Source organism: Falco peregrinus, chromosome 14, assembly GCF_023634155.1.
Source record: "Falco peregrinus isolate bFalPer1 chromosome 14, bFalPer1.pri, whole genome shotgun sequence".
Lineage (NCBI taxonomy): Eukaryota > Metazoa > Chordata > Aves > Falconiformes > Falconidae > Falco > Falco peregrinus.
This window is the reverse complement of record NC_073734.1, coordinates 10,459,942-10,604,120: the sequence shown is the minus strand read 5'-3', so window position 1 is coordinate 10,604,120 and position 144,179 is coordinate 10,459,942. Positions and strand designations below refer to the sequence as shown.

Here is a 144,179-nt window from a genome sequence, read left to right as displayed (position 1 = left end):
TATTTTAAAAGGTATATTTAATTTAAAATTGCTGTTCTTATGGAATGTCATTTCAAGTATGTCTATACATTAAGTCCTACTCTTGGTGCTTACGTGGTCTCATAGACTTGCCCCCAGCCCAGCATTCATTCTTCCCACTTTCATTGACATTTTCTCTTTACTAGCTGTAGAAATCTTTCAGACATTTGAGCAACGTGTTATATTTTTTCATGTTGTGAACAATGTTCAGGTCATACGTGCAGTCTGTTCACCTATCATAATTGCGTCTGCTTTAACAGGTGGGCAATGCTCTGTTGGAATGTAACCGTAATGTAAGGAGATTCATGAACTTGAAAAGCTTTTCTCTTCCTAGCCAAATCTCTAAGCATTTCAAATTTTATTAACCTCTACTATTATCTTATTTAGTATTCAAGTGCATTATGGCTAGCAAGCAATTTGGGTGGATCATCGATAACTGGCTTTGCTGTTAGAAACAGTACTGACCTAAGAAAAGAGGGATCTGGCTGTCTTGTCCAGTCAGGAGGACAAACCAAGGCAAACTGCTGCGTGACCTTAGAAACTTTGCTACCAAAATTTCCATCTAACCATTTGTGGCTGTAGCCCCCTGATTTTGACAAATAGTTTACCTTCAAAAGAGCTTTTAGCTTCAGAATGATGTCTTTTCTTGCAAACAAACAGTAAACATACAGAGCACATAAAATCATGTGCTATGGACTAAAGATTTTAGGACTAAAATGATTTTGATTTTCCAACTTCTGGTGAGAAGTCTATAGTACTGACTTAGTGTGCAAGTTAGTATTTCTGTACAAGATGTCATTTCCTCCAGTCTAACCCTCTTACAGAGGAAATTTTTATAGGTACTTCAGTAATTCAATTTCAGTCTGCTTTTGATCCACAGTGTGGGTATTCTGCTCTAACCAGATATTTCTCTGGAAACCACATAGTGATAGCATCACCTGCTGATTTTTGTCTTCTGAGCTCATCTCTTTTCAGAAGTGAAATAATCATTCTGGAAGAATGTGGTGTGGATATTAGAGTAATTATTTACATATTTGTTAAGAGAAAAAAAAACTTAAAAGAATTTATGCCCTCTAAATTTTTACACTTAATGAATAAATTATGGAAATCATTGCATTCGTTCACAGAAAATAAAATCTTGCTCAGGTATTTATCAGTACTGTATTCAACCATCTTGTGGATGTAACGCCCTCTTCCCCTTCTGTTGTACTTGATGAACCACAAAACCAAAAGGTATTCTATACCTCTTCATTTCTTTGGCTCAGACAGCAAGAAGAGGGGCAGTTTGTGAATATTTTGCTGGGAAGAATAAAATCATCCATTGTCTTAACTGAAAGAATAAATAGTTTTTCCAAAGCTTCCAATGTAGCGTTCGAGGGTAAAAAAATTGAATTTTGAGTTATGTCAATATACTGATCTTTAACAAGCATCCAAATTTATTGCCTTGATTTTGTTTTTTACTAGTTAAATGGGAATTAGATATTAGGGAAGACTGCTGTGGATTATGTAATGGATCTCTTTGGTACTCTGGAAACAGCACAGCCTGCATAAATTCAGGCAAAAGGAAAGCAATTTCTTTGCCAGAGGCCCGGAGCCATAGGTAAAGAAAGCTTCCACGCTTCGTGCTGCAGTGTGACTGTGCAGGGACTCACAGTACACTCTTTTAAAGAAACAGTGCTGAAGATGTATCTTGCTTTCCCTGGGAGTCAGACCACTCTGAAGCTGCATCTCTTTCTTCCTAGTACTGTGTACTTGGAGGTAATTAGCTGAAGCTCAACACTGACAACTGTACATCTGTCTTAGAGAGCAGTGTTTTATGCCAGAGGTTGCATACAAGTATGGCAGAACTGTACATCCATAATAGGTGTTGATGTGTCTTCAGATCCTATTATCGACCAGTTTAATGTTATCTATTAGAATTCAGAAACCTGAATATTAAAGTTCCCGAGTAAGGATAAACAGTATTCTAAGAAACATTTCTGATGTGAATACAGAGAATCTACGTTCACTGAAACCCAAAAAGCTGTCTGCAGATCACTGAAAATTAGGTGATTTCACCAGCTGAAGAGATTTAATGTATTGTCTTTGGGTTTTAATTGAAATGAAAAAAATATTTCATAATATATTATCATTTTACTGTGTGGCATAGAGGCAAATATGAGGTAGAAGTACAAAGAAGTGCTTGTGATAGAAAAAACAATACAAGTATTGGTGCTAATATTTAAATATAGGAATCTGTGACTCAATATGAATGCTAGCAATGGACACTGTTTTCTTGCAGTCAGATGCATTGTATTGTATTTTGGGCATTTAAAGTGTTTTTTATTAACCTGAAGGCATACAATTAAGGAAGTCCATCACACTGCTCATGCCTTGTTCAGATGCACTGACTTTTGAATACCTACCTCTGTAGCATTAGAAGTGCATTAACATAACTTATTTAGACACATTTGAACATAGTTTTTGGTTTATAATGCAGTAATTACTTTGAAAGTACCACATAATCACAAAATCTGTACAATCTATTTGTAACATTGGCTAGGAAGTCTCTCTTGAACCTTGCAAAACTATCAAATGGTCAGTATGCCTGAGGAAGCTGTCTATGGCCATCTAAGTATGGCACATGCTGCTGAGTACAAAATAATTTTTTGTACCAAAACCTGAAGAATTTTCTTGGCCAAGCCCTGGTAGCGTCTCAAATTCCTGTCAGCATCCTACATCTGAGTTAGTAACCTTCTTCCATGGTATCTTCTTTCAGTTTTAAAAACTTTTATCACTCAAATATTCGTGAATTTCCCTGTCGTCTTCCTATTTCCAGTCCCTGGTAACTGAATGTGTAAAACCACCTGGGCGGCTATTTCCAGTCACATTTTTTTGGATTGTCATTGTTTATAAGATGCAAAAGTATATGCATAATTTGAACTTTGACTATATCTAATGCTGTATGTTTATATTTGTATGCACACACATATGCACATATATGTGTGTATATATGTGTGCGTATAAATACACTCTATCCTGTCCTCATGCACCAGCAGCTTTCGAAGTCCTTTATCTGTTTTTCTTTCAGAACAAGATAACTGTTTGCACTCCTTGTATCAAATCAATTTGGAAGTGGTAGCAATTTTAAAAAGTCAGTAAATCTTAGGGAGGTAAGTGAAAGGTCATATGTTGGGAACAAAGAGAAAGAACATCAATTGTATGCAGCAAATACTACTTATCTTTTTCATTCATCTGTCAGCTTTGAAAAATCATATGTTATCTAACAGTTAAAAATAGAAGAATGCTACCATTTTACAGAAATACTTGTTCTAGATCTTAAATTCCAATTATTGCCTATAGTACATTGATAACTTAATTTAGTGTAACTTTTATAAGCAGCATACCTACAGCTGCCTGCTGCACCTTAGATGGTTTCAATACTTGCTATAATCCGATGTGTAAGTTAGCGTACCGTGAGGAACAGGGAGTCTTCCAATTTATTAGCTGAAGTATCTTACATCTTTTGAAGCTAGAAAAAATTTTATATTGACATATCCGGAGTTTTTATTGAAGTTATATTAGTGCTATCTATCAGGGATATGCTAGAAAATCTATAACTTCCACCAAAATGTTGCCCATGTGAGCAATTCTGTTTATGAAGTACAATCTTCCCAGGCTGGCTTAGTGCCTCCTGGTTCATTTTTCAAGCTATGTGATGTTTAATGAATTTGTCAAAATAAAAACTAATACACAGTTTCACGTCTATCATCAAATTATGCTTTGCAATATACAGCTAAAAGTATGAAAAAAGACACCTATATGAAGGTCTGCAAATGGAAAACATCTCAGGTCTATGCTATTCTATTTCTTGTTTTGACACTTCTTTGCAGTCTCAGAGATGTTTTACTTTGGTTGCAATTACACTGGGAGTTTGTCCAGATAGAGTAATGACACTCTTTCATTATGTGAAGCATGTAGATATTTGTCTGTGGTGCACCATCAAGCCAGTCAATATATTTGCAAAGAAATAAATAAAAGGAAAGGTTCAGAGGTCTTTATGACCTTGTTTAAAGCAATCTCAGATCCCATTTTCTAAACTACTAAACAGAGATTTTCAGACTCATTCATTTTCTCCTACATATTAAGTCAGAACCTTACATCAACTAACAGGCTGACATTTTTAAAATAGCTTGACATAATGCTTGCCTGGTTTATATATGCTGCACTGTTTTCCTGGGGCCTTAAGTTTCTTTGAATAAAGCTAAGAACAGTAAACCTTTAGGAATACTAAAAGGGAAAACTACTTCTCTGTGCCCTGTTCTGCAGGCATGAGTAATAGATGCTATACTGGCTACCAATTTTCGTAAACACTGGCAGTTGTCAATCATCATAAATTAGTCTCTGCTGTGACCTCTGTGGGATTACGCCGGTCACTCCAGAGTGCTTCGGTTGTTTTATTTTTCAGTTTTGATGGAGTGAAGCAATGACACAATGGTGAGAGGAGACTTAAAAGACTTGTAACTTCTCAGGCCCGTTAGCCCAGTCAGATGCCGTGTGTGCACTCCCTCATACAGTCCAGGCTTCAGGGCTGCAAAGCTCTGCTCTCGCTGCAGCTGGATCCAGGGCTGACAATCCCCTGGCCTTTCTACACGCAAGTGCAATATTCAGGCATATTAAGCTAATAAAGCATATTAAAAACCCACTGGTGGGGCACTGCTGATTACAGAATGTAAACTAGCTTAACCTTATGGCACACGGAGATTTATTGTGAAGAACATACAGCCATCAACAGACCTATTCCTGTATTTCACCATTAGAAAAGTGTATCTTAAGTGTATCTTTTAAAATCCTGTATTTCCAGCTGCTGAGCTGAAATACCGTGGCCTTCAGTTCACTGGAGTGATGATGTTTTATATCCACTGATGTAAATTTTACACAGGTAAATGCTATTGATAACAGCATGTGGATGGAATAATATTTAAATGCATCTGGCTAAATAGTTTGCTGGCCTTTAAAAACTTGTGTTTTGTGCATGATACTGGGTATGCCTTAGCACATTGGAGTGTAAGTGTAACCTTAAAAATGCATGTAAACATGTCGGAGCAGGAATGTGAAACAGGAGCTGAAGGATAGAAAAGAGTTAAGTACCATCTGTAGCAAGTACTCCTTTTACTACAGAACACAGCATACATACTGGCCTGGGTAGTGCCAGTCCTAGGCTAGTGCCTGGCTAGTCACTCTACTTCAGTCCTGTGCCAGCAGACTTCGACAACTTTTCTGCTCTTGTAGTGTTTTCCCATTTTTGTTCAGCAGATGATACCACTGGGATAGTCTGCAGAACCAACAACACCAGCCACTGAATCTTGCAAACAAATACAGAGAGCTTCAGAAATAAAACATGATTATAGATTTTTTTCTGTGGGTGGTTGGATTTTGGTTTGGTTTTCTTGTGTGTGTTTGTTTGTTTGGGGTTTTTTTGTCAGACAGGGCTGAAGTCCTGCAAAAAGAAAAGTAAGATTTTGAAAAAGGCAGAGAACTCCCAGTGAAATGATGACCATAGGCAGACGCAAGTCTGGAAATTAACAGGAGAGGTAGTATTGAAAGCCAGTTTGTTGAGGTCTGTGATCGCCCCAAAGGGGTTAATTGAGTTTTTCAAAACATTTTCCATTTGTTTCAGATGATGCTATCTAACCAAGGAATCAAGAATAAAGATTCCTTGAAGGAATGTTTATTAGCATAATTATGCTTGTTAACATAATATGCTAATCACTTAATATGGATCTGATTGGCTTACTTAGGATTAAAAGCTTGAAGCTGCAAAACTGAGGTTGGCCTTTGCTATGAGCTGGCAGACTTTACTACTCAAAAGTTTTGTGATCATACAGCCCAGGAGGCCATGTTTTCACCAATCCTTCCTATATATTTCTGTTCACAACTATAACCTCAGAATAATAAAGGTTCTCAGAGTTTCTTTTCACAGCCGTAACATCTAATGTTTGCCACTCAGAAAAATTCCTATGAGACAGTATTGTACATAGGAGTGTATTCTGGAAACAGATAATATAGAACCTCTGTGTAAGTTGAGTTCATTTATTCTTGATAATAACGGAACACTAGGTTGGCATCCTAATGTCCTTTTTTTTCTGCTTAGTTGGAACCTGTCATGTGCATGTTGACATTAACAGAAAAGCTGAATATGAAACTTGACTTCACTACCTAGAACATTAAAATTTCAGTAAGTTCAAAAAAGAAAAATGCAAACATTTGAAAGGTCATTTTGCTTGTTCATTTTTTACAGTAAATTGCATGCAGCTCTCATTATATCATTTATCTCTCATAATATCTTAATTTGGACTCCTTCCAAATTAAAATGGAGACAAAGTCATTGTTTTGCTGTTTTCAAAAGAGATGCTGAATTTCATATGAATAAGGTAATAGAGCAATGTCTTGCATACTAAAAGGAATACGTAATTTCCTTCTGATAGCTGTGCTGGCAATTGAGTTAGTGTTTCCCTTCCTTGAATAGCTGAAGAAAGTAATGGTTTTGTCCCTTCAAATGGCACTGTTGAATCCAAGAGTTGATTTCAGCAATGTGACTCATACATCATGCTGTTGTAGTCCACATATGCTCTCTTCTTCTAGAAGAGCTTCTTGACAGCTTCCCTTGTGATAAAACACATCTCTCTGCAGCTTATATTGCTTCCATTTCATCCTCCGCACTGTGAAGGTGAAATAAACAGGTAAAACCTGCTTCACTCTGAACATTCCCTTCTAAAGATAGCAAATGATGTTATTACTAAAATCATAGTATTCAAAGATGATCAGACAATACTTATTTTTTTAAGAAGTGTCATTATATAATGATACCCTCGCAAGTACTGCCTATTGCCCCTGCCAACGTAAGCTAAACTGTCAGCATGTTGCAGGCTAGTTTAACAAGGCTGTTTCTTAGGCTATAGTAACGCTGGTCCAGTACGTAACTACAAATGTCTGTAAGCTAGTCACAGTGAGTCAGAACAAAAAGCGTATCTCTGTGGCAGCTCCATAACTAGCACCCACTATCTATGTGGGGGTTGTGTTTGATGTATGACTGTTGTCATAAAACTGAGGCTACTGTATGGTCACTTGGTGAATTTCTGCTTTCTCTGTCTGTCCACAGCTAAGTCCAGTATTGGCTTGGAATAAAGTCCCAGCTGAAGTTTTCTGTTTTGCAGTGTTGTACTAGAGGCACATCAAAGGGGCCTCATAGTAACAGCTTAGCCTATAGCACATGTATTGGTCACCTTTCTAGACTGTGTTCCCTTCTCCCTTTTATACCATTTTTTCATCTGGGAAGATCATAGAGCTCAATTTCAGTTTCACAAATTGTGACTCTGCTTACAACCAGGAAACTCCACTGACTTTCCTGTGCTTGCATAACGTTCCTGGGTTTACATGGGCGCTGAGCTTAGAATTTCCCCATACGCTACTTTCAAATGTAAATAACAAATATTAAGAATAGCAATTGTAGGCATTTTTCAATATCATCCCACAATAATACATAGCATGTACTGAAAAATAACATACACGATTCACTGAATTTTAAACAAGCAAAATGCAAGTGTTTATACTGGAAAATGGCCAAACCAAAACTATTATCTGCCACATTTTATTTGAAACATTCTTTCCACAACAAGTGATGAGAACAGGTCAACGACACCCTTTAACTCATGCCCGTGAGATAAACACATTCATACTGCCTTTTAAATATTAACTAGTGGCTGTTCTCAGTTTTCCTACAACTTAAGTAACAATAGTAAGCATTAATATCAAATGCTCTTCTGACCCTTTCAAGGCATGGACTTCAAAGAATTCTGCAAAAATATGAAAGTGTCTTTATTTCCCAGTTTTGCAAGTAAGGAGAGTGATGTGGTTTGGATTAGTGATTTGCCTAAAAGCACACGTTGATATAATGCATTTCTAAGAATAGCACTTAGAATTTTTTGGCTCTCAGTCAAAGGATCACTTCACTAAACCACTTTGCTTCTGATACCTGTGTTAAGACCAATGTAACTGATTTAGATATAAATGAAAAGGAAGAGCACCATTTAGTGTACCAGCAACTTCATGCTTTTCAGAACCTCAGAGGGTAATACCAGAGATCTCTCATCTAAGCACAAACAGACCTAAGTTTTTGCTGATTTGTCAAGTAGGGTCATGGTCCTCAGTTCTTGGATGACTGTATGCAAGAATACTCTTCATAGGTTTTAGCATGTTTTCCTCTGTGTAGTCCTTATTTTTGTGCCCAATATTCTGATTTTTACTTCATTGGTAATAAGTACTGATGGGGCATTAAAACTTAATGAAAAGTCTTAGCTCAAAGTGGAACAGAATTAAATTCAGTGTGAATGGTGAAATATAGAGCAGTAGTTGTGGGATCAACTTGAGAATAGAAAACCATGCAAGTATTTAGTTTATAGAGTGTTTGGCATTGCTAGTCTCATCAGAGATGTGTCAGCATCTCAGTCTGCACCATCATTTCTTTATGGAAACTTTGTCACTAGCTACAGCTATCATAGTTAAAAACTAATACTGAAAATCTAATGGAAGTTAGAGAAAGGCAATGGTAATTTTTTACCTCAGATACAGAAAAAGAGACAAATATTAACAAACAGCTGTGTTCTTATTAAAATGGTGAAGAAAGAGAAAAATAAATATCTCCATAGAGCATAAACTCTCAACATTTGCTTTGAGATGTATCTAAGCACTTCACAGTCTTTCACCATTTCTTTACACATCCTTATGACTGATGGTGAGGTAGGCAGTGTTACATGGGGTGGGAATGTGGAACAGAGACTCACATTGCTGAAGTCAATGGGTTTTGATAGGCTTTATTTACCATTGACTAGTCCAAGATCCAAATCTTTAGAGAGCTTTATTGATACTTATTTTTTATTTTGTTGCCATTAGGAACATTATCAACCATGAGCCAGAACATCTGAGGATTGCATGAATTGCATGAAAGATAGACCCCACAACTTACACACTGTAAGGTTTATGTTTTAGGCACCAATGGTCTGACCAAAAAAAAGACTTCACTGTGATACACAGGCTAGATCACCTATAGTTTAGGAGCAGAATTCATAGATAAATTCAGGTGATTAAGTTCTGTATCAGGAGATAAAGGTCTGATGCTGGGGAATGTGTTTCAGACATATTGCACACTGAGACAAGGGCAAGTTCTGAAAATCAGCTGAAACAGCTGAGGAGAGGGGTGTTACTCTCAACCTGCTTCTCCTGTGCACTCTTTCTAACCCTTGATCTTACCCTTTGAAGATCTAGCTCTAAGGTCCTGAGACTCAGTTGTGCATTAAGGAGCTCTGGGGAAAGGTTGCAATAGGGAGATGGGGGAAGGAGGGAGTGAAAGAACAAAGGAAGTACCAGATACCTGGGAGACACTAACTACCACAGCCTAAAATATTCTTTTTGAAACTGGACCACTGTGCAGCTGGAAAGTCAAAGGTTACTAACCTACTCCATAGTATGGAGTATTTGAATATATTATAATGAATAAAACAGTCTGAAAAACAGAATACGAACATTTTTCAGTACCTTGGTCAATAAACACTGTAGTAATGCTTTTGTGTTTTTTTCAGTTCTGGCTCCTTGGTGGCTCCCTTCTTCAGGAAGTACAGTCTGCATGCTAAGTGTACATATGCTTATTATTATTGTAAGTATACTATGCTTAATTAATTGGGGTTTCCAAAATCACAGGTAGAAATGAATGTGTAATTCACAAGGTTGCTTAGGCTGAGTTAGGCACTCTCTTTCCCATACAGAGACATTTTGGTCTGTACATGTTCCAGCCCAAAGGTTTGGGCTATCTACTGTGTTTTAGATATCCTCTAGGTTCAGGTGGCTGCTGCTAATCCTGCTGATTCTTTTTTGACACAGGTGTCTAAATTCTTCCTGTCTCCCATTGCAGGAGTCATGGAAGGAGTCTGAACCTCAAACACACACCTGAAGCCTGATGCTGTCTTTCAGGAGACAGTAACTTCCTTACTGTTCAGGGGGGAAAGAGGAAGGGATCAATTCCCTTTACTTTCCTGAGACACATACGTTGTCACAATTTACTGTGGGAGGGGGGAAGGTGTATGGAGGTATAGTCATGGTAATATTTATTTATTTTCCTACAGTATTCCCTCAGAGAGAGTTGTGTGATTTTTGGCTTCTTTTAATAAGAAAGGAGCCCAAAGTAGATAATTAGAACTTTTGCAAAGAGGCCTAAACTTGGTCTGTTACAGGCAAGAGGAAAACTCTGGCTTAAGTGGAAAGCGGTTGGAAAACACCTTTTAGATGTAAATTACAAGTACTGATGTTATTGTTCTTATAGGCCAGCAAAGCAAATGTCTCCTTTTTAGCATTCTGTTCTGCATTTATCATCATTAACTGCTAAACCACATTTTCCAAAGTTTTCAGACAATATAATACTTATTTTATTTAGGTGGGGCATTTTTCAAATATTTGTACTATTTTTCCATCTCTAACCAAATCCCAAATCCTGCCATTCCCTTCTGTTAGTTCAGTAGCCTTTTAAGATTCATTTACCTTCCCAAAGTCCTTTGGTTATATTCAGTTATAATCATTGTATTGTTATTGGGATGTCTTTTCTTAGAACTACATTGATTTAACTTGTCAACTTCAGAATCCAAATTAAATACAATTCTTTTATTGAATCCCTGTTGTTAAACATTAGATCTAGTGCCAAATTGTGGTGATATTAGTAGCACTGGGTAAACAATAAAAGTTAAGCATCCAATAATCTATTTGAAAACATCATGATACTGAATAATCTATGAATATTGTTCACTAGTGCAAAGGGCTCCTGTGGTAAATCAACTCTGGGAGTTATTACTAATTACGAACATTGCTAAACTACCATTGAAGTCAGAAGTTCACTAACAAGATGAGATCCCACCACACTTGTCTGAATACTGGTGTAAAGCTCCATTCATTAGTTTAGTCGCTAATCATTTCTGCCAGCGTGTACAAGGAGAATTAACTGCCATTTGTTAATGATTATGGATCTCTGCTTGTATGTGAAGTGTAGTTGACACATTGAAAAACACACTTTTCATTGCCTAGGATAAAAATTTGGTAACCAGCTAAATCCTCGGCTGGTGTAAATGGCAGGACTCCAATGGGGTTCTGCCGGCTGAGTTGCTGTCCAAGAATTTTGTCATGTTACATTCTCTAGGAGCGCATTATCAAATACAGTCTTGTGTATTGCTTTATTTTGCAAGAGCACTTTTAATACCCCTGTAAGAGTAAACATCTGATGTGTAGACTGTTATCCACTATAAATCAGGACAAGTACATCAACTAAATTCTTTTTCTTTAGAGCCCCGCCTATGTGTGATAAGACTGTGTCCAGACTGGCATATACATCCTCATGTTTCATGACAGTCTGTGCGCCCTTTGGTTTTGAATGTATTTTTTTCTGAAAGAGGCATCAACCTCATTCTTAACATGCAGTACTTTTAATTAACAATTTGAAAAGAGAGAAAAGATTTTGAAATTGTGTTACAAATTTATTATCATCAGCTGGCACTTGACTGAGTTCTCACACAAGCTGCATAGCCTGTTTTGCTAAATTACAGTGAGAGAAGAGTGTCATGTCATATATTCCATGTTTTTACTATATTATCTTGTAACCTACAGCAGCCGTAGTTTACCCTGCCAATCCTCTTTTTCTCTTCTTGTCTATCTCTGTTAAGAAGCTGAGTTTCAGACAGCTCTGACTGTCACTGCCTAGGATCTGAGCCTAAAAATTATACTGCTGGATGGTTTCTTTCCTTTCCAAGGACCAAGATGCAAATCTTCCAGTGCTGCTGTGGGTTTGTCTGTCTGCCAAAGAGAATGTGCATGGTGCTCCGTTGTTTAGGAATTAAAAACTAAGTTAGTTTCTATGTGTACATGGTCTCCTATCTGTCTCTCCTTCTTGGATATGAAAAATTACTTTTTGTCTATTTGCACTATCTTCTGCAGGAGAATCTCTCTTCCCTCTTTAACTGATAAACTTTCACTGCAAGACCTTAATTTAGTGTGGTTCACTTATATAATGTAATTATATAATTTTTCATTTAGTGTATTTTTGGTTATATGACTGTGAAGGTGCCTCAGAGCAGCTGAGTGCATTAAATATTTGAGAGTATATTACGGCAGCAAAGAAAATTTTTACCAATATGGTTTATGATATAATTAAAGAAATTGAACTGTTGTGTATAGACAAGGCCTTAACTAAGTAACACTGGCTTTATTCAGTCCTTTTAGCTAGTCCTTAGAGCAATGTTTGCTGCTCTCTCTATATATATATTGGTAGAGCTGTAGAGTAGAGCAATAAATCAGTGTTCTTATCATGTTTCCTGTCAGTACCTGGTCTTTACTGGGAAAATTGATGATTAAACCAGCAGATGGAATTCACTGAATCCCAGTCATTCAGGCATTCACCAAAAAGACAGGCTACTCTGCCTTAAAATCCTCCTGGTCTGGGTGCAACTTATAACAGTAAAAGAGTGCTTTTGTCAGAATTGCTTATTCCACTTCCCTGAATGAAATAAGCTATGTTTTTTCTCAGTGTGACTGTGTCTACCCCAGGGATTTGCTACTACAAAAATACTCTTAGCTGACATTGTTCAATGGAAAATGTATATATCCAGCTTTAGTCTACCTATGATCTTTGAAAGATGAGATCACATTTTAGATACAGATTGAAGTGCAAAAATGAGCAGAGCTGTACATGGTCACCAGTGTCACAATAACATTATGTGTGATGCATTGGATGATATTTTCCTGTAGCAGTCTGCCAGTCTAAACATGTGCTGAAGAACTTGTCAAGCACTTACCTAGTACCGTTTAACATACATCTATTCAATTGTGGGTGCCTACCGTGAATCAAATTTTGGCTAGATGCAACTTTAGTAATTGCAGGGAGAGGCACTTTCTGCATTTTCTTGATTTACTGATGACATGTAATAAAAAGGTCTACTTTGTATCTGTGAAATAATAAGTAATGATAAATTCTAGTAGTTATATATTTCTTAATTGGATAAATATACATTTCAGAAAGGAACTGATCACATTTTACAACCTAATTAAAAGAATATATAAAAGGATTATTGCATACAGTGGTCTATGATAATTAAGAAAGACAAATAAAATCAAGCTTTACTGCAGGCTATTTGAAGCAAGAAATTCTATAACAGACAAGGAAAGTATGCACTGAATGGGCATTGCTGTGCATGTCAACATGGCTGATCTGCACATGGATGGAAGGCTTCATGGAATTGTTACCACTGTTCCAACAGTTCTAGGATAATACTGTATCACACAGCATGAAAGGAACAGCATGTATTATCAAATTCCATTACCCAGAAGCTATTCTTCAAAGCCTTTGGTTCAGGTAATTATCATGCTCCCTAATTTGGCAGCTTGCAACAAACCTTTCCATCATAATGCTGCAGTCAGACAATACTCAGAAATGCTGTGGCAAAACTGGCCCATGGTTCTTTCCTTTAGTACTGGAAGCTGCAGAGAAAAAAGATTTAGTTAAGAAAGCGTACTTACCTAGGAGACCTATGCTATGTGCTCTGCTACCCACATCGTTTTGCTTCTGCTAGCAATTTCTCCTTTCTTTTATTGTTTCTTTTTTTGAAAGAGAGAAAATATCTTAGTATCTCAAAAAAAAAAAAAAAATCACCACAAAAAAACAAAGCAACAGCAAAAAGATAAAACAAATAAAGCTACCTGCAAACTGTGGGGTTGTTTTTAAGCTTTAGCACATTGCTGTGTTAGCAAATTTCTTATGCTTCAGATTGAGCCTTTTGTGCATGTTACAGGTATTTTGTATATTAATGATAAATGTCATTAGTTATAAGACATTTATAGACAAAAAATATTCAGTAATATCAGTGACATGCCATGAGTCTAGGGTTGAAAACTGAGTAGCCTAAACCAGGCTTTGAGAACAGGTTGAACAATTTCAAACTGAAAGATTATGTAGGAAGACAATAAATAAAAATGTTGCATGGGACATGCTACTTTCATCTGAGTTTTCAGTGAGAATGTATCGAAATATTTCATAAGATCAACATGTCATGTTCTGTAAGAGTATTATGCAAGATATTTTGTTAGTCTGAAACATTTTGATGATCAAAATGAAATATTTCATAACTTAGTTTTTATTTTGAGACAATGAAAAAAAACCCAAACATTATGAGCACGTGGTGTAGAATTATCTTGAGTTACCTGAGAGAATAGAAAAGACTCTCTTTTCCTCATAATCACAAAACCACAGAATAGTTGAAGTTGGTAGGGAGCTCTAGGGGCAATTTGCCATGCCCTGCTCAAAGTGGGTTGCTCGGGCCGTGCCCAGTGGGATTCTGAACACCACCAAGACACAAAACATCCCAGTGTCTGACCATCTTTAGAGGAATGGTTTTTCGTATGTTGAAATAGCCTTTCCTGTTCCAGCTTGTGCCCTATGCATCTTGTACTGTCACTGGGCACTGCTGGGAAGAGTCTGGTTCCATCTTCCTTACTCCCTCCCATCAGGAATCGCGACACATTTGATAGGATCTCCCTGAATTGTCTCTTCTCCAGGCTAAGCAGTTCAAGCCCTGCCAGCCTCTTCTTGTATGTCAGATGCTCCAAGCCCTTAATCATCTTTGTGGACCTTTACTGGACTCACTCAAGTATGTCTGTATCTTTCTTTTACTGGAAAGCCAAGAACTGGCTGTAACACCACAGATGTGGTCTCACTAGTGCCCAATAGTCACCTCCCTCAACCTGCAATTCATCATCATCAAACTATGGCAAACACTAACTGTCAAAACTTCAGTTATGAGCTTTGTCTCCAGCTGAGTCCTATTTGTAAATTATTTGTTTGATGTTTAGGATCTGATTCTTACCTTGCTCCTGTGTATAGGTTGTAAGAATAACTCCACTAAAAGTTAACTAATAGAAGTTAAAATTGCCATTAAACGAATGCATTGTAAAGTGTTAGAGAGATCCTCTGCCTGTCTGTGTGTTCATAAATACACTGACAAAAACCTTTTCTGAGCTCTAAGCTTCATCATCAGTGTCAGCCAGTTAAAAAAGTAGCATTTTCTTTCTGCTAAAATTTTTCCTTTGCAAACGTATCAATAGCTGCCGAATATCAATACGACACTGTGAGCTATTGTTTTAATTTTGGGACTATTCTTTTAATTTGGGGGTTAACTGAAAGAGGCTACAATATATATAATGGAAAAGGAGAAAGCAGGTTTTGCATATGTGCTTCATTTCACTGTGATAAAAATGACAATGCACATGAGTTTATAGTAAAAACTAGAGATCTGGGAAGTTCTTAAGGCAAAGTCCCTAGGAGAATGGCCATGATAGATTTTTCCATTTCTATCGAAAAATCTGTAACCCATACTGACAGGTGAAGTCAGATAGCAGCTGGATAAAGAACCTTTCCTTGCTGCTGAGGCAAAAGATCTAATAAGAGTGGTAGCATCCTACACGTTGTCTTTGACAGTTGATGTAGGGCTTTGTACCATGTTGTCTTGGCTGCACCAGAAAAATTAAAATCATTTTTGCTCCAGCGTTGTTTTATCTTCCTCACTATCTCCTGAACTAATGGACAAGCAGGAGAAGGAAGAGAAGAGCATACACTGATCTTGTCACAGAAACAACTTCAGAATGTCATTCTTTCTTTCCTTCTCTGGAATGAAATAGTTGACCCCTTGTAGTTTTGACCAGCTGTGAACTTTCTGAATCTAGAATATTCCAAACACTCTGAATTAATTTCATATCACCTCTGGCTTTAACAGTCTTTCACGCAGTTGTCAGTGTCCTGTCCAGCTGATTGTCAGTGGGTACTATAAGCTTATGCTTGTCTCCACTGCTGGTTCCACTACCTCTTGCATCCTGGATAATACCTCAGATCTCATAAATGGGCATGCGTTCACTTCCATGAGATTTTTTTTCATTTGGTAAGGAATGCAAGATTTGCCCCAATATTTAACAGTAATATGTCTAATCTTAAGTCATAGAAATGCACGCCCAATTCTTGGCATACCTTTTGCATCTGTATTTATGGATGGAAAATGCATCTTTTCTGGAGAGAAAGAGAGATATCTGACAGTTCTTTGAAACATTTAGTGTGTGTAAACAGATTATTACTATTCTGCAATAAATATTTACTTCCCATTTTAAACCCCTTAGCAGAAGTGACTAGTATTCTGATACTGTGTTTTTAAAATCCTTCAGGAGACAAGAGAGTCTCCTTTAGTGCTAATTTGTATATGTGATTTTTAGTATAAAACAGCTATATTTTTATTCACATTAAATATTGATGATGCATGTTTCACAATTTCATGAAAAAATTGACTGCAATAATAATTTTCTCCTGGTCATGTAAAAAATCTCCTCTGAGCCTTGCTAAAATCTCCTTTAGCCTCTAGCTAAAACTTGACAATTGGCTAATTCTATATGAAAAGCATCTTTTATTCCCATACAAAACCACATAGACTATGATTTGGTTCCTGAATGTCACAAGGAAAACTCAGCTGCAGTGCTCAAATAGGAAAATGAGCATATAGGATCAGTGCTGGTGTCCTGCCACAATGCTGCAAAGAATCCCTGCAGGCCTCCAGTGATACTTAGGAAATGGTTTGGATTGCCCAGACGCCTTTTTTGGGCAGGCTGCTCAGTGAGTCCAAACCTTGCTAAATCCAGTCCTGCCTAAAACACAAACTGCAGGTTTTTGGCAGTGGCTGGGCCAAGAGAATTTACAAAATAAAAGCCATTATTTTCCTGCACAACCACTTTCTGCTTAGGACAGAGGCTAATGCAGTTCATCTACCTCCGATCAGGACAAATTCCCCCAAGATCCACAGGGAAGAATTCAAAGCCTTACGTAATGTAGAGTAATGACAAAAGTAGCATGATATCTGCATATATGAAACCGTGAGTTGTAATTGTGAATAATGTTGGTTGTCAGGGCTAAAATAATTCTGAGAGGAGCCGTCCGAGTTTATACATTTGGATTGAATACAAAGCAGAGTTCTATAGCTTAATGGTAATGTTGCTTGTGTCTCCTTAAAGTACTCTGCTGGGAGACCACTGCAATTCTGTTGTACTCCTACATATTTAAGTGAGACTTTGCTTGCTTTAGAGATGTGGTCTAAATATGCTCAAGAATTATGCAAAAACCCTAGGTTTGTGAAGCCTTCAGCATCATTCTTAAACCATTAAGATGGAATTTAAATCATGGGGGAACATAAAAATACTGTAATTAAGTTCAGAGGTTTTTGTAGCATAGCTGAGATAGATTGTTTGAGGCAGTTCTTTGCCATTAATGTGTTTTGCTTAAGATGTTGCTGTGTGTCAAAAACCCAACCAACCAACCAAAAAAACAAAAACAAAACCAAAAAAACCCACTACCCATGCAGAGAAAACCTAGGCATGTCCATAAACTGCAAAGCTGCATTACCATAGTCTCCTACCTAGAACTGAACTAGTATGGCTGTATGGCAGTGGGCTTCATCATATGTAGGGGGTACCACTCATGCCCTGGGAGACCTCAACAGCACCCGTCTGCTACCATACCTGTGTTGTTCAATGTATCTGATGTTTAATCTGACAGCTCTACACTAACGCAGCTGAGTGGTTTCCAAGGCTCAAGACAGACTCAGTACAGTGTTCTGCTGTGCAGGCAAAACAGTAGATGGACCAGCACAGGCTGATGCTTGCTAATGATTCTCTGTACTCTCCATCTTTGCAGATATGCTGTGTTATAGTTTCACCTCTTAGTCTTGTTTTACCCCTAGGAGTGCTGCCCGTTCTGTGAAGACCCTGTGTATTTTCTGCTCACCTTATTCCTTTATCCCATAACTTTTCTGCTCTTCCTTTTTTTTTTTTTTTTTTTCTTTTGGACCCCCTTTCTGTAAAACCATTATTATATATTTAAATTCTGTTGTTGCATTTTGTCTACCACAAAGCATTTAAAGCCTGACATGTGCAGAACTACTCTAATGGAGTGTTTCTGGGTTGTTGGGTGCTGGTTGTGGGTTTTTTTCCATCTGATGTACAGAATAGAGTTATTTGTAGTTTGTCTCAGTGAGAAAAGCTGCTCTCAGTGTTCAGACAGGCTACTCTGTTGCTCTGGTGTCCATGTTTTTTTAACAAATAACACGCAGTGGGGTAGACTAAAGTTCAAGATATGGTGGTGACATTAGCAGTGGCTCTTTTCTCCCTAAGATTCCTCCAAACCATCTGCCATCAACTGATAAGACGGTGTAATTGGAAAAATGTAAGCAACAGACTTCCTAGTTCATTGTCTGCATGACCACAGGAGGGATGAAAAAAATAACAGTACAGTTCTGCCAGGAGGTATGGGCACCAGGGGAGTATCCTTAATAAACTAACATACTAGATGCAGCGTGCAAGAAAGTCAGTTTAAGAAAGGCTTGAATGAATGAGAACAAATTCTCTGTAAAGGTACATAACTATTATATCCTGTGAAAGTGGAGGGAAGAAACAGTTCTGTAAAATCCACACCTGTGGCCTTTATGTCTAATATTTATGACAAACAGACTGAGCTTTGATTGACCACCCAGTGTCTAATCATTCTGTAAATATCCAGAGCATGCTATGCAATGGCACTGACCCAGTGGGTGCAGTTTTATTGGAGGGTTCATGCCTGCCTTCACATTATTATGCTGCTGTGGCCTTTTGAGTGTAACATTTAAAATGAACGGACTCCACACTGGGTAGGATTTACCTATAAACTGTCATTTCTGTTTATGCAAACAGTCACGACTCTTAATGAGAATTGACTGAATTGCTGGTAGAATACTGCTGCCTCTCCAGCCAGAAATCACAGGCTTCTAAGTCTCATTTCAGGAATCCAACCATTTTTTAAAGGTAGATTAAAAGAGAATGAATTTCGACACATGAAACTGGGTTCTCAAAAGGCCTATATATTCAGCATTTCATACTGATACACATAGTCCCTATTACATGTATTTTTTATGCATTTCACTCATTGCACAGAGCTTTGAGAATCCGCCACCTGGGGCTTTGATTTTTATAATACAAGCATTTTCCCATGCAGGCGCATGCATGAAAATCATCTTATGCATTCTGTGACTGTGGGTCTAACACAAAACAGTTTTGTGCATGAATTTTACTAACATGGAAACTTCAAAGTCAGCTGAGTCAATTTCCAGCATACATTCTGAAATTCTCAGTTTAAGTCATACTGTTCCACGAGAGGTGACGTTTGTGCTAGGAACAGTGTGGAGAAGTAGCAGCCAGAGGGATACTCTGAGAAGGGCAGGACGTCTCCTCTCCCTGAGCACGTGGGGAGAAAGCAAGCGTTACAATTTCCCACTGAGGATGACATAGCTGGGCTCCTGCTTTTTGTGACTGGAAAGATTCTTTTCTCTCTCTTTGGAAAATAGCGTGTCAAACAAAATTGGCAGTAAAGCATTCTGAAATCAATTAGATTTGGAAGATGCAGAGAACAAAAAGGATGAAACACCTTTGTGCCTTTTTCTGGCCCTGTGTATAGGCACCAGCTAGATGTAATTGGCCCTCACATACGCTAATTTGGCTATCATCTTTCATTTTATTATTTTTTGCTTTTTTCAATCTGTGCACTGTAGCATAGATTGTATACTCTTGTAACATCCTCCAGCTGCCTTTATTCATTGTCTTGAAAACTGTCTGCTTACCAGACATGCAATTTTCAATTTTAAAAAGTCCTCATTATTCCCTAAATCCCGCTATTCTGGAGGTATTGGCCTCTAGTAAGATGATAACAATTCCCCATTGGTCTGTTGATGGCTGAATGCTTTTTCCCCCCTTTTTATGCTTTAATAATTCTATGAATACAAGTAATGAACGAGCCACAGCCAGGTTTTGCTTGCCTTTCTCCCAGTGCTACTTTTATTCTAAATATGAGTTGGACCTATTCTACAAATTATTAGGAGAGATTCCTTTCACAGGTCTTTAAGCCTTCCAAGTCTGGCAAGCCAGAATTACAGGCTTCAGTTGCTGTGCAACCAACTATATTTACTTGGCATGTGACAATTCAAATCTAAAGTTCTTTGTGTGGGACAGGAGGGCTTTGTTTTGCAGACTCTGGATTATAAAACACTTCTGGTTTTGCTCATGGAAGCTTATACATTCCAGGCCTGGTTTTCACCTGGTATAACTGGTAGCATTTCACCAGGCCTAGTGAAGCTATACAGTTTTCTAGAAGCTGATAGTCTAATACATGGAATTACACAGAACAAAGTTCCCAAAATCACCAAAATAATTTTTCCTGACTTTATCTGATTTCCATGCAAAGCTGAATATTGATCTAAGCTTCACTGACAAGTCTGGCCTGAGTGTCAGACTTATGACTAAATTAGAAACCAGGCAGTTTTCACCAGATACCAGATTCTTACTAGTGAATTTTCAGACAGCTGCAGTTCTAGGGTAATTGACTAGTAGTTGTGTATTTGCTAAGCTTGTTCGGCGTGATTTTTGTCTCAGGATATGCAGGGACATGAAACCAGATGTTCAGCTCTTTGAGCATTCCTCATGTTTTCAGGTACGAAGAGACAAATTTTCTCAAAACATTTCCATGCCATAATTTAAAAGTGGCTCTCAAGAGATGCTAAGTACTTAATTACTCAAGATTCCTAGGTCTTCTCATTCACGTATATTCTAATCATAACCCTTATTCTTTTAGGCCCTGTCATCCATTCCGCACCCCCACCCCACCCCCCTTTTAAAGCTTGGGTACCCTTCAGCAGCAGCACAGTCTTATTCTGCCCAGAGGCTGTGAACGGCTGCCCCTGCGCATCAGTGGAACTGCAATGGCTCTCTTTTTATATGGGTTTTTTTTTAGATTGGAACATGTAGCTCAGAAGCAATTGCTGAACTCCTTTCATCCATGCTTTAATTTTGCAAACCTGCTTTTTCACTGTGCTAACAGATCAGTGATGTTCTGAGTTATGGAGCATCTCTACTCCTTTTTTGCTAGTAGTTTTCAGTGTAGGGTACTACATTAGGACTTTCAGTCCCTTTCTGGTCATTAAATGGCTTGACCCAAAGCCTACTGAAAACAACAAAAGTCATTTCATTAACTTCAGTGGCCTTTGGATCAAGCTGTGTCAGGCTGCATAGGATGGATCTGAAATAGACCTTTTGAGAATTTTTTTCTCCCCTGGAAAATGTTAGCGCTTAGGAAAAAACACTGTTTGTGAACTTCTTGCTTCAGGAAAAATACTGAAAAAATGGCATCAGGCTGCTGATGTGTCAGCTTTTTCTAATGAAAACAAAATGCACTGTTTTGAAATATAAACAACATACAGGTGCAATATTTAAAAGACAAAACAACCCAATACATTCTTGAAATAATTGAAAAAATGTTTCCGTTTTCATCCTTTGTCTTTTTTTCATATTTCTGGGAATCTAATTATACATTTTAATCCAATTTTGGGTAAAGATATTTTACACATCAAAAGTGCCCGTGACTGTGTGATGATTGTTTTGTATACAATTTTACTACGCAAGATCACCCCTCCAGAACTTTTGCCACTGTGCCATTTGCCCAGAGTGGCATTATTTAATACGATAATAAGAGGAATGAGAAAAGCAAAGTAGGAAAAATGACTGAGATGTAACTCTTAATTCCTAAATCTCTTGCAATCTGAAGAGCAATGTATCATCTTTATCAGGCTGACTATGCATTAACTTTTCTCAATCCTACTTCACATTTTAAATCTTTGAAGTCTGGCATCGTTAAGATACTCGGTTCTACATTCCTTCAAAAGAAAGTGTATCTTACCTATGTAACAATGACAAATGCTAGGCATGCTACTCTACGTGAAGTCTAACCATTGCCTTGCAAAGCAGTACCACCACCTGCTTTGATTCACATTGTATTCCCCCAGCTCACCTCCCACCAGCCTGTTTATCTTATTCACTAGCAGCCAAATATGAGGCTGAAAAAGCTTTAGACATTTGTTTCTGTAACAAATCCTAAATTTTCTATTCTGATCAGACTGTTGTCTTTCTTTGTTTGCACTTCCTCATGCACTCTTTCTTTTGGTCTCTGGGGCTTATTGTTTTAAATGTTCCCTGATTGTACCACATTTCTCTGTCCACTTATCTGGGCCCAGGTACACTAATAATGTAATGAAAAAGAATTTCCCCTCTATAGGAGCTGTTAAAACTGATGTAAAGAGCTGCACAGAGGAAACCATTTGCAGTTCACAGTAACAACAAGTTTTATTGGTCAATAAATCCCAGGAACTATACTGCTTTGTTTTCTTGTAGCATCTGCTGGCCCCTTATTTATTAACTAGCAATTTCAAAAATATAAAGCACTTTTAATACCAGGGCCTGATCCAAAGCCTCTGCGTAATTCAGGAGGTTTCGTAATGGCCATCAATACAGGCGAGTGCTGCTGCTGAGCCTCTCCGGGTGCCAAGAAAGGCAAAGATAGCTCTTCCTTGACTACCATCATTTAACACCCACTAATAAATACGACACGGAGTCAAGGTTTTCAGGTAGCTGCTCATAGGCATGTCTTCTGAATTCTGTGCTCAGCGTGCAGCTGTGTCTTCAGAAAAACAGTGCCCTGGCCCCCATGTAAGCATTATAATGGCTTCCTCTGATGTTGCAGTGCTCTTCATTGAAACTACTAATTCCCTGACTTCATATGCCTTCAATACACATCTGCAGTGCTTTTCTGTATGCTTCAACACTGAGAAAGTGGACATTAGAGATAGCAGACATTGGTCCATCCCTAACTGGGAATTTTTCAGTAAAATTTGTTTAACTAGAAAAAGAAGGAAACAAAAGGAAGAAATCAAAATCAAAGCGTTGTCTGAGGAGCAGTGGCTCTTAACAAATTTCTTGTTTAAAAAAACAAAATTGAAGTTTTCAGATCCTCCACTTCAAAGGCTGATGCTATCATGCGGTATTTTGATTGATGTGATGAAAAATTGGTGAAGCAAGTAGCTCCAGCATTTCTTATCCAGCATTTAAATGTGTAGATTTAGATTGCCACACACATGGTAAGCCTGATGCAATTTCACTGAGACCCCAGGCAGAATGTAGATATAAATCCACACTGCACTACTGCTGTAGAGCTCCTAGAATATTTTCATTGAATTAGTATCTGAGAAATAAACTATTAAACCAACCTCAGAGTTATTATTCAGGTAAAATATCACATGGCAGAAGGACTTCAGGATGTTATGACTAGCCTAGCTTATAGTGATTTACTGGGCAACAGCAATATTATCCAGTGCTGCTGTTTGGTTGGTTTGTGGGGTTTTTTTAACATTGTTGCTCATGCAGCTGCACTGGAAGCTGGCTTTGTGTTAACAGGTAATATATTTAATTCTCTCTGTGTTCCACTTAACTCCTCACCTGTGATCAGTCATTTGTGCCTTTGCTTTAACCTGTTGTATGATTGATACATGAGTAATGAGATAAATAATCCTTACCGCATTGTGAGCACCTCATCTTCTTCAGGTGTGTTTGCCTTTCCCAGAAAGGAGATAAATTCTTAATTATTTTAGGCTGGCATTTACCTTTTCTGAGGAGGATGGAATATATGGAATGATAGCAAATGATGATGGGGGAAGAGATAGAGGAATATCACCTTGGACTTTTTAATTCATCCAGCTCAGACAGAATCACTGCAGGATAGCAGCAGTTACTTATGGAGCCAATTTTTTGCTGTTGTCCTGTTATGCCCCTTTTACCATCTGAGCATCTATTAGGGAATAAAAAAGACATTCCTTAGTACAGGGAAGGTTTAAAGTGCAGGCTAAAGTGGCTGTACCAGATCCATGTCACTAAAAGAGAAGTGGAAGTGCAGAGAATAGCATGTCAAAAAGCACAGATGTTGCTAATGAAACATTCAATCCAACAAGTCTGTGTTCTGACAGAGCTTTATAAGAGCTGAGTGGTTTTAAAAATGCCTTTACTTTTTTGCACTTATGTTATGCAGTGTGTTAGGAGGAGGATGAGACTTAATTCCCATTGACAAGCACTTTTAGATGACTAGGTACAGTAACATTAAATATTAGGTGTATGAGGACTGTTAGTAAACTATTCTACTTTATCAGCCCACAGCTGCTCAGAGCACATGCTGACTTCTGAGAGGTTGGAATGCTTCCTGGAGACCTCCCAGTTTCCTTAAAATTTCTACTGAGGAATAGTTTGGGTTTGGAACAGAGATCCCTACCAGGCAGGCAGATCACTAGCTCAGTGTCTGTCTTGATTTGTAATGACTGAGATGATGAGCCCCTTCTTCTCTGACCGAATAATCATTTAAACCTGTGTCGAATGCTGTAGGCTCCCAGTTTGGCTGCTAAGATGCACAGGCCTCACCTGCCCATGGTGTGACTTCCTGCCTTCTCCAGATTATTATTCGGTATGGATTGGTTGGAAGGGTTCTGTATTTTGAAAATGAACATGCTCAAAATTAAATAAGCTTCAAAAACTCGGAGGCTGATAGAAAATGGAGTTGCTATCTGATCAGCCCTACCCACAACTGTTTCCCACTACCTGTTATTAGATACTTTGGGAACAGATTATTCAGAAAGAGAGGAGGAGAAGATTTAATTGCTATTTTGCAATTTTAATGAATAAATGCCACTTCTGTTCATCTTCTATTTACTTTCACAATGTAAGGCAGAGTTCTAATGCCAAGAATGAATTTCATTACCAGCAGAAAAAAAGACACTTCATTAATACTGAACTGTTATTGCTGGCATATGTGCTGGTTGGCTAATGTCTGTGATTATCAGTAGAAATACCCGCAGCTTTTCAGACGCAGGAGGAAGGCTGCCATTTCAAAAGTAACTAATTCTCATGGATGCTTCAATTTCTGTAATTTTGATGTAGGCACTTGAAGAGAAGTTAATTTTCGGCACGCCGAGGTTTGGAATTTTCCATAATTCAGGTCTTCACTGATCTAGGTAAGTGACTAAAACTAAGCCCGTGGCTTCTTATAATTGATCTAGTCCTTTTCCAGATGAGGAGGGCTGGATGACCAAGGTACTTGGAGCATACCTGCATTAAGGATATTATGTCTGTAATTCAATATAATTGTGATGATGAGATTGGAATAGAACTAAAGATTCTGAATCACCAGACTGAAAGGTGGTCATGTTGCTATCTGAAACATTTGGAATAGAATTCTCTCATATGTGAGCCGTTTTTGCCTTGAAAACCTGTAGTTAAGCTCTGCCTGAAAGAAACAAAATAAGGAAAATTCTAAGGAATGATTTAATGCTACTTTTTATAATTGAGAAATGTGATGAAATAGTTGAAATAGAAAGTATTTGATAGGTAATGGAATATCACAATGAATTGTTGACCAAAATCTTTGTCTCTTTCTTGGCTGTTTTTTTCAAACAAAAAAAATCTGAACACTGAAAAGTTATGATAGGGAGTATTTCATAGTAAAATCATAACTAACACTATGAAGTGTCTCATACAGTAAGGTCACTATACATTACATATCCATACATACACTGATTAAGTACATACCTGTGTAAGTAAGCATACACTGGCTTGGCTGCATTAACTGAATCACTACAATCTCTCTGCAAATGCTCCCAGATCCATTCATACCAACTTAGAAAAGCCTGCCAATAATCTGATAGAAGATAAGCAATTAAATCTAAGGGTGTTTTTATAGGGATTTGCACAGAAGTACATGTTTATATGCTGGTTTTATTTAAAACAGTGCAATTAAATGGGTAGGCCGATTTTGTGGTTTTGAAAGTACAAATATATATAACTTGATTGGTGTACACCAACCCCTTTTCCATTATTAACTTACCAGTAAATAAATGCAGCATTTGGACCTCGGTTATGAACACCACCATTTGGATGGCTACATCGCACATTTTTGTTTTCTTGCAAAATTCAGAATTATATCTGAGCTGAAATTTAATTTACTTAGCCTTATGCATTCAGTAAAAGAAAAAAAGCATCATTATTGTGCCCATGTGTGTTTGTAATGGCAGTCCCTGTCCTAAAAAAACCCAAACAATAATCTTTGCTTTAAAGTTCAGGTAGTGATTAATTTAGGTTTCTGCTTCAAGACGAGCTCTTACAACCAGCTCGTACAATAAAATGTAGCCTTTTGTATTATAGAATCATGACTAATTTTTCCTGACCTTTTTTTCCCATCGTATAGTCCTACTGTGTGGGAACGTTTTATACAACCCTTACTCTTGCTACGGATGTGTGACACAGCTTGGCTATCTGATGCCATCTTCCCTAATAATTTTTTCTACATGATTTAACTTACAAAAATCACGTAGCCACCAACCTACCTTTCCAATTGTTCATATACCTGTTCTTTCTTATTTTTCTGATTATTAATAATCACAGTAGTTTCAGGTTTATTACTGGAGTTCAGTAATAATGCCGCTGATGTCTAACGACAGCACTTTAGTGATATTTCTTTACCATCTGCCCTTTAAATATCATTTAAATCTCTACAATAGTTTTCCTGCATAATAGCTGATTCCAGTCAATTGTTTTTAAGTTCTAAATCCTTGAATATCTGGCTTTCTAAGAATCTAATGTCCTTGCGCTTATGCTGTGCCATTTGAAAATACTTCAGATGATATATCTGATCTGATCATATCTGAATAACTACAGTCTCACACATCCAGTTATCTTCAGTCTTCGCTTTGGTTAGCGTACGCCGAAGCACAGGGGACCTTTAGTACCTGCCTTCAGTTACCCATGCAGCATGCTGTTTCCACATTCCACTACTCCCAGTATTCACATCTCTCTCCCTGTTCCCCCACATCCATCCGGAGGGTTTCCAGCCACCTCATATGACTCTTCGGTCCTGTGGGCAGGTGCAGGGGATGTTGTGCATTTCCTCTATATTAGTATTTTTATCCTTACATCTTGAACCTATAACTGGTTTAATTTTACCCTTTCATTTAAAGGTTTATTTTAAACACTATTTAGGCTAATGATTCATTTTTAGATGGAACAAGGGTTCTAGTAAGTATGTATCCTCAGGCAGTGAGGATGTCAATGAGAGGAAAGCATGAATCCTTATGCTCTCCAATTTTCAGGAAAACCACCTCAACAAATAAAAAACATTGAAAAGAGGAAACCCAGAGATTAGTAACAGAAAAAGTACTTACAATTGTAGGTTGCTTTAGCCAATTGACAGAGGAGAAGGAAAAGAGAATATGCACCTTCAGTAAACTAAATGGCCCAGCTCAGCCATTTTATGATTTAACAGCATGACACTTTGACTGAAGTGCAGGGGCTGCAGAACATCAGTTACTCTTTTTCTTACACTGGCAGGTTCTTTAGACAGCTTCAGCTTGTGGTGTTTTTCCTCTGGTCACATACACACTGAAGCACATTAGGTGTAACAGGATAAAAGAAAAGTCTCCAAGTCTTAAGTAATGCCACTGATGTCTAATGACAGCACAATCCAGTCTGCTTTCATCTATAAGCAGAAAAATGGGATTGGCACCACAGACAAATACAGCAGTCATCAGAATTTAGAAGAGTATGTTAATTTTAGCAATGTTTATCACAAATTAAGAGGGATTCATGTACAGCAGGAATCAGAGGCTCTGTAACACCAAGAACTGTCATTTCAGAAGCCAAGATACTGAGCTGCATACCACAGTGACCTTACGTTACACCAAAACCCACAGTGCTGCTGAGATGGGGGCGGGGGGGATAAAGAGCAGAGGTGGTTTGTTTCCAACACTGACACTGGCATTTTATGCAGCATTTAATTTTAACATATAACACCATGAAAGAGGTATGTTTTCATCCCTCTATTGTTTCAGGTTCATATTTCAAGAAAAATCTATTATTTTCTCACATAAACATCAGCAAAGCAATAAACAAGTATTTTACGTAGGCTATGTAATTCCAAATCATTGAAAATTATTATACTTGACTGACTTCTCCAGGTATACCTTTCATAACAGGGTCAGACCTTCAACTAGAATAAATCCATTCTGTGAACCCATAAAGGATTGATACCACTTGTGGTCTACAGACCGATTTTGCCCCGTATTTTCCCATATGTAGTTTGCTCATCGTTTGAAAAACCTCTGCAGATATTGCTATGCATGGGAGGGATGGGAACAAATTACTAAAATAAGCCGGATAACATGGCATTATTATTACTTAATGTTTTCAATGTGAGGTACAGTTACAGTCTCTGATTCAACAAAGCACAGGAGTGTTGTCTTTGGCTGTAGGACTTCTTTGAGCTCATTATTCTTGAGAAATTCTTGGCTGAATCAGGGCTTAGTGCTAAACACTGATAAACTGTTAGCGATGCAGCCTTTCTGTTGGAACTTCTACTAGGGGTTAATGGGCAAAACTCACTACACTATTAGCGTTCTATGCCACATGACTTATCTTTAATTGAAAGACATAAGCTGCATTTTCTAATCATATTTGTTCCTTTACCTGCTTTTTTTCTATGAAGAAAGCATATTTAATCATAACCTGAAGTCCACAGCGGGCAGCAATTCACCTCATCAGATTGCACCCGTCCTCTTTCTTTCAGCAATCACGGCACCCAGATGCCAAGCTGTTAAAATAGTTTTCTGGCTATAGCATCTGCCTCCAGATTGATCCAGCAGTTGTGTCTGAGTCAGTTATGTGGTTAAAGGGATAATGGACTGTCTGTGCTGTCTGCCCTTCCTGAATGCCGATTTCTTCTGACTTGCATTTCACAGTAATTTATGCATCTTTACCAATTGTTCACAAGGCTTTGCTGCAGTCCACCTCGCCTCATTTCAGTTTGCAGCAATAAACAGAAGCTCCAAACCCACTGCCTTCATGACTGGACAGTGTCTATACCTAAAAATGAGGGTTACTTTATTTTTCTGCTAGATTCCCTGTTTAAGCAATACTAGCACCAGCTGTCTGCTGCACAGTCACAACAGACCCTTTATAATCATGCTGTCAGACATCTTCTCAGGATGCTGGCCCACAGCAATTTAGTAACCTTTCTAATGTGAGTATTTCAATATTTGCAGCTCTGAATAACATACAGACTGGAAGGAAAAAAAATGCATCCTCTTCTTCCCCCCAGCTCCTTTTTGTAGTTTTACCTCTAAGAAGAAGTATTAAGTGTTAGGTACTAGAATCTAAGATTTTTTTCTCCAACTCACCAGTATCTGGGACGAATAAATATGATGAATTTATTGCATGGGAGGTAAAGGTTCTGATTTTTATCTTCTCTCTGCATGAAACCAATCTTCTCTGAAAGGACTTTTGAATTGAAGACATAGAGGACAAATATAAATATGGATGGAGGTTAAAACTCTCAGTATAGGTGTGAAGTCATAAACCATTTGACCAAAAAAGATCATTATGTTTTTTCTGCTGCCAGCTTGCTGAGCTAATACACCCAAATTTATTGAAAGATAAAGGTAACAATATGTGAAACAATGAAAAATTCAGAAAAATGACATTAATGTAGTGCTAATTTTATTGCGTTCTTTTGTAGTGAAGTCATTCTTCAGTGCTTTCATTTTTTCCCTCCCAGATTTACGGATAAAAGGACTCTTCTCAGACAAAGAAAAATGCTGTGGGAGTACATGTTGTACTTCTGATTCCACAAGATGTACACATGTACGTGTTTTCAAGGATCACATTGGCTTAATAGTAACAAAGCCTTAGGGGCTTATAGAATGCGCATCCTATTTTTCTGAGGTTAAACGTTTTCCTATCAAGCTGCAGACAATGGTTAATACACTACAGTAAGTGCAACCTCATTATACATTCCTGTGATTTCAATTATTAACATGCTAATATTTTCTATTAATTTTAAATATTCAGGGTTTGAATGTAAATCATTGTATGCTTCTGAATAGATTTTTTATATTAATTACTGAACCTCTGTTACTGTACCAGTATTCTATTATAAGTAGTTAAATCTTTTTTACTTTAAAAAAAAAAAAAAAAAAAAAGAAAAAGCCCACAGATAAGGAAGCTTTGAATTTTTGCCACCTCGGGATATAAAATGTATCTGTCCGTTCATACACACAGAGTCTTGTATACATATTGCTGATTTTGTAAATAATAACTAATTTTATATTTCACATTTGTTACTGCTGAACCAGGAACTGATGACAAAATTTGGGTTATTAGATTGCAACAGTGTGTAAGTGTGAGGAAAAGGCTAAGGTTTAGAAACAGTGTCTCATTGACTAAAGGATCAAGACAAAGATCAAAATGTGTACATCTAGAGAAAGATAATGACATGAGAGCAGGAGATAAAAAAAAAAAAAGAGTCTGAAATATAGTGTCCCAGATTGTACTCTTGAAATATGGAGTGAGTTGATAGCAGGCAAAGGGCATAGTAGTTCATGGATACTCTAGTTCTGCTAACCTTATCCCTCCCCAGAGCATTCAGGTTTGATTTTGCATGCAGAAATGATTCTAAATATATTTTCGGAATGCTAACTAAGGGGACTCATACTGACTATCATAAACGACAGTAGCCGCTTAAATCAATGCAATGAAAAGATGCCTTCATCTATTGCTAAGATAAATAGATCATAGATCACAGAATGATCTGATCTATTCTATTCCAGATAAATGTCTGAAGCAGATGGACTACAGAAAGAAGTTAGACATTTGGCTAAGAACAGACCCATGATTTTTTTAAGGGTCATATTAGAAATAGCTGTAATATGTAATGTAAAAGGGCATGTGCATGTGCAAATGTGCATGCACCGTTAGGTTCTGACAGGTTCCGTGTATCACGGACCTGATGGCTATCATTTGTGATATGCATGATGTTGCTATAGTAGAGGTCAATCTTTTTTTTGTCCTCTTTGGTGTCTTAGCATGCCCTTTCTGCCTGACATACCACATTGTCCGTCCCACTGACACTTCTCCCTTAAATGCCTTTTTTGCCTTCTCTGGTATCCTATTCACATACTTTCCTTTTGTTGTACTTCAAATCTCAGCCATTTCTCCTGTGACTACCAATGGCTTGGTAAGAAATAGTAGTTATATAGTTTTGCTCTGTGGATCTACTCCAGAAATCTGACTGAGGCCAATGAAATTACTTAAATGCTTGAAATACAACATATAACTAACAACTTTTATAGGTGATGGTCTGTCTCTCTTTGCCACCCTTTCCTTTATGTTCGTCTTCTTTTATACAGCTAGTTCTTCAGGAGAAATATTTGTTGCATTACATATGCTTGATAGTAATTGCAGAAGTAGTAAGAATAGTAATAACGTGGTATTCAAGGTTGTTCATTTTATGCTCATTTAAATTGGCATTTCTATTTAATAAATCTCCGTAAATGAATCTCTGAAAAGCTTTAGTAAGTCCTTAAATAAGACAGTTACCTGTCAAAACCCCCAAGCAATTAGTGCCATCGCAGCATTTAAAGTGAACTCAGTGCCAGTGCTCAAATCATCAGCTTATTGTTGATGCAACTGTTTGGATAAAAAACCTGTATTGAGCCTCGTTAATTATGCCATAGATGAACTACAATTAATATGTAAGTAGAGACATAAAACTAGACTTATCAGATGTAGCTATCTGTACTAGCAATCAGGCTTTACAAATCCCTCCCTTTTGAAAGTCCCTCAAGCTACTTGCTTCACTTTTTTTTTTTTTTTACTTTTTTTTTTTTTCCCCCCTCTTGGACTCTAGGTACTGAACTGCCAGCAGAATTCCAAGCACAGTCTGGTCTCTGTAATTTCCACCACTCCCACGATGCATAGCAATTAATGATCCCTTGGTTAACTAGCAAGATGGCAAGACAGGTTTTGGGTTTTGTTTTTCTGTTGGGTTTTTTTGCTGGTTTGCTTTTACATGTATCTCTTTCCTTCCACTGTATTTTATATATGTACGTATGTAAGTTCATAGATTTGTGTAACCAAATTATTACAGCATTAGCAAGAGACAAAGACTCAGAACAGAGGACGTTTTCTTTAGTCACCCACTACAGAAACACCTGACCAGAGCTTGCAGAATGTGCCAGGTCAACATTCCTGGTTTTGCTAGACTTACTTGCACAGCTCTGTAACTGTGTATCAGAAATGGTCAGCAGGCAGGTATTTTTTTTTTTCCACTGAACAAATAAGCAATCCCCAAATAAGCCCCCTAAAAGCCAGGATGTAGTTTTGTGGTTTTTTTGGTTTTGGGTTTTTTTTTTTGCTGAGCAACCGCAACCAACAAATCTTAAAACTGCAAATCTTCTCTTCACCCCTCTGTAAATTCCAATATTTATATGCCACAGAGATCATGGTGGGCACGGTTAAAACCAATGAAGAGAGTAAATGTCATACTTAATTAATAATGGTGACAGGCACTTTCTGGCACTGAAAGGCAGACTGCATCCAAAACCTGCACATTTCCAGCCCTACTGAGCACTGACTCTGAAAGTCAAATGAGCAACTTCATCAGACTGTTGTTGTTATTAGGGATGCAGTAAAAGCAATGAAAGGCAGGAGTCAAAGTGAGAATTTAAATATGTCTCTATGAAAGCTTCTTGCATCTACAGATGGAAAACTCCTAAAACACCGAGCATGGCAGTAGCTGGGATATACAGCAGCATTAAACATTACTTATTTATTTAGCTGTTGCAGTGATATGCTCAGTTGAGTTGGTTTATCTCTGCTTGAAGCTGGTCTAGATCAGCCAGTCTCAGTATGACTATTTTCCCCCCCGTTCATAGTCCCTGGAATACAGTGCTGGATTTGCAGAACACAGGGTTTGCTAACAACTTTCCCTCTTCACTTTAACATGCATGTCTTGCAAGACACTGAAAAATAACCAGGGCTCATCCCTCACATTTACATGTGTGAACAATGTTATCAAGAAGAAGAAAAAAATGTTTAAGAATTTGAAGTACAACATCCAGGGAAGTTTGAAGATTCAGATTTCTCCAAATATTTTTGAAAATATACATACCTGTTTATCTTTAAACACTTAAGTAATCTCTTGGACTATGCAGTTTTCATTTCAAAGACTGGTTTCCTTCAGCTTAATTATGACAGCAAAAAGGAAAACAGTCTTGGAAAAACCATGATTCTATATATTCCTGCCATGTCTGCATTCTCTTAGAGCTTGAAAGTTCAAGGCATGTCCCTAAATAATCCAAACATAGCAGGCTTTCCCAGGCAGTGTTACAGTAAGGCTGCTACCCCACCACCACCGTCACCACCGAGTTTGCTGTCAGTCTCACATTTTGCAAGAAAAAAAAAACCATGTATGAAACGGTACCCAGTTCCCCGCAGGTCCTGACTTGCATTCATTGGTTGCTTATGGTTCTCTGATGATGAGAGACACTCGGGTCTAACTGATGCCCAGGCCCTTTTCCAGATCTGAAGTGTGATTTCTGCAGAACCACACTGAAATTCTGGGAATTCTGTAGGTATCGGCCACGGGCAGGCAATGCAGTAGCAACAAGAATCAGCACCTTTCAGGTTGCCCCTAAGTGGGATGAGGATGCTCTCGCGCTGTTCTCACAACTGCTCATGTTTTCTGTGATGTCCCCATCACTCCAGGTTGACTAGTGGACCTGAGTAGCTGCAGGCTGGTTGCAGCTTCCCCTTGACAATGTCCTTGTGTGTTCCCACCACCCAGTGGTGTGGAAGCGACCCTGGCAGGGTGCCATCCGTGCCAAACGGTGCAGCTCCTTGTTTCCACCGGGTACACCGCAAGCGGTGCTGTGCAAGGGGGTACGTTAGGTCGATGCTTGCATGGCTATCGTGTCAAAGGTAAGAGCCTGGCCTTTTTGTTTTAAAACTTGGAGAACTGTTCTAATAATGATTACATTAATTAATGTTTTACGGTTTAAGCTCTTAAGTTATGAACTTGTTTTTAACCTGTAGCCCCATAGATCAGAAGGTTTGAAGTATTCTAGTAACTGTGTAGATCCTATCAGTTGTTTTCAAAATTTATTACATTTGGATAGAATCTATTAAAAATACAGATAAAATCATTCTCATCAGTACCTTTTTCAACCACTACCCTACTGTCTTTCTGCTGCATTAGAAAAATGGTTCATTTTTGTGACAAAATGCAAAGCTGAACTATTGTGCTTCTCACTGTAAAGATGTTGGCAGGTTTGATGTGTGCTGGATTTGAAATACCTATTGTACTGCCAGAGCAATTCAAAACCAGTTTTACAGAGAATTATGCCCACTAATTATATGCAAAAGGCATCCATTTCTCCTTCAGTGATACTATGGACACATGAATCTTCTGCTAAGAATAATCAAGTTTACACAAACACACTAAGGACAGCAGAGACAGAGCAACAAGCTCCCCTCATTTTCTTTCAAAACTGGACAACTTCTGCAGATCAAGCGGTTATAAAATTAAAGCACTTCTCTGAAATCACAGTGCTTTCTATAACATATGTGAGAATGCAGAAAGCAGTTTGGAAAGAGAGAGAAACCTAGCGGGGCTGGAGGAAAGCCAAAACGATAAAGAACAATGAGTGGGCTTGCTGGTCTGTTGATCTTGGATTTTTCCCAAGTATCACTTCTTTTCTATGAGCTGCCAGCTTTTTGTTGTGGTGGTGTCCATCCGTTCCCCCCACCCCCACTTCCATCTCTTTTTCCATCTTAGAAGACAAGGACGAGAGAAAGAGAGCAAGACAGTGCAGCAATTTTAACAGGAGGATAAACAGGAATGAAAAAAAGATGTGTTTATTAGTACAGGAAATTGGTTTACAGCTTCATAAATTTCAAACGGGCGTATCATATTGCACAGATTATGAAGCGTTAGACTGCTCCGTTCAGGAAACTGGACAGTCTGCTTTGCAATGTGAAATGTGCTTATACAAGCGCAGTGTGGATTTAACAGAAAGTTAGGGACTACTTAAATAAGCTGGACAGCTACACAGACTCGCAGGATAGCCGAGGCTGAAGGGAGCCTCTGGAGCTTCTAGCCTGACCTCCCTCCCTCAAAGCAGGGCCAACACGAGCAGGTTGCTCAGGGCCTCGTCCACTCCCATTTTAAAAGCCTCCAAGTCTGTGGTGCTGGACAAGAGCCATCCCAAGATGCTGATGCCATTGGAAGGTTGCTGTCATCTTTGAAAAGTCATGACAATCAGGGACTAGAAAAAGCAAATGTTATGCCCATCTTCAGAAAAGATGAAGAGGGTCTCGGGAACTGCTGGCCCTCAAGACTCAATTCAGCCCTGAGCCAGGACTCCTGGAAAGCAGTTCCAGGCACACAAAGGGCAAGGTGACAGTATCAGCCAGTAGAGCCAGTAGGGATTTACCAGGGCCAAACTGTGCACGACCGACCTGATTGCTTCCCGTAATGAAACGACTGGCTTTGTGGCTGGGGTAAAGCAGTAGCTGTCTCATAACCTGGACTTCAGCCAGGTGTTCAGAAGTGTCCTTTAAGTATCGTTGTAGCCAAACTGGGGAGGTATGAACTGGACAGGCCAGCAACAGGGGTGAAAGCTGACAGCACCGCTGCCTTCAAAGAGACTGGTTCTAAGTGGGTGTGCCAGCGGCTGGAAGTTCATATACCAGCCAGTTACAAGGGATATATGGGGGAGGCTGATACAGGGGCTGATATTCGTTCACTATTTTTGTAAGCAACCTGGGCAACGGCATGGCATACATCCTCAGCAAGTAACACCAAACGGGATGGACCAGTTCATAGGCTACCTGGGGGGCAGAGCTGTCATTCAGAGATTTTACCAGACTACAGAGTTGAAAAAAACCCAAGTGAACAGAAGCGTAACTCCGAGCTTGGAACAGAGCAATCGGTGACAGAGGCAAGAGGCTGACTAGCTAGAGAGCAGCTCTGCAGACAGGGAATTGTGGTCCTGCTGGACAAAAGGGCGACCACAAGTCAGCATTGCTTTGCTGTGGCAGCAACAGCTGACTGCGAACGGGGCTGCTATTAGGAGCCCCGTGGTGCTGCTGAGAACTGAGCCACAGAACGGGCCGTGCTCCTCTGCTCAGTGCTGGGAGAACATGCCCACTCTTGCACCCCAGGGACGAGAGAGAGAACACTGCAGCAAATGCAGGCGAAAGCTGCAGCGTGGTTTGGGAACTGGGGCACCTGACATTTAAGGCCGGGCTGAAGGGAAGTACTTTGCTCACTGTGGAGAAAAGACGGCCAAGGGCGGATCTACCTGCTGTCTTCAGCTACCAAAAGGGGAGCTGGATTCTTCTCAAAATGTACAGTAAGCGGGCAAGCAACAGATACCAGATCTAACAGAAGAAATTCCACAGATAAAAGGAAAGTTTCCTCACAGTGCAGGTGGTTAAAGCAGGACGATATATTCCAATAGGCTATAGACAATTCTATATCCAATAGACAATAGTACAGAGAGACTGTGGAATATCCTTGACGATACTTTGAACCGAGTGCACAAAGCCCTGATCTAACATTCAAGTTGACCTTGCTCTGATGCATCTTATGGAGTTTTATTATCTGACATGCTGGTTGTCTCCCTTGGCATTTTGAAGACACAAAAAATTATGCTTTGGAAGACCTGCCAGCTACATTCTTCCCCTGCAAAGTTGCTAGATTATATAGCTAATTCCATGCATGTAACTGCAACTTTATTAGTTTCATCCTGCCAAAATATGGCTTTTACATTAAAAAATGTCTCTAAAGCCCCATGGATTTAACTAAAATTATGCTGATTAACGGAGACAATTACTTCTCTATTAAAAAGTTACAGAAATTAACATTATTTTACTTTAAATTTTTAGTTTTCCTTTCATTTGATATACGTGCTTCTTCTATGACAGGTGCTAAAATAATGAACAAGGCAAAGGAAAGACATATTGCAGAGTACTTCATCACAGAAATACATTTCAAGTTCCCTCATTGATAAAGCTTTATGTTCAGTTTATGCATACGAGTGTCTATGCCTTTTCAAACATGGAGACCTAGAGGTGACATGTAATAATATTAAGACTAAATGAACATTCCTTTCTTTTTTTTTTTTTTTTTTCCAGTAAACCAGATAGATAGCCGAGTAAATCTCTAAAGGAGAACTTTGCTGTGTCTGCAGGGTAAGGCTGGAGAAACTGTTTAGAAATTGTAATCAGACTAAGCTTTTCCACAAAAGGAATGTCTGCTAATCCCAGGTATATATTTAGTCCCCTACCACCTAATTGAGCAATTCACTAACAGCAGGGTACATTAGTACATCTTCACTCTTGTGAAACAAGGAACTACTCTCATCTCCATTTTACAAGCAGAAACCATGGCAGAGGAAATACTAAAAAAAATACAGCAAGAAAAAGCTGAACAGCAGCCTCATCAGTTGCAGATGACTTTCTCACGCTTTAGTATCTTGTCATAGGTTTCTAGCTAGACCGCAGTCTCAGCCAGAAGGGTAATCCCTGTGTTTCTAGCACATGAATAATGTGCCTTTTAATAACATTATGAAAGTATTAGTGTGGCTTTAATCTTATTCCCATTTCAATCATAGCTATTATTTGGCATGGCAAAACACTCCTCAAAACACTGTCATAGAAGCTTAACTTTGCAGTACTGTTCAAGAAAAGCAATTAGCTACTTATTATTTAATGGACAACTATCAGTGACCTGTGAGAATTACAACCTGGATCAGTAGCAGCAGTAAGCATAGTAAGTTTGTAACTTCCAGCCAGTGAAACGGGAGATACTGCCATTTTCCATGATGAAGTATCTTCTACTTCATGACTGCAATCAGGTATATAAATACAGCATCACTGGGTTTTACAATGCAAATTAGTCATCTCTACATAGCATGTTCAGTGTAGATGTCCTCAAATGCATAAAATGAAGCACAGTCAACAAAAAATACGCACAATTTATTACACAGAGCATGGAAGGAGTGTTTGCTCAGACAGACTCTGAGCACCATCTGGGAGACAAGTGTTTAGTTTTGCAACAGATTGCATAATTTTCATGTAAAATCTGGAGAAAAGCTCTAAATGCTTTAATAGGTAGTTGATTTAACATGCGTTTAATCTTTGTTTTGTGTTGTCTTAAAGGCTATGCATATGTTTTGAATGACAGAAGTAGTCATTAACTTATTACAGTGCTCATCCCTTTGCACAATTTGCTTTCTTTTCTTTTCTTCTCATTACGTATGTCTGTGTGCATGCAATATTTCACCTTACAGAGTTCGTTTTCACAGCACATGGTAATTAATCTTAGTAAAACCCAAGCATCTACTGCATATGCATGCCATTTGATTGATTAGATTAAAAATTTAATGTTACAGTTCATATATTAGCAATATTTCAATATAACAAATACCAAGGGCTCTACTATCAATAATAAGAATACTTCAAGAACAACACAAATTAACACCTGAAGCATAAAGAATGACCTTGAGAGAATGATATGCTTTACCTAAAACACATTGCTTAAAATGTATTTAAACTGAGCACCATGTTTATGTGTTCAAAAAGCTGTAGAAAGCACTGCCCTTCAGGACAGGAAAATTTCTGATTAAAAATTTCTCACTGAGCATTTTAGAAGTGGGATAATGTTTAGAAACACTGCATTCACTTTTAGGTTTTTTTAGCAGTATCCAACTAAATATATCTGCTACATAATAGTAAAAAGCTACACACTACAACTTTGTCAAATTTCTCCTTGCAAAAGTTAATAAAAACATTGGAAGGCATAAACTGAGGATTCATTTTATTAGGACCAGGAACACAGAGAAAGAAATATAATAAAATGAGACAATACATATCATATAAAAAAGGCATGCTGCATTATGTGACATTGTTATGACAAAATGAAATACCATCCTTCATTTGGATATCTGTTCTTCTATATCCAAAAGCAAAATTACATCAAAATACTTCTGCACTGATTGACTTGTAATGCAATACACTGCAGCATCTTTGAACCTTAAGCAATGATAATGCTTTCAAACCTGCTATAAACTGGGTCAACTGTAGGAAGAAATTGTAAAAAATGATGCAGTAATTCAATTTAGCACTGTGTGAAAACTGCACAATAGCAGGATTAAAGGATCTGAAAATGAAGACAAGTGTTTCATTATTAACTCCTTAAATGTTGTTCCTTCTGCTTTTTCTGGAATGTCATTTATTTCTAGCTTAGAATTGTAATTTCTGTGTCATGATACAGTGGATACATTCTATATTGCCTCTCCATATGAGCACATTGAAGTTTTCCTGAAGGCTTAATAAAGTTTATGAAATAAGTCAGCATTCACTATTAATTTCACCCACATAGCTAACAAAATAAATTATAAAGAAAAAGCACTATACAATCATATAAAAGCTGTGGTGTGTATAAAACCTAGACAACTTTTTTAAAAAAAAAAAAAAACAAACAAAAAAGCAGCTGCTTAAGTGGCCAAAGCAGCGTTAAAAAAAAAAAAAAAGTACTGGTAAAGCTGCAAATTAAAAGTGCTTGTGCGCAAGATATACCCCTGTTTGTTCCCTGTACAATGCAATCATTTAAACAGCCGGCCTCTTTTGTAACATGGTAATTTTATAGACATCATTTCTTTATGTGCCTAAAGAGGCCTTTTTTTTTCTTTTTTTCTCCTTTGCCTATTGTGTGTTGTATGTGCATGTGAGTATGTTTTGGATCAGCATGTGTAACTGCCATGGCCATTCCTCCTGCAGGAAGTCCAGTCTCTGTCCCAGTGTATTACAATAACACTCCATGCTGATGATCGTCGGAATCCTGTGTTCAATTCAGAAGCAAAGTCAAAATGAGTGACAATTGAAGAGAAACCAGCCTGGAATGATTTGAAGAGCTGGGTAAGCCTAAAGATGAAAAAAAAAAAAAAGGGGGGGGGGGGGGGGGGGCGGGAATCCTGCTGCAGAGGAGCAATTGTACTTTTGTGTATGAATCTATAAAAAAAATCTCCTCTGAATTCTTTACTTTGAGAGCTTAGATAGCTTCAATTAAATTCAGTCTGGACATCTAAAAATAAAGTTGATAACAGACAGAAGTGTAGGCTTACTTCTGCCATGGAAAACTGTCTTTCTTCCAAACTGTATGGTAGCACTCATTTCTGAACTTAATCTTATTCTTAATTGGCAGAGGACTGATGTAAAATTCTATTTGGCTCTTTTTTGTGTGTGCCTAAATTGCAGGAAAGTGTGATTCAAAATCTGTCTTATGATTCTGGCTACCAGTCATGCAAACAAAGGGCCCTGCTAGCGCTCCTGCTCACCCGCCTGAGGCTTGCTGACAGCGATGTGCCCTGGGTCCGACTGCATCGCCGTCAGAATGCAGCCAGTGCTGGTTAACTTTGTTCTGGAAAGCAGCCTTAGGTCCCCCAATTTAAGTGTACACATTGCACTTCCCACAACTGGAACAGCAGTTGCTTGGCCATCACAACCAATAAATTAAAAATTGACACGGGGGAAAAACCGTAACAATCCAAAATAAAAGAGCAACTGGAGAGATCTGCGCTGATATTACTAACTGAGAAGTTTCAAGCCTATATCTAGTGACTCAACTGTAAATTACCACATGTGTTTTAAAGAATCTGCAGTTTGTTTTCCTCTGCTTCCCTATCTCAAAAAGTAGTAATATGATATGAATTACTACTCCCTTTTGAACTCATGGTTACATGATCCCAGAACACAGAAGATACACGATACCTCATATATTTATGTATCATTTTACTGCGCAGATCTGGTGGTACACAGGATGCAGCCTGCATCATCTACTTGTGTTGCCATACCATAATTCATAGTAACATCACTGGTCAGTGAGCTCAACTGTACTATAAGTGCTGGGACTGCCATCAAGTCAGCATGAGATGAAAAAAAGAGTAGCTGAGCATATAGAAAAGTATTCATACAAACAGACCACTCAATGGCACAAATGAGTATCATATACTAAAAATATTTATAATAAATATTGTGACAGAATCGTTTTGAAAATAGAAAAGGGACACAATCTTCTAATTCTGAAAATGATCATTAAGCAATTAATGTTTTCTCCATCTCTGGTCTAAAATGTAAGTTCTCCTTCAGAAGAGATTATACATTATGATTGTAGATTTACTTTTCTCTCTAGGAACAAGAAAGGATGTGCAACTTACCAGTTTAACACATGTTCAATGATGTAACAGAAAACTGACTGAAGGAGTAAGGTAAGCTTTAAAATCAGAGTGGGAACAATTTTTTTTTTCCCTATAAGCACAATTAATAATGTAGAGTATATTTGTGAGATAAATTTATAAACCCCTCACACTGTTTTCTCAGTTTTTTTCAGTTTTCTCAGCTGATCATTCAACCTTTATGTTTGCCTATAGTCAATCTCATGTTTAAGTTACTGGAATTCACAGCTAGAGGTTTCATACTCTGGAAGAGTCCCTTATTTATGGAGGGCAAAAACCAATGCTCCTGTTGCTCAGATTTTTCAAAAGGTTTTTTTGTGTGTGTTTTTTCTTGATGCACAGCTGCGGTTCCGGAACTCCCATAATTTCATAGTGTCTTTATGGTAACTTTCAAGGCATCCTGAAACTCAGTTGCATGCTAATAGAATTTAACTGAATTTGTACTTGCCAAAATCAGTATGCATGGTTAACAGCTTCTTGAAGCTGAGATTAGCTAAAGCTTGAAATACAATGTCTACCAGAGCATCAGATTTCTATCATGACCATGCAACAGGAAAAACTCCCAGATTTAAGTTTCATGGTGTAATAAGGATGTTTGTGTTAAGTTAGGTGCTGTTGCAGAGAGCAGTTCTGCATTGATTGGACCTTGAGAGCACTTAGGTACATGGGGATTAATTTGGAAAGGTAATCCATGGCCTGATCAGCAAAAGATTAAAATATTTGGAATAAAATTCTACTTGGGCACAGCAAAATGAGGAATGGAAATTACAGCAATATACTCCCACTTTTTATAGTTTATTCATTTATCCATTTACTCATCTTGACCACTGTGCTTATGAAAGCAAAATGTAGTTTGCTTTTATGCATACCTTGCTGTATCTAAATGCTTATTTCTCAGTGGTTATAGTATGTATTTAGGGATATGATCCAATAGCTACTGAAATCAAAAGCTAAGTCTGCATTGCTCTCCAGCTTATTTGAAATAGGTCCAGATCAGGAAAATAAGTGATACGTTCAGCGTTTCTGAGCGAAGTAACATGCGTCAATTAACTGTGCCACAGTTAGTTCCTGGCAGCGTCTTTGCAAAGTGATTGCCAGTCGCTTTTCATAGGAATGAAATTAAGACCTTCAGGGTGGAAAAGCATGTACAATCCTTAGCTGTTTTATATGAAAAAACTTCTTTGTCATACGAGGCACAATAGCAAAGAAACAGGGTGTTAGAAGTGACATTTCTGTGCTAGAGCTCTAAGTATGTGTATATGGTACACTGAAGCATAGCCAGCAGCAGAACACACCGTTATTTGGATGAATCCCTTGGCAAAGTGATAACCTATGGAGAAAGGACAAGCAAGTTTGCTTTCTTGGGGTGAAGCTAGGGTGGACATAATCACAATGTAGGTGAGGGATGATAGTACAGCCTTTAATGTGCAGAGGATTAAAGCATGAGGTGGGTAAGCATAAACGTGAATTTCTAAATTTGTTTGGTAAGCCAGATGTGCATTTAGAGGAAGCAGAAATTTGAGTCAATAAACCCTAAATGGAAGGCAGACCTGTCTGCCATGATAAGGTAGCCATTAGGCCCATGAGTGTCACTACAGTAATTAGAATATACTGAGAAATCTGACTGGCTTTTTTGCATGATGGGAGCACTGCCAACTGCTTTTGGTATTGGCTGATAGCAACAGGAACAAGCTGACAACACCTGTTCTAAATTCTTTACCAGCAAGAGAAGACGCTTTTCAGTGGGTTTGTCCTTTAGCATCTCCCCTTTCTTTTCCAGTGTCTTAAGCACATTGTAAGCAAACAAACAGCAATGGTATTTTTAAGGCTTAGTTGTGCTAGACATTGTTCAAGCTCACCTAAGAAGAGATGCCATATATAAATTGCATTCTTCACGTGTGAGCTTCCCCTCGACATTGCATTTGCCATCAAGTTTTGGTGAGTTTTCAAAGCAATGCTAGTCTATTCTGATGTTTTTCATAAGCACTGGCAAAGGGGTTTACTATCCTGTCTCTTTCCTCTGGAGTTTCAGCTTGCTTGAAACATAAAAAAAAGATTATTTGGAGTAGATCAATATTCCCCTAAGATGTAAATGCCTCAGTTTTTATAAGTGAAGCAAGATTTGGCCTGGCCAGTACTCTAATGTTAGATCTCAAAGGATATCTCAGGGGCTGCAGAAATTGTAATGAGGAATCAATAACCAGAACAAATCTCTCACGAGCTGGATGAAGCCTCTCAGAGTGTGTGTCTTTGTATGACTGGACATAGTTTTCTGCAGATGCGATGCAAAATGGAGGAACTCAGGAAAGTCATGTGGCAGTTTCAGTGCTGGGCAGGACTGTAAGTTTTATCCCAGAGGTGAGACTGTGCTGTCAGTAGTAATATTCTTCCTGCATAAATTGCCATTGGAGGAAATGCTCTGCTTTTCTCACCCTTCATAGCTGGTACACATTGTTCCCTTTTATTGTTTAAGCAGAGGCTGCATGTCACCATAGGTTCACCTGAATTACAGTTTCGATTAAAGTGAGTGATGTTTATACAGTGTTTGGGGGTTAAATGAGCATTTTCAAGTCCTACAAATGTATGCAGAGCATTTTGCTCTCTCCCACACTGTTCTTGGATGTGAACAAGATGAGCTTTCTTGTGTCCACTTGATAGCTTTATTAAAAAAATGAGTCAAGATTATGCTGCTGGACCACCATAGTCAGCTGTCTTGTCTCTCAGGGCATGAGGAACTATGTCTGTATATATATATATATATGTATAAAAGGGGGTATTTTTTGTACCACCCTAAATTGAACGGTTCTCAGGTGTTTTGCCAGGTTGGAGATCCAGGGCAAGTTGAATCTGCAGCTGAATGCTGAGTGTGTATATTTATAAGGCAAGCAGGAATCCAGTTGTATTTATTAATAATTGGAGATACACAGAAAGTCTGCAAATGGCTTGATATTCATAAAACCTTAAGAAAAGTTCAGATGCTGCATACTGGGTTGTTACAATTCCGTTACTGTAAGGGCCTTCTGCTTTTTTCTCTAAGCTATTGTTATTCTGTGTTAATTAAAACGCAGACAATTAAGTATATAAAAGTACACTCTAGCTTCTGTGCACATCCAGCTGAAAACAGAGCCAAATGACCAGAAACAGGCTAATGGAGTTACAAACTTTGCTTCCCAATAATGAATTTCATACTCAGTCATTCTACTCCAGTTACAAAGTGACATTTAAATTATGCTGCTGTTTCTCCTACAGGCTTCTGACAGGGTGTTTTCAGTAAGAAAATTAAATGGGTTACAAGGCACTTAAATGCAAAACTTAAAAGTGGTATCTTAATGTGTTTGATTCCTAAATGAAATGTTAGCTCTGTGTGTGCATATGATTTTACCATGAATGTGACATGTAAAACTGACAGTACATCTCATCAAATCTTCAGTGCGCTAACTTGCATCCTTTAAATGCTGGCCTTGTGACATTCCTGTTGAACCCACACAACAGAATTAGTCATGTGGAGAGGGCAACCGCTGGCAAAAGAAACAAAAAAGATAAGGCATGAGCAGCTAACTTAGCATTGTCACAGGTAAAAGACAGCAATGAATCACAGGCAACTGCAAAACCATCAGGAGAAGAGCCAGTAATGAAGGTGATTCAGCTGTAATGTCAGGCTCTCTCGAGGAGACAGCATGCACATGGGTAGAGAAGTGGAGAAGAAAACAGGTGAAGGCTAATTTTTGATGTTGAAAAGAAAGCTTTATCTTCCTTGTGTGAGGCCCCAGTTTAGAAAAGGTATTTATCTATGAGGTTAACTTCGTCAGCTCCACTAACTGCACTCCAGTGAGAGATAAGAAGATAATTAAAATTACCACCATGCTTAATCAACTTGCCAGCATAGGGATACTCTCTTGAATTGGGGCACAATTAAATTAAGCTTAACTTCTTCCAAATATATGCAAGAAGTAGACATCTGGCAAAGTCTAGCTGAAAACGCACAGAGCTGCATTAAGACAATCTCCAAGGACAAAGGAAATGGAAAGTGAAAGGGTATTACAGAGCAAGACTTCTGCCAAGTCTTTTAATTTTTGTTTTGCAATGCAGACTACCAGTCACAAAAATACTGGTGATTTCACTACTTTATTGCTAAATCACTGGTGATTTCACTCATTTACCCATATATACATACATATATATGAAATGTATGAAATGTATGCATGTACACTAATGTACATGATTTTATAATAAGCGTCTCTAATTGCTGTGTTTTACTATAGTTTATAACTGTAATTAAAAGGTCTAAAAAGGATATAAAAGAAAGTAGACTAATTGAGCTAATCAGCGACAAGAGCAAGGCCCTCCTGGCCTTGAAATCTATAGCTCCATGAAAGGGAGTCTCTGAATATTTGCTGAATCTAAGCAGTTACAGTTCTGTCTGTCTACAAGGGGCACCGAAGAACTAATTTTAACAACATGCCCAGAAGGTAATAGCAGAATCTCTATTAATCCTACTGAATCAGAGTTGAGAAGACCTCTTAAACCACAGCTGGAACTAGTCTCAGCCAGATTATATGCTGCAAATTCCTGATTCCTACTCTCTGGGCATGAGCTATAAACTCACTGAAGACAGAAAGGCTACCTTTCAGATCAGGGCTCATAAAAATAGTGTGAATGGCAGTTGTGATCTCACACTCCGGAAAGTCAGAATGCTTTAAAAATAATCTAAAATCATGGAAGAAAATAATTATATTTTCTTATTTTTCTCTACAGTAGAAACCTTGAAGGACCTTTTCAAATGGGAAGCCTGCATTTCAGAAGTGTTTTAAAGAGTACGGTCACTCACCAAAAGCAGAAACCTAGGACCCATCAAGCACTTTTTAAGGATAAATATAATTGAAAATATCTCACAAAGGCATCAACCAATTCCTTTTACTTAACTATGTGAAGAAAGGTAATAATTCTCTTTTTCTTCCCCCTAAACTGTAAAAGTAGAGTTCATTAGGTATGCTTTTTTTGCTTTTCTGTGCTTCTTTATGTAATTTGCTGTTTCATACATGGGGGGAAAGTTATAAAAGTACTGATGGTTTGAAGGAATGACTTGTTAATTTATTCCTTAGTCAGGTATCATCTGAATGCTTTGGAACTGCACTAAGTCTCCTGAATTCCCAGTCTCCCTATATGGCTTGTTCTAGCCTGGCCACAATGCCTGAGCAGTAGAATGTAATTTAGAGAGCTCTACTTTCAGGAAATCATCCTCCTTTTGCAACAGGTCCCTCCTCTTCCTGGGATCTGATTGTTGATCTTGCCTTTGTTTTCCATTTCACATATAAAATATAAGATTTTACAAAATAGTTTGGTGTATCAGTTGTTAGTTTTCAGCCCAAACGCATGGTATCTTCAAATATGGCAGCGGTCAGTCCTTTCTCAAGTCATTAATTTAATACTTGGTTCTAAAGGCAAATTAAAAGGGGGGTTTATACCTGAATTCTTGTCTGCAGTCCTGAATGAAATGTGTCAAAATCCACTTGACTTCACTAGACAATCAGGCCGTGCTTAATCCAGTATTTTATACTATAGCTTTTTTTTTTTCCTACCTTTATAACATTTCCATGATAGCCAAGCACCAGTTCAGCAGGTGATGATCCTTACTCTGCTCTTTATCGGTCTCCCTGGCTGTTTGGCTGTACAGAGGCTGACAAGAGGCAGGACAGCTCGTGCCAGCGCCTGGTTCAGGTAACTGCCACAGCTTCCATATCTCAGGCCTCCCACATGACCTCTGAGGGTGCCTACCTAGAGCCGAATGCTTGGAATGCAGACAGTTCCTGCCAGTTAGGATAAAAAATCTGGAACCAATGAGGAGTAAAAAACTTAGGCTCTTGACATACATGCATGATTAAGTTTGTATATGAATGCAAACCCAGAAATATTTCACACACAGGGTCTCTATAGACCTGACATTGTCCCTGGAGGTATTTAAAAGATGTGTAGACACTGTGCCTAGGGACATGGTTTAGCAGTTGTTAGATCTTTGGAATCAATGATCTTAAACGGCTTTTCCAATCTAAATGGTTCTATGATTCTATGACATGAGACACTTAGAAAGTATGAGTTGATTTGAATGTAATCGTATGTTGGGAAAGAAACAGTATTATTGAAAACCTTCAGTTGAGTCTGGCAGTTAATCTAAACAGAAGAAAATACCAGCATCCAAAAATCTTAGACCATAAAAAAGCCACTGATCATCCTGGCAAGCTGGTCAAGTATGACTGGGAAATAAACCACTGAAACACTCTCCATGTTTCTGTAAGGGGAGACAGAGCAATTCAGCACCTGAAGCTCCTATTCAGGCAGAATTTGCTACTAATACCAGTTCTTACACCAGATCTCATCAGGCTTGACTTGAAGGAAGTTGTAGGCTTGAAGCCACAAAGTTCAGTATTAGAAAGGTAGCTTCTGTGGAGGGGGAGAAAGCAAAAATCAAATTGTCATCTGAAATTTTACTCTTTAAGTCATGAACACATTCGAACACACTCTTTTGAAAAGTTAAACAAGTGATTAGGAAGTTATCATCAAACATGTCTATGCTGGACTACCTCCCGACAGAAAAAACGGTGCTTTCATTAACAGTAATCCCAGAAAACCACTCATTTTTATTTTCTTCCAACAAAGAACCGTGCTTGTGAGGTAAAGAACATTCTAATATCCCCATCATCTGTTCCCATTTCTTTTCAAACTGAAAAGAGTATCTCTTCATTTCTCTGTTGTGTGCAGCTACTCTTTTACAACAGTGGGTTGTGAAACCAGAGCTTCCACTGACACAGGATCAGAGACAGGCTTAAGATTTTAGAGGTGGTTCTGAAGTCCTGAGAAATCCTTCACAAGCTGTATGCTTTTAGCCGTGCTGAATTGCTACTGTCTCCAGATCTAATCTTTCCAGCAGCTGATTTTCCCTTTATCCTGTGTGACCAGACTTCTCCCACAGGAGAAATTATGGTTCCAACTTTCCTAAAATTCCATCATTCTTATTACCCACAGTGGCACAAAAATGGGTCACCCTTTGAATCCTGTTTACACACTAACTTCACAAACTTATTCATTGCTTTTATCATGCAGATGGTTGTATGTAAGAAAACATATTTGTTAGATGTAAATTTTAGCTGCTTGGGGTCCCTGTCTCTATGAAGCATCTAGCCTAATGTCACCACAGGACAACATTTATGTTTTCATTTAAAAATAAAGTAGGCAGATGGGACTTCTCTCATCCATAGAGTAGTAAATTAAAAACAAAAGTAATGATTTTTTTTAAATGCTGTACTCTGCTGGGATGAGCATTTGGCATTATGACATCTGGTCTAATTTGAGTATTCCAGTAGCTGCTGTACAGCATTTACTAAAACACGGAAATGAAGCCTGCTAATATTATTTTTGCATAATCCCTGTGAACATGCACACCAAAAGTCTGTGCTTACCCATCTCTCAGCAAAATAAAAAAAAAAACCAAAACAGTAGAGACAGTTAATTTCATGGCATATGTCAAGTATTAATCACTGGAGTTGAAATGTTATCATAAAAAAGTCCACTTTAGATTATCTGTCCCTGAAAATAATGGAAAAGAGAAGCGGAAAAGAGAGAGCAGTCTCCCAATTTTATCTCAGAAAATTTATTCCCAAATAAACTTTTTCTCAGTAACATCTAGGACTCAAATTTTCTCTGAATCTTCCAACCATTTAGGCAAGTTATTAAGATTCCACTGAATATTCAAAATGTTTCTTCAATTAGGTAGAGACCTTATGATGCCAAGAAACTATCAATATTAACTTAATTTTTGTCTTTTGATTATGAGCTATTAAAACTTGTCATCTTTAACAAGACACAAAGCATGACTAGTAAATGATTAAACAATTTTCAAGAGTTCAACATAAGATACCACAGATATACCACCAAATTGAAATGCCTCTTCTACCTCAATACAAAATCCAAGTAAACACACTAAATAAATGGGCAGGCTGCAGTTCCCAGGAAATAATGCCTTCTGCTCTACTATGGAATAAAAAAGTTCTCACTCGTAAGTCATTGACTCTAATTTGGCCAAAAAATTGTCTGCTGAAAACTGCTGCAGATGCTAGCTGGTCTCAGACCAAGTATTACCAAGAAAAGCCATCTAGCAGATACATTACTGGATAAACATTGAAGAACTGAGCTCCATCCCTTGCTTGACTGCTGGTTGAACTGCTGGTAAGTCACAGCTCTGCTATTTCCATAAAATGCCTAGGATTCTCCACCTGTAATGAAGGAATAAGGTTGTTAGTAATACTTCTGAATCATATTTACATGGTGTTTTTAAAAAAACCTAAAGGTAGTGTGATTTTTTGGGGCGTGGGGGTGGTTTTTTCAGCAAGTAACTAGTTCAACTGACAGTGAGAGAATGCATTTGTCTCTCACCCTTCGGGTTTCGGTTTGGAACCGAGAGTCACAAGCGCTGAGGTCAGTAGGAATGCCATGACCTTCCAGACATGATGGATGACTTCCAGCTCCATACGCCCCACTGCCTTTGCATGAGCACTACAGATACTTACAAAGGAGACATTCTCTTAAAACTTTTCAGGAAAACACTTTTGGCAAATCCAGCCAAAATACAAGCTCTTTTTATATACTTACTTTACATTTTTAGGGAAAAATAACACTGTATCAACCTGAGAAGTGCTTTTTTTTCAGTAACGTTGTACTGGGGCTCCGTAAGCATTTACCTTCTGCCTCTAGCTATGGAGAATGAACAGTTAATAATACTAACTGATACGAGAAAACAGCAAGCCTTGTGTTTATTCAAAGGTTATGCAATTACTTCAGTTGGTATTTCTGTTCTGTGACAATAACGATACAATATTTTACACAAATATAATTATGAATATTGTGAGTGCTGATTATTTAAGGAATTGTACCGAGAGAAGAAAAAAGTCTTATTTGGTCTTTAGTGTCATACAGAATTGCTGTGCAAGAGGAAATACGAATAAATATACTACATCGTCTTACGTGGGTAATCCCACATGCCTAGTAACCCTGGAACCGGGGTTCTGTGCAGGTACAGGGCAACAGCAAAATTTATGCAGTTTTAGAATTTAGACCCTAATATGGAAAAGGAGCTTTCTTCCTGAATCAGCCAGCATGCCTGTACTTTCACTGGTGGTAGCTAGTATATAATGCTCAAAGGACTTTGAGCCACCTTCTTTCCAGGTACCTAACCATATTCCATATTAGTACTGGTTGAAACAAAACTTTTTCCATGAAGAATTCAGCACAAAGAAATCTTAAGATTTTTTTTGCTTTTGCTTTTTGCTTTTCAGTCTAGCTCTTACGGTGGGAATAAAGAACTGGAGTCCAAAACCAAGCATGGACAGAGGGCCATTTAAAGTACCCATTTGGAAATTTGAAGGATCAGGTATGTCTTAAATAACACCTCCTTCTGTGTAGTTAAGGTAGGGGGAAAAGGAAGGGAAGGGAAACCTTCATTGAGGGTTTCTTTTGAAAAAATAAGGAAAATTTCCTTCTTTTAGACAGATGGCAAAAAGTATATGTTTCCTCTTTTACCCTTATTTATCTCAGTAGATAAACTACTCACTGAAGAGGAAGGGTACTTCAGTTCACAGTTTCTTCCATCCAGGGAACTGAAATTTAAATTTAAATCCTTATCTGTCTTTCTGGAGAGTGCTTCATCACCACTGTATGTTGCAGCATGTATGTATCTGTAAGTAAGAGAAAGAGCATTCTTCTCAGTATTTTTAGGGAAGCAATTTATTTTGCATGACACACTAATTAGGGAGCAGATGCACTTCTTTACAGTCTAATCTCATGGTTAGGACACTCTCCTGTGATGAGGAAAAATGTTGGTTCAGATTCTGTAAAACATGAGAAGTAATTCAAAACAGATCTGCACTCTGCTGCGTTCTGAAAATGGATATCAAGAGTTACCACTGATAATCACTATTGTATTCTTCTAGTACCACATTCTAAAGTTCTTACAAAATTTTAAAGTTCTCAGGAAATTAAACCCAAGAATTTTGTGCTGGAACAGTTTTGTTCTTTAGCAGTAATGGAGAAAATAGAATCTGTTCTTTGCAACATGTGGATTCCCATGTGGGCTCCAGAAATGTATTTCATTGTCTTTAGGGCAAGAACTAATTCAGAGAAAGGCTCTTTTATTTGCCACCTATGAATCTTAACCTTGACCTAGAAAGTCTATCCTCACTGTTGCATGAGGGGCAATTAAACTTCTGTGAAGCAAAACCTCCCTACCATAGCAAAGTATGTCAAGCGTATCAGAGCTCAAACCTCCAACCTCATTTTATTCCCTTTAAATGCACCGAGCTGCCTCACATTAATTTGAATAAACTGAGAACAACGGCATTTAATAGGTTTGAGAAACCTGAAAGTTCCTTCAATCTGTTTTGGGTTGTTAAGAGTTGCTGAGGGGAGAGCAGGTTTCTAAAATAAGTAAGACATAGATTTCCAAAACGAGACACGGAGCTCAGACATTTAACTGAACAACATCAGTCTGAGAAGTTACTGTGCACCAACTGCATCTCGTAGCTGTTGGTAATGGCTCGTGTGCTCACTAACAGCCTGCCCTGCTTGTGAGCTAAAACAACCTGGGGAAAAGCTCAGAGTACCAGACTGTTGCATTTCACTTGGGGATGGAGGCAGGCTAGAGTGCACACTAACTGGTCTATCATGGCAGCTCAGCTGACTGGAAGTAATTAAGCTTCTATTAGCAAGTGGCTAAAACACTGGTCATTGCTGTCCCTTCACAGACTCAAAGAAGGCGGGAAGAACACCCAACCAGAGCACATACCGTTGAACGAATCATAGTCAGACAGCTCACTGATTTCTTATATAATGCAAAGATGCTTTTAAAATTCAAGGGGATCCATGGATCCTCAGATTCAGGCTGTGCATGAAGGAACACAACAAAAAATCTCTGATACTCTGTTTTTTGTTAGTATTGTCTGACCCCAATAAAGGTTTGCATGTCTCCAACAAATGCAGTAATCATTGTTTTGCTGAGATCTATGCTTAAATATGCCTTCTTTTCTTATATACCCAAATGAAGTGCATCCAGAAGCCCCTTTTATCTTACATCCTTGAAAATGAGAAAGTTTACAACAGGAAAGAGGATCCTTGATTCTGAAAATGACATGTAACTCAGCTTACAGTTTTTCTAGTAAAATCAATGCTTCTAGAATGCTGGATCCCAGGGTTTTACAATTCTGCATTGATCTCGTTCACCCTGTTTCCCATGAGAGCCTTTCTGAAATACTGCTGTTGAGTAACACGCTTGCTAGTATGAAGGGGACAGAGGAGTAACCTTTGCTGCTTAAGTAAAATGCAAAATGACATAAAGCATCCAATTCAGCCTCCTTCAGGGTGTTTAAGACACAGAACTCATTTTTCTGGATGAAAAGCAGACAGTGACACTGCCAGCAGCAACTGTGTCAGCTCAGGTTCTCCCAGCAGGAGGGCCATACAGGGTGGCTGAAGAGGGAAACACAACAGATGCCACAAATGGAAGTGCTCATTTAGAGCCAACGTTTAACTAGACAAAATGAGCTATAGGCATAAGGAAGTTAACAGTGACTCTTCAAAACATAACAAATGCAACTGATCAATAATGAAAAGTATAAAACAATTAAGATCTGTTTGAACTGGGGGTCCCAGCCTGCATCCAGAGCATCTGCATCTAGCTGTGGGTGAATAATGAATGCCTTGGTTTGGTATCTTCACAACAGAAACACAGAAGAGAAAAATTAAAACACAGTTTAGGGAAGTATGACAGAGAAATGTTTTGAGCAGAAAAACCTTTCCTCTTCTCCCAAAATACCTTTAAAAAATTATATATTCATTACATTGTATGTCATATTGTTCAATCAAAATGTTTTGTATCCTATTTTATATTTATCCCCATTAAAACAGTTTTCCTGTTGTGCCTGTTTTTAAAGGAAAAATGGTACTTAGCAGTTTTTAGGAACACAAATATCAGATTGAGCTAGATATGTTTTTGAAAAAAAAAGGAATTTTTAAGAGATGCACAATATAAAATACATTATTTCTAAGTAGACTATGTTAACATTTTATACAGCTTAGTGCAAAGATGACCATTACAGGCAAGTACTTACATCATACTATATCCATTGAAAAATCAGAAATTAATTTTAATGAAAGACAAAATATTAAACCACCAGAGTTATTAAATATTTAGAACATAACTGCTTTGTAGTGGTTATGATCAACTAAAATAAAATTAATCACATTTTTTCAAAGTAATGTAGATATATCTGGATGCTCCTCAAGCCATTAAAATACGAGTGATGGCTATTGATAAATTTAGCATTTTCCCATCACTTAGAATTGGAATGAGGGTGTGAGGAAAGCTGGTTTTGTTAACTTGCGACCAATTAGTAAAGCAGTGCCTGCCATGATCTGTAGATCATCAAAAAAATGATTAGGAGGGTTACAGTGACTTTGTTTCTCTGTATAAAGAAGTGATCATTTCCACTGCCTACCACAGAAACAAAAAATTACCTACAAACCCTGCTTACTGTTTAAAGGAAGGGAAAATACATGAATTGCTAACTACAGTTAAGAGTAAGTTTGGGTTTGGTTTTTTTTTCAATGATGACATTCTGTCTGTCTACTTATAAAAGTGGCAGATACTTCATGGTTTGGTTGTAATCCATCATTACGTATCATTTTATAATGTGTTCTATCATAATAGCTTTTAGCTGAAGTCCAGTGTAATCTCTAGGTTGTGACTCAATCAGAAATGTGGCATACCTACTTACCTGTGGCTAGAAAAGTGCAAAAATCTATAGATAGCAACAAGGAAAAAAGATAGGGAAAGGTCTACAACGCTGCATTATTGATGGGATACTTTGCAATACTAGGTTTCCATTGCTTAAAGAAACCTAAAATAGGGGTCATGCAATTCAGTCCACCGGCAGATGACGAACTGCAGTTAAGCTCATGTTTTCTCAGGGCTGCTATTTCTCCACTCACGCATCATGAAACCAATCTCTTAAGTCCTTCAGATGTTTTTCCCATAAAGCAGTTACCTAATGGCACTCCCATCATCATAGTATGAGCCTTATATGTAGCTTGACTAGCACACCGCTCTGCACAGGGTGAATTTCACTTGTGCCAGAAGAGGGATGCAAATAGCTTGAGATGGCCCATGATGAAGATTACAAGTAGCACTTAAATGTCATTGTTTCCATGACCTGTTTCATTTCACGAGTGCACTGGGGTTAAAAATGCTGTTCCGTCTGCCGCATAGTGTGTTTGAGATCGGGGCAGACTATACCTGTCAGAGAGAACTACAGACAAACCCAGCGAGACTGGCTGTGCCAAGGCTGACTTCCAGCGAGGCACGCTGTTACTGCTGCTGCACCCAGCTCGCCTGGTAAAGCAGCCGGGTATAGACCACCGGAGCCTGAGGATGAGCCTCAGCTGTGGGGACGTTCAGGAAGCATGCACAGCTATTCCGGGTCCTGCATGGGAAACTGTGCTAATTGGGTAAAGCCACTCTAGTGTACAGGGACCAACTGGCAAGCGCAACTTCCACAATGAGAGAGATCCATATTTTCAAATGTAACTAACAACTTGTGACAATAAAGCAGGAACAGGAGCCAAGATGCTGGCACTTCATCTTGTCACCTCTTTCAAGCACAGTAACTAGAATTTGCATTTGTTTCTTTTCCAAAGGCAGTCACTTATTTTATAAAGTAGGCATTTAATGCATTTGGTTTCTTTGGCACAATTTTATTTTGAAGCCAAAGTCTCTAAATAGTTTGTCTCTCTTATGAAAAGAACTTGAATATTATTTAATTAATACTGTATCAAACCAGAGAAATGGCATCATCCACACACAGAGCAGAGATCAGAACTGTTTCAAAAAGGGTAAATAACATGACTGTGATAAAGGAGAGCGAAGATGATGGAAGTATACAAAATTATGGGTGACGCAAACATGGTAAATCAAAAAGGCAGTGCACTTCAAAACCCACAACAGCCAACAGTTTGACAACACAGTATCACTGTCTATTGCCATTCATAAGTCTTGGGTAAACAGCTACATCTGTGTCTCCCTTGCCCAGTGCATATCCTGGCTTTTAGGGCTCCTTCCAGGGGATTTTACAGTATTTCGTTTCTAGACCAGGCCCTGAGCTACGATACACAGGATATCAATCATTCTTACCCTGGAGGTTAAACTCCACAAAGTAGTCTATGCATGGAGGAGGGTCAATGCCAGAATAACATTTTTAGAAGAAAAGTATTCTTTATTTGGCATCTGGCTGTGGGCATGTCTTTACAGACAAAAAGAAAAAAAAAAGGGGGGGGGGAGGGGAAAGGACAGAAAATTGGAGGGGAGTTTTTTAAACACTGGCTTAAGCCTTGGTAGGGATTAGGTAGACAAGTAGGGGTAACTTTCAGACACCCTAAATTCATTATTCTCATTTCCCTACAGCAGACTTCACAAGGAGAGCCAACAGGCAGATGAAGAAACATGAACCTGAGCTGGTACTTTCATACAGCACTGCAGAGGATACTAGTTCAAACTCCAAACAGCTTATTGCTGTGGTAGAACAGCGCTAGCTCTGAGCTAAGACCATCTGCCTCTCAGCAGCACACATTAGGCAGCCCAGCACCATGTTGATGTAAACATACCGCTTTAAGTTCTGGAAGCAGCTCCTGCATAGTTGCTCAGTGCTCTACTGTGCAGCAAAGACTGGTGTTCTCTTTTGTTAAAAAAGTCCTGCTTTAAATCTTGCCACTCTTTTTTGTTTTGGCTTTTTTGTTGTTGTTGTTGTTTGTCTGGCTTTTTGGAGGCGGGGTCCTTAATAATTTCTTGTCAGAACAAGTTTGTAGGCTGCCTGGAAAAGGAGGTAGAGTCATTAAATTTAATAGTTCTGACACTGTTTCTTAAACAGTTCCTAAGTGTCATTTGATGGATAGCTGTCTGGAATGATACCCTCCCTCCTGCTGATACTCCTGACCAAACCCAAGTGATACAAAACGTCTCAGAATCCCAGCAATTGCCTATTAGCAATAAATTACTCCTGATTTTTGCAGTCACCTACAATACACTAACCCCATATAGCATAAGAAAAGGAATAGATATTGTATGGATAATATGCAGATTTGAAGTTTTGTCAGATATGAGAGAAAGAGACCCTGAAACCAATATTTACTGTCAGGGTTTACAATGAAATTTCCCTTCTCAGTGGATTATCGAAGCAGGGTGATGGACTAGGTGACCTCTTCAAGGTCCTTTCAGGCTTAGGGTTTTGCCCATGCCCTTCATGTCCCACCTGTCCCCATCGTCCCCACTCTGATTTCTATAATGAATGTTTTTTTGAAATTTCAGTGAAGCAACTGTTAGTGTCCACTGCCAAAGGTAGTAAAACACAGAAGCTGTACTACTGGTCCAACTGGCTGAGACAATTCCTGTGTTCTTTTTGCCCATTTTAATTAAAGAAAAGGAGAACTTTGGAAATTGAAAAGACTTAATTTTAAAAATACAGCTTGAATTTTATGAGGATAATTCATATCAAATATTATATAGGCAGAAGCTGCTCTATTTCATTCAGCTTCTGGAGAAAAATAATTATGCTCTTTACAATTTGAAGTGCATTTGTATTCCTTCCAAATAGTCCTATTACAACAAATGAAGTACTCACTATACATCTTTTTCCTGCTGGTTTTCAACTTAAATTTAATTTTCACATAGATTTATTTAAAACAATTCTCAATGTGACTAAGCCAAATGATGAATTTATGGAAGGTTTGGTAAATGTGCAATCTAGCTTAAGTTAAAAATGGCTACTTTGTAATTCTGTGCCTAAATAAAATTACACATTGTAGCCAGCTATTGTGCATCCACTTCAAGTCTATTTCTTCAGGCACATAGTCAATCTTTAACTGAAAGGAAGCATAGTGCAAATATGTTGCTAACAGAAAAATGTATACATACATATGCAGCATTAGTATTACACTTTTCTTTCATTTATTTTTTTTGTTCTCTGAGTCTGCTTGAGCAGTTCATATGTGCATGTATGTGTATGCATTTTATATATGCACAGAATACACTGCACATATTGATGTTGTCTTATTTTTTATTGTTTATAATACATGACTGTGTCCAAATGTAAATAGTTTGAATCTAAGAAGAAAAGTTAAATCAAATTAATCTCACTGCAGAAACGTTTTGTGACTTGTAACAGAACAGACTGCGAGAACTTTGCCTCGGGCGAAGTGTGATCCTGTTTTCTGTTCCACTGTTTGCACAAAATCAGCAGTTACACCAAAGTCTAAAGCAGCCTCTCTCTGACAAAGAATGCTTGAATTCAGCACAGGATGCCTACAAGTTCACCATTTTTAGGAGTGGGCCCCAAAATTTTCTGAGGATGTCTCACTGAGGTTTCAAATGGCTACCCAGCGTGGGAGATACACTCAACTAACAACTCCTTCAGGATTTCTGACCAAGTTACCCACACTAAGTTTGGTCAGGATAAAGTTCCTTTCTCACACACAAATAGATAAAAAATGAGCTACTAAATTGTCTGTCCATATCACAACTATGTACCAACTACAGAACTGGTGTCTAATGCAAAACTCACTGCATACAACTTACGGAAAAACTTCCATCTTCCTCACAGTTCTGGATGAGGCCGGTACTTCCTACTGCGGTAGTATGTCAGGCTGTTTATTTGGCAATTTCCTGACTCACACAGAGGGATTTCCATTACTGTCTTGCAAGAATTACTAGATACACAGAAAGATGTAATTCCACATCCTGAGAGATATCCAGGCTCCCAGAGTCAGACTGTATTGCGCAGTCTGCACTACAGCCCATCCAGCATGCTAATTAGACATCAGTCGTATAAATTAAGAGTGAGACTACGGTATTTTTTCTTTAAACAAGACCAAAAAAAAAAAAATCACGAACTGTTTCATCTTCTTTTTCCCCACTGTTTTCATTTTTGATGTTAAAAGGTTGACAGCTGCACGCTAAGGAGATAGGCTTACAGGGAAATTACAAGCAGGTAAGCGGCAGCGAACACAGCAGCTCTTCGGAGGCGCCTGTCTCTCCGTGCGCCCTTAACCCAGGCACCTCGGGGAAGGCAGCAGAACTCACCCAGCTGCTGCGGAGGGGTTCCCTCACCCGCCTGTGTGCCAGGGAAGATGCTGAACCCTGTCACCACGGGCTGTTTAACTCAGTGTAAGATCATACCCTACTTCGCCCTATAATAACTTCTTCATGACTGTGATGTTACTTTTTGATACAGGATTAATGGAGTGCAGCAAATACCGAGATATTGATTATAAGGCCTCATTTTTCATTGTTAGTATCTCCTGCCTACTATTAAGCTTACAGCACAGTAAAGCCTGGAATTTAGAATAGTACCATGTTCAAAAAAACAGAATTCAGAACTCTTTTGCTTCCTGTTACTTTGCTTACTTTAAACCACAGAGAATGTGGTTTTGATTTGTGATTAAGCCATGGGTTTTAACCAGATCCTGTTTTATAAACCTTTAACTAGTGCATCAGAAGTTTCTAACATACGTTATTTTATTGCAACAACGGTCCATCAAAAGAATGACTTTATATCACGCAACCAGCATTTCCTGAGCAATGGTGCAAAGGTATATGGAGCTCCTAATGGTTTAACTACTAACTTTCTCAAATTTGCTTAGGTTCCCCACATGGCAGCACAAGGGGTTGCTTACTCTGGAGAATTTTACACTCATGATGTACAGTTCTGAAATAATACTGAACCCTGGCCATATATGAAAGCCTCCAGAGTTCCTAAATTCTTCAAAAGGCTCATAAAATCTTTGAAGTTGATAGCACTTCCTGTGCTGTCTTCTGTATTAAGTGAAATGGAAGATAGAGAAGGCATTTGGGTTTTGTTATTTTGAAATGAGACAGTGGGAAGGGTCTGCCATAAACAAAGCTTATGAATAAATGAATGCACCTGACAAAGAAGTTAATGATCACATGGACTGAGCCCAAATTCTTGATCAATGACTCATGTAGGCTGCTTTGCTTAAGCTTTGGCAAATCAATACTCCATTTTGTTAAACAAGTAAAATAGATTTTTTTTGTAGGGGTGCTCTGGATTAGTTTTTAAATATAAAGTGTCAGACAAAGAAAATCTGCAAGGTTCCTTGGGAGTATTGCCTGGACCTTCCCTAATGTCTTTGCTTCTTATTATTTACTGTCATGTTATGCTTCTTACAGGTCAGAACACAGCAGATGACCAGTTATGGTCAATAAACAGTAGAATTTAGAAGACACTATTGTAGTTCCAGAGCTCATGCCTTTGCAGACTTATTAGTATGGTATAATTATGTCACTACATTAGATTGCTATTAAATGAAGTGGGATTGGTAAATAGTAGGACCCTCTCCATCTTGCTGTCTCCCTGGGCTTGTAACACCCAGCACATCAACAGCTGGGTTTTTTCCCTTTATCATATAATGTTGGGAGTTTTATTTGATGCAGGTGATTACATTGACCCCCAGTGACCTGCCACACCTCAGCGGGCAAAGCAACTCCAGTATGTAGTCTGTTGGGGTTTTTATGATAGAAAGCACAAAAATCAAGATTCCTGAAGGGATTTAGGTACATAATGATACAGATACACCCTCCTTAATTGCTAAGAAATAAATTTAGGCTGGATGGTAGAAAGTTTGTATCAAGCAGTAAGGTTATTCCAATTCAACAGGAAGAAATTAATTTAACTAACTAATGTAGGTTCCTGATAGTGGGTAAAACTGATACCTAGTTTTCAAGACGACTTGATTGGTTTTTGAAAATTACTCCTGCAATATTAGATGTATCAAAGATACAAGAATCAGATTCTCTTGCAATTCCTGCCCCCACACCATTTCCAAAATGGACAGCGCAGACTAGGCAATTCACTCCTGCTGAACTGAATCCCCCTCCCCAGTTCACATTCTGCTCATGTAATTCTGTAGATCACACCAGACATCTGCATGCGCTCTGAATGCTGTCACAGTTCCCTCATTCTGTCCCCAAAATGTTGGGTCAGACCTGGTGCCATGAATGTGGTTATTGCTGAGTTTGCACCTGTCTTCTTGACACAGTGAACTACTGAAATTCCTGGCTGTAGGGCTCAATGAATGAAAAAAATTGTGACTTGTGAAGAGAACAGAAAGTTTCTAATCTCGTCAAGAAAATGACAATGTCCTGCACTTGATATTGCCTGAATGATATTGCCTAAACAATATTCCTGAAACATCGCTCCTAGATAGATCTAAGTAGAGAGAAAATGCCAAATCTGATTACGTAGATCAAAGCGGTCTGCTTCTACAAAGCTCTGAGTACTCACAGCTCACGTTGTCAAAATTAGATTTGTGGCTAAGTGGGATTTTTCATCATCACAGCAATTTGTTTTGGGTACTTAACAATGAATTTAGGGACCTAACTGTAAGTAGCCAACATTGAAAGCTTTAGTTTTCTAAGAAAAGCTACTGCTGCGCAGATTCCCAGAGTTATTTATTACCTTCAGCAATGTATCTTGTTAAAGAGGCTGCTCAGAGCCAACTTCCAGCAGGGAAAACAACCAATACTGAAATATGGATAAGAAATTACCCCTTCCCTTAGTCCTGTTGGTTACTGGTCTTTCATCAAGCTTAAATATGCAAATACTGCTCTGTCAGAAAACTGACACTGTGACTTTAATAAGAAAGAAGAACAAGAAACTGCTGTCTGAACCATGAATTAAGCATTCTGTATGGTCACTGCATTGAGTCAGTGAAAGAAAAGAAACCAACTGTTCTGCAAAAGATAAATTATTATCCCTTAAAATGGTTTATGTTCCCTTGGTTATTTGTAGCAAGTGACTGAAAGTCAGGTAGAGGACACAAGCTATTGAACAGATCATGGGGGACTCTTCCAGGTTTGGACTGTTAAAAATCTTCACAAGTATATCAGAACAGGACTAAATGGAGCGAAACAGAACAAATCCAAAACAAGAATTATACCCTACAAGAATGTGTAAGCTTAAAGATCGTTAGAGAAGCTAAAATCTGTTTGGTGGATTGTTAGTTTAAAGCCTGAGCTCGGTTATTGGAATGCTAAGAATTATTCATTCATAGAAGAGAAAACATACCAAGAAATTTCCTCCAAGTAAAGAAATAAGCTTATTCACAAAAGTACATTACTTACTTTGCAAAGCTATTGGCTTGATATTCTCAGGCTGAGACCACCCAACGGCAAACACTCTCCATTTAAACAGGAAGTTAGGCCTCATAGCACTTCTTAAGATTAGGCATTTTTTTTCCTATTTTAACATTCTCCCTGATTGCAGATTCACACATTGCTGAAGGTCTAAATTCAAGCAGAGCTCGATATTAATAGTGGCTCAGTTAGTTACTGTCCTTTATCAACTTGGGATCAAATGCTGCAACGACAATCAATAGAGTATTTCCCCCCTGTGTCTCTGACAGCAAGAACAAATACATACATCAGATAAAATTACTATGTTTTCACAAGTAATTAGTATGATTCAAGTGATACACCACTAAAATCAACTTTATGCAGAATCAGTGCTTTTCAAAACACCATTTCACTTTCTCTTTCATGTGTCTACAAACATTTCCATTTTAGCATTATCTTTTACGCAGCAGTATCAAATCACAACCCTGCTTCAGACTGATCCATGCCATTAGCACCACCTCCACAATTATAAGATGCAATCTTACTCATTCACAACAGTACTGCTTAGTAGACTCAAGCACAGTATGTTGTGGTAGATGGAAGTTCAGAACACAATTTTCCCCATGCCTACTTAGTTGATTAGTAAGTAGAAAAAGGATTTTTGATTAAGAACAAAATGACATATCGGGGATTTCCATAAATAAAACATTGTGTCATACAGAAAAAACAACAGAATTAAACTTAAATCTATAGAATTATGGATCTTAAGCAATAAAAAGCCTGAATTTGTTAACAGATTGGAATGCAGAGTTGGAGTGTTTCACATATTTTCATTTGTTTGGTGTAAGCTTAATGTATCAGTGTGACTTGCTTTACTTATATATGGTTGCAAAATATAGTCTCAATGACCCCACTTTAACCTGACTTTAGAAACAATGAAAATACTCTCCATTGCACAGCTCGCAACACAAGGTTGTACATATTCACGACCAGGACTTCTATCATCTATCACAATACAAGTAATAACGTGCAATTATAACTTTTCTGTCATGTGAGATAAAGGTAAAGAGGCAGCACGAGGTTCCATTAGATGCTTTACCAATACTCCTTAAAGGTGATTGGGAACCAAGTGCAGTGTAAATTTACACTGCACTGCCGAAAACAGGTAGCAACCATTCCTTCTGGTGCTGTCACTGCCAGTGCAGTGCTCAGAACGCTGAGACCTGAAGACCTTCGTTTTACGTTTACACATTTAATGTACTTGTACTTATACAAAGACTGACATGTGCCATGAATACTCAGTAATCTGGTAGAGAAAGCATCCTGCTGGGAACTGTGGGTTTGAGTCACTGCGCGCAAAGAAATAAACTGGGATTAGTTTCTTATTAGGTAATGGTATTAAAAAATCACTATGTGGATTGAGCCCTAAAGGCAATAAAAAAGGGCACTGCGTGCTGTGGGGTAGGTCTAGAGCAAGGTGACAAAGAACTGTAAGAGAAATAATGGTATATTTTTTAAGGAAACAAAAATGGCTTTCAGATCAAATGTAAAGATGCTCTGACTCATTCAAGTAGTCTTGTGACAATGTGGAGTAAGAGTTGCAGATGGCCATAGCAATTGAGAGAGACATGGAAATCTCCAGTTCAGAGAAAGCTTGAAATGTAATAGAAAGCAAGTTGGCTGCCTTTATCCCCAAGACAGAGATTTCACTCATCATTGTTACAGAATGAAAAATTTAAGAAAGCCCCAAGAGAAGAATTTTCTTATTTTATTCAAACGAAGCTTCCATCTGAAGGCACATATGACACCATATGGGATCCATTTCAGGCATTCATTAGGAGAAGAATAATTAGTCTAGCATCATACCAGGAAGAAAGGAAGAGGCCCAGAGGATAATTACTTTAGAAACAGAAATAAAAGACCTTGAAACTAAATTTGCTAGGGACAAGTCTATGAAAAATGAAGAAAAAAAAGACATTATTTATGGGAATTTTGAATTCAGTTATCAAGGAGAAGAGGAAAAGGGGCATGTCCACGACCGGATTATTTTTAGCTCGGGGAGAAGCTGGTACACTATTGTTTTAATGATTATGGAAAACATGTAGTCTCATATTTCAGCCATTCATCACAAGCACGAAGCCTCTTTGCTAGTACAAAAGAGATGAAACACTTCCACATTATACTAGGAAGAGCTGCACTGTACGTCCTCTCTTTACAAATACACTATTATTAGTGCTACTGGTCACAGGCTTCAAATACGACTGCGACCCTTTAAAGGTTGTCAAAAGGGATTATTCCTTTGTAGAGCTTACTATGAGACAATCTGCAGGAAAGAGAAATATCTGTATTATGTAAATAAAGCACAGATTGAACATGAGTATGCAGAAGACTCAAAAATATGTCAGATTTAGGGATTTTTCTATGAGCAATTAAGCATACCAAGATACTGCTTTCTATACATCAACTTAATCCTAACCACGCATTTAGCCAACATATCTCTACCTTCTGGAAGGTAACAGATAGACACATCATGTTGAATAAAAGGCATACATTGTATAGCGCACCACAGTCTGTCTCTAAAGCCTCAGGCCCTAAGTAACTAACCCCTAATTAACTGCTGAGTTTGGAGTTTCTGTGCTACTCAAAAGGCCCATGGGAAGTGAACAGTGACAAGATTTGGCCCTTAAAAAAAGCACCGATGACTGGATTCCTCCTCTTGATACCAGGAAACACCTGATATTCTGCAGCACTGAAACCATAATGGGAAGTAAAGATTTGTCTAGGTAAAATCTTTTGATTGAGACAGCGGTCAAAGGGACAGTTCTTTGATGTCTGGAACTCTTTGTAACAAAGAATAAAATGAGATCTCACATCACTGCGTGTGAAACAGATGGTATGGGTTATGACAGTAGTTCATTCATATTGGGAGCACTTGTTACAATGCATTATCTTTTAAAGATACAGAGAAAGCTATCTAGCATTTTGTGACTCACCTACACCATAAACAAGATAATTACCTGGTTCACCTGCTAGAGCAGAGAGATCGATTATAGAAGCTAATTAGAGACCTGTTTTAAGCAGATATGAACTCATGAGTCTTTGTTATGGGTTCTTCTCCTCTTAACACACCACAGAGAAAACCATAGAACAACAGTGATTAGCCTTATTTCATTTTTATTGCTTCTCCCATTCAGAGTAAAACCACAGAAAGTCAAAAGTGTAGCTAATTTACTTTAGCAAGCCAGCAAATGTAAGTTAATTTCCTTACTTTACGACTTAGAAAGCTATGCCAGAGCATTAATGTCAAAGGAAAACAAAGGAAAAAAAATACATATCCATATGGAATATGAATGCAACTCATGGTAGCTTGACAAATGCTGGCAGAGAAAATGTCATATTTGCAAGCAGGTAACAGATATTGGTAGTGAGCATTTGAGCTCTTTGTTATTTGTAGATGTCAGCAGTGCAGCAAATAGATACACCAGGTTGTGATGTTTGTTGATTTTTACTTTTCTGGCACTGGAGAACCCTTCCATTTCCTTTAAGTAGCAGCCTTCCTTACTGTTGTTGTTCCCAAAGGCAGAACATCTACAGCAGTGCCCGTGAATTTCTAATTGCTCACATTTAAATATGTCATATATATGTCATATGTCTATGATCTGTAGCCATTTCCCACCTCCATGTGACCTGTCATACTCCAGGAGGGATTACTTTAGAATCTGGGCAGTCTGAAAATTTCACACTGGATCTCCACCCACATGTGGGATGAAAAAACAAATTACTTTAGGAAGGCAGAGGGATTTTAATAATTAGTACTTAATTCCCAAGTGACCTCCTGTCTAGTGCAAACTACAGTACTGAGTAGGGCACTTAGGCTTCCAGCCCACTGGAATGAAAAAGGTATGTCATATCTAAGTCATCAGACTTGGTGAGAACTGGCACTGGCACTTGGAAATCCCAAGGAGCAAAACGTGGCCTGAACTGCACCCTTGTTAAACACCTGCAGCAGAGCTACAAAAAAACCTTGGCATTTTAGCCACAAAACTGTAAACTAAAATCTGAATTACTAGGAAGAATCTAAATCCTTTAGGTTTTTACCAAGTCCTTAACAAACTGACTGTTTTTGAAAATGTTTGCCTAAATATTGCCAACATCACGTTAATTAGGCTCACAGCTCACATCTCACTGTGCTGGGATGTACAAGTTGGGTATTTTGACTCTCACATGCAGGACCAAGGGAGGCACCATTCTAAGACCATGCCTGCTGTATCAGGTCGTACATAAACCATGAAGCTTCCCTTGCCTCCCTTGCTCTTCTCCTGAGCACTGACTAGAGCACCAAACTGCACCTCCGGCTACTGTTGAAGCTGTTTCACTTTGTAGAAAATACTTACCTGATCACTGAAGGTAAGGGCACAAACAAGTGACTGACTCTAACAAGCAGAGCACTAACATAAGGGAAATGTTAGTTCACATTTGCTGCACCGCTTCATTTTTAAATGTAAACTTTGTAGCTTACGTAAATGTAGTATGGTAAATATGGTCAATGTAATACAGTGTAGACAGTTTGGGATGAAGTCCTGCCCCAAAATGTGCTGTATCTGATGTTTCAGGCATTCTTGCAGGTGACACAAAGCTAATTTACTCCTCCCCTAATCCCAATCCCAGAAACTCTGTCTCCAAAACAACAATTGTTGTTGGCTGGATGGCAGAAGTTGCTTCTCCCACCCATCAGCCAGCCTGTCTCTTTTGCATCAGGCCAATACACTGATGCTGAAGGTTCCTTCCAAGACCCACTCTCCAGTGACGCCCGCCCAAGTGAAGGTAAATCAGGCAATGTAAACTGTTAACAAGATTAAACAAGAGCAAAACACCCAGAAATTTAGCAGTCAAAAATTAACTGCCTTTGGATGTGTCCAAATGCAGAAGTAGATACCTGGAGAGTGTAATGGGTGGAGGGAGACTATCTATACAGTAACTTCCTTGCAGAGATGAGCCTGCTCTGCCCTTACTCGAAGGTTACCAGATGTAATGCAGACACTCGCGTTCATGTTGCTTTGAGTCTGAGCCAGTAAACCCTTTCTCAAGCCTAGCAGCTCACCTTGGTGCTGCGCTAACTGAAGCTGCAAGGGCTGTCCTGAATGAAGGCAGAGCAAGCTCAATCTGTGTGCAAAGGATCATGCACGAACATCTCAAGAATTTAAGTGCCTACTGAGTTAATCAGCAACCAAGGACTTTACAGTGTCAAAAGTACTGAAGTACTGGATTTACCTGCCCAGCGTAGTATTTTCCTGTATCTACTGTGCAAGCAGATGCTCAGCTGTCCATCAGTGATATCAACACTTCTGCAAAGCTGGACAGTAACAGATACTAAATGTCTGTAGCTGCTTAACTGTCTCAGTGATCGAGTCATATTTACACCATTTGCTTTCTAAACTCATTCATTCCATGGAAACTAACACAATCTGGGTTACAAAAGCAGCTAATCCTGACCGAGTGCTGAACTCCGTGGCACGGTTTAGCACTGATAATCTGAGGACACAAGATGGCATTCATCTCTGACCGCAGAGCTGCAACGCTGCCTACCTGTCTCCTCATTATGTGCTAGGCTAGCAGAGAAGCCAAACGATCTCCTCAACAGGCCTTCCCTGTTCATTATGAGTCCATACGTTTTTGGGGAACATGGATGCCTATTTTTGGAGATAAAAACTGTGCTGTCAGGCAAGGAACCAGGTTTAGGGATATATGATGTTTAGAAGATCTCTGTATGGACCTGCATTCGTTATTGAAAATGACATTAAATATTTGACTAAATGTTTGCATTTGTGCTACCAGACTGGTGCAGTATAAGAAACTACTTTGCAGTCATAGAAGGATACACTAGATATCTAATTTGAAAAAGGTCACAGTGCATCTGCTCCACATACTTCTTGATCTCCTTATAGCAAAGTTAGCACCTCTGACAAAAAGACTAAACGTCACAAGAAACATGCCAAAAATTAGAAGGGCATACACAGTGTTTTAGGCTCTGCGAGAACAGTGTAGCTGATAATTTGGGCAGTAATGATTCTTTTCCCGCTGAACACAGCAGTGGTTAAAAAAAATCTATCAGTAAAAATAATATTACACCTTAAAGCAGGCCTGGCACCAAAAGAAAACTGCGCTTGTATTTTATGGTCATCCATCTCTGCTCAGAAAGAATTGATAGTTTTCTTTTTCCTTTTGACTTAGAGATCCAGTGAAAGTGTCTACTAGAGCCAGAAAAAGGCTATCAGCTCACCAGTGCAAAATGCCAATCAAAACTCTTATTAAAACCGAAGTGAGAAGCTGGGCAAAGCAAAAATCCCATCTAACAAGAATACAGATTTAAGGGGTGGGGGAAGGAATATTATTTTTGAAAGATCGGAGTTACAGTAATACGAAGGTTTTATGTAGTGGTTCTTTATAAATCAGACAAAGGCTGGCTTTTCCCCCTACCTCCCTAAATACCCTATCCAATAATTAATTTAACTGATATGGGACAGCTATATCATCCCTGAATAAAGTCATTTGTATAGAACTAAAAGCAAATGCCTTGGCGGAAAGACAGGGGTGATCACTATTTCAAAGCTCTTTTTTATTTTTTCCCCTACTCTTAAGACTTGTGAAATTATTTATTTGACAATCTGAAAATAAAACTTGAGCTGTATTAGCATGTAGGTTGCTCAATAAAAGGGAAAAAAGGGAGGGAGAGGATTAATAAATTACATGCTAGAAATGGGAAACAAGATTAGAGGTGACATTTTGGCAATGCCTTCTTCACAGCGAAGAAAAAAATGAAGTAAGATTAGTTAGAGGGGAAAGAGGGAGTCAATCAGTAGGAAAAATGAAATTTAGAAAATGTGAGATAGACTTTGAAAAATTGAGGAGTTGATTAGGATAAAGGGTGCGATAAAAGTGACTTTGTAGCAAATAGGGACATCACTACTATCAAAAGGTAAAGAACACTCAATGAATCAGAGGGTTAGAAGGTAGACTGGAGAATACCAGGCTGATAGCAGTGAGAATGCACACCAGGGAGGATGACAAGAGAGGAACAAGGTGAAAACAAAGTATATTACTGGTGCTACAAATCCAAGAGCAGTGAGTTTCCCCAAGGCCCCTGTCTGTGTCCCTCCTACTTTCTTACATCTCCTCTGATAATGTGGATGAAGAGTAAGTTATACACAACCAGACAAGAAAGAGCAGTCTGTGTGGACTCAGATTTAGGCAAGACTGGATTTTCAGCCAGTTTGTTTTCATGGGTCAACACTGATAGATTTGTACCCTACAGCAAATCTTGAATATGCATATCAGGTTGCTTCCTCTAGCATATTACTATAGCAACAACACTTGAACTGCTGATATTTGACATCACTGGGGCTGCTGTTTCTTTCTGTTGTCAATGGCAAGCCAAAAGAATGCTCCAGCCAGTGCTACTTTTCTGCAAGGGCAATGGACCTCTTCTTCAACCTCCCCATGGCTCCCTAGAACCCACTACCCTTCCATTCCTCAGCCTCCTCTGTCACTGTTAAGATCTCTCTTCTTTTTTTCCCCTCTCTCCCCCTCTGTTTATATGCTGATATTTGTAGTGGCTGTTTGAAACTCACTGTAAATGAAATAAGAATGTGGGCAGGACAAGCAGGAACTCCCTGTGCCGTAAATGAAGAGAAGTGATCACTCTGCATTGGCTGTAGCCTGAGCAGGTTTTTTCTCTTTTGATTAACCACCTTCTCCTTTCCTGGTATATTTGATAAAGAGCTAAATGGATCTGGAGGGGGTAGAGTTCCACTACCATGAGACACTGGACAGCTCTTTGCCTCTTCTCCATTTGCTAGCTCTCCACCATCAGCACTTGGTCTCATCACAAAGCCAAAGCACCTGTTGCTGCTGAGTAGTTAAGAGTGAAGAAAGCCCACACAGATTGCTTGCTCTCATTCTGAATCTAGCGGGTTTGCGTGGCAAGCTTTTGGTGGCCGGCAGGGCTACAGGGCTGACTTCTATAAGAAGATGCCAGAAGCTTCCCCATGTCTGATAGCACCAATGCCAGCGGGCTCTCTGACAGACCCGTGCAGACCTCCTGTAATTCATCTTTAGGTGAAAAAGACTAGTCCCCCAGACAGCAGCTCATCTTACTGCCTTTGCAAGTATCAGTAAAATGCCTACTATCATTTCTTGCAGTCTTCACCAAGAGACAGGGTACCACAAGATGTCCTCTCTATGCAGTAGCAATTGTCATCCCCTAAAATGCTCATTTGCAACTGCAATTACTCCAAAGCATCTAAGTCTAAGAAACAAGGTAGGTGTTTCTTTCCTGTATTTAAATGCAGGATTTAACTAGTAACTGACCATCATATCTTGCCATTGTTGACTTTTTGAATCGTAATCACTGTAACTAGAACTGCACTGAAAAATTGCATCAATTTGTCAATGAAATTGAGAGTAGTTAATGTATAAAAGGTAAATGTTTATGTTCTAAGTCAGTAGGAACATAATACTGCTGAGATATTTATTAACCTTGAGAATTTCAAATGAATGCATGTTTTGCTCGTGGTCTTGATGGGACATCATTTCACCTAAACACAAAATGCAGGTAGATCTACAGGGTTTTCTTTTTAATTTATCAGCAGTCTATGAATATAATTTTAATTTTCAAGTGTATTTTATTGTTAATGATAACTTTTTTCGAGATTGTTTCACACCCAGCTTTTAATTAGGATGACAAATTTAAATTTGCCTTTATTTTTCTTTCTCACAAAGTGTTCTTTATTCTCTATTAATTTCCCACTGAGAATTTTTTAAATTAAGAGGTTTTGTTTCAGAATTTGTAATCTCCTGAACAGACTTTACAATAATGTAACGTAAGTCTCTTTCACGCAGTAACCTGCTGATTGGGGTTTTTTTTAGCTGTGTTTGGAAAGCTAAGTAAGGCAAGAGGTTAAGTAAATCTCTAGTTCCCTAGGGGGTCAATGTGTGGAACATGCAGATACATATCTATACCCGGTATAATCTCTTAAAAACTCTGCAAATTTTGCTTAACCACTTGGTCTGCTTGTTTTTTAAAGTTGTGGCAAAAATATACTAGAAGAACAACAGCAGTACACAAGAAGAGATGTCAGCCAGTCCCTTACCAAATACAAAATATGGTGCTTGCTTAGAAGTGCTTGTTAGAAGACCTTAACTTCCAGATTGCTGAACTGCCATCAAAGACTTCATTAACGCACATACAAAGTTACCACTTGTTAAAAATTATTTTCAAGAGAATCCTTCCTAGATTTTTTAAATCCATCTTGATCAAAGACCTTAAGACAAGATTCAGCAGTCTGAGCTGACAAAATATTTCTTATATAACACGTAAGGAATCCAGTTTAATCTGAACACCATCACCTAAAAGTTTTAAGTTACTGAAACAAAAACATAGAGTTAACGCCCATGATTTCAACCCTACATGACAGGACCTTTAACCATGCACTGAATGCATGTGCATTAGTTGAATGACATTTGAACTTGCACACTAAATTTTCAAGTCACCGGGCCAATTTTTTTCAAAATTTTTTTTCTTTTACTGACCTTAAAAAATCTTGCAGCTTTTTGAGTTTCAACCAAAACTGTACCTTACCTCACGCAGTGTTGCCTTTGTACCTGGAATAAAGACGCTGCTGCTATGTTCTGAAGAAAACAGTGTTGTACAAATATTAAGATATTACATGGGAATACTGTAAGATGCAAGGAGGAAGGTTTACGTTTGAAATGTACAACAGGTAAGGTCTAGCATTATGTGCATTGTGGACCTACATCTATAATACAGCATTAAAGGTAATGAAAGAAAAATCTGGCAGGAAGAACCAATGATTTGACCAAACGTTAATCAAAACCAAACAACACAGATGTGCCAATACAGCTAGTGCTCTCAGTTTTCAGATATAAATTCTGAAGAGGAAGGCATCACTGAAGTATGGCATAGTATTATAAGTTGAATTTGCACACAACATAAGAAAAAAGAAAAAAGCTAAAAGACAATCAATGAAATTGGCAAAAAGGCCAGACATGATGAAGTTCTAGTTCAAAACCAGCCACATGGTTTTCAATTTCTGTCTTCAAAGTGGAAGACTTCTAAGAGAGGACACTGAACTGGAGCTTTAGGAAAGTCAAGTAAGTTTGGGTGAAAGGAAATGGGATATAAAAATGAAGGAAGAAGTTACAGGAAAAAAATTGTTCCTGGACATTAACGTTCTGTCCTAGAGGGTAGTACATAGCACGACATCCAGCAGAGCAAATACTGTAACAAAACGCCTAATTGCAAAAAGTAATCAAAGGTTATGGAGTGAAAACACAAACGCAGTGATATAGGAGTAAATGAAGTTAAGAGACTATAAGGGATATGCTGAAATTGTATATGAAATTGTTTGTATAATATGCATAAGAAAAGAAGAAACGTTTGTAAGGGCTGAAAGGAGTACTGCAGTGGGGAAAAGAGATTCAGAACATAAAATATTTTTTGCCATGAAGTGACACCAAAAGAAAATAAATCTATCTATCTATCTATATAAAATACCAGATAGGTATCAAAGGGAATCGGTTTCATATAAAAGAGGATCAAGAAATAACAGTACCTGAAGATTGACACAGCTTTAGAGTGAGCTGAGAGCTGTGCCAGAATTCCAAATAAAATGACAGTCGGTCAGGTAAGCCTCTCAGAGAGATGCACAGATGAAACTGCTTTAGGAAATTATTGTAAGGAACCAACATCTATATTCTAAGAGAGTCTGGTGAAATTCACTCCTGAATGGAGGATCTTTGCAAGTTCCTGGCAGTATTTAAAATTTCAAGTTTAACAATCAAAGAGTTCCCTAACTGTCATAGTAGAACTTGGAACAACTGGTAAATAAGATGAACAGTGAGGATATAAAATCTGCAGAGATGACACAATTTCTTAGAATGTACAAGGTGAGAAGCCAATTTCAGGGAGGGTGATTACACAAAGCTCAATGAAGGCACATCACACAAGACAAAGTTCAATGACAAAGTATTGGAAAGAATTATTTAAGCATCTGTTACTCACTGCTAAGTTCTAAATTAACTTCTTACAATAAAGAGGAAAAAGAATCTCTTCAATATTTTTTTGAATCTTCAATGGAACCTTAGTACAAAGGAGGGAGAACAATTCTACAATCTCTCCAAATTCCTGCAAATTAGGAGAGGCCAAAGAGCCGTAAAGGTACATAGTCAGGTATATGCATGTATTTGTGATTACTGCCAGTCTTTCATCCAAAATTATTTTGTGATGAAATTAATACGACATGGTCAGATGAATTTCATATCTAGTTGCATGCTAGAAAGCAGGGAAAAAGGGAAGAGGAGAAGGTGACAGAGAAGAAACAAAAATCTGGTCAGATCAGCCATCTCACTGGTTTCTTACTCTTCATTCTCTAAACATTATAACTAGCCTTCAGAGTTCCTCAAATAGGAGGAACTAAATCATTAGCAAGCATAAAAAGCAGTGAGGACACAGTAAGTCAAGACAACTGCTAGAATGCTACACCACGAAACCCGATCTGTAATTACACAACAGATTTCCAATTAAAGCTCAAAAGCCTATCAGAAGGCAAGGTACTTGGAAGCCAACAAATCTGACATGGGAACAATGTTCATCAGCAGAGTGTACCGAAAACGTGATTAGGCAAATGCAGCTTGGGTGTAAACATCTGTACCCTCACAGCTGCCTGACTGGGCCCTCGGAAGACAAAGCAAAGGTCTCTGTTAAAGCTGAATGCAGTACTGCACACGTACAATGCCTGTTGGTGTTGCTAATAAAATCTAAGAAGGGAGAGCAAACTGAAGATATCCATAATACTAAAATTGGTTGTATTTTGAAAAGGAAGAATTAATGATGAAAAAGCTCTATATGCTTACTACAGTGATGGCTCCTTGGCTTGTGTCCATGCTACGTAAGCACTTGTCTTCACCTTCTGTGGTGTGTGAGGGCACTGGAGGGTACTGCAACTGCCATATGAAACTCTTGCATCTGATGTTTAATTTACTGCACAACAGAATGCTTTCGAAAACAAAATGAAGTCTTTCCTTCCCTAAATAATCTTCCCTCCCCCTCTGCCATCATTGTCTTTGTAATATTTTATGATTTCTCATATAACACTCTGGGATATTGCCCCACAGAGGATGTGATTATAAATATATTGCTGAAATGAAATACCTGTATGGTGTTTCTTACTCACAGTACAGCTTGAGCAGTGGCAGACTAGGCTATATGCATATCTTAATATTTTATTTTGAGTTTTTCAGTTTTTGTAATAAAGAGCAAAAAGGAAGCAAAGAAAACAAGCTTCACATTGATTTAGGACTTCAGGGAGAAGAATAAAGCTATTCCATCTATTTTACAAATGCGAATATGCTTATAACATTGATCTCAACAGTGTAAATCAATAATACCCAGAGCTTCCCTGTCCCCACAGATTGTCTGCAAATTATAAATGGTGGTTACAAAAGTATAATCAGGGTGAAATATTATCAAATCTCACACTCTACACATGCTGTAATTCAAAAAAGCAGCAGATATCTTGGAACTTAGAGTTTTGATGTTTTAATGAGTGCACTATTTTTTCTAGGGAAGTATCCAGTCTTTTGCTGAAGGAACAGACTGCAGCTTCCAAATGACTGCAATTCTCTCTTATGCCATTATAGGAAAATCTTTTTATCCTGTCACCAAGCTCAGTGCACTCAGGCGGTATAAAGCAGCTGACAGCTAACATTAGTAGTATTCAATATAATCAGATTGGGTTGTGCATCTGACACAAGGAGCCACTAAGACACAAAGAAACACTAGAACATATTTTGAAATTACATCTTTATCATGGAGTAAAAAGCAGTGTTTCACAGCTTTTTCAGAACTTTGGTTCATATCAAAATAAGCCTTTTGGAAGTGTTTCCAGATTCTCAGCTGTGTTAGGAATTAAAAAAAAAGGAAGAAAAAAAAAAAAGAGGGAGGTTTCAACAGGTTCAGTTCTTGCCTTTGTATGACCAGTGAATCTGGCACGCACCCTCCTCCTCACCCATGCATTACTATTTCATTATGAATATGAAGTAGTGCACCTTCAATAGAGACCAGAAGAACTTCTACTAAGGTGAGCTTAAGGGTAGATGGTGAGAATCAAATCTACTGAAGCAGAGATTTTTTTTCCTATGTCAGTTGAATGTTTTAACCCCTACAGCGCCAGATATAAGCCCTATTTTTATAAAATCATGTTCCTCCTCCTGATACATTTTGCCCGAGACCTAAGCTGGCAGGAAAGCTTTGGCTTCCATTTCACAAAGACTGCTTTGTTTGTCAATACCAAGAGAATGCATCAACCATCTCCTGCCTACTAAACATTTTAAACATCTAAATGTCCATAGAGAACATCACTGCTAGAATGTGACACGCTGGATGTTAGGTGCTTCCAGACTTCGGCTTTAGCTAAGACTTTTGACTACCTAAAGTATGGACTTCCATGAATTTAGCCCTGACTGATTTGTCTTGATTCCTGCAGAAAATCAAGAACTGAACAGGGAGTTTGAAATCCACGTATCTCCAAATTCCAGCATCTTTTTTCCAGTGATCAATTTGATTTTACCACCCTGTTCAAATGAATTTTTGTCAGAACTGGCCAGTTAAAGCAACTCTAAAAATAGCAGACTGTTTCTAGAGGAGAAAGTAGCACTGTTTGCCATCCTCCAGCCCTCATACCTCAGATTATGGAGAGAAAGAAAGAAAGATGAGGGTTACATTTTTCCTTTTTGCTCTTCAAGGAACTCTGTCTGGTTTCAGCAATAATGCAGCAGTATTTCCAGATAATTAATATTACTGGTATGATGTTAGCAGTCAGGCTGCTGCAGCCAACCTCAGAGATAGTCATGCTTTAGGAAGTGATAGGCTGATATTATAAAGATCACTGTAAATAAAATAAATCTTAGTGAGAAGCATAATTAGTTAGTTAATGTGTTTGTACCAGACCACAAGTAGTAAGTCTTGGTGCCTGCTTACTTATAGGCAATAATAGTGAAAGCAATGAATGTTTCTCTGTTGCTAAATGCTTAGTTTCAGTCTCAGTCATTTAAAGTAACAGTAGTTTGAAATCTTTCTTCTACTACAGTAAATAGAGGTACAGAAAGGGTACTGCTAGTGCTAATAAATAAGACAAGTAATTTTACCACATGGTTAGCAGTGTTTGACCAGTATAATGCAAATTTGTTATTATTTGCTTTATAGTTACGTTACAAAGTTCATGTTAAAAGGTGTCTTTTTTTCCGGAATGACAACTAGCCAATTTTTTCCTGACTTCTGAAACCAGCTAGAAAGAAATAAAGTTTTGGAAGATGTTGAAAGGCAGACATGAGCCTGATAACAGACTCCATCAATAACTTGGGAAACAGATGTAGTGTTTGTTCAGGCTTTTTAAACTGGTCTGGGAATTATTTTTCTGACTATAGTTTAAAACCTTCTTTTCCACATTGATGTGTTTATTTTTGTTCAAAAGTTTCACATTTTTACCAGGAAAAAAAACCCTAAATGCTTGTGTTTGTTTTGCGGAGTCTAGGGGTGACCCCAGCTTTACACTGCTGTTCTTATGTGCATCTATTGCAATAGTTTACAAGTTGCTTGAACCTTTTAATAAAGCTGTCCTCACAGTAACCCCATGGGTAGGTAAATGCTATTATATCCACTTTGCAGACACAGAGCTGAAGCACATAGGGACTAGGTGATTTGTTGAAGTACACACAGAGAGTATAGCAGAACAAGGACTTAAAATCGCCTTCCAAATTAGAGGGCTTGAACTTCTGCTTGAGGTACTGCACATCCTTTCTCTTACCTGGCCATCCCTGTGCCCCCTTTCCACTGCCACTCACCCACCACCACAGACTCCGCTCCATCATGTACTCCATCTCACCTCCTTCTGGGCATGTGTCCAACCACATCATTTAAATAACCTGGGACTTCACAGAAAGTTAAACGTAAGAAGGCACTTTACGCACACAGCTATTCCTGACGTACCAGCCTGCAAGACACAGACTCTCAGAGGGTCCATGGAAGGTGGACTAGAAAGAAAAACCTGAAATTCCAAAAATGAATTTTAGAAGTGTCAAAGAGATGTTCTTCCACTCTTTCTGGACTCTTCAACAATGCTAAAAAAAGTATTCCTGGGAATATGGTGGAACTTTTTGAGCTGCGTCTCCTGGAACCAGGAGACCTGATCCACTATGCAAGCTGGAGAAATTTTTTTTCAGTGTAAAGACACTTACTAATATTCTACACTTGGGTAGATACCAATAAATATAATACAGTATTAAATTATATAATAAATAACATCTATTATATAGCATTATAGAAATACACACTAAAATATAAATAGAACAGGATCTCAGCCCCTAAGGTTATGGGCATGGCTTTCAATTAATCTACTTATCAGGAAAAAAAACTGTTAGTTTGTTGTTTTTTTTTTAAGCATGACTTAATTGCAAGCTGGCTCTGTGTAATTCCTTAACAAACTAGGTCCTTGTTCCATAACCACACTGAAAACTTCTCTTGTGTTTCGTATGGAGATCCAATAATTGGCCTTATTTAGTTTAGATGAAATAAATAATTTCACAGCCACTTCTCATTTAATAAGGTTGGTTGCAGCCTTTCTTTTTTCTCCTCAGCTTGTATATTTTTGTTTGGAGTGAACATAAAAGCATATTTTCTTGCCTGCTGAGTATTCATTAAAACCACTTCCAAATTTTTGCAGCCATTAGTCCTCACTATGTTCTGATCTTACTGGCATATTGATTTAACTGTAAAAACATTCCTTTCTTCAAATAATAATAGTAAAGATATTAACTGAAAGTTTTGAAGGACAGCTCTTCATCTAAAGGCCTAAACTACATCTTATGATGGCACGCAGCTCCACCCTGAGCTGGGAAAATGGTATGAATAACAAGAACAGCCCCTGATAATGGCATTGATAACTGGTATAATTATCTTGTAGACAAATGGGGAACTCCAGAGCTCTAATGTCACCTGAGAGGCACTATCAGAAGCAGGTAAGAAAAATATAAACATAAACCAAATTTCCAGGTTTCCAGTGAAGCCTATGAAACGCTCCCTTTGTGAAATTGTAATTTAATATTCTTTGGGGTTAGCAGTCTGAGCAAAATTACTGATCAGCTTTTCAGTACACAGACTGAGAATGTCTTCCTCTGGTTAAGGTGACACACTGCATGCAATGCAGTAGATAACAGCTATATTAAAAGCCGACTTAAGCTCTTCATTACAGCAGAATTCTGTAAATAACTGTGTTTTAAGTACCAAAGATCTTTTACGCATAAAGGCCTCAAATTATATAGACAGAGTGACAATGCTCTGCAACAGCAACAAGAGACACAGAGACTAGACCATGTTATTTTGACATTCCAGTTTTCAGACAGTGTTATAATAACACTCAGCCAGCACACTAGCAAAAGTACACAACCGATTAAAACTACCTAACAGGGAAATACTGAGGACACAGACCACCTATTTATCTCTCTGTCTCTCCTAGAGACCGCTGTACTGCTAATTGCAGTTAGTTGCTGTAGCCATACTGCTCAAAGCATATAAGCATGACAAAGTAACAGGAAAAATGTAATAGTTTATTCTTGCTAGTAATCAGATACGGTAATAAAAGTTCTCTCTCCCTACCTCTGCTCTGATTTGGTACTGCTGATTACTTCTCAGAAAGAGTTAAGAACAATTACGATAAAATTACGGAAGTCATAATTTTAATGTCAGACAGAAATATTGCAGTGCAGACCACTGTAATAAATGTTAAGCTGTTGTCAAGAAAGAACGAGATAAATGATATGATCCATTCTCCACATCTAACTGAACATACAGAGCTATAACTATTATTCCATTAGGTTTGTCTAGGCTGAAAAATTGTATGCTAATGGATAAAATCTTAATCACAGAAATAAGGGCATGAAAATCATTCAGTTTAGCTAAGATGCTTCATAATTATCAGTTACTCTTTCATTTGTCCTAACTCATATCAGTAGTTCAGTCACACACCTCATCATTCCCTGAAAACTCAACAACCTCTTTGCAACTCGTCTGTAAAATTTTCCTTTTAACTTCAGTTTATTGTTGATGCCTCTCTAAAGAATTTTGTGTTACTGTACATTAAGACCATCCTATAAAAACACAATTTGTTTTACTACATTATAAAAAAATGCTAGTTATCCTGACACATCTGTGTTATCTGTGCAGTCCCACGGGAAACACACATGCAGTGGAAAGGAATATGTTACAATTTGTTTGGAAACATTTTTACAATCACCAGGTGAGCCAGTAATTGCTCATATGAAAATGGTTATCTCAACGCATTAGCTCAAAGATGGAGATTACTGTGTGCGCGAGAGTATCAGTAACTGCTACTGAACTTCTCTGGCAAATCTAGCTAAGTAACTAGCCAAATGAAATAAGTAACGGAAATGCGAGTGTTCATACTCGAGGTAAGCAGGGAAGTCTTCACTAGGAAATAACACTGTGAGCAGCTGATTCGGAGATATTTAGTTCAATTACCTGATGTTGACCGTGGCTTTGTAGACAAGGGAGACAGAAGCCATTCAGGTTTAGCCTCGTATCAGCTGGACTCCACTACAGCCTCACTACACTAACTGTAGAGTCAGGACTCTTCAAATTTAACAACATTTCTCGAGCTTGTAATCTAAATTACCATAAACTTCTAATGAAGACTGGGATTTAATGAGAGACTGATAGAAGCTAAGTATCCTTAACAAGGGAAGGCACGGAAACCTGGAGAGGAGTTTTTCCTGTTGAAACCAAGATATCATTCATGACTGGAAAAAGTGGATAGTACAATACAGACAAACACTTTTTAGACTTTGAGGAGCTTTCTCTACCTCCTGCTGATCTGCCTGGGAGGGTTTTGCTCTCTCAGTCTCACTCTCTGAACAGTCTTCTTATGGCTCCCAGCTATGAAGCAGAAGGACTTAACTTACTCTTTTCTTACATGTTAACAAAACATGGTTACTATCAGCACTTGGCTTCTAGAGGTAGCATACTCTGCTTAAGGTTTTACTGCCCGAACCCATCTTGTACACATGGAGGATCACAGCTTTATTTGTAGGACTGACTGAATCTTCCTAGCAAAAATATTCTAATATAAAACTAAAACAAAACAAAAAAAAAATCAAACAAAAATAGCCTTTTGTTAAAACATTTTGAAAAAAACTGATCTTTTCTTTTTACTTCCAAGCAAAATACAAAAGTTATTTTGAAAAATAACTTCAAAAATACAAATGCAACAGCTCAGACATCCCCCTGAAAAAGAAGATCTGTTGGAAACTGTCTTTTATCTCTAGGCAGAATCGAAGGAGTTTATTCTCTCTCCCACCCACACTTATCCAATGCTTTACAAAACAATTCCAAAATTATCTTCTGTTCACACATTGTTTTTAATGGTCTTTTTTGTTTGTTTGTTTGTTTTGTCGGTCAATTTTATTTCTTGTTTTAGGCTGTTTTCAAGAAGTCTTCAAGCTTTCCTCCCTTTTTCCAGGTCTAATTATTCTTCATATACTTGTGATATATCTAGAACCATATTTCTACAGTCCTCTGTTTCTAACTGTACGTTGTTCATGACTGGTGATCATCCTAAGGTTTGTAATGCTATAAACAGAAGTTGAGAAGCAAAGCACATCCCTATTGTTATGATGTGCTGAACAAACAAAATGCATTCTTTTGTATTCTGTAAATGGACTGTTATCTTGTCCTTCAATACTCAGATGGTTTCCCTTCGTAAAAAAATTTAATAGATAATTTTACAGCTGAATAACATTTGACCTTGGAAATGCTCATTGAAATCAATGAGGCAAGTTGATTTTTATGCAGCATCTATGCACTAAAAAGGCACTTTAGGCAATTCCAAACATGAGATAGCATAGCAATAGGAAACACTAGTTTCTTGAAACATGAAAGAGCTTATACACTCTGCAAGGCTTGCAGTTCCTCCTGTGTAAATTTCTAAATAAGTGTTATCCATTTTATCATAGTGGGACTCATATAAAAAACTTCCACAACTGCTGCACTAATAAGGAGATGTAGTGATCCTAGGAGTTTCATCACAGCAGAGTATTTCTAGCAGTTTTGCTATTTTTTTCATTGAAAAATCTCTCCAAGGACTACCAGCATATTTCTTTTTGAAGCCAGCAACTACTGCTAAATGGACTTGTTTTTATAAAGGCATAGCTGAAGCCTACTATGATAGACTAGTATTATTAATCTTACATCTCAAAATTTAAAGCTTAGAAATCCAAATCCAGACCACACTATTAATGTATGGTCTGGAAGCACATCTGTTGAACATCATGCTTTTTATCCATAGGTTGATTGATTCTTCTGTGTCACCTGAAGCCTCTCTTCAATAAAATGCAGAATCACTGATAGTTTGACTTGTATTAATCCTGAATATAATCTATTAATGGAATAAAACATCATATGCAAGTGTGTTACTATATTTAACAGACAGATTAAGAATTTCTGGGCACTCTTAATCTGCAGAGTGAATCTGGTCTGGTCTGCACAGAAGTCTCATGAAGGTGTAAAAGACAGTGTGAAACTAAATTCAAACGTATGTGTAGGTTTGAAATCAACAAAGAAATTCATACCTTGGGGAAAAACAAATAGCTGGTCCTAGTCAACTGTTCATCCTCCTTTGCAGACACACATTTAGTATAATGAACTACAGCAATCCCTTTTTTTGTTTATTTTTTCCTTTTCTCTGACATTTACAGATCCCACCTCCCACCACCCCCAATCTATGGCAGGTTCTCACATTTGCATTTATTATGTGTTGTGTGACCACAACAGCACAACCATATAATTATCTTCAGTTCTGACATGAATGACTGTCCAGAGATTAGGTACCAGATAGTTTGTAGCAACATGCTCAAAGACAGAAGAAAATCTGAATTATCAGGGCTAAAAAAGCCAGATGCCCCACCATCACCACCAAGAGGCACACAGAACCCAAGGATTTTACTTAGGCTAACAAAAGGACTGGAAAGCAAAGATCTCAGCATTTTGTCAAAAACCTGTAATAATACATAAATATGTTATCCCCCAGAGAAAAGAAACACACGCTTGATCCCTGCTACCTGAGGTCTGTTGAAAGGTCGATAAAGGCTGCTATTTCAGCTTTAAAATAAAATATTCTGTATCATGGAACAATTACCCCCTCATGATATAAATTACAAATTAATTTTTGCTGATTATTATACATTGAATTCATTTTAGAGAACAACTCACCAGAGCATAAATGTCAATTTCATTATTATTTTTTTAAAACTAGGATTCAATTTTGCATTTCTATCATATTCAAAAAAAATAATTTTCTATGTAACTCAGTGGGATATTCATATGTGCTCAGAAACTAATGAGGTATGGGAAATAGATACACTATCATAAAAGGAAAATTACTAAATGAGAAAAAAAGATTTTAAAAGGTTCTCTTAGAGTAAAAAGAACAATTTCATCACCAAATGGGACAGCTTCTTCACTATATCTCTTTGCCATCCCAAGTGGTCTGTTCATTTATGTAACTATTTTGGAACATTCTGCTTTTACTGACTGAAAGAATCCTGTTCATTAAACATCTTTGTAAAGTACTGTCAAAAAGAAAGCTGAAGTAATAAAGTTTATAAAGACCATTTTAAAAATAAAACTCTGCTCATTTTCTTTTGGTAATTCTGTTTCGACTACAGTAAATAAATGGTTCTGTAAACCACGAACAAAATAAGGGGAGCACAGAGCTGTACTACCAAGTAACATTCCAGCATTATTTTTAAGTAAACTGAGTAATTTTCATCTTTTTCATCTTGTGGCCTGAGCGCCCCTTTTCATTTGGTGCACTTCAGATAAACTGGCTGGTCAGTGCTTTCAAACAGCTGCTTGCCATACTCCAGTTCATAATGAAATCTCTGTTTGACTTAGATCTGCCTGCTTTCAAACTTAATTTTGGCAACTGCACAAAGATCAGATGATTGGTATGAGCCGATTCAGGTATGAGCACAGGTATTCAGGATTAACATGTGGCCTGGTGTAATGGCAGTATATGATGTCAGCCTGGACATGAATGTAAGGTGCGACCCTCCAACAAACTGGCAACAGTTGCTGGAAAAGTGCTGTTACAGATGAATTAAAAATTCTCTTTAATTAAGAGCTACATGTTCAGAGAAAGTTAGTGAAAGATGTCTCTAAGCACAGTAAGAAAAATACATATTCATATTCTGATAAGGCAATCAAGATGTTGATGTTAATATTAGAGCAATAACTTTAATTGTATTTCAGCAAACGAATGGCAATTAGAAAACAAATTATCTCAGAGAAGCATGTCTGCTGCACAGCTTAGCCCAGAAGGCAAGCCAAAAGCTAAACCTTTTACTTGAATTTTAATGCAGAAGATAAATAGACACACCTCTGGAGTTATTCTAAATAGAAATACCATAAACGGTTTAAAGTTAGTCTGAGACACAAATGTAAAAATTAGCTTTTCTCTTGAAGTGGGTTCTTTGTTGCTGTAACAAACATTAGATGCAAGAGTAAAATATTACTCTGTGCTTTAAAGATGGGGAAAATGTAACAGATGTTGGCCATGCTAATTAAAAAGCATATGTGTATAGTTAATGATTTCCATTAGGGTAAGATTTAGTGCATAAATGCAATATTAATGATTCAAGGTGAATTTTCGTTTTACTTCTCAGTGCTATACTGTTTTCACAGTGACCAACCACAACTACAGCCACATTTTCTGACAGAAATAAACACACCCCCTGCTTTGTATCTGATCGTATTAACTCTAGAAAAAAATAAATGATACGGTTGCTTGAACCCTCTTCCAACCAGAATGACAACAGCCAGCCAGTGTATGCCTCACTATACCACAGGGTACCAAGAAACAGACTGGATTTTCATGAACATAGTAGAGAACTAAAATCTGGTGTAACATTTCCAGATTTAAAGTCACCTTCTATGATAAAAATGCCTCCTTCCAATAACAATACACTCACGTTTCTAGCCATCTGTGTTCTTCCTTCTCCCTGGTCCACTCCCCCAACATAATATGCCCCATCTGTCAAGATGAAAGTCTGTTCTGACAACCCATTCACCTCAGTGCTGTAGACCTTTTTGGTCTCTGTGACTTGGCATGAGCTGTATTTTGCTAAAAATGTGGTGGTATAAAATGCTTAGGCATTACTCAGCCGTCCATGGTTACAGTTATACTATTTAGAAAACTTAAAAAATCTTTTTATCAAGCTTGAACGGTTTTAGTGATGCTGTAACGGAATCCACCCAGATTGCAACAGAACATTACAATTTTCAACCATCAAATTGTGCATAAATGGTAAAAAGGAGGACTGCAACTGAGATCTTGATCCTTAAAAATCTCCCTACTCAGAAAGGAAATCTGACAATTTCTTATTCTACCTGCAATGCAACAGTCCATCTTGGTTCTAGAAAGCAATTAAGTACCTCATTAACTTTAAGCACCTGCTTAATTCCCATGGCTTTGAAGCCAGTGGGAGTTAAATGGTTGTTCCTGAATTTGTGCAGGAAAAACATGCTTGCTCAAACTTGCAAAAAAGAGAGATTATGTCTGCTAAACTTGTTATAGACTGGTTTAATAAACTTTATGGTATTTAACCTTCATCTTTATTACATAAAAAAACAGGCTAGAGCCCAAATGTGTGATGACATTTAGGCTGTATCTTCAAAGGATACACTAAACATCAGGTGATCATAACAGTCTATTTAGAATTTGAAGTTATAGTCATCAACTCAACTGACCACTACTACCAAAGGGGGGTGGGGGTGGGGAATCTAGGAAAAAAAGGATTAAGAATCTTCTTGACAAAGCTTAGGCTTTTAGGAGACTGACGATAATGTCTTTACTGAACATGAAGTTCTTTCTTTTTAGTATGAGTTTTACACTAAAGGCTCCAAGATTTGCATGAAAAACCTGAGGTTTCTGTCAAGAATGTCAAGATGGGGCAGCCAGGTGTTTTACAGCATTTAAAATACACTCACATAGGACATGTCAGCCTCATGGTATCTGTGTTCACACTGAAGAAAAATATATGTAGAAATATATATGTAGGCTACAAAGATGTAACAAAAGAATCTTCCAAAATGTGCCCTTTAAATCATGCGCTGATTTAAACATGTGCCTATTATGCATGGACTGTAAATAACTTCACTGCCTTCTCTACCAATGCCAAACAAGGAGAGATGAAGGGATTACAGTGAGCAAGGCTGAGAGACACCGCTATGAATTTCCAACAACACAGCCCTTTAGCAGGACGAGGCTGGGGAGAAGTTATGAGAGCAGACACGACCTGTGTACTCTTGCCTGCAGAGCCAGGAAACGGCACTACGAGGTGCTTTGCAGAAAATGAAACATACAGTGCCAACTCCTGGGAAAACATTTTCTGACGAGTTGGTAAGGAACAGAATGGTAAGGTCACTAAACTACCTAAAACTACCTTTACATTAACAAATATATCAAAGGCTTTTATGGTATATTGTGAACTTCATTTTAGTACAGCAAAATATTTGTGTGTGTGTGTATATATATCAATAAATAAAAGATGACCTCTGGACTGCTAAACACTTCAAAGTACCTACCTGGAAGTTTTCTTCCCTGTTTCCTAAAATAAAAGTATCAACACACTGATCATAGTGCTTTTCTTATAGCAGCCATTTACGTTCACAGGTGATCAGAGGATTTCTTGGTAAGCCTCTTTGATCTGAACAGGATGATAAAACCCAAATCTTAGAAATTGCTGCTTTCAGCTGGTGAAATTAGTGGTGGAATGTGCGATGTATTGTTTGCTTGACTACATGAGCAGCCACATCAGCCACAGTATCTTACCCACAGCACCAAGCCCTTTTCTACTTGCCAGGACCTCAGCCATAGACATAAAACCTGATGAAAATCTGCTTTATTGTTCGATTTTACTAGCATTATTACAATAGTTTCACTTAAATTCATCAATGGTGGATCGAGTCCTACCACCAAAAGTGAGACATTTTCATGTCATGTAAAATTCACAACAGTAATTTTTTTAACTGCTTTTTGTTTAGTTTTCAAAATGTAAATTAAATTTTCCAGTAGACTTTTCAAGCAGTACATTCTTCTAAAATGTATTGTGAAAAGTACTTCTCAATCTGTCTGCATTGCTTTAACAGCAGAAGACAGGAAAAAGCTGCAGAGAAGAATCCAAAATGCTATTGGATTAAAATTCATGAAGGGCAGTTTCTCCCTTCAGTGTCAGAAGTAATTGCATATACACTGAACATTAGAGCAGTTCCTGAAGTTGCAAACATAAGCAGCAATTTAAAAGTGTTGCAATCCTTTGCATCTGGTAATATTTTTCTGCAACTTATCCATTGATATTCTATCCATAAAATTGTGATTGAAGTGGTCACGTGATTTAGGTAACAGTCTAGATTAAAAAAAAAAAAAACAACGTTATTATTTCCAATATTAGAGATACTGTAAGAAGAATGTCTATTAAAACTATGTGGAGTACTGGACCTACTGATGCCATGTGGAAACAGATAAACCAAAAAAAAAAAAATTCCTGTAGTGATTCCTAAGCCACTAGTTGAACAGTAAAATGCATTAAATATACACATAATTCAGAATTTTCTATATTCGTAGCTTTAGTGAACTTGAAAATGCGACTGTTTAGTGCAAATAACTTATACTGAGGACATCAGGTTTTATTTAGACTCTTCATACAAAAGCTTATTACATTTACATCATAGTGTGTTAAAATTCACAGGGAAGCTTCTGTGAAGAGCACACTCTATCTTTTCCTTATTTTTAAAAATGATTTGAAAACAAATCCATCATACTTAGCATTTGTACATGGTACTCAACCGACAAGCCCAAATGTTACTGAGTGACAGAATTGGTACAAAATATACTACAGCACTACATACTGCATCAATTTCGAAGTTAAGGGGACCATTTGTAGTGTGGGAGAATAGGTATTTTCTTCCTAAGAGAGAAGCCAATTTTGTTTGCTAGATTCGCCAACAAATAGAACAGTACAGGTCAAACACTACTCTATTTCTAATATAAAGAAATAATAAAGAACCATATATGGTACAAATGATCTATACAATCTACACTATGTGCGTACATACACAAACCCTGGTTACACGGAAATGTAAATGCAAGGTTTGCAATTTCCAGGTAGAAGTCATTCCTCCTTTTTCTGAAAGTGAAAGGTGGCAACTGACCCTGGATTCACACTGGTATTTCACCAGTGGAGAAGGCACCTCCAGCCTACCTATCTGAATTATGTACTTCTCTTAACTTTAATTAAATTAAATGATCTTTGAAGAATTTACTACAAAGAGAACAAAAGAGAGAAAAAGATAAATGAGAAAGGGGAATTTAACAGCATTTTATTGCACATATCATCATGTCCTTTGCCTTCATATTATCTACCAGTAAAATGCTTTCTAAAAGTGAAAATTAATTATTTTCTTCTAAGTTTATTAATTAATCATATCTTTTTTATGAGAGACTGATTATTTAATTTTAGTCATCAATGGGAATGTTGAGCTTCTTAATACCAGACTGAAGCCATGTAAGAAAAGAGTATTAATTAGTTTCTTTCCAAAAAGCAGGTGGAAAAGGCAATTTAATTTAACATAGACAGGTACAGGCCCTGATCTCATGTGAAAAATCATTACTGTCTTTCTTTTCCATAACTGTTAAGTTAAAATTCTACTATTCTGAAAGTTACTTTGTGGCCTACATGAAGTAAGTTGATGGTTTCACTCTAATTCCCCATGTTTAGGTGCCAACATCACAAGGATACTGTCAGAGCTGTCACTCTTTGACACACATGTTGACAGGCTTATTAGATAACAAAGATTTAATGGGCACAGAAACTGAATGCAACTCTTGACCGTATGGGGACTGCTCCCTGAGGCACACACAGGAAACCTTCCATGAGAATTTTAATTTCCAGTAACAGTACTCTTGTTCTGTGGAGAAACTAGATGATCTCAGTCTCCTTCCTTGTGATTTTCTCCCTGTTTATTACACATGCCTTCTGCAAAGTTTTCAGTGGAAAAGCCTCCTTGGTTCTCCGGAATGGTTAAGGTGGGAATTAAAACTGTGTGGCGTGTGGTCATCTGAGGTCACCTGCGGTTGTCTGAAGATGTGTTGGCATGCGTGTCTGTGTACTTAAGATACAAAACAAAAGAGAACTTTAACAGAATGCAGCACAGATTAGCTGTTTGAGCATGCAGAGAACTGCTGAAAGTAGTTAAAGGTACAACTGCAAAAATTGTGTGCCCCCAGGACACAGGACCACGAGAAGGGTTTCCTCCAATGCCTCTTTTATCCCTTTTTTAATAGTAGGGGGAAAAGAAAGCCTGATAAAGACACAGACCCATTACTAATGCATATGATAGTATTTTCAACTAATCATGCAAAAGCTTCAGTAAATATATCTGAAGCATTTGAAGAGAAATTGAGTGATGTCCTTGACTCACACAAAACCCCCACAATATTTTCCTGAAGATGCATCTATAGTGACAAAACTTGCCAACTAGCTATCATGGGAAGTGCACAGCACCTTCTCAGGTCACTTAAAAGTGAACATAGTAACTCTGATGTATTATAATTAAGGAAGATAACACCATCAAAGATCGAGATGTTGAAAGCAAAATATTGAGTCTTTTTCCAAATAATTGAGTTTCATAAATCAGAAAATTCAGTTATTACAATAGGGCAAATTTTAGCTTCTGGTACCATTCCCTCACACCACGTTCCTGCATTATACTTTCTGAAAAAAATGTTTTAACAGCTGGAAGCTGAAATATTTTATACATTCCAAATTTAAATAAAGAATATGAAGATCAAAGAAAAGATAAGAAAAAGTTGTTGCCTGGACAACACAGAGGTAAGCAAAGTCCTGCAATGATTAATTCAGAAATCTCTCCCGACAACATTATTGTACTCCATAGATGGAAGGCAGCCATACAGGCAGATGTTGATGTTGACTAAGTACATTTATTCTAAAGAGTGACATCCGTCTTCTGCCAAGCACAAGAGATGTGTGACTACATCTGTTCACTCCACTAAGGGAGCATACAGGCATAGGACAGAAGAAAGGGCTGCCATAAAATGAAATGTTAATCAGTGCACAGAGTCCCATCTGAACCATTAGGAAGTCTGTACTTCACCAGCCCTTAGGATCAGCCTGTCACAGGTCCCTCGGAAGGCAATAAGGGCTGTGCACTTGGTGTCAATGAGGGGAGAAAAAGATCAAAGATTAGGACTTAAGTTTGACCATTATCCATGGACCCTTAAATAGCCGATAATAATAAACATCCGCTATCTACATGCATATATATTTATGCACACATATCCACACCCAGAAACACATACACGTGCTTATTATTATGTCAGTGTACATGCACTCTTTGTCTTTTTACAATAGAACTGGAAAACATAATTCTTAGGCTAAACTTCCTACGTTAAATGCGAAGATCAAAGGAATCAACGGTGGTCCTGGAATGAATACATTCTGATGGTACTGTTCATGAGAAGTATCAAGCTGACTTCCAGTAGTATCATTAAATAATATGAGACTTGTAGAGTTCACTCAGAGGTCTGAAACATGCAAAACCAATTTATGAATATATCCCTCATTTAGCAGCTTAGGAGTTGACGTTATGTTGCACCAGTGTCTTCACTTACGTTTTAGGGGTCTTCAGGGCAGCCAGAACAACTGCCAACTGCAGTACATTAGTAAAGGAAAATAAACATTTGCATATTTGCACATTTATGTGGTTAAATGTGTTCTTCTATGAATGCATCTTCAAATGTTACTTTACTATTAATGTGTATATGTATATAATGCACACACACACATATATATATAAGTTTCCTGACCTCCCTGACTAGTTGGGTTAACAATTGGAAGTCTTTTCTAACGTAATTCTGTGCTATGTTCTCTTCTTCTTGCTGGGTCCTGTTGCCCTGGGTGCAGGTGAAAAGGAAATTAACAAAATCTCAGAGATCTTTAAAAAATAATTGAAACTACTTAACACCACCCCCACTCCCAATGTTGAACTGTATCCTAAAACAAGGCAGTAGAACACACTTATATTGATTGCTAACTTATTTTCATACTTTGGCTACAGATGCTCTGCTTTTTCACCAGTTTTCAAAATCTGTCCATGTAACACTTCTACCCTTCAAATAATCCAGCTCCCACAGATGCAAGGGTGGCTGATTTTTGACCACATATTTTGACCATCTGAAAAGGTATTCTGTAAGGTCATGCATTTGCTTTGATGTACATACAGTACAAGTAAAAATTATAGTTTTCATGGTGTTTTGTTACTGACAAGTTAGAAGTTATAAAGTGAAATTGGTCATTTGCATGTATAATGGATAGGCAAAAAGCACAAATCTGTGGTTTGAAGACAGATTTCCTGGCTAAGAGAGCATGTGGGAGATTTGCTTTCGATAACTCAAAGCTGATGGGCTTGATGGGACAGCCAACTCATCCTGAATGCTATCATCCATAGCTACTGGCAAAAGTGTGCTGTAAGATACCAGGTATGATTATCCACTGAATTTGCAAGGACACTGATGAACATGGCTCCAAGACACAACAAATTAGTAACACCCTCTGTTATTATATCCCCAAACTAAAGGCAACAATAACTTTTCTGCCAGAAGGGGTTATGCAGTAAATGTAGCACTGTAAGTTTGTTTCGATAAATTCATGTTTTAATGACAGTTTCTGTACATTTTGTCTTCACTGCATGAACTGCCAGTCACCTACAAAGCCTTTCCTTCAGTATTTCATGGCTTTTATGCAAATATTTGATGTTAATAGCTTCATATTTTTTTCCTTGGTTTGCTTTGTATAGTTTTGCTGAGTTGCATTATGCAGTCATTAAAAATGAATAGCCAAAATAAAAATATTTCATATTGGAAACCATACTTAAAAATTAATGGTGCTTTAGCAGAAGACTTTCCCATGATTTCACAAACAGCAGAAACTTCATAAGGGAATGGTTAATCAGCTGAAGACAGCATTTATCTGTGCTCTGTCTACATCTGATGCATTCAGTATAAGTTCCTATAGTTGCTTAAGCTATATAGGCTTGTACACACAGACCAAGCAGTGCAACGGTTGGTTAAAGCTACCTCGTCCTCTGTGCAGTGTGCTGCCAGCTGGAGGTACAGCACAGAATTCCCCTCCACTCACAGTGCTTAAAAGAACAGGAAATAACTTTGTACAAATTCTTGTGCTTTGGAAAAATTACAGTTTCCATTTTCCTGTGTATAACAACAGTAACTCCACTGAAAAAGCTCTTCAGGATATCCAACAGAGAACAGAAGAATGACAAGTTCTGTTTCAAGAAAACTAAAGAAACACCCCACAGATTGTACTAACTTGATTTACATGAGGCACGGTGCCACAATAGCCTGATTCCTCACTGTTTCTCTTTTATGGATGGACTGCGAATCCATCAGTCTCACACAATCAGAGAATCCAGTAGTCACAACTGGACCATCCTCACTGATAAAGTTACTCAAGGGATGCACAGTGTACTTGTCCTGGTTTCAGCTGTGATACAGTTACTTTCTGTCTTAGTATCTGGTGCAGTGTCGTGGTTTGGATTTGGTGTGAGAACAATGTTGGTGACACAGTGATGGCTTTGGTTGTTGTTGGGTAATGTTTATACTAAGGGGTTTTCAGTTTCTCAGGCTCTGCCAGCAAAAGAGCTGGAGATGCACAGGAAACTGGAAGGGGACACAGCCAGGACAGCTGACCCCAACCAGCCCAAGGAATAGACCATACCACAGAACATCATGCTGGGCTTATAAACTGGGGGAAGAAGAAGGAAGTGGGAGATATTCGCCATTAGGGTGTTTGTATTCTCCCATAACTGCTATGTGTGATGGAGACCGGCTTTCCTGGGGATAGCCTGCCGACTATGAATTCCTTGTTTTGCCTTGCTTGCGTGCATGGCTTTTGCTTTGCCTATTAAACTGTCCTTACCTCAACCCAGTGCTCAACTCAACGAGTTTTCTCACTTTTCTGCTTCTCTCCCACATCCCACTGTGGGGGAGTGAGTGAGCGGCTGCGTGGGGCTTAGCTGCTGGTTGGGGTTAAACCACAACAGTACTTTGATGGGTGTGTGTTGAAGAAAAAAAAAAAAAAAAAAGAAAAAAAAAAAGAAGTAATGTATTTCTAAGGAGCACAAGCGCCAACAGTTATTCAAACATCCTGGAAAACAAAGAGTGAAATAATAAAGGGCAGTGATTTTCCCATTATTGATTTAATATTCTTAATTGCTCACGGGTTTTTGTAAGTCAGTACATGAAAGTCTTCACAGTGACAGGGAAAGGAAGGGAAAGAAAAAAGAAAGAGAGAGAAATAACCATGAAAAGAAATGGATATGCAGATATGGCAAAAGCAACTGCAGACTGCAGTACCGGTGTCAGACTGCACACTTGGGAGTAGGGAAGGTTTTACTGTTTGTGCTCTCCTGAGTTCACTGCCATCATCACAACTGCATTTTTTATCCCCTTATTGAGCTCAGCAGAGAAAATGCCAGCCGAGATTCTTCTCCTCAGTAGGTTTAGATTAGGCAAATTATGCATCTCCTTATTTTTACAAAGGATCAGCTTCAAATTCAATCCACTGTATGATTTTCACTGAGTTTAACATACGATTATGAAAGTTCAGCTATTCCCTTTGGAAACAGTCCAATTTACATTCCTTGTACTTGCACAGAGCTCTGCTTTGCAGTCCTAAACACTTCACTGAGGTGGACTTCTTTGCATCCACAAGTCAGAATGCCAGGGATCGATTACTGAAATTCTCTCAAGTACATAGTGAACATCAAACAGAAGTGTGTACCCTGTTGGTATTGATTTAGAACTGATGATCTCATTAGAAAGCCCTAATTTTCAACATTGCTTTGGTTTACACAATCTTTAATTTATTTTTAAAAAGCTGATTGGCCAACTATTTCAGTCTCATGACTGTCTCTTCTCATCTTACTAGACAACTGCTTTAGTCTTTGAGCATTTAAAAGGTCATTAATCCAAATGCTAATGCAATCAATACTATATTAAATAAACTATAAAAAGTAAATTAATATTAGGTAACCTGATGCATTGTGCCATAAGGTTTTAAAATATGCTTATTGTCAGCACATTTAAAATGATAAATTAAAACACTGCATCTTTCAAAAAATAATCCCAGGAAGCTTTTAAAATTACTTTCTCCACTATTTAAACATTGATTCATAGTGAAAACAGTAAGGAAAATATGTATTATTTACTTTTTGGTTGAGCTAGCTTTTATATTGATGCTATTTTTCACAAAAGGATATGCATGTAAAATTCAATTTTCAACACAAGTGGAAATCTGTAAGTTGAATGAATTTGGCCTTAGAAATAGAACATTTACATCTAATGTATTGTAGGTGGAGGTTGATGCCCTGTTGAATGTCCGTAAAGTGAAGATCAGACTTGGCACATACCTCTATTTCAGACTACAAACCCCCACAGATTATATACAAATATGTACCATTTTCTATTCTGAGAACATAACTCCCCTTTCGGCTACCTTATCTAAGCTGGCCCAGTTAGCCTTCATATCTCTCATAGTTTTTCTATGCTTTTAAATAGTAAGCGGTTTTGTTGTTTCTGTGGTTGTAAACAATCCTATTCAACAGGTCCAGACTGTGCAACCAATATGCACTACTGTAAAAATTCACATCTCATAGAGATGATGGCATAAAACCAGCATTTGCTGAAAGTTTTTAGAAAGAGCATCTACATTTTGAAATGCATTTCTTTAACAGGCTTTCAAATAAAAAAGCTAGTTCAGAAATCAATGCATAGCCACCCTCCAACATCTATTCGTCTTGCAACCTGTGGATTTTAAATCTGAGGCATGAGAAAAAGTTTATTCATTTTTAAAAATCTTGGATAATGAATAAACTGGGCTCTTGCACCTACACTGTTGAAAGCTTTCTCCCTCTTATCATCACTGAAAAATCCTGCATATATTCAGTGCTTACATTTGTGTTCTCTGCTATTTACCTTCCTTCTCAGATTTTCTTTTGGTATCCAGGTCATTGTCTAAATAGCTCCATTCTGCACCTTTGTCTTCAATGTTAAAAGAATCGATGTGGACTTTCAGTGTATTATGATACCTTTAAAATGCCTTCAGTAGCCAACACTGATCATTTTCAGTCTTTCTACTGAACAGTTGCTAAAAAAATGCCTTTCTGGCAACAATACTTATCTTACTATCACTGGCATTCGTTTCTCATTCACTGACTGTACCAGCATTTTAGGCTTTTTGTGTGTACCTTCCAGGCCCATCATCAGCCTGGCTTTCTCCTGTTCTGCCGTCTGCTAACAAATCTGTCAACCTAAACTACCAGCTGAAGTGTTCAGCTGAGGAAGCTTTTAGGAAAAAAATAAAAAATAAATAATAAAAAAACAAAACCAAAAGGGTCACAAATTTTAACCACACACAAAAAAAAAAGCTCAGAATTTCTATCTACAAAATGAAAACTCGCACATTTGCTCCTGTTAAAATGAATGGAGTGTGCAGACTTCAGTATATGGCTCTTTAACTACCAACTTCACACCGAATGTCTACAGTTGCACCAAAATACAGCTGCAAGCATATTATTTGTGAGAAATTGCTAAGGAAAGAAAATGGTGTCTGATAAAGATGAAAGTGCCACATAGGGAAAAAAAATAAATAAAAATTGCACAGATTACTGCTACGTAAAGATGACAATCTTGAAAAATCACAGCTACCAATACAACGGGAGTGAGTGACCCTGGTTCAGCCAAAAGAAAGAACAAAATACAGATTGATGAGAAAACCACTTGTTAGAGAAAAATAGTATTTGTTTACAGAATCTGCACCTCATGTACTGTTTCTTGTAGTTGATCTTTCCCTTGTAAATATTAGAAAAATACTTTTTAGTAGACCAAAAGCATGGGGAAAAAAAGGTCTGTGGAGTGAGTGGAAAGCCTGAGTCAAGGATGGTTTCAGTTTATAAACTAATGGAAACAGCCTATCATAGGCTGTTCTAGTGTTAAGGCAGTTTGGATGAGGAAAGAATATTTTAATGGATCATAGGTAGACTGCAGTGGATTAGCCTCTGACCAGCTGGCAGCTGACATGAAGACTGTGACCAGTATCAGTGCAGGTGAATATGGCTTAGCAATGATAGCTTGTTCAACCTCATCATGTACTGGGCGCTTTGTTTTCTGGAGTATTAAGGTCTAGGAACTTTCTTAATTCAGGTAAGTATGAAAGTAAAAGGAATAACTGAACAGTCCTGTGCTCTTTCCACTAGGATTGAGAAGTGATTCACTGTAAATCCATCGTATAGTAACAAGACTCCAAGAAAAGCAGGAGTACCGCTCCTAGTGAGCCTCCAGGAGCAGTACTGCAGAAGCTCACGGCACAGCTGACAGCATGAAGTGACAAAATGGTTCCTGCTCTTCAGATGCAATATATTCACAGCAGCAACTCTTTATGTGGTATCATTCCTCTTGGTAGGTTTTTTTAACTGAATTGATAAATGATCATGAACAGAGGGTTTAAAAAATAATTTTCTTTAATGGAAAAAGAATCAGTAAAATGTCAATCATATTTGGGTATGAAAACATTTTCTTTCACTTCATTTTACTTTTTTCACTTAATTTTTATATTCCCCAGTGTGTTGTATCAAGTATCTTGGATATTTTGCAACGCTATCCACAAGGGGTGACATAATGATTACAGGAAAAACGTAACTAAATGATGTGTAACAAAGTAGTGCTCATTTGTAGACTGAATCATACAAAGAAATTTTTAGAATACTGCACAGAGCACAGAGGATTTGAAATGAGAGTGCGGAGAAGAGTAGTAGCGGCGAGAATGTTAAGAGATTACAAGGTGTGACTATCAGTTTTGAAGAGGTTAATTTCAGAGCACTCAAGTATTGCTAGTCATACCAAGGTGAGCATTGGGGTAAACAGCAAATGCAAATCACCATGGAAACATCCTTAGGTCACCAAGAAGCAAATGCTGGGGCTGAGCTACCACATGATTCACAGGCTGCTCAAAGTTGTAAAGGGATGCTATGTCCTTCTCTTCAGAAACAAAATATGCAATTTGCTTTTATAAGTAATAACCATCTTGAATCCTACTTTTGTCCAGAGTAACAACAAATTACTAAGAAAATTATTTCTGAAATACTTGATCATTATTTTAAAAAATGGTTGCTACACAGTTGTGAGTTCTCCTTAATTGCTGGAAGTCTGGAATGGTGAAGCCTTCAAACAGTTAATGTATTTGCAGCATTTTTTCAGTGGAGTCACTCAAAATGGAGGAAGCATGCTTCTAAAATCAAGTGCCAATGCAGGGGAGTATTTCATTATGCATGCATTGCTGCACAGTGTTCTCAGAGAATACAAGTTTCTCCGGGACAACAGTGCATCTATTTGCAGTGACTCAGAAGTGTATTTGCTAACAAATGTCAACACTGTTATGCACGAGTGCATCCTCACTTGTTGCAAGCTCCACGTGCTTCTTACTTCTGGCATAAGTCACTTATAAGCTACAAATTAAGATTACTCTAATGCAAATAATTATTATTCTTTTTCCATCTACATTAAAACTACCACAACTGATACTGGATGTATTTTGGGGTTTTTTAAAAGAGAAACCCCCTTCCACCTGCGTGGTTCAAACACAGTGGTTTTCCTGGCTGATCAGCACCAGAACACCACAACAGTTGAAAGAATACCTTCAATCTGCTTTCTCATAAGAGTCAAGTGGCATCTAAAAAAGTAAAAAAGCCTTAGCACTGTCTAAGAGATGGTAAAAATCAAAGAAACTTATGCAAAGCTTTGTTCTGTTTTATGTCCATAAAATCTGCCTATTATTCACACAGTATTTGGGTCAGATGCCCTGTCTCAGAAACACGATGATCAGAGCAAAAGGAATACGTAAGAATGAAGCCAACTGCTCCCTAGCATTAAGCAAACACTCCAAACATCTATTGTTATCACCACCTGTAACAGAACACTAAGGGCTAAAAGACATCATGTCTAACTTCTGCTTATCGAGGACAAAGTTTGAATCTAACACAAATAAAAATGTCCCAACCAACCTATTCTGATTTCTGATTCTCTTTTACCATGGGCAAAATTTTAGAAATGCCGAGTTACCACAAAAAAGATTAGCTTTAATTTGTAATATTAAACATTGCTTTTTAGAAAATAAATGTACTAAATCCTTTCAACTCCAAGCGTAACTTATTAATACTATAACCTGTGTGTAAAAAGAGACCAACAAACCAGGATAACTAGAAGAGAAACTACAACAGATGTCAGAGTAGAGTTATATGGACATTACCTGACAGCAGATTTTAAGAACGTCTGGTAATACTGGTTTTCAAGTCTGTTTAATAAGGACATTTTTCTTACTATTTTCTCTTGTATTATGATTATAGGGAACACATTATTTTAATGAAACAGAAAGAACCTTGGATTCCTCCTTGGTCTCTTTTAGGTGTCATATGTTCTCAGAAGAACATATCTTAGTATTTAGCTGATGTCAGGAATGCAGCATTCTCTCTGATTACAGTAGCACCACAAATGCATTAGGGCGTATTTGCATCCTTCGCGTCTTCTGCTATACACAAACAAAACAGCTAGGAAGAATATCGCCCTAAGTGATTTTTACCCCTATTCATCAAATGCCAGTTTAACATCAAAGTTTCACGCTACGTTAATATCCTAACTGACAAATCTAAGAGACAGCCTTTACTATGAGTTTGCCTTAACAGCAATGCAAGGAAGGATTAACTTTGTCATTCTTCAGAAGAAAGAGAATATGATTTCTAATATGCTCTTGGTGAGACGAAGAGGAAAGCAAGCATACTACACATTACAATGACTTGAATGACTTGACAGCTGTTAGCTAAACAATACAACATTAATTTTCAACATTTTTGCACATGGCTGGGTGAGAGATCCCTTAATCCCAGTTCCTATTCTACTGCTGCCTCATTGTTGCTGTCTCCTTTTGTATCACTTATTATAATCAGTTTCTGCTGCATACTCCCTTTCACCTTATTATTGTTGCAAAACTAAGGTACTAGGTTAATTCAGACTTGCTTCCCCGGGGTACATTAAGATGGATTTAAGTACTTTATTGAGACAGCCTGGCTTCAAAAGCTGCTTTATCAGTTACTACCAGAGAGAGACACCCATCCATGACAACAGTAAACTAACCATAAATTCTCATATTCTATATGCTGAGTGACTTTCAAAAGGAGAACTATTGATTTTGTCATTTATGAATGGATTTAGTCAAATTAGTCTTTTCATTGTGCACAATAAGACAGCATTGTGATTAGGAATTAGAGGATAAAGCTGTGTGGAACAAATGGAACTGCCATTTTTGGGATCCTCAACACAAATTCAATAAGCTTTAGTTATGCCACCCTGATCATTTTGTTCATGACCAGCTACTCTCCATATTTTTATTATCTTCAAAGGAAAGAAAAAGTGGCCCCTGCCTTCACGAAGCACTTTGCTCTCCAGAAGACTTAACCTCTTTCAAAGAGCTCTCATGTCTTTACCTTTGAAAAAGCTAATAACTTGTTTGCCAAAATAGCATAAGGATTTACAGACACACTTGAAATCAGACAAAGATTACACAGTGAAATTAATGAAGAGATTGTCACTGTCAACAATAAATTAAGTTTGTGCTAAAAACATAACATGTTTAGATTGTAGCACACATCACTAAGCAATGTGCTACTAAAGACTCTGAACTTTTCCAAACACAATAAGCACTGATAGGCCCTGGATACCTTTTCCTGAAGTGCCACTCCAGATGGTTATTTTGGTAGCTGGGCTGTATTGCCGGAAATAAGGCTAACACTTCTATCCCAATTTTCATCTCCTTTGCATGATGTCTGGCATGAATATACCAGCTCACAACTATATAGAGAGTGGATCATCAAATGAAAAACCACTGGAAAGGAGGAGTTGTGTGCCAATAGTGTGTAGCCTTGTGCAATTGCATCCAAATGCATGCACAAATGGGCATGCATAGAAATCCTAGGATAAAAAAAAATCAAATATGCTAGCCAGCTCAGCATTTAGTACTTCTTAATTATTTAATTGAAAGGTTTCTGCATCTAAACTTGACTTTGCAATTTAGGAACACAGAAAATCCTGGATTTTTAGTTGCCTTCACAACTGTAATGTTATTTTCTAACCACTCCTATGTCCAATTTTTTTTTTGTATTTCACATGCTACAACAGAAACTACAAGGTACTTGCTACATCTGCACTCTGAAGAGTGCTCCTATGCATTCATATATTTGCTTAGAAATATGGACTGGTAGCATTTTGAAAACATTAATGGTATTTCCAAATTTATTAAAAGATTAATGTCTTCAACCTGCTGTGCTATATCCAGAAATGCCAGAAACAAAGCGAAAAAAAATGAATGTAAAGTATTTCAGTCTCAATCCCCTTCACCTTCAGGAACAAATTGTGCGTATCTTACATAGCTGATGTATGGTTGTGAAGCAAGTCCAGTGCTTCTGGCTGGTTTCTGTATGAACAGTTATGCCACTAATTCCAAGAAGCAGAAACAGACATATGAACTATACTTCATGCAGTGTATAATGAATCCAGTGTGTCCCAAAAGCATCAGTCAGTGCAGGTAGAAAGCAGCTGCACAGTATATACACAGACACATGCTTCTCAAAAGCTTTTGTCTTACTGCATGTGTAATATACAACACATCTTTCAGAGTAGGAAAACATCATCAGTGCCTTGTAGATATCAGTTTTTAAAAATGTATTTAAAAGGATCTTTTTAGAAAACCTGAAAACAAAACCAACCAAACACAAAAAAACAACCCAGATATTAATCATGTAATTACTTTTGGTTTTCTCATTTTACAGGCAAGTGTTAGGTGCAGATACTGTCCCCATTCCAGAGATGGCAAAGGGGAAGCAAGTTTGTGCTAATACATTCAGGCTTAACCATTGACTATTAAATGGAATTAATTGATGGGGAGATAGAGACAAAAGACTTGATGGCTTAGCTAGCTGTGGCTGCTAGGTTCTTAGACGCTCCACAATACCAAGACCACTTACCCAGGTTCCTAACTTCAGCTACTCAGTTTTAGCACTGGTTAAAGGACTTGTGCAAGCTTATACAGCATATACATGACAGAACAGGGTTTAGAAACTGGAAAGGTCTATTGGCTCAGACTTTCTAAAACTGATAACCCCGATGTCATAAGTACATCGCAAACTGCCCTACAATTCAGGGAGTATAACAAGCCTGATTAGGAGAATACACATTGGATATTTCATGGCTAAATAAGCAATATGTTGACTATAAAATTTATGATCTGCTTAAAACACAGTAGATTGTTTAATATTAATATCTTTATATTCCTCAAATGAACTGTATTAAAATGAATAAAGGATAGCCATTCCTACCAAAGGATAATGTGATTAAGTTACTCCAAAAATATAAAAAAAATGGATAGGGATGTGAAATGGAAAAAAACAGATATTGTGGTAGAAACCTGTGTGAAGTCACTAGGAGTTTTGTAAGAGTCAGTTTAAAGAGAACGATATTGTCTCAACATTGCTAACAGAGACCTGGAGATGGAATGTGGTCCTCATGGACACCGAGACACAGAGACCCTGGGAAGGAGAACTGCATGGTACGAGGAGTACTATGCCGCTCCCTGATAGCTGGCACTGGAAGGAACAACTACAAGAAGGCCACACAACAGCTGTCCAGAAGATGGATCACAACCGTTGTCATAAAAACAAACCAGAAAACATGAACTTCAAGTGAACTTTCTTCATTATAATATCATTATAATACAAAAACACACCTCCTGGTCTCAAGCTACACGCCTCGGGCACTCCTCTTTGGACGTGCGTGGTAGCCTTGCTCGAGAAGGTGGAGACTGGCAACAATCCATGGGCCAGAGGAGGAGCGAGGTGTATTGTTTGACTTAAAAGATGGCTCCTTAGCAACCAAACTTTGGAGATCTTCCCCACCAAGGATCATGACGATTGGAAGGACTGGCGGGATGCTGTCTGGATCTGGGACCATAGGGACACCTTGGACCCGTGGTGGTGGCTATAATCCTCTTTTCTTTTCTTTTTGCTTTATCTTTTCTTCACTTTCTGTCATTCTACCTATCGCATGCTACTTTACAGGCAGACAATAAAATTGTGCTGTTTTATTGAAGCATAACCCCTTGGTGTGGTCGCCTTGACTTTTGCACTTTGAGATCATAGTAAACGAACCATCACGAGTCCACTGAGTGGACCGTGACAAGTTTTACTGTTAATTATTACAGCAATGCAGTAAGGCCCACCATCTCAACTTAGTCTGAACATAAGCCATCTTTTGTAAGAAACAAACAGATAACTTTCTTGGAGACAATACTAAGCACAGTATTAGACTCAAAACAAAAACCACAAACAAACAAAAAAAAAAAAAAGAAAAACTACTGATGCACAGCCATGCTTATGCAAAACAGGAATGTAGTACAGGCTTAATTATAATGATATCCTTGGGCACTGAGTCTGAAGTAGATACAAAAAGTTGCACAGATCGATGTGCTTCACTGAGTAAGAATAAAAGGGAAGAGTAGCTAAGGTATCAAGCAAAGGTGAGAAAATCTCGGTGATTTGAGATTTAAGTATAGCACAATACAACTGTATTAGGCTCTGTGCTATTTCCAGTATATTAATTGTTTAACATAAACAGAGTAAAACCCATCCTGTCTGTCTTCTAACATCACACACCGTTAGTTAGAACAGGTGCTTTAAAACAAAGCATTAATGACTTTTGAGACATAAAGTAATTATACAAAATAACAACCACTATATTGAAACTTGTGTAATTTGAACAGAAATACATAAAGACATGACCTTACCTCGTTCATCAGAACAACACTTAATTGTAACATTTACATGAAAAGACAGCAGCTGCTTCAGTTGCTATTGCAGCTTTCATTTATGTCATGTTATTTATATCATGTTATCCATGTAAGAAGGAGGTGTATAACGTTATCGAGCCCTATTGTCAGTCAGGACATACAAGGAACATATACTTGAAAGCATTTTCAGAAGGATATTTTGTCAGTCTCCTACCAAAAATTGCTACTGGAAGACACCACTTCTTTAGCTGCTGGGGGAAAAAAAAAAAAGTAGCATTTTAGCTACACAACACAAATCCCTTTGACAGTCTAAGACTTATTGTGCCAATGCTTAAGCCAAGGGGATTTTAATCACCAACTTTAATGTGTTTAAGAACTCAGCCCTGAATAATTCTGCCATCACTATGGCTGGTAAACTGTGTAAGCTCAACCCTTGTGATATTCAAAAACTACCCTGAAAAGAAAAAAAAAAATAAATCATACAATCTCTAGTATCTGTGTAACAGGCTTGTTTATGCAGTTTCTCTCCATTTTTCCTTGCTATTAACTAATAATGCAAAGCAAAATGTTCTCACAGAGAAAAAGAGCCAGCTGTAAACAAATGTTACACCCTTGGAGACTTATGTTTTCCCTTATGAAAAGCAATGCATTAGATAACATTATATATTTATAATAAAAGATACCCCAAAATATCACTGCATACAACTTTATTTAGAAGGAAGAGAAAATGTAGACGTTCTGATAAATACGCATACATGTGAGATAAAAAAAGACACCCTGAAAACTGATGATATCCTGAAAGTCCATGAAGAGTTATGCAACCAAATGACAAATTTGAGGTACAGAGTATTACCCATATTATTTTAAAACTGGAGTCTAAATTCTTGTTTCCTTATATTGCTACCTTAGTCTTTGTAAGACTCTATTTACAGCCTGACATCTGAAAACTGGTACAGTGAAAATGAAATCTTTTCTTCAGCTTTTATGGTAATTTCCACATTTTTCTTATGTGCTGTCCTTTCAAAAATAATTCACTCACTGACAAAAAGCTATTTGAATAATCTTTATATATATATATATATATATATATATATATATATACAAGTTTCTGCAGAATGGAAACTAAAGCATAAAGAAATGAGCTGAATACCTAAGTACAGTCTGAAACATTAGGATGCATGAAGATTACGTTATTCCCTGCACAAGTTTTCACCGTTAGAAAGAATTCCTCATCAGGGAGAATTGATCCTGAGCCTGGAATGCTATACATTGACTACAAGACATTTATCATCAAAGGTCTATGAATATATTTGGCATTACTCTTTTAGGACCGAAGGTAACAGAAGCAATTATTGCATCTTAATTAAGGGTAAACACTGGTAGGCATATGTTATCTACAAGAATAGTTACATGTCTGAATATGACTAGATCTAATCTAAAATGAGTGCTAAGATTAGCCAAAATCCTCTAGACATTATCTGTGTGTAGGACTCTTTTTATAATCTTGTTCTAAGGCTAAGATCAATGAAACCTTAAAGAAGGATTTAGTGATGCTGATAGGATTTTCTCTTTTTGATAGAATGTTAGGTGGAAAAAAAAGACATATTAATAGGAATACATTAAAAACTTTCTTGATGATACACTCACACTACATGTAATACCTGTACTGTAGAAATGAGTTGTAAAACAATCCTTTATTAATGAATGAAACACTTTTTCATATTGGGAATACTACTCTAGATGCTCATGAAACATGAATCTTTGTGAATGTAAGACACAAAATTTAAATTGCAAATAAAGGAGATTTTTGCAAAGATAAATCTGATGAATAGAGTGAAATCTGTCTCAACTGGATGGATAAGATATTATCTTGCTTTATATGCTTTCAAACATCCCAATGTGTTAGTTACTCTTCTATCTCTTGATGGGGTATTTTATTTAGCAGCAAATGGGTTATATACAATTATTGACCACATAGTATAACCCTCTGCTGAAACGCACTCAATTCAGTTATGTGAGAAGCTAAAGGTTCTTGGCATTTTTTGAGGTCTTTTTAATCCCAAATATTCCAGGAATAAAACAGAATCTTCAGATAATCAGTCATTGAAAAAGGGGAACAGCTGGTATAAAATAAAACCCCAAGCTTCCCCTTTTTCCTGGAATATGCAGAAAACCTATTTAATAGCAGTACTTTTACATGACAGTCATGTCTGAACCGCAATGAACTGGTTTTATTCCTAATTTCAGTAATACCAAATAATTATTATACATTAATACTACAGATAATTACTGGTGTCAAAACAAACTGTCCACCTGCATTTAGAAGTAGATGCATTTCTTCTCCTAGATAGCAACTACAGCAAGAGTTATCTTTCCCGGAATTGCTGTATAGTGTCCAAATACAGAGGAGAAGGAGAACTAGTTCAAGAACAGACAGACATACAGCAACAGCTGAAGGGAAAAAAAAGAGACAAAGATGCGGATGGGAATAACAGATAAATAGAGCAGGTAAGAAAGGAACAAAGGCCAGGCAGAGGAGGATGAGGGGAGAAGGCTGGAAAAAGTTGAGAGCAGTTAAGAGTCCCATTAAACTGAGTACAATTGCTGTGGTCCATTAAACAAAAAAACAAAAAACAAACAAAACAAAAAAAAAACTAGAAAAAGGGAAGGTGGGAGGGCTGAAATATGTCAGGGCTGGAAAGTAGTTTGACAGTAAATACTGGAAGTGAGAAAAATAATATGCAGAAACTAAATGTTATGTACAACTTGTATGCAGAGTATGTACATTTAGCAGTGATTTTACTGGGAGGCAGTGTTTTACAGTGAAACCACCAGCTCTTGCCTTTGAAGACAAGCACTTCACACCCTTAGGGTTGCAGCCACCATCCCAGAATTCCTATGTCAGGATAAAAGGGAGCTACCTAAAGGAAACCACTGTGGGTACCTCATGCAATAACTAAAAAGCTGGTTATTTTTAGTGAACAAATCATCTAATTCAGCAGCTTGGCTGCAGAAATGCCACCAGGCAAAGGAGAAGGAAAATTCAGTAGTTTGCAAGATAATGTGATACTCAAGATGGGACACTTCTAAGTTTTACTATGAATGCAGAACAGATGCAAACTGAAGTAAGAGGTGCTGCACACGGAAAATAATTAAGGGCTAATTAGCACAAATTGGCTGAAAGTAATTTGCTAGGCTTTTACTATGAGATACTGATAATTCCGTAAGTCAAAAAGCTCGCTTTCTTTTTTCCACATTCCCAGAGTGTTTATCTCTCACCAACCATGGTGGGCATTTAAAAAACCCCACAGATCTGAGCCACATCCTCAGTTCAACTGAACTGTAATGTTTTACATCTGAGGCACCTCAGAGGGTGACTCAAGTGAAGAAATATTACTAAAATCAGATTTGAAGGGAAAATATATTTTAGTGTCCCACAGAGCACTGAGATTTCAAAATCCTCCCATTCTGCACTGAAACAATGATCTTAGGAAACCAAGAGAAAAAAAAACAAACACAACAAACATTAAAAAGGGACAAAAATGGGAAACCTCATGAAAACTGTCCACTTGTAGTCTACTTATCACAGCACTGCTCTGGAACGTGGAAGAGAGAGGTTCAAATCCCTGCTCTGATTTGCACACAAATTCAGAAAATGCTTTTCCAATCCAAAAAAGCTTCTTTCAAATCATGACTGTCCAGCAAAGCTCTGTTTTTGACAAGCAGGTATTTTCTGAAGGAAAAACATTTGTCAAAAATTTCTGATATACAGTATCTCCACATACATGATATATTCAGAAAAACAGTAACTCACAGACCATATATAGTATTATAGGAAAGGTTAAACTTTCCATCTCCTAAAAAAGTAGTCCTCAGTGGTTTTGAAAGAGAGAGTCTTAACTGTATGAAAAAGAACACCAAATTTCTTGCTTGGTGTTTGCCAAAATGGCAACAACAGAAGGGCTGGATTCAGCAATTTGTAAAAAGACAATGTGGATACACCAGCAATCACAACAAAGTGTGCAAAACATTTTAAAGTGTTGATTGTAAAATACTGAGGCATATCAGTATCATGGATGAATCTGCTTTCCTGTTTGGCTAGAATTTTACATCTGAGAAGACCAGTGTCATGGGTAACTTAAAATCAGTCATTTGTAAGCATTCAGTTAATAATTTTTTTTTATTATTGTATCTTTGACATATGCTCATTCAGCTTCAAAGAAAATGCACTCATAATGTTGACACCAAACTTATATTTCAACACAGGAGCTTATGCAGATTAGCTTCTGACTGTGGTTTAATCACAAGAGTAAAATGGCTCAGCAGAACTGAGTAATATTTTAGGGGTCCTTTTAAGGTAAATGATATGTTTGTACATTTCTCAGAGTGTGCAATACCTGCCTGAGAGACTGGAATTTGTATGAAGAAACAATTTCCTGTCTCCCTGTGGTAAATAATGTATTTAAATATGAGAGTTCTACAAATGTGTACTATACGTAGACTGTCTCTGAAGGAACTATTTTAGTCTGATAGCTAAATACCTAATTATAAATGCTTTAAAAATACACACTGTAGACCATCAACGTGTAATAGCTCTAGGCTCTGGTGCAGATACATATTTAAAGTGTATACCATTTCTATTAAACAGGCATGAACACAAAGCCCCCAACTTTTGGGAGAAGACAAGTAACATGCCCTGGACTCAGTCTGCAATGCACCGATCTTTGCCCAAACTTACTACTTTCCATTCACTTTGATTTGAAAACACTCAACATTTGCCACCAATACTTGGCACCCATTAGAACAGCAGGGTAGAAAAAGACTATAAGGGGTCAAAAAGATAGGTCGTGTAAAATACTCTTACTTAAGGATGGGAACCTGTAGGTATGTGCAGCTCTGTTAGCAGATGAAAAGGCTGTATGTGGAATTTTTGGACTGTAGTAAAAAGGGGAGTCAGGATAATGGCTATTAAGTGTACACAGTCCCTCACAGAAGTAACCTAATGCCCACTTCCAGTTGGCTTTGCCATTGCACACATGAAACCATAAGGGCAAATGGCACTTTCTAACATATACCTGTGCTTTTAGTAAGCAGCGGCAGGTTTGATCCTTCATATTTACGCAACTGCATATGCATGATTGCCGTGGTTTAACCCCAGCTGATAACTGGTGCCACACAGCCACTTGCTCACTCCTCCGTCACCCAGAGGGGTGGGGAAGAGAATCAGAAAGGAATGTAAAACTCAAGGATTGAGATAAGAACAATTTACTAACTGAAACAGAATAAAACCAAAAGAACAATAGTAATGATAACAGTAACAGTTATAATGAAAAGGAGGGAGAAGGGGAGAGGAATGAAATCCAAATGGATGGGAGGCTAGAAAACCAGTGACACACAACACAGCTGCTCACCACCCGCTGGCCCAGCCAGCCCCCAAGCAACGATCAGGAAGCCCCAGGCAACTCCCCCCACCCCCTGATTATATACCAAGTGTGATGTCCCATGGTATGGAATACCTCTCTGGCTAGTTGGGGTCAAGCTGTCCCCGCCGTGTCCCTTCCCAGTTTCCTGTGCCCCTCCAGCCCTCCCACTGGCAGGGCCTGAGAAACAAAAAAAGTCCCTGACCACACCGCTCCCATGCCAAATCCAACACACAGCACTGCACTAGCCACCAAGCTGAAAATTAATTCTATCTCAGCCGAAGCCAGGACAATGATACATACCAATTCTTCTTGTTTTTAAAACAGGAAATATATACAGCATACTCTGGACTAGGACTAGAACTGGCAGGCTACTTTTCCACCCAGAACAACTCAAGTCATCTCACTCATAAACCCCACAAAAAACTGAGTTCATATTACTAAATCCTTTTTAACTTCAGCTATAGCAGCACACAAGACACCTCTGAAATATTATAATCCAAAGCCAGTCTTTGACGTGTATGTTTGCTTTTTGTTGGCTATCCTTCAGATGAGAATAATTCTGAATTCACCAGTCATGATTAGTGCCTGTCCTATGTAGTTCCAGAGTGTCGCCATGGCTGAATGTAAGCAAAAGTTATTGTACATATATCTTCTCTCTTGATGTGCTGCTCTTGCTATTCAGGCTGAGACTATCTGTATTCAAAAGGTCCAAGAAAGTACATTCTTTATAATTTTCTAAGGAAGAAAAGGGGCTTTAATAATTGTATTGATACAAAACTTATTACAAGTTTAATTCTTAAAAAAAACCCCAAAACTGACTTCCTTTAGTAATACGAAAACCAAAAAAACCCAAACCCAAGCAGCTGCCCCATCTGCTTGGCTCTAAGCATCTCTGTCTTTGGAGCTGAGCCATGCACTTCAGGAGAATGAAATTAAATGTCTATCTATACTTTTGACCTTGTTTAAAGAGAAGTTTCCTTCTTAGCTCCATTCCTAATTTAATATCACTGGACTAAAGTCTCAAAGCAGCATGAACCCTACTTCAAAAGATGCCCTGAAGAAGGAATTCTGAATTAAAGGGACAAAAGTCCTATTTATGTATCCCAGATTAGAGATCCTATGGCATCTAAGTGTGGCTTTAGTCTCTACTTATTCTCTAAACAGACCCATTTGATATTCTTCCAATTTTTACTCAGTCAAAAAGCTGAGAGATAGTTAGTAACTGCTACTCTCAATGGTTTTGAAGATGATTTTCAAGTAATCTTGATTCCACTAAAGGGCAATGCCCTTTTTACTTTAATGGGCCAGACTTTGGTCAGATGCACATAAAATATCTGGGAAAAGATTAGAAAATTAGGTCATCAGCTTTCATGCCTTTTGAGGGTAGGGAAAGAGGGGTACTCCTCAGTGCCACTAAATCTACATATAAATAATTGCACTTGAGACAGCTGTGCTCTATGGGGAAATTTTGAAGCTGTAAATAGACTCAAATGTTTGCCTTTGTGTTTGAGTGAAGTGGTTGGTCCTGAAAGCAATTTGACACATTTTATTCAGTTATCAGCTGCTGCTAACAGAAACAGTTTTGAAAATCTCAACTAAAATACATCTGTGATCATTTGGGCTGGATGAAAGAGAACAATATGTGGCTATTTGGGAAAACAATGAGCAATGAGCATTTACTGGAGTTCAGAATTTAATATTATTCAGATGAATCAGTGAAAACATTGGGTGTACTGCTATTTCAGACAGATAAGCTGGAGTAAAAGCACATTCTTCTTTTCATCTGCATTGGCAAAATGCAGATCTTTTTCTACATTGTAAGAGGCCTACTGTTTTCTCTTTTCTGTGCACGTATATTGTGCATTTTATAGGTTTAGTGTTCATATAGGGGATCAAATCCTGAGAGAAGAGTGATTGCTATGTATACTGGCTTGAACAGGTGTTTCAGAAAACCTGCCTCCGTTTAAGATTCAGTTGCTTTTACATTGTTTACATCAACCTCGTTGCCAGTTTCGTGAAACAAGGCAAAAGCAATTGCCTTAAATAACATACTATTTCCTACTGTGTACGTAAATTGGAAAGCATTCTGCTTCCTTCAATCTGCAAAAGAATTTGTCTATAGTCAACATATTTTTTACCTACTAAGTCTCATATATCTAGCACAGAAAACAGACTTGAGGATGTTACGATTTTTTCAGACAGGGATGAAAACCTAGGACTTCTGTTCTAAAAATTACTAAGTGAATTACTAAGAGCCAAAAACCAGGACCTACAGTTGTTCCTGGATTCAGATTAACTATGAGATTGGAGAATGGCCTGTAATTCATGAAACCTGGGATTCAGAAAGCATGAAATTCTAAACTCCAACTTCCTTCACATTTCATATCCTTCAATGAGTTTAGATGTTTGCTGACTCTGGAGTCTATGCTTTTTGTTCTGATTGACTTGTAAATAGTTGAAAAGAGCAGCAAGCAAACTATGTGAAAACTACGTTGAAAGAGTGGACTCTTTACAAGAGTGTGCATTAGCAACTTTTCTTGGAGAGTCAGCTTTCCTGATGAGACAGGGAAGGCCTCAGTATTTCTCTATTCTTGTTTATACAGCATGAAGTACTGAGGGAAAACATTGTCTTGTTCACATTTTGCCCAGAAATGGTCTATTATTTGCAGACAGGCTGTCTTTGAGAGTTTGGCATAGATAATTTCATACCGATGCATGCCTAGCTGTTACCCATCTAGAATCTCAGCATTATTTGCATGGTATCTCTAAACTCTTCACCTGTCATTAAAGTATTTTGCGTGATACCTTTGCATTGAGATATATTATCATGTGCTCTTATCTTGATTCATATTATATTTATCCTTAGGAGTTGTGTTTTTACCAGAATGGTTCCTTGATGCCTTTGTCCTGCCTTTGTAAGGGAACTGACTCTACTAGTGAAAACTGTAAAATGGTGCATACTGAAGAAAATGATAGTTATAAACAATGCCAGTAGCTATTCATGAGACTTGCCATACTTTTCTTAAGAGACAGGATAAAATTCTCCAAGAATGGTAGAAGTCTTCGCAACTGTCTCAGATTTTACTGCCATAAATTGAGTATTGAATTCAATGACAGCAACATTTTGATAAGTACGTGTTTTCAGCTAAGTAGCATGGGCAATTCAGCACTTGATTCTTGAACTGAATGACAGTATCAGCACTGTGAGATGGTGAAAAAGGTTTTCAGGAGAAATTTTCATTTTTCACGAATTTCATACAACACAAAGGAAAAACTTCAATTTTCATTAGCACGGTTGTAGAAGTTGGTGTTATAAGCATTAAAAATATAGTTTAACATCAAGCTTTAATTGCTGTCATAAAAATTATGCTGAAATCAGCTACAGCACATGCTTCTGTAGACTTCTGTAAGGCCTTCTTACTTGATGGATAAATTAGCTTATTTTCGAATTAGTGAGCTTTGTAAATTGTTTAGGGACCTTTCCTCATTCAGTAACTCCTTTATTAGGTGCTCATGCTCAGTTATTTTTTGCTTGTTGCAACTCTGTCCAAAAATATCTAGGGTCACTGTGATTTTTGCTTGCTAATGAAAATGGTCACTGAATCAGTCAAAGAAAGATTTTGTTCAACACCAAGAATGTCTATTCTATGCATAATCCCTCCCCAGCATCTCCACACATACATGTAGATATGCATGTATATAGTAAGTTGAAAGAGAGAGATGTGATTTTGAAAGAGAGAGGGAGTGCAAGTAAAAAAATAAGCTCTGTGAGCAAGAGCTATTCTTCCACATTAAAGCTAAGCTGTGTTCCACATTTCTGAGTTGATCAGCAAACCAGGTATGAATATGCTCTCTTTAGACCACACCCTTATCACTTGAGAGAACAATCACAGAAACACTAGCAAAATGCCACTGTTCGAATAAGGGGCAATTAATAATTTTCTAGTGCTATTGATGAACCACGTTACACAACAAGTGTAGAAAGCAACATTTAGCATTATACAAACCTTGCTGTTCAAAGAGCCACGTCCACCTCTTAGTAGCCTCCTATATAGAAGATTGGCTGAGCATCCTCAGACTGGGGCAACTTTCTCCAGCACACAGAGAACTTCTTACAACTGTAGGGAAATATGAAGAGAAATTGTAAGATCATGATTGTGACTTGTGGAAGTAGCAGAGTTTCAGGTACAAGAGGACAAAAAAGATACTGAAGGTCCTGCAGAGATAATGAGAAACTCATCTGCAGTTACTAAGGATCCACAAGCTGGGAAATCAGATCAAAACCTGCCACACCTAGTGTTAAACAATATAAGCACTTTATTTTTATTTCTTCTGTTTTTGAAAAACTAATCTCCAAATACTTAACAACACTATGCAACACTCTAGGTAGTATGCAACTTGAGTTCATGTTTTTAACTAAACTATATTTCAATTGTGAAGTTCCAGAATAACAGCGTTCCTATCAGCACCTGAGCAGATGTCCTGCTCTCACACAAATCTTGCTTATGCTTTTCCAGCTTGTGATCAGCAGGATACACAACTGTAGTTCATTATTTAATTCTTCCTTTCTACCTTAGAACAAAAACTTGCACAACATTTTATCCACGGCAGAATTACCAAGCAGACATTCCTTTCTATATTTAACAGTCAAAAAAACCCTGTATGACTCTGTTGTTGAACCACCTAGTCTGGAAAATATCTATATAGCACAGAATCTCCCAGTATACAGATTTCCCCAGGTAGGTCTAAATATATTGAAATTGGAGAATAAATTAACCTAGTGGACTCTTGGTCGTCATTAAAAAAATAGATTGTTTACAGCTAACTTGTGTATTTCCAGTCTTCCTCACAGTATATAGTAAAGACATACCAAGCATTACTTGAATCAGCATTATGACAATAAACATTAGGTACCATTCAACACATGAAAAGAAAAATGTTCTTTCTGCGAAAAACTAGCCAGCCAACCCACCAACACTAGGCAACTGCAAACCTAAGAAAAGAACAGTGCATGCCTTCCTACCCATCTACCTTCTCCGACCTTCCTCTCTTCTTCTCATTGTCCTTCTCTGTGTTTCTATACTATTAGAGAAATCCTGTTAAGGTGTCACATTGTATGTGTTCATTTACCTCTTAATCCTTAGAGTGGTATACAATAACTTGAATTTGTGCCTTTTCTGTGGTGCACACCTACTTCCATAGTTACCTGCATTACACTCAACGAGAGGGTACCATTCATGCAACGATGCTGTGAAGACAGCATGGTAGGATTTGGCTCTTGAGAATGGTCTGCCCTGTAACACTGTATTATCTGGTTACCATCTGGGGCAACTCTGTGAGCTCTCAACCCATATGACATTAAATATTCCCTTCAAGCTTGGGAAGTTCAGTGCTACCACGCCAGATACATTCATCAGCGGGGTCACACTGCAGGGCTTCCATTGGCCGCAGTTACAGTAAGGCAGGTGTGCCTCCATTTGGTACTCCCTTGTGGTCAGGAATCCTGCAAACTTCACAGTTTTCAGACCCATTCAGCTGCCAAATGTATCAACTGCTGCTTGTACAAACTGGCACATTACAGTTTTGTTTGGTTGAATGGTTAGCATTTAAAACACAGTCCAGCTAAGGCCCCTGGCAAACTATATGCAGAGATGTGTACTTTGATTTTTCACGTCTAACTGCATATCCTTCCCCTTGTTTTTCTACTACTGCTCAAGTTTCACAAGCAGTTAGTACATTGGTCATTCACCCCCATTTTCTTCCCTGTTGTCCCTGAACTCATTAGCCTTCTGCATATAGCCTAAATCCAGCATGAGTTAATAACTCAGTTTTATTCGTGTAATGCCTGGCAGTAAACTTCCGTATTGAAGCTCATACGCAGAGCACTAAAGCCAATACACTTTCTCACAAAAATGCATCATCTTACACAAGCTGCAGAAAAAAATCTTGCACATTTCTGTATGATAAAATAGGTGATCAGATCTGCAAAAACCTTTTTTCAATAATCCTGTGTGCATCTATGTTAATCACAATGCAACCACAAACCCATATAAACAAATAAGAACAAGAATATAGGAAGATACAGATATATTTTGCATTAAGTGTCAGGGGTCAGGTTAGAAGTTCAATACAAACAGAATGTTACTGTCGGTGATGTACACAGGTTCTGTTTTGTACATTTATTTTTAATTTGTCTTCAGAGAAAAGTTCAGCTGAGAGGTTTTGATTTGGGGCTCATGGCCACACAAAGAATGTAGCCACCCAAGGCCATGCAGCAAGTCAGCAGTTTAATTAGGATTTGATCTCAGAATTTTCCTGGCTCTTGGCTATTTGCTCTATCAAGCAGCTGGTACAATCTTCTGAAGATATTTATTTAGATGGTCAGTGGCCAAGAATGAAACCAGTTTCAGGCAACCTTGTTGACCGCTCCACTACTCTATTATTCAGAAATCTAGATAAATCACCACATAATGAAGTGGTTGGATAGCAGCTAAAAAGATTTGGGAGTTATAGCACATTGCAAGCTGAACATGAATCATTATTTAGGTGTTGCACAGAGGGAAACATCATACTGGCATTGTAAGAAAAACTATGACCTGCAGGATTCAGGAAGAAATCTCCCAGCTCAGCTCAGCTCAGCACTCACAAGTCCTCAGCTAATTTAAGTCCACTTTTGGGCAACACACTTGGAAAGACATGAACAAATTTGAGAGAATCCAGAAGTGAGGAAAAAAAAAAAAAAAAGCAAGATCAGAGACAGAGAAACAGAGCTGACAAGAAGGGTGAAACAAAATCAAATGGAGAATTCAATCTGCTCTCCAGGCTGTGGTGAATAGGCCAACAAGCAGAGGCATTACATTGCAGCAAATAAAGTATTGCCTAGACAGCAAAGAAAACTTAACAGAAAGCACAGCAGTGGAGGGTTCAAACTGGTTCATTTGTGATCTATCCTGCTGTAATGAACACACAGAAGACACTGCATACCTGGAATAACATAGCTGCACCTGATTTTGTGGTTCTTTCCAGAACTGCAATGGTATTAGGAAACCTTAATCACCATTTATGTATTTCAAACACCAGCCTGTACTTAATATCACCTCTCAGTGATCACTGATACTCACGAAGTAAGAGGTAGTAGAAACTCGGTACCCATATCTCTCTCTCTCTCACTCACTCTCTCACACACACCCACACCCACGTGCACACACAGGACTATGTTGTCAAAGAATCCAAGCAGAGCTGTCCTCTAGCTACACCACCCCCCTCCTGTACCACCATATCTCAGAGTTGTTACATCCCAGGCCCAGACCAGCGCTTTTGTCGTCACTGAAACTCATGGAAGTTTTTCTCAGCCTGTTTATTCATCTTGTTCGTATCTTTTTGAGTGGAAGCTACGATCTGCTATGCAGATCAACCATTCTACCCCATTTGGTATCATCCACCGACTTGCCAAGGATTTCATGCCAACAAAGGTCATTACTGAATACTTAAACAGCAGCCTCTTATTATTACCAACTGCTAAGGAACATAACCGTTAACTGGCCACCAGCTGGTCTTTGAACCAGTTCCTGTTAGTTACTGGATGCCAATAGGATCCAAACTGCCTTTAAGGTACCAACATGAAAGAGCGCAAGAGAACTACATTGATTTTAGGACACTCTACCACTTACTCAGGGTATGTGTGCTCCCAAGTATTTCCCCTAACCCCTGTCCCCACATACTGATACCCTTGTGGGTGAACAGACCACGCCACAGCTGTACTAACATCAACAACTTCAGAATTGGAAAAAATAAATACAATATCTTATTCAGAAACACCAAATTGGATATGCACAAATAAGAGGAATTAGACTTCAAATATTCTGCAAAGGTGTTGACACACAGTACGCCTTGACAGCCCATCTGGTAAATGTGGACGTCATTCAATACTCTGAATTTCCTAGTGAATGGCATGCCAAAATCTCAGTAGAATAAGAAATTGTACACCAAATGCCAATCATTCATTATTTTCTAATTCCCTAAGGAGTATTTTTCATTCAGTTCGGCATTTATAAAGGAAAAAAATGCTGTGCCTCTATGAATGAAAATTCTGCACTTTTGTATCAAGCCAAGGGCTGACACGATGCATGCAGCCAGGCTTCTCTGAGGGATGACTATGTACAAGATATGGAAATGGTGATGCTGGGAAGAAAAACAAAGGCCTCATTAACATGCTACTGAATTTAACAAAGAAATGAAAACAGAACCAATACCACAATCTTTTTTTTTCCCCTGTTCATTTTCATTTTCTAGATTATCAGTCTAGGAGAGAGATAAAAAAAAAGCAGCTGCAAGAATACCTCAAAATGCCATAATCAATAACTTGAACTGACTTGAATGAATAATGCAGTGTCTTGCCTAGATTTTACATCTGTTATAGGCTCCTTAAAGTAACGTATTCTGAAGTACAGAAGGACATGAACAATCTCTGTGCATGTGTTAGTGATGGAATGTTAGAAAATAAAAGAACACATAAGAGTTGCAGGGAAAATTTATTTCCTAAAAATAGTAGGGTCTCCAGTTTCCATAGTTTGAGATATATTGTTTAAATTAAGTGACTTTTGTTATCGATTTGACACCTTCAGTTCTTGTTGACCTGCTGCAACACGATCTTCCTTCCAAGCAAATACAGATTCACACTAACTTTTTTGAACTTACTTATGTTTAAGAAAATATGTCCTTCTCTGAAAATACTTTACATCTTTTCAATAAATTTACTTATTTCACCATTTTGTTTTAAATCAGGTTGTTTTTACAACTAGACTTCAATTATTAATGTTAATGTTACTAAGTACTCTGAGTGAATCAAACACATTCTGTTTGACCTGATTATTTTTTTTCCTTTTTAGAATGCAAACACTCAGTTACTTGTATTACTCTACAGATGAGTATTAGTCATCCAAACTTTTTGCAAAGCACATTCTAGCTTACATGTCTGCATATGCTTTATGCATACTAGAAACAGTAAGATTTAAAGTAATTCCAGGTGTGTAATGCACAGATGAGAAACAAGAAAAGAAAATGTGCAGCCCAGGTCAAGAGGAAAGACCAATGTGAAAGGTATCTGACATTGTATGGCCATTTGTTTTCCTGAGCTTCCAGTATCCTCTCAAACTGCAGTGCATGTCCCTGAATTGAGGAAGATAAGAGAGTCATATATTGTCCTGAAGGATGTGCTAAGGACATACAATGCTCCAGGCATGAACACTGAACACAAGGTATGACTTGAAAAATGTCAGAAGATAAGGGATGAATGAAGGTGCATGTGACCTTCATTGTTCAAGGGCTTGAAACAGAGACAAACTCAGAAAAAGGTATCGATTTTGGTAAAGTCACTGTCTGTACAGACAAGAGGACTGTTCACATTCTTGAATTTTAACTGCAACTATTTTAATATTTCCATCTTCATCACACCCAGAAAACAACAGAACTCTATATATATACACACACACACATATATATATATAAAACACTGCATGGCTAAAGCACACAGGAGCACAGGAAACCATACTTATCCCTACCACTAGAAGAAAATGGTATTCATTACTCCAACCTCCTAATGTCCCTACACAAAAGCCATATCCAGCAAAGATTTTCAGTTCTTCTTCCTAAATATCCATTACCACCTAAAACAAGACAGTGAGAACCAAATAACCCAAAAGCTCACCTGGAGCCGATTCTGCCTCTGCCACTGCCATAATATCACGGTACCTGCTGGTTAGGAAGGTTAGAAACTTAAAATGAAATTCTTCCAGGCAGGAGGATCTCAGACTTGCCACGTTCCAGATGAATTCTGTAACAGTTGAGCTCCTGGACACTAGGAAAAAAGGCCATTTTCCCATGTCTCCATCCAGGACATCTAGCGCTGACAATTTTTCCTTGTCTTTGAAATTATTTAGTAAATATGACTAAATCTGTGAGGAGACAACCTACGTAGCTTAGTATATTTTTTTGCAAATAAATAATCTGGGGCAATTAAAAAAAAAGCAAGCTTAGTTCTGTTTTGTGACCTATTTTTGTACCACTCATCTAAGACATAACCCTCTCTATCAACAAATCCAATTTTCTCTCATCAGCTAACCCACAGAACAAAGCAGATGGATTCACAGTCATGCACAAGAACTTGTCACTACAGAACATAAGATGCCCTTCACAGAATTAACTTGTGAAAAATATTGCAATTATCTGTTCATAGAGAGCTTTCTGGAAGCAGTCTCTCTTCCTTTCTGTTTCCAAGACCTGTAGTAAGTTAGCATGACTAACATGCTTCTATGGCCTCCATCATTATGGTATCAGCATGACTTACAAACATTAATTCATAGATCTATGGATTGTAAGGCCAGAACAAACTATTGGGACAGTCTAGACTGACCTTGTTCATGATGCAGACCAACAATTTTTGCATCAAGACTGTCGCTTCTGCTGTGCTATAAAATACCTTTCAGAAAATTCTTTAGCCTTCACGAAAAGATTACAGTTGATAGAAATTCTAATCTGTCTGTAATGATTACCTTTCTGGCCTTTTAAAAACATTCCCTTTATTTCCACTCCAAATAGGTCCATTTTTGGCTTTCACTCACTGTATCTGCTTATCTCTTTTTTAGAAATTAAAGGGCAATCAGAAATATCTTGGACATCAAGACAAGGTAAAGCTAAGTCTCCTTTTTTCAGAAGTTGAAACAATTTGGCCTTTTCTCGCCTTCTCTGCTATGATCTTTTTTTATGAGTTTTCTGAACAGGCTTCTCTTTCAACTGTTTGCTGAGCTCTTACACTTTTTTATTTAACTTTTCCAAACTCTTTTTTTTCTTTTTAAGATTGGCCAATATTCAAAAATCTTTGCCTCCCCAGTTCAACATACAGTGGAAATAAAATTGCTTTACTCCATAAATGTTCACTATAAAATTAGCGTAAAGTAGAGTATTTGCTCTTGTAAGGAAAAGAACGGTTACATCCAATTTTCAAATAAAAAAAACAGAGATAAAGCATTCTGAAAGGAAGCGTGTGGCAGAATCAGGACTCGAACACCTACTCATTTTCAGCCTAGCCATAAAGACAAGATTATCCTAACCCTTAATTAAACACAGATCAACTTCCAGCATATAGAAAAGGAGATTAATGCAAGTTCTTAGACCTGTTTGTGTCTTTTGATAGGAATTATGATCAGCAGCAATGGTATTTATGACCTCTAATACACTATGTGCCATGTATACATATTTTCTCTATCAAACTAAGATGCCACTCAGTTTCTTAGGTTTTCTATATTTTTTTAAAAAGAAATTGTGTTTTATTCTGAACTGTTCTTCAGAGAAACACAACCCCTTACATGCCATTTATCCACATCAGTACTATCACCACAACACGTTTTCTTTCATACATTCCACATTCAGAGTCTGTCACTTCCAGACTGAGATGGGACACTGTTTTTCATAGTGCACTGCCATCTTCATGGTTACATCAACTAAAGTGCATGTATGTTTCTCTACTGTTAGCTTCTGTTGTTGTGATTTGAAAAAATGACAGAAGACTTAACTTCTGATTTGATGAACAACAGAGACCTACTGGCTGAAACAATGATCCTGTACCTTTAATTTTATTATTTTATTTTAGTATTTAATTTTCTATTAAATACAATCCTTTTTTTAAATATTTAGAATTTGCCCAAAATAGCAATGCTCAGCACCCTGTAAAAAAAAAAAAAAGAAACATGTTTCTCGTGCCAATAAACACTTAAAAAACCATGATCTGCTCCTGATCAGTAAGACTTCCAAAGTGATACTAAGACACTGGAAATAGCAAATCAGAGCAATTTTGTTCTCATTGTTCTGGGGTCACACTATTCTCTCAAAAGAGGAAGATTTATTGTGGCAGAAATGATAGACGGATCATCTTCTCCACCCCTCCTCCTTAACCTTCTGTAGACTTTCTCCACCTTTTCAATTTCTGGTCCCTCTGTACGTGTTATCTCTAGCAATGCAATGCTGACTCCTGTTACACCCTGATAATGAGCATTTTAAAATGCAGTTCTTCTTCGGAAAAGTTACTCATATTTTCCAATTATTCTGATACTAAGACTGAATTTTTACTTATTTTCAAAGGTTTATCTACAATGTGCTGAAGTGATTTTAATTCTTCTATTTTACTATCATCCAGTATGCTTATACAGTGTATTATTAATCCTTCTTATACCGCCATAAAGTCAAAAAAAAACTATCATAGCAATTTTGTTTTTATTCCAAATACACTAGCTAAGACTTCAGCTTTAATAGAAAAGCATTTTTATTATTTTTTCTTTTTAACTGCTATAGAAAAGGGATTGCTTCTGTGAAAGTTCAGGGAATTTTATGTACAAGTCATAAATTTTGTACCAGAAAAATGTGCCACTGTATGTAGGACTAGCTATATGTAAGTCCCACACCAAAGACAATGGAGGGTAATTAAACTTCATGGCTCTCAATCTGTGATGGTGATATTAGGAGAAAAAAATCGGCTGAACACTAAGCAAACCTGTCCAGCCCAAGAACAATTTGTGAAGAAATTTCTCCAGAAGCAGAATAAATATTATACACTAAGAATTAGTTTTATTAATTTTGTCTGATTTTGACCATTTTCTGTAAGTTAGATGTTACCTGGGATAACTTATAGAGATCTCAACCAAAAAAAAAAAATACAGACAGGATAAATGAAGTGGCATGCTTTAGGGCCAGATGGAAACTGAACGGACAAAGACAGACTCCACGATGTAGAGAGGGAGCAGATCAATTAAGACCTCCTTCAAAAACTGAGGTTGCTTTTTTGAGAAGTTCCCATGATTAGAGCCTTACAAAAATCCAAACCCTACATTTTTCAGGAGTTAAACTTCTCTTTTAAAGTGTTTTCTCATGCTATCACTAAATATCTTTGCTTCTTGTCAGCATAGTGTTTTCTTTCTACTTTCTGTTAAGTAATTCAACATGACATAGCCTGCTAAAAACACTTAAATCACTGCACTGAAGAAAATATTATACTATATTAATTCTGTTTCCAATCTTTTAGGGAGGGAATCAGTAGCAATTCAAAATTCAGAAAATAAATTTATACAAAAAATATCTAAATTCCCCATTACATGCCTCTTTCTGTATACTGACAGTGTTTTTAATATACTTTGCAAGATACACTTCTAAATTACAGAAACAAACACCCATCCTTAAAAGGAAATGTTAAAATTAAAGCTTTTCTTACTGGGATAATTAAATACAGCTGAAGACTGAAAGGGCTATTTTTTAGTTGCAACTTTTTTTTTTTATAACCTTTAAAACAGTATCATGAATTTTAAGAACTAAAAAAAGTTTCTTATCAAACACAACCCTTTAAAAACTGAATAAAAGCGGAGGTAGAATGAGGTAAATCTCATTTTCTGACCTATGTTTAGCCTGTAAAACAGGAAAAATGGATTTCTCAAAAAAAAAAAACAAAACACCACAACCATAACATCTTCATGAATAATTTGTACTCTGATAGGGGAGAAGGCTTCAATGTCTACTATTGATTGTTTACTTACAGTTAAGAGTAAAAAAAAAAATAATAAACCAAAACAAAGAGATTCAGTCTTGTTTCTATTTTATTTCTATTCTACCTTATAGAAGTACATGTGGTTTGCAAGAAAACACTGCTGTTCAAAACAATGCCCATCATTCCAAGCTTGGATTAAACTTCCACAAGCTTGGGCATAAATGTTCATGGTGAAATGGCCCATTAGGTCACAAAATAAATTTAAGCAATAAAATATTGAACATGGTAAATACATAAAGAAATATAGCCAATGTAAGCCATGAAATGTTTGATTTCATTCAAAAAAACATCACAATCAGTAGGAATCAAACTATTTTATGGAAGCTGCAATGAACTAATTTTACACAAAATATTGCAATATGTCAAAAGAGAATGGACACTGATATATCCATTGATTGTATCCCTATGTCAATGAAAGGGATACTGGTACTGAATTAAGACTCACATGACAATTGCATCTTAATGTATATTTACATTATTCCACTGTTAAACTATGCAAATCAGACTTCCAATTAGTACCTACCCTCAATTAGCTTTGATATTGCCAGTTTAGTGCTGAATAAGATGTACATTTATATGTAAATGAAATTCTGTTCTTAAAATTTGCCTTAAAATAACATTACTTTTGGGGTAATTGTAGGGGATGAGAAAGGGAGATCCCTGTTTGTTTTTCTCATGTTTAGCAGTGTACAGCACACATCCTAAAAGTAAACTACCGCTACTGTTATCATTATTATTATTTATTTATTATTGATGTAATTTCATACTAAGCTAAACATTTTTACTGGCTGGCTGATATTGGTTGGTCAGAGATTTCACCCTCTGAAGGTTACAGGCACAGCTTTCTTACACAATTTTAAATAGAAAGATAATTTATTCTATGGCGTGCAACGTTTTTCTCATTTTGAAGCCATCCTCTCACCATCTGGGTTTAAACTCTCAGTAGATTTCCACTGTAATGGTGTGAATGGAGGACACTCAGGAGGTACTGTTGAAAACCCCTCTACAGAAGAGGAAATTTAATGTTCTTTTGAGATGAACAATTGAAGAAAGAGAACTCAGAAGGAAGAGTTTGGCTCTTCTAATAACAGTGATCCATAAGAAAGTCCCAGGCACAGTCCGCCACTCAGTCCTCTCTAAGGGTTCACTACAAGTCTACCTTCTTGTCCAATGTTTTAAAAGAAATTTAAGTGTGGAACCCAAGACCATATACCTGAACATTTAAATTGGAACACCTCCTTTGTAGCTGGACAAGCTACAACAACCTATACCACTTTGAGACGCTGAAGCTAAACCAGTGATTAAAACTTAAATATTTCCCTTCCAGGTAATTTATTTCTGTACTTTCCCTTTCTGTTTCTTTCTTCTCCTTGTACTAGCTTTGGTTACTTGTAAAATGAATGTTCTTTCCTCAAGAAAACTTGAGCCTTTTTCTACACTGAGACAAATCTGCGACTTTTTCGTTAGTGTATGTGTGTGCCTGTGTACATATACACATGTATATCTCTGTGTGTGTGTATTCATAGTAAGTAGGGCTTTCTTCCTGATGACATTAAGGGGCAGCATGCACACAGCAAGTATGAAAGTCTGATTTAAATCATACCAAATTCTAACAAAACACCTGAACATTGATCCACTATAGCCCAGTGGAGTGACAACCTCCTCATTATTCTCTGTTGGTCGCTTTACCTTGACTGGAAATTCTGTCCTTTTCATCAAAAGTTTTGTCAAGACAATCAAATCCAAATTTTCTAAAGGAGAGCTTATCAATCACCATGGTTTTGATGACAAAACATACTTGATCAGACCTTGTCATTTTTTTTTTCCCTCTGCCATCTGCCTGTATCCATCTGTTATTTGTTTTAAGATTAAAAGTGATTTAGGACAGGAAGTCTTGTTAGTTTTTGTTTGCAAAATACCTAGCATAGGAGGGTCGTGGTCCAAGCCAGAAAGCTACTGTAATTCAACCAATAAATACAATAATCTACAATAACAAGTTCCCTGGCAAGGAGGTGCAGAATGAAAGCAGTGTAGTAGGGCTTCCTATGGTCTCTTCTGTGTAAACTGAATATTCTAATCCCAGGCATTAAGTGAAGTTTTGATAATGAATAGTTTGGTCCTGGCTCTGAACGATCAGGTAAATTTTACTTATTTTCTGTAAAATGTTGTTGGTTTAGGTTGTTTGGTTTTTTTCGTTTTTTTTTTTAATTTTAGTAACATTTTCACTTGGAACAAAAGACGTCATGGACCATGCCTCTGGCTGCATCCTTCATTCAGGGAAGCCTGTAATTTTGAGGCAACTCTTTCTGTGTTTGCTTGCTTTGCCACTTCCCTCAAGTAGCTTCATCTTTTCTTTTACACATAGCAGCTGAATACAAGATAAATCTTTTTCAGTAGGTGCAATGTTAGCTTCTAAGCAGCCTCTGGGGAGTGCGAGGAGACAGGTCTGTACTGCACTGACATTCTACATTCCCACACTCCCACAGTGAGTATATTGCTTTTGTGACACTGGTGGCCCATTCAGCAATACTGGCTAATTCCAGCTCCACAGTCCTTTATTAAGTGTTTTGTTTTGTTTGACCTCGCATCACAGGATCATCTTGCCAACCTCTGACTTTTTCATTACCTTTCATTACCTCTCATTTCAGCTTTCCCTACATTACACTGTCATCTTCAGAGACTTGCAGTCATAACACCTGGATTAATTAAGTGATCTGCATAGCAGTAACACTGTTGCCCTCTGCAAAAATGCCACGCCACCAGCTTCTAACTAAGAATGACAGAAATCCAGCCCTGAAGGCAGCAAAGCGAACAGCTTTAAATCCTACAAAGTTTCTCCTGGAATCTCAAAAGGCTTAAGCCAGGAATGAGAGGGGTGATAGTGATGGATGGTAGGTTAGTATTTTCAGTGAATGTACACCAGCAAGTACTTTCCCAGAAGATGGCTATTTAGTTTTGTAGTATAGCAGAAAGATGGAATGGTATTAGGCCTCGTGTTTTCTTAATCTTTCCTATCTCTCTTGGCATGCAAGTCAAGGTTTCATGTTGTACTCTCCGATCTGTTCTTCCTACTGCACTTAGTCTCTCCCCAACAGGGTCACTCATCACTGACATGTGTTACTTTGAAAGCAAAGGAAACTGAGGCAAGTAAGTTCTCATTCTGGTTGCAGACAGTAGCCATTACTCTTTAGCCTTTCTGCCAAAGTGCTCTTTAGACGCACTTCAAATAGAGAGCGTCAGGACAGCAGACTGTTCAGCTTACACATGAGGAACCTTCCGATCAGTCCTCAGATCCAGTGCCAGCCTCCAGCTCCCACCAGTTCAGGGCTGGGGAACTGAAGGGGTCAGGTAAAGCCACATGGCTTCAGGCTTGCACAGTATACTAGGGCACACTCTCTGACACCTTTTGGTGTATTTGAAGGGTCTGCTTTCCTGATGTGCACTAATGCAAAATGCTTTGTTACCCTTCCCCCCCCCCCCCCTTTTTTTTTTGAAAGGCAATGAAATTAAAATACAGGAAATACCCCTAAGAAAACAAAATACTTTTTTACAGTCACTTGTGAGGTAGAACTGAAATCCTTTCACACTTTATAAAAGTTGCATTCTTCAAAACTATTTTCTCAGGGGATTTTTTTAAATCTTTTTGTCCACCACAAGATACACTGTAAATTTTACTGCAATAGGCTGAAGCGTTCAAGAATATTTCTGGTTTTTACATACACTGTACTGTAATTCAACCTCTCCCCGTAATTCTCATTCCTCCCCCAAAAATTATGAGTGTGCCAAGTTACTGTTGTGCTCTTCATCTGTTTAATGCACACACAGTTCAGATGACAGCAGCTCATGTTAAACTCTCCTGATGTCATTACCAATTAAGGAGGCTATAATTCAGACATTTACTTGCAGCTTCTCCATTTGTCACTGAAATATTTTCCACAGTCCTGCATGTCACTAGAGCTATTTAGAGTGAAACCTGTGACGGTTCTATAAATTGTAGCTAAAATAAGAAAGCCTGAATCTCAGGTAGACACAATTAATGTGATTTCCTACATAAGGTCAGAATTGCTGCTTCCTCTTCTTAACATGCATCATTCTCCTATCCTCTAATAAAGGTTTATTTCCAGTTCTGCTGCATGAGGGCACCATATCTGTTTTTTCCTCCCCCTTGTTTATTGCAAATTTCTAATCACAACTTCTTAAATGTCTTTTAAGTTGTCCTATTCTTTTCTGAACTTTACTGCTTCAGCTAAAGCACTTCAGGCTTAGGAGTTCCACAAATTGTCTTCTCTGGGAACTTTGCTGTTATGCTTATTGCTTGCAGACTTTCAGGTCCCTGAGAGCTCATCTTACAACACAGTCCATTTTACCATTTTTTGGTCTCTATTAAGACCGTGCTGATACAAACAAAGAAGAAAAAGAAAAAACATCCCGAAAATAACTGAAAAAGCAAGAAAACTTTCACTGGCCAAATTCCTTAATCCAAAAAATCAACGTATTTTATCTAACCCTTCCCAGGGCAGTAAACATTTTGTTTAAGGGAGCTTATGTTTAGTTACAGGTGAATCTTCAGTGATCATAATACCGTATGTATTAAATAAAGCCATAAAGCAGGACAGAAAGGTCATTGGGGTAGTTAGTGACAATGTCTCCCACTCAGTGGAATGCACCAAGAACCATTCTTCCAGGCTTGCTTTTGAATATGTGATCCTATCTTCTCCTTGCCCTATCCTAATGCCAGGAAAAGCTGGCATTTGGGGGGGGTGTTTGGTTTTCTGAAGAGTTTTTAAGGGTGTGTTTGGCCCTTATTTGCAGGCTTTTCTGTCATGCAACTGGGAATTTCATTATTAAAGAAGTGCTAAAACTTCCACAAAATACCATGATTTCAGCAAATGTCATGATTCCAGCAGCTGATATTTTGAGAAGGACAAACAAACAGAAATCAAAATTGCAAGAACCCTAGTAACACTCCAGGAGACAGCAACTATGCCAACATGTGGAAATCATTTAAAGACAGCAGTGTAGGATTTATCTCAAAGTCAACATAAGTTCATCATAGTCTGTAAGAACAACTAATCAGCTATATTAACATTTGCAACAGGAAATTGAATTCTGTAATCAATGAACACTGAAGAATTGCCATAATATTTTAGTGTGCATTTTCTTAGGAGTTTGATTCCAGAAATTAGGGGTAGGAAGGACATCAGATACAAATGTTTCTGGGAAGAAATAATGACCAAATGGTCCCATTGTATGGCTTAAGAAAAAAAAAAAATCCCTACACATCTGTAAATAACTCTAAACCAAGCTGTGCTTTATTTTTTTTTCACAGCTGGAATACTAGTTTTTATTACAGCTCAACTGGCATTGCAAATTAAAATCCATCTCTGTTTGTTAAACTGCTACTTAAAATGGCTTCCACCAACTGTTACAGTTGGATATTATGTTGTCATTTATGCATTAAGCGGGAATGGTTCAATAGCATGAATATTTAAAAACAAGTACATGGAAAGTATTTTAATTGGGTTTCCTTTGCTAACTGCTGAGTTATGTTCCCAAGGTTTGGTCAAAGCTTGCTTAATTTTTCATTACCTATGAAGCAGCATCCATAGTGGATTTTGGTAAGTGAATTAATGGGATCAAGATCCTCTATAGGTGTATCGCAGGGTGTCTGATCATAGCAGAACAGCTTTGCACTTTTAACGGACATTAATTAAAGTACTCAGCAGACTTCTACCATGCTGGTTAGTCTATGCTGAACAAGTTAGTTGGTGAACTCTTCCTTAGAGATGTTAACTGGGAAAAAGAACCACCACGTTACCATGAGTATAGGTACTACAGAATGACTGTAAGCACACTGGAAACATTGGAACTTTTGGTAGAGATTTCCAAAGGTTCATACTGGAGCTATGCATGAAAATTTGTATTTTCATGGCCTGCTACATCTATAAAGGCCCAACATCAATGGAAGCTGACGTGAACTTTGCAAAATTGATAACAGTATCAGGATCTAGGCCTAATTTAATTTAAAATATCTGAGGATACAACAGGCAATTGTCAGAAGTAAACAGATTATTTATATGGGAGTTAAACAGTTCTGAAAAATTACAGTAAGTCTTCACCATCAGGTTTTGAAATTATCTCTTAATGACTGACTGAAACTTCCTCAGACATTACAATTTTTTTTCTCTCTGAACTATAAATAACAGCCTGCAAGTGACACAAGTATCAGTCTTATCTTTACTCAAAGACAGTCGCATCCAAGACATCTTTGTTAAGGTTGTTCATGAACATTCCCCCAGACCATCTAACTTTACAGAAATCCCCATGATACATATACTGAAGTTACTACTTTTATGATAGCTGAGTTATGACACACATTGTTAAGGCCTTACCCAAAGAGCTATCAACTACTGAACACTTAGGAAAAAATCAGCACATTTATTTAGAAACCAAATAAGATTTTTATAAATGTCAAATGATTCCTAAATTTTGTTACAGTTCAGTAGGGCCCAGACATCTAAAATAGCTTCAATAATACTGTTGAAAATATCTCCATTTATTTGTATGCCTTTGACATCCTTACCCTTAGAATTTTTTTTAAGCCACTTGCACTTTTACTGGAAACCTTCAAGGAAGGACAGCTGCTACTCACGGTGATCACTGAATGACTGTACAGGCCAGGAGAGTTCACAGCCTTCCCAGCTTGCTTTCTACACCAAGTCTTCCTGACAAGTGTTACAGAGAGTGTAAATCTCATTTCTTATGTTTTCTAATTGGCTTTGCATACTAACTTGAAAACAGATACACCTAAGTGCCTTGTGCTTCAAGTGACCAAGTCTGTATCTCTTCATTATTGAAATATTTTGTAGGTGTAAAACTAAGTATTTTGAAAAACATTATGTTAACTACTTCTTTCCTTAAAGTGATGGAGATTGTCCTTTACATTCTGAGTCTTTAAAGTATTTAATATCAGTAAGGAAGTATCTCCTAGCCACCATATTTCCCAAATAAGACAGCAGATTCACTGCCTGCTACTGAAAAATTCTCTTTCCTCCAATCTAGTTATTCCTCCCTTGACTAAAGTAAATGAATCTGTGAAGTTGAATGAAACTTCTAAAACTCCTCATATTTTAAGATAATCACATTGGGTTTAAAGATATAGTAAGACAATAAACATTTCTATACTTGGGGCAAAGGAAAATTACTCCTCCCCTGGAAAAAAATATGCTTAGCTTAATACATGCTTAATAATATGCTTAGTTTTAGCACTATGTGATTATTCTTGGTGTATATTAGATAATTATCTCAAAAAGTGCATCATTTGACATGTCTCCTCGCATCTGACTGAATTCCCAACACACTTTCCTAGTTGTTCTCATTGTTTTTAAAGGGATGGAGTGGTGGTGTGGGAGTACCACAAACAGAACTTCAGAAAATTTAGTTTTCTTTTTCTGACCAGTGCACACTGATCTCCCAAGTTAGAGCACTACTTCCATAAAACTTTCCTGCTTCAAAGTGATAATGTACTTAAATTATTAAAAAAGGAAATCTTTATTAACAGTTGTCTTACTCTGAGGTTTACCTCCATTTGAACTTCCCAGGCAGACCAAACCCATGTGCCCATGGGTATTGATGAGTAGACACTTTACATTCTTGGAGGTGTTTCAGAGTATTTACTGTCTTCAGAATAGAAAATCTGTCAGCTTAGTTTTAAGTAGATTTCAGGTCAGGTCTCCTCTCCAAAATATCTACTAATTTTTAAGAAACATCATTGTTGATTCTAATACTGAAGAATCAAACCATTTTGCCTATTTTTTCCATAGGTATTTTATCTCTAAGCACAGAGTATATGTCTCTGTGTACCCAACTCCTTTACATCCTGAGTCTCAATGTTTTCCTTCTATCTCTGCCTCCCCTTCTCTGATACAACTGTCCTTTCAACTTCAACAGCACTCCAGAATTCTAAGAAATATTTTTCTTTTGGTTTTTAGGTTTGAAAACCTTTCAATTCACTGGAAACTCGAGAAGATATTAAAGACTCACTGAAATCAGCTATTTAGATTAACTCCATTTTTTCCACTTCAGGACATCAGTATACTATTGAACTGATTTTTAAAAATCATAGTATTTCAGTGTAAAGAAATGATTTCTAGTTCAGTGATCCCAAAATGTTTGATTTTAAAGTGTCAAAATAACATTTATTACTGCGTCTTTCAGAATATTTCTACCTCAGAAAATAAACATTTTTCTTTCAGTTTCAGGGCAAAACCAAATGTTTTGATGGAGTTTTGGTGGGTTTTTTTTATTATTATTAGCTACTCACTATCCAGAAAGAGACTGTTGTCACAACTCATAAGCTTCTCCCTGTGCAAAATATGTATCTATAGAAATTAACCAACTGTTTGTCTTGGCACAGAGAACTGTAAGTCTTAAATCTGCAAATAGTTAATTACCGCCAAAAGACACCATTTTTTTTTTTCCTAGGGATACTAAATCCAGAGACACATAATTTGAGGCAGGTTGTACTCTCATTATTTTGAACACATCAGAAATGGGAAATAGCCTGCAGGGATAAGCCTATTTTGAAGGACCTGACATTTATGGAAAAGAATAAGATATTGTATGAAGATATGATGGATCATGACTGATACAAGAGTTTTCCCACTGACAATCCACTATATTTCAAGGTTTCTGTCTTCATAATATTAATGACAAAATTCTCCATCCAGTTGGACGGAGAATTTTTGGGAGTTTTTTTCTCTTAAAAGAGAGAAAGAAAATTCTAACTTCATTTCAGGAACAGAAATTAAAGGCTGAGTCACTGACTTAAAAAAAAAAAAAAAAAAAAAAAGGGCAAGTAGCCAATTGTAAGTATTACTTAGAAGAAGGACCTTCTATAGAGGTGGGGAGCTTTTTCCACATGACCACAAAGAGAAGAGAGGGGTACACTTCACGATTCAGAACATCTCAGTTTTCCACCTGCAGACAGCATTAGACTTCCCTGCCCTCCCATCAGACATAGCACACTATTTCTATGATTAATATTGAGATACCAGGTAAGGTTAAGTATGGGGGTTTTGTCTATGGTACTCAAGCATAAATAAGGATGACAAGGTTGACATTCCTTCATCAAATCATAAAAGTCCCTCTTAGAAGGGAAATGCCTGAAATATTCAGTAAAGGGAAGAAATTTAAACTGGTTAGTCAGGAAGGTCAGCTAAGTTAACCACAAATTTATGTAATTTTCCTTTCCTGTCAGCCTTTTCCAAACTAACATGTCATACAATGTATAATCATGGGACAGCAAATGAGGACATCAGACAGTGTTTCCTTTGAACGACTAGCAGACTTCTGCTTTCTTCATCTTCTGATGAACAGTTGTGTTAACTCACCCAGTAGTGGAGATGGGAATTACCTCATCTGCATCAGACAAGAACGAATGATAAAACTTAACAAAAGTAGGAATGTGATGTTCAGGAAGTCTAAGAAAAAGAAAAAAAAAAAAAAAAGCTGGTGTGATCTAACAGTAAATCCACACTACAAGTATGGGGAGATGAATCAAACATATTTTGAACGCAATTCATCAAACTTATTATCTTAGAAGAGCAATACAACAATCGAGAGAACTAATGCTACTACTTCACAGAACTTGGCAAAAGGAGAATCTGAATCAGTCTGTCTTTCTATCTCACATGCACACTCCCATATGTGATAGCATTAAGCAGCATCTATCTCACATGCAGACTCCCATATGTGATAGCATTAAGCAGCAGTGTCATATGTTATTATGTCTGATTGCTTAAATGGGCAATTTCTCAAGTAAGTTAGGCCTTGGGAAGCTCTTCAATTCCAAACCTAATCAGGAAACTTGCAACTCCATAGACTGCACTTGCTGAAATACACTGCTCTTCAGCTGACCTTCAGGAAATGCAGCATCAGTTGGAAGCATGCCTCACTCCAGGTCTGACTCAGAATTTAATTACATTAGTGAAGGGTAAGATCTGAAAAGCTGACGCTGGTTTTATTCCAACCACTGAGCTTGTTGCCAGCTTAAGTTATCAACCTCCATTCAGCTGAATGGTCACTTGGGAATCTGTGGTGGCAACGTTAATATGAAGCTGGTTTTCCTGTGGTGGCTACTCTCGTGGCAGACACGACTGCCTAGGGTAAAGGGGGATGCCCAGTAACACACTTCAGCTAGGTAGGAGCTAACTTGTAAACTGTTTTAGAACTACTAAAATGTTGCAGAGACAAAACTGCTTGATTTATGCCTAAAAACCAAAACTGACCCTATACTTTTGACAAACTTAAGCCTAATCATAGGTGATTGTAGAAGAGATCCAGAATTATTATTGCCTACGTTTCTGTCTAGTGCAGGAGATAACACACAAAAGAGATCTGCCATCACTGGAAATTGTTTGATTTGAATGCAAATTTTTGAGTATCATAAAATGGGGTTAGAAGAAATGATATTAAGAAAAAAACAGGTTTCCATATTAGAAGACAGCACTGGTACAGAATGTTCAACAGCCATTCTCCAGAAAGAGAGGCTGGTCATTCCAGAATGCACCAGTATCTATTCAGGTACACCTGTGACAACTTACAGGAACAGTATTTGCCCCGTTATGCCCTAAATCAAAATTAAGATTTCGATTATTCCAGTCATTCCCAAGAGTGTGCAACAAGACTACTGCATTGCTGTTTACAAATATTGTTTTAACCTGACAATTTCTTACACAAGATCTTTTTCCTAACAAGGAAAAGGGTTACTACCAAAGCAAAGCGGATAGACAGAAAAACAAAAGATAAATCATATACTGCAAGCCCTCTTCTGACACTGTTCGCTGCCAGTTGTGTTGGACAGAATGTTGCAAAGCTGAACTGAATGCTGTACCATCATACTCAAACCAAAATCCATCAGGTCCAGACTTCCACCCTCAACAGCAACCAACATAATGCTTCAGGGAGAACATTTTAATAAACAACTGCAAGTTAATTTACACCAACTTGATACTGACACACTCAACACACAACAATACTTCATCAATACTGTCATCTCTACACTATTAACTGACAAAAATACATACAGCTGAACAACTTAATTCCAGGCTTTGAAGTCCCTCTCAATCCATGTACCTACATACTTTCAAAGGCTGGGACCTTAAAACTCAGTTCTTCAGCCATTAGAATGATCAGCACTTATAAATTCAGGAATGACAAAGCGCAGACATGATGTGGTAAGATTCAATTGACAGACCATAGGATTCCTTCAATTAATCCCTGTTTTAATTTGGATTTTCAAAATCCTTAAAAAAGCTCAATCTTAGCTATTAAAAAAAAAAAGACAGTAAAAGAAACCATTGGCACATTGCTCCAACGTTTGTTACCTTTATAAAAAAAAAAAAAAAGAAAAAAATCACCTGGTTTTTCAACTAAACTTACTGAGCTTCAACATACATCCATTGTATCTAGTGCCTTTTGTGTCCTAGACTAAGGAGCCAACTTATCCTTTCTAGCTAACTTATAGACTATGACCAAGTCCCTTAATATCTTGATTTAATTAAATTAAAATAATTCAGACCTCAGAGAAGAGCAACGGATTCTAGTAATGTACAACGATAGAAATTGTAACATAGGGCGAAAATTTCATATTTAGTTGCTGAAGTCAGAATGAAATAAAATTTAGGCATCTAAATACTGGAAGCACCTTACTAGTAATACAGAAATCCCTTACTCTGCAGAAACCTTAACTATTTACTTTTCACTGATGCCCAGAGTGTACCTCTGTATTTCTAGAATTAAAGAATTTGATTCCTAGCTAACTCATTAGCCCCATCTGGACACAAAACCGAGGCACTCCACCTAGATTGCCAGTGGGTCTTGCTCTGGAAAAGTTTGTAAATCATTCCTTACCAAAAAACCAAGAGAAATCCCACAGAGAAAGCAGTGACAGCTGCCATTCTTTTAAAATAACATGTGGAGCAGAGATTGGGGTGGGGGGTGGGGGCTGTGTGCGCACACGCTCCTGTTCCCTCTTCATTTGTCTGAACATACATGAGAAGCAGCAAATGTAGGTTCCCTTTGTCAGCCTAAGTGATTTCAAGACCACATTTCCACCTTCTACAAAATATATACACCAATATTAAACTTAAATCTTACCAGCAAGGAAAAAAAGACATAAATCCTACTTCAGCCTTATGATTTCCTAGTGACTAGATTAGACAGCTCTCCACTTAGTGTCTGAATAGTGATTCTCTTTCTGGAAAAGCAACCTACCTGCACACTGTGGGGAATAAGTATCAAGCTTAGAACAAAAGATTCTACCAGAAAATGAGGCACTAAGAAGTTAAGTTACATTATGTTTTGTATTTCTGTGCTGTCTTACAGAACTAACATCATTACAGCATCATTTATCCTGATCAAGAATCCCCTGGTCATTGTATGCCCGTGTGTTGCACTGATTTTGTAGCATTGATCTTCAAGACTTTCAGAGCCACTTTTTCTAAGCTGCAAGTCTCTCATACTGAAAGCATATTGAAATGCATCTGGTCAGAAGTGAAAAACATTTTCACCTACTTTGCCAAGCGACCTGGGTTGTTTGGAAATATGCCCATCTTATTCACTCATCTTTTTCAACATGTCCAAACTTTTTCACTACAAATTTTATGCATTTTCAAAAGTAGAAGCCAGGATCTATACTTTCAAGGCTCCAGGAAGACTTGAATTAGTAGCAACTCCCCAGTTGCTACTGCCTTACTAGACAGTTTAAATCCATTTGGAAAGTTCCAAGTTAACTCTGTAGCCTCAACAGAGTCCTGCCTCCAGAAATAGCTCCCATCTGAACTGTAGCTGTTCACATATATTTTAAATCAGGTCTGTGACTGTTTTTTTACCTGGGGAGCCTGTGTGTTGAGGTAGGCATTTCAGGAACTTATGACAGGAATGAGACAGAGCAGAACACGGGTGCATATATATAAAGGTAAGCCAGCTGGTGCAATGGCTCAGTCAGAAGGCCCGGGGAACTGCCTGAAGCTACACCAGTGGTTACACTTCGCGTGCTGTAGCACACAGCAAGCTACACTCAAGTCTTGTATGTATTATTGCAGCTTTAACCCCCATCACTAAAACTAAATGAGTGAACCTAGAATTATTTTTTCCTGTATAGCTAAAACACACATGGAATATTTTTAGCTGTCCTTTGATTTGAAACTCCAGGTAATTAAATCCTAGTACAGGTGTAATATTTCAGTGTGCTCCCTCTGATCATAATTATCACATTTACAAAGAGCTACAGGGTCCAGGCTGTTAAGATTTTTTTTTCCTGTAACTTCACTTGTTATAGAAAGCTTGGAAGCTATGATCGTGAATAAGGTCATGCCCTATCATGAAGTCAATAGGAGAAGTAACAGGCTAGCTCATGTGCTGAGTGGTGCTGTGAATCATGCAAAAGAAAGGTTCATATCACACACAGCCTGGCCTTTATCATTACACTCGTAAAGCTTCACTCATACACCTCCAATTCCATTTGCCATCCTTGACTCCAGTGGTTTCATCATTTTGATGAGGAGCATGTAAAGGGCATCCTCCATTCATAAACAATGAACACCCAGAGCAAATCAAAACAATTTCAAAATAAACATCTGTGACGTGCAAATACATTCAAGCTCTAGAGCCCTGTTCATTTTCTTCAATCTTGTTAGCTAGTCATAAACTTCAGAATTCCTATTCAATTGTCAAGCTATTATATACACTTCACCAATGGTTCAATATGGAAAATTGTATAGTTTATAGTGGCATTTACTGCAGCACAGCAATTTCACTTGGAAAGATCCAAGTTTAAATGTAGCATGAACTACATCCAGAAAAGAGGGAGTGGGGCTCAGGGTAAACCCAATACTGAGGTGAATTAATTTCAAAACCACATTATGAAGTCATCTGTTGCAAGCTTTCAATTATTCTCATAAAATCTCCACACCAGGCTATTTGGGCTCCTGCACAATAGAATTCGGTTAAATCACTCTTCCACAGCGCCTGCCCACAGCCCATTCAACTCTCAACAGTGCTTCCACTGATTACAAACACTATAATCAATGCCCAAAACAAATTAAAGAGAGGGATAAAGAGTCATCTGCCATCATTTGTATGTTCTTTATCCTTCAAAGGATTCCAGCAATTAATTTGTCAGAAGTTTTATTGTTATCAAGTGAACACTTTATTTTGTAGGACACTATGGGTAAAAGATGCTATAATGCAAACAAACAATGGCAATCATAATGCTATAAATCCGCTTCCAAATCTGACTCACGCACTGAGGGTTTAGGATCTCTCTAAATAACATATTTGTTTACTTGTAAGGGGAAAAGGTCCTTCTGTACATACTGCATAGATTAAAATTTAATCAGAATAAAAATGGCATTCTTTGCAAAGTATCACTAGGAATACAGTGGTCTGCAGTTTCATAATTAGGGGAGAATTATTAAAACACTTACTGATGAATGAATATAGAAATGTTAGTAACCATCAGTGTGTCTTTTATAGTCACAGAAGACAATATAAAGTGCAGTAAGATGCAGTATGGCCAGTAAGGATCCTCTTCCCCAGATCTCCTGCATCTATCACACAAAGATCACACTTCCAAGTAGTTTGTTTCTGCTTTTGCTTCTGATTAACTTTGAATGTTCCCCATCAGCCTTTCCCTAGAATTGTCAACAGTCATTGCATGTATTTCAAATGGGTTAGGTGCCACTCCAGAGTCTCCTTGCAATACTTCTTAGGGCATTCACACTTCTTACTTGTCCAGGTGTTTATACATGCATGCAAGTATTTGGCTGTAGGCATATACACAGCTATATAAATGTAACAAAACAAAAAAAAAAATCTGATATGATACAAGTAGGTAGATATAATGGACATACATTCGTTCAAAAAAGAGACAGAAAGAGAGATGATGCTGAAAGGGTGTTGCTAGCGTCGCCACATGAAGCAAGCAAAAGTTTGGAGAAAAGGAAGTGTAAAAATTCCCCTCTCTCAGAATGTGACAATGAGAAATGAATGCTAATCAGCTGGCATAATCACACCTGCTTTAAACACTCTTTTCCCTTTTAAGGGAAATTATTAACTTCACAGAGCAAGGCAGACCATTCAGAATAAAGCATGAAATAGAGCAGCACAGTTTCTCACAGCACCTGTCAGCAGGTTTGCATTGTGTAAGTAATTATGATTTGAATGGGTATTGCATAGATGTTATCATCTTCGATTACGGCTGCCATTTCCATAATGCCATTTCCATGTGAATGAAGAACAAAGTGTGTCAGAAAAGTGTTGACCCTCCTAGGTAATAATACACTACTGATTGTGATAATAGTGGAACTCCTGTGCTCTTCAAAAAAGCAGGTTGTATATCAAGGACAATTTAACAACAAAAAACAACCTTACTCTAAGTCAGTGGTGGTTGTGTAAAGAAAATGCTAGTTCCTTGCTGCAGTTCAGACACAAGGATGATTGTCCACAGGGCATTATAGCCAATCTAGCTACTTTGCTTGGTACTTGAGCATCCTATCTGAGGCCTGTTGACTGTCATTTATACAATCTAAAATAAAGAAAAAAAAACTAAAAGAATTATGACATTCATGTCTGTAATTTAAGACAAATTACCAGCAACATCCTTTAAAGGAGTACATTAAAACCTACCTGAACAAAAATGATCAATTGCTTCTGACTTCTGTTTCAATAGAAATAAAATAAAATAAAGCCCAGTCTTTGCTTCAAGTACACTCTCGTCGCATATTAAAATGGATTCTTTTTCAGAGATACTACAACATTGCATCTTCAATCATTGAAGATGAGCGATAATTATGGTGTATGTGGATTAGGAAATCAAATGGTGCAATCTCTTTTCAGACCTAGCACAGAATTAACAACAAGGGCCTGATGCGTGCATTTTCTTGTGGAAATAATACATTTAGTCCTTTTTCCATTAAAGACTGGCAAAACTCCAATAATAACGATCGAACACTTAATAATATTTAACTGTCATATGATTACTATGTAGCAATTCCATTAGTAATTAAAACTAAATGGCACTTATCAAGTCATGTATTACCTTCTACCTTTTCCAACGCCTGGCCTTTCAAACTAAGGGTCAAATTAATGTCAGTGTATGTGAAAAATATTTCAAAGGGTGAGAAAAGGTGTTTTCTGTCTATTTATCCCTATAAAAAGTCAGCAAAACCCTTCAATTCCCTTAAGCACAATGTATCATCAGGGTGAGAACTAGAATAACCTCTAGCCTCAAGAAAATTGATTTAGTGAAAATGGAAGATCCTGATACTCTTCTTTTTCTGCATCTGCTCTTATAGCTAAATTGCTAACCAGTAGGCATGTGCAAACTCTTCTATACTGTGTTACCTTGATATATCAACTCTGCAAAGCACAGCCTAGCTCGAGTCACTCCTGCCTTACATTCTACCCTTCAGCTCAGCCTGGGCTTCAACATACACACTGGATATGAGTTCTAGCGTGTAGCATAAACAGAGCTGATTCACCCACGATAACCCATAAGCAAAGTGCGGCATACACATTTCAATGTAGTTATATTATATTTGCCTCAGATTTAGAAATATGTTGTTCTTTAGATTTAAACTCTTCTGAAGTGAGGCTTTTGGAGTGGAATGGAGAAAATGTCAATGTCCAGAGAATTATTCTGCTGTGACTAATAGATCTTTACAGCATTTTTAAATGAACTCCTCTCTACTGTATGCCATTCTGGGAATGATACCCATTTCTGCTTCCAAATCTTCCCCTTTTTCTGAAAAATGTTTTTACTTTAAAAAAAAAAACACAACACAAATCAGTAGATGTCTCTCAATCTCAATATTACCCAATTAAAAGTAATCTAAGTATCAAACTTCAAATATGAGTGCAATAATACAGAGTTAAGTGACAAGCTGAATTTTAATACCTGATAAGCACTTAGCTACTAGCACCTATCCAGTCAAGCCATTACTAGCAATTTATTACTGCACTACTCCACAGCTATCAGAAGAAGAAACAAAAGCTTAAATATCTTATGAAATATGACACTGTTGTTAATGCTAAACAATTTTTCTTCTTTTTTTTTCAAAACCCTCGTAGGAAAACAGATAGTTTGCAAGTGGGTTTTGACCATGTTCTTTTCAAGACACTTGAGAAGAGAAATAGGAATGCAGGAAAAATTCCAACCCCACATGCACATAGTGGTTCTTGTGTAGGATCTTCTGTTGTTGCAACAATACCCATAAGACAATAAACAAATAAGAAGTTTGGGATATCAGTGCACCATTGCAACTGGTCCAGCTTAACTATGCAATGAGGGACTGAGTTTGGATGACCAGAATCAAGGTATATGAAAAACATAAATCAACGCTAATAATCATCACAAGGATATGAGAGCACTGCTTGGCAATAACCAAGGTTTTAAACCATTTTAAAAAGTATTTATTACAGGTCTCTTTGAATACGGCAAGCTCCTATGCATTACATGCTAGGAATAAAAATGTATATTGTGACAGAGAGCTCTGGCTATGTATTATGGTTACAAAGTACATTACGCAGAGAAGAGCAGAGCAAGGGGAGAGGAGAGATAGGGGAAGAGGAGAGGAAAACTGAAGTTTAAATTTCATTCTGGTTGAGAATGGAACTGAATGAGTGGTATTTTGATCAGAGAAGCACGGTCCTACCAGGTAGATCATAATGTGAGGGCCGTACTTTTTTCATGACAACAGGAGCCCATTTCGCCAGCTAACACTGGAGACTAACCCTTAACCACTCAGGGCAATGGAGTTTCAAAAATGTGCTCCGGAAAGTATACGCTCGAACTCTAGATGTTATGTACTCCGCAAATCTGCAGCTAGCATGAATCTGCATAATCCACAAATGAGCAAACAAGACCATGGTTGAATTAAATTGACTTAACTGTCACTTTAGACTTTTGCCAATTAAAGACAACTGCAGAAGTGGCAGCTTTTGACTTTTAAGAAAAGTAACTTTGGTGTAGTATCTTTCTTACATATTTTGTACGTTTGTGTCTAGCCTTTCCTTTCGATTTTATTCTTCCTGTAAACCAAGGAGAACCAATTATAAAGTCAGTGCTGTCTCATTCCTTTCCTTTCTTCATTCTTCCCCATTTTCATCTAACGTCCGTCCCAAAATTTGATATGGAACACTGTATTACAAGAAAATGTAAAAACCCCACACCATACGTAGAGCAAGAAGGGGAACAGAGATTCTATCATTTCTTTGGTTACTTCCAAACAAATACACAAAAAATAAACAAAAGAGTCCTGTACAGACAGCTCAACATGAAAAGTGACAAAACGCTTTCCTCAGTGATTTGATGTTATTGCTCCATTCAAAATATTTTTAAAGCTTGACTGCATGAAGAAGCAATTCCACTTGTGCCAGAAGTGGTCTCCTCCCACTTGGCCTCTACTGTTATTACTGTGCTCCTGGTAGATTATAAATTATGAATTATATTTAAAAATTTGCAGACATGTATTTTCTTTGCAGAGGGAGCAAGCTTTTATTATTTGCACTTTGATATATGCCCATACAGTAAAATGAAATCACGGCTTTTATAACACCCTATACAGTCCAAGCACTTGACCCAAATGTATTTAAACAACACAGTATTATTTCTGTATGCGAAAAATCTCTCCCCCCCCACACCTTACACCTCTTTTCTCAGGGTCTTTTTATAGCTCAAAATAGCCAAGCTTATCTCGCTGCCAGCATCCTCAGCTCATCTCAGTGTTCGGGGAGATAAGATTAGAGGCCTTGATCCTCCTGCTGTTAGAACAAGACCTCAATCTCTCACTGTCTCTATTTAATCAGGTTCCTATTTTAGCTGCCACAAAGCTGTCAACAAAAGAAAATAAACTATACCCCATCAAGGGGTTAAATTGGATTTCACGATGTGCAAATGCTCATCTGAACAAAATCCACCTGCACCCTCCATCAGGTAAATTACTTCTGACTTTTAATTTATTTCTCCAGGAAATGGAAAGGTATGGCATACCCAAAGTCAATAGGGAATAAAGAACAAGGTGTAATCAGCCTGCTCACCAATTCGGAGCCCTCTTCTCTGTCAGCTTTAATAGATTCTCAGACCACACAATTTATAGAATGTAAGACGTATCTTTTCTGGTCTATGTTTTATTTTGGACTTGTCTAGTTAATGGTCCTAACAAGTGACAACTGATGTTTGTTTGATGTAACAGTGCCTGCGAGACATACACATTACTCAGGCAGATTTTGGGCAGCCTGTTTGCCTACTCTGGGCTGTAACAGAACTGGATTTCAGCTGTGCTGATCTGCAGTACCAGAACTTTGTCATAATTTTGCTCAGAAAGCAAGCTGATTGGGTTTTTATCTATATCTACTATGTAGGCCTAAAAAAACCCCAATAATTAATCATTTGAAACTGTAAGAATCTTTTTACTTCTTTGTTCAGAATGTTTAAGTTTACAGTATGTTACCAAATAAGGTTTCCTTTTCTTGAATACTGATTATATTGTAGATACCACATGATCACATTCTTTAAAAATATTTCTCCTGGTTTTCCCTCTGACTAGTATTTCGGTTTTCTTAATTTCACCAGGCCAAATCTTCTGAAATTAGTAACTCTCCTCACTCCCTTCTCCCAGGGGAAGGAACAGCATCCATTAAGGTGAAATATCTCCAGCAGAATGAAAGAAGGCTTAGTATAATGATCACCTACTATGAAAATTTCATTGGCATTGTTGGTCTCCTAGCCCTGTTCATTCTATTTGTTTGTCAGCCCTATAGCAAGGTAGAATTTAATCTGCAATGGGGGTACCGTTAAAATTTAATTGAAACAAAATTCACATCTGAAGAAAATGCTTCAATCTCATTAATTTTCTGAACAGCATTAGAAAATCTGCACCATACATGATCCGCACACAAGGGATAAAGGTCATTTTTTTTTTGCTAAACTGAAGAGAAGGAATATCTTTTGTAATTTCAATTTATTTTTTAATCTCATGTTATGAAACATGTACTTGCCTCCAGTGTGTTTATTGCTGTCTAGTAGGACATCTGCTACCTTGCTGCTAACATCTGTCTACCTATGATCACGTAGTGTTGGGCATAATTTTGTCCTTAATAGCTTTCCTCAGGTTCTGCCTCTTTACCTCTGACAGCCTATATTTTGTGATCTGAAGAATAAAACTGTTTTATTTTTGTTCTAATTAAGATACACAAATCCTTATAATTGCAAAAGTAATAGATATGGATTCTGGATAAAAATTTGTTCGGTTTTGCTTCTGGGTCCTTCTTCAACTGTCTGACAAGAATTAATAATTGTGATACTAAAGGTCTTGGGAACACACCATAAAATCAGGGGGAAGGAAAAGCTAATATTTTGAAGGAAAGAAACCCATAGTGGGATTACCATGCTAACAAATTGACATAGAATTTATTCTTTTTATCCTCTTATAATGGCACAGGTTCATGTTTTTCAACCAAATGATTATCTGAAAAACATATGCATGTGCCCGAAGTAAATAAGAACTTAAACTCCATGTAGTAAGGACACAAAGCATAAACAAAACAGGCAAAGATGTAAGCATACAATACAAAGGTAGATTAAATACAGTTTCTAAGCATTCTGATATATCCTGCTTCAAAAGGCCCTTTCAATCCAAGCAATTTAGAAACCCAAAACTGTAGTCTGAGTTGCCTTCTACCTCTTCCAGAACAAATATGCAATCTTTCAGCAAAAAAAAAAAGAGGTGCATTACTGGTACACAGTGCAGCAAAAGCACAGAGAAAACAAATACTTGATTTAAATATTGCTTATTCATCAGCTAAGATATTTGGGACATTTTACTGTGACAGTCTTACTTTTCAAACTGTTGTTTGAAAGTCAGTTAACAACAGCTAAAAGCCAGGATATCTAACAAACTCTATTGAAACCTCATCTGAAGGTTCCCAAATCCATGCAAATATTTGGAATGGGCATCTTCAATTAGTATCTATTTGAAGATACAGTGATACACTGAGATAATTTCTTACCTCATTATAGTTTGTTTCAGCTGAGAAAACAGTAAACAGGGTTTTTGCTTTTTCAAAAGACCATGTTTCTTTCAAAAAATTGTAAATGTTTTCCCAGCTCTAATACTAACAAAAACTCCACGCTACTAACCTATTACTTATTTCAGGTAATGTTGGAAACATCTATTATGTACAGTAAGAATTACTGGGGGGTTATGATATGGAAACATAATACTAGGTAACAATTACTATTTGCCTAATTTGCCTAGCTAAATGCAAGTCTTGGAGTTCTCAAGACTGAGATATGCTGATCACACTGGATCTGAGGTCTTTTGGCAGTATGCTGCAAAGCTCAAGTGTCCTCAGTGTTTCAGAAAGGAAGCCATCTGACAGACACTGCCTAGTTAAATATGAGTTATTATTACCATTACCACAACATATTATTAGAAGCTCCATAAGAAGTCATGTATTTTGGAGAGGCACCGACTGCATACACAGAATATATTCAGAAAATATAAATTAACAGATTGCCATTTGCTTTATAAATTTAAAATATTTTTGGAAACAAAAAAATCTATTCCATAGCAAAGGAATGGCTGAGATGGAAGCCTCTGAAAATATGAGGTGTTTTTTTTTACTTGTGTGTGCATTAAAAATACAAACCTATTCATCAGGACACCAAAGGACTCATCAGCATTCTAACTACTGACAACTATTCTTGCATTAAGGTACTGCCTACTCACTGTGAATCAGGATTAGAGCAATGTTATTAAAACTGGTAGGACTTCCCACCCACACTTCAGAAAGTTCTAGTGTTCCACTGCAAAAGGAGAAAAACACAATTTGCCTGCATACAAGGATGACCCAGAAAGCTAAATCTTTTCCCCAGGAAAAATAGATAAACTTGTGCTTAAGTTCCTATAATGGCAGTGCATTCAACTGTTACCTAATAGAGAATGATGTTGGATCACTGAGTTTTCCCTGGAATTTAACATCTCTGCATGAAGTTCTTTCAATAAATAACCCAGCCCAGGTGGCAGAATAAAGAAGTCTGATGCAAAAATCAAACCACCAAACAAACAAACCAACCAAGCCTTTGATCTCAGTAATGGCTAGCAAGTCAATCAAACTTCCATAATGCTTTGTCTCATACATCAAGGCTTGAAATCTGGAGTTTGAAGCCAAATATCGGTCACTGTGCTGAGGCAGCTGCAAATGCATACCACTTATGACTATGCATCTGTTTTTAGTACACTGGTATAAAATGTCTGTGCTGCTTTGCTAATTACAAGCACAGCAGTCATAAAGCATCATCCTTAGCCCCTGTAAAAAAAAGGACTGTTGTTTAAAGAGAACAATATACTATTAGCACTTCACTCCCAAACCGCTATGGGTCCAGAAACATGTAGGAACAATACATTTCATTTTCCAAAAGTGCCAGTGGATGCCACGGCAAAAATAATAAAAAAAAATGTTAGCCTTCTTACTGTTCCAGCTGACAATGACTGAGATCAGACCCTTACCACACCCTACCTCCAAGGAGCTCTCAACTTAAATGAAATTTCCAAGTTCACACCACAGGATAATCTGGTCCTAGATATTTAAGGGGTTTGAAAAACAAAAAGATAACAAGCAAACCACAATCCTGCAGTGGGATACATGGGCTAAAACCTCAGCAAACAGGAATTTTTAGAGCTTAGTTATCCGTACTCCCACATACACATTTCATCACTCCTTCCAAGGCACCTGCTTCTTTGAATTTGGAATCGGCACCACCATCAAGAGGTGTCTCCTGCACACCAGTAAGTGACTCTTCAGCACCACTTCCAAAGGGTACAAAACTTTCCTTTCCCTGGTCTAACAGAACACACATCCCCCAAATTAAAGTCCTTGCACAGTCACATGCAATACTAAGACTAATTCAGTACCTTCTTCCCACCATCCCTGTCAAAGCTTTCTCTCATTGTTTAGCACACTAACTTTTAGCAGTTGGACACCCCCCATGTTTAATCTCCATGCTACTGTTCATTCAATGGACTCATGTAATTTGTTCACAATGCTAAAGGGCAGCACAAAGAAAAGTAATTTTCCCTAGTAATAAGATATATACACACAGAAGCCAGAAAGGGAAGGAACAAATAAAGCCAGATTATCTTGCAAAGTCTGTGCCTGCTCCTTAATGCTAATTTAAGTTTCCATCAATAGGCAGTTCCTACAACATGCCACTTCAATACTGATTCACAGCAAATGTAGGAAGTGGTGAGCTGAATCATCCAAACAAAATCCTCACTATCGGGGAGAGCAAAGACGAGGACTTGAGCTCCTTCTCTTTACCACACTTCTGCCTTTGCTTTTTATCTGACACATAAAATACAATTTTAACATCACACAAAGTGCAAGGCCCAGCTACCTACGCTTGCTGCTCTTCTGGCCTAGAGATGTAAAAACAGTGGCTAACTAATCAGGTTTTGGTTCCACAGAGGATTGTCAGGGACTTTTTTTGGTGGGTTTTCTGCACTTTTTGTGTGTTTTCAAAAGTTTCAATACCATTTGCTCGCTCCTCTGATTGGCCCAACAGGTCTGTGTCTTCTCAGCTGGGTAACACCTATGCAAACAGCTAACTTGAGACCTGGCAA

General features: G+C 37.7%; 1 long non-coding RNA gene across 1 annotated transcript; it reads right to left on the bottom strand.

Moving 5' to 3' along the window:
* Positions 1–48,692: 48,692 nt before the first annotated feature.
* On the bottom strand, positions 48,693–116,860 carry LOC114013275 (uncharacterized). Its single transcript, XR_003556162.2, has 4 exons — positions 116,611–116,860; positions 110,912–111,022; positions 50,734–50,857; positions 48,693–49,399 (listed from the first exon to the last, which is right to left on the bottom strand). It is a non-coding gene; the product is annotated as an uncharacterized LOC114013275 (long non-coding RNA).
* Between the last annotated feature and the right edge of the window lie 27,319 nt (positions 116,861–144,179).